This window comes from Caloenas nicobarica, chromosome 21 (assembly GCF_036013445.1).
Source record: "Caloenas nicobarica isolate bCalNic1 chromosome 21, bCalNic1.hap1, whole genome shotgun sequence".
Lineage (NCBI taxonomy): Eukaryota > Metazoa > Chordata > Aves > Columbiformes > Columbidae > Caloenas > Caloenas nicobarica.
The window spans coordinates 7443114-7580777 of NC_088265.1; the positions used below are offsets into that span (position 1 = coordinate 7443114).

Consider the following 137664-nt stretch of genomic DNA (forward strand, 5'->3'; position numbering starts at 1 on the left):
ACCATAGGGTGTCCAGCTGTTCAAGGGCACACTGCCTGTCACCCCTCACCACCGCGGATGCCTGGGCCCTTGCCCGTGCAGCTGCCCAATGCAGGAAGCTGGACTGGTGCCAGGGAAGGCAGCTGGATCCGTGCTCAAGGCGCGGGTGACTCTGTGCCAAGGCTGGGTTGCCAGGGCGGGTGTCTCTGCCAAGCCCGGCTTTGCCCTGGGGGCTATGGTGGTGGGGAGGGGCAAGGAGGAGTCCTGGGAGGGATAAATCTGCCCTCACCTTCTCTGGCATCACCCAGGACTCACTGCACCGCAGAGGAAGATGAAGGTCGCAGTGCTCAGCGTGGCCCTGCTCTTCACCATCCTGCTGTGCACCCCAGAGGATGCGCAGGTGAGGCTCCAGGGAGGGCCCCCACCAGTTTCTTGTCTTGCTGCCCCCATATCCCTCTTCTTTGGGCCTCCCCATTCCATCCTTTTGGGCCCATCAGACATCTCCTCCTCAGGATCTCCTCTGTGTCCTATATAGGGTCCGGGTTTTTTTTTAGTTGCACTGAATGTACCAAGAGAGAACAGTCTATATGAATAAATTGCCACATTCATTAGCTTATACAGAACATAAGGTTTTGATGTTTTGGGTTTTACAATCTGTTTTCACTGCTTTATGTTGGGTCCGAGTGCTTTACTTTAAGTTCTGATCACCTTTATTTTTTCTTCTAGAAGTCGAAAGGAGCCAGTGAGTGGAACATCGAAAGCAGCACGTAAAAACACATTCTCACTTTTTTTCCTACACATTACACTGAATTCTAAACAATGTAGCCTTCTATTAATTTTCCAAACATTAACATAATGTATTTTCCAGTTAAACACAGGCCGTGTTCTAAATCCAAAGTATTTGACTCAGCAAGATAAAAAGTGAGTAATGCCATCATTTGCACAGTTCTGATGTGAATATTGGTGTTTGTGCCCAGCAACACATTGTATTTCATACTGAATGTGCCAGAATATTTCCTGTATGACTTTGTGTTGTACAGATAATGTCTGATTGTTTTTAGATCATGTGGGTTCAAGGTTTGCACAGTTGAACATGCTGCCATGGTCTGCATCTGTCTGTCTATAGCCGGTAACATGTATGTTTGTATAGCTTGTTGTGTGATTTCTGTTTCTTGTAATAAAAATTGTTTGGAGTGTAGTTTTTGCCATTTTCACATTGTATCACTCAGCTCTTGTTTTTCAATGCTTTTTTTTTTTTTGCCTGATGGTTTTTGAAAAGGTTATCAAAAACCACTGAGAAACCATTATTGTTAAACTTGGTGCAGCTTCATACTTTTGACTTGGAGGTTCAAAGAAATACCCAAACCAATATATCCCATATATTTGGAAGACAGTTCTGTGCAGCTAAATGACTCCTTTTCTTGTCCTTAAATACTTGGGTATTTGTTCCTAAAACTGTGTAACAGAAGTGATATTGTTGGGGTACCTCTGAGTATACGTTTGTCTGGAATAGATTGCCATGAATTTAGATACTGTTGCTCCACAAAGTGATATTCTGAAGTTCTGCATTTGATCTTTCCACTTCATCTGATGAAGCAATGGAGTTTAATAGTTTGTCTGCAAATGAAAATACCTAAAAAGCAGTGTACAGGGAACCTGCAGCAGGGAGCTCCTGATTCCCGCCTGACTCCTCCAATGGCCTCTCTTAAAAGTGAACAAAAATCAATGAAAGCTGCAGCCCCTCCCTCCTGGAGCACTGCAGTGGGTGACCCCCTGGCACTGCAGGAAGGTCCAGGCTCCTTGTCCTGAGTGGTCAGGGCATCGCTGGCAGGTGGCACCTGCCCGCCTGCTCAGGGCCACTCTTGGGTGCCTTCATGGCCCAAAATCCCTGGGGATGCCACAGGGCCACCCACTTTTTCCTTGTGGAAAAATTTCCCAGGAAGCCTGGAGATGACCTGGGACACAGAGGTGGGCAGGGAAATGGAGGTAGGCTGGGACATGGAGGTGTGCTGGGACATAGAGATAGGCTGGGACATAGATGGCCTGGGTCACAGAGACTGGCTGGGACACGGAGACGGGCTTGGTCATGGAGACGAGTCAGACCCAGCACAGGAGCAGGGAGGTTGAGGCAGCTCCGTCCCTGGAGACGTGTGCTTGTCCTGGACACGCCAGCCATGGGATATGTGCCCCCAGCACAGACACCCACCCATGGGAGACACAGCTGGCCCACAGGGACACCAGAGACACGTGCATTCCTTGTGGCATCATTCCAGTTTTATTGGTGGAGCCAGGGCCATGCTGGTGCACCAGTATGGCGGTGGTGGTGGCCAGGGCTCTGCTAGTTCCGCAGACGCCAGTGCTGGGGCTGGCTCAGCGGCGGCGGCGCCGTGTCCCCTGCCGGCGGCGGCTCCTCCTGTAAAGCCGCCGGCGGCTGCGCCCATACCGGCGGCGAGAGCGGCTCCGGTAGTGGCGCCGGCCACGGCGGCGGCTGCGGCTGCGGCTCCTGCTTCGCCGGTACCGGGCCATGGTGGGGTGGCCGCCGCCCTGTCCTGCCAGAGGATGCAGCTCTGTGCTCCCAGCCCCGCTTTTAAAGGGGTGCCTGGGCAGGGCCCTTTGTGACATCACCAGTGACATCACAATGCCCCACTGTGGCAGTTGCACATCCCTCTGAGATCCCAAGCCTTCAACGGGGCAGTTGATGGCTCCTTAGCACCTTTTGTGCCCCACTGTGCCTGTCTCCACGTACACACCAAGGGTGGTACCAAGGTGCTGACAGTCACATCCTCCCCTACCCCGGGCAGGGTGACTTCACCTCCACCAGCTGGGGGGCAGGAGGGGTGGGACCCTCAGTCAGTTGACAGGGTCCTCAACACAGAAGGTGCCCAGAGAAGCTGAGAAGCTTCTGGACCATGTTGAAATGCCCACAGCCACATCTGACCAGGTTATAAAGCGGGGCCCCGCCGAAAACCCCCTTGGAGTCGTCTTCTCGGAGCAGCATTTCTGTGAACTGGAGCCCTCCCCTTAGACTGGGACACCGTCTAAGGAGACTTCACCTCCTCACCTCCTCCTGTACTGAATGGATATATCCTGGAATGAGTCCTTGCCTACCCCAGGCAAGTGAGAGCCCTCGCTCAACACAAGCAAGTGATTATTTCTTCGGGGTACTGTATGGGAACGTAGCGGAAGATTTGGCGAGGAGGTTAGTTAAATGTAAATACGCTCAAAGTGACTTGCACCTGCCTGTAGAAAAAGCACATACATCCCACTAATTGTTTTACTGACCTTGTGTGCTTGATGAGTAGAACCTCTGTGTTAGATAACATAGGCCTGTGAGAAACTCTGGGCACCTTATCACTGTGTCTGAGATTCCTGCTTTGTTGTGAGAAAGAGCGGGAGGCTGCGCCTGCCTGAAGCCTTGAAATACAGGCAAGCTCAGCAGGCCCAGCGATCTTCCAGCAGGGCTGAACTTACCAGCGCCTGCGTCCTCGCTTGTGTCACCTCTGCCTGGGAGCTTAGGTGTGACTTCGGAGATCCCCCAGTAGAGAGGTAACTAAAATAAAACTTGCTCTTTGCAATGCATTTGTGGCCTCTGGCTCTTCTTGTGATGTGCCTGCGTATGTGTACACAGGTACCCATGAGCGAGAGGTCTCTAGTTTTGTTTCTTGTGAGTGAATGCGGGCACGTTGTTGATCCTTGTTATTCTTATGTTGTCATACCCAAATAATCTCCTCAAGTGATATCTGAACCTGAATTTTATGTTGTTGGAGTGTCGTGGTTGCTGTCCCACATTATCAACGGCACCTCTTGGATTCTTCTGTGAAGCATTACACCATTGAGTTTCATTTCTATAGTCACCAAGGGTAGCATTAACATTTTGCAGTTTTATCCATTCATGCTCTTGTATATTGTTCTGACACTGTTCACAAACCAGCTGGATACAAGCGTCCCTGGGCATAGATCCCAGCAATTGCAGTTCCTGTGGTTCAATATCTGCTCCCAGGAGGCAATTAATCCAAAGTGCCATGTTGGTATTATTACAGTTTGTTGCGATGCCTCTGTACCGACCGCTGTTTTGAAACATTCGTGTGATGCTGCTGTAGTCATCAAGGGGGAAGCCAACCAAGCATGTGTGGAATGGGTTTTCCAGAGATGCCATAGCTAGGCATATGGAGTCCTGGCCAGTCATGTTGGCTAAAGTAATCCACATGTTAGTCTTTGTCTGTGCAGTGATCCGAAATGCAGCAGCTGCAGCAATCATTGTCAGGAAGATAACACAGGCTTCACGTTTTGCACCAGCAACCATTGCGGCCCTTGATCTATAAAGACACAAGCATAGCCCCTCCCCCAGGTTATCAATTGATGTGGCCTTTTCCATTGACCATTAGCTAGTGATCTGAACATAACTAATGTAGGTTCTTTCTGATGTAGCATGTTTTTGGGTCATACTTGTAAAGTGTTTCATCACAGGGGGAATTTGGGCTGCATCACTTAGATATAAGTGATTCATCACATAAAACGCTTTTGACAATCAGTTTTGTGGTGTTTCCCCTACTTTGGAGTGCTAAATAATTGTATAAACCCTGTTTCTAGTTTATTTGCTACTCTTTTCCATCTAGAATAAAGTCTGCTTTGGAACTTGTTGTCTGCCTAAAACTGACTTTTGGGGTGCCTCCATGACACCCACAGTGCTACCCGGGCTCCATGGCTACCGGCTATCCCACTGCAGCACTGGCCCCACGTCACCACCATCATGTGCTGGTGGGTCCCTGGTCACTGCCCCAGTGCGGGAGGTGCAGGAGGAGCCCCTGGACCAGCTGGCAGCCTCGGGAGTGCGGCAGGAGGAGGCACCACAGGGACAGAGGTGCCAGTGGCAGTGCCAGTGGCAGTGCTAGTGGTGGCTGTGTCAGTTTGCTTGTGTGCGTGGCTTTTACTTTCCTAATTAAACTGTCCGCCAGTGAGTTTTATTAATTTAAGTCTTCTGATTCTCTCCCCCATTCTGTTGGAGGGGGAGCGAGCGAGTAGCACTGTGGGGCTCAGGTGCTGGCTGGGGTTAAACCGTGACACTGCTCCTCCATGGAGCTCCAGAGGCTGCAGGGGGATTTCTACTCCAACGGGGACCAGCACAAACCAGTGGCCTGTTCATGTCTGTCACCTGCTCTGGGGCCTGTGATCTCACCAGCATCTGCACAAGCCAGGGGATGCTCCTGGCCTGAACACCTGCTCAGCACCAGTGACCACACCAGCACCTGCAGCCGGCATGTCCTCCCCGACAACAACTCGGCTTTTTACTGTCTCTCCACCTCTGTCCCCCATCTCCCCGTGCTCTCATCCCTCCCAGGCATCCCTCCCACCTCCTCCAGGACCCACCAAGGCCTTTGTCTGTCTCTGTGTTTGTGTGGCAGATGTTACATACTCAGAAGCACTGTCCCAGCCAGGTCACCTGCATCTCTTTCTCTTCTCCCTCTGCTGTCATCATGACTGTACCAGCTGTCTGATGTGTTTTCTGATCTCATGGACCCTCTTGTCCTGTCTCCCTTCTGCTGTTCAATCCTGTTCCTGCAAGAGAAGTGACAACCGGTCAGTGTATCCTTTGTGGCATCGGGACCTTCCAGAGTTGGACAGCTGGTGGGAACTGTTACCATCAGCCAAGGCTCTGTGTGAAGTCTTCTGGCACAGGAATAGCTCTGGCTGTGCTTGGTGAGCACCACGCTTCCTGAAGGAGAACAGCAACACTCTCGGTGACTCCTGGGCAACGTCCAGCCAGGAAGAGATGATTGGAAGGCTGGTTGGCTGCAGACTCTGAGGCTGTGCTGGGGGTGGCCCCATCTGGCTCCTTCCAGCAGGATTTTGGAAAGCCTCTTCCCAGCTGTGAGAGCCAGGACAAGGGCACAGGACAGAAACAGCCCCAACCCCGAGGGCCCCAGCTCCCAACTGGCCTCTGTCCCTGAACTGTAAAAACTTCCAAACAGGCTCTCCCTCCACCTGAATTAGCTTCAGTTTTAAGAAAAAAACAAATGTGTGCTTGTGGATGAGGAGAGACCAGGGTCAGGACCTAGGTCAGGTCCAGGACCAGGACCAGGACCACGACCAGGGTTGTTGCAGGCACAGGAGCAGGTGTCTCCCAGCACGGACAGGCCAGGGAGGACCTGTCGACCTCACCACCCCTGGGCCCCACCATAGCCCACTTCACCAGCCCTGGGCCTGAGGGCTCAGCCCAGGGACAGCCCCACAACCAGGCTCAGAGCGGTTCCTGCTGCTGCCCCGAGGGTCACCAGGCCCAGTCAGCCCTCAGCCAGAGTGCAGGTGTCTGAGCTGGGCTGAGGTGGAAGGGGCTGGAAAACGGTTCATTGGGAGGCGGCGATGGAAGAAGGTGTCGTGTGTGTGGCACCGGGGGTGAGCTGACACCCTCAGTTTCATATCTGGATCAGTGTTGGGCTTGCACATGGACTAAGGCCCAGGTCAGACCAGAAATTGCTGTTACCAGCCCTGGGTGCCAAGCGCTGTTCCTGCTCTCTTCTCCCTGGTGCCACCTGAGTGCACGACTGCACTGCCTGCTCCTGCCTTGGGGCTTGGGGAACTCGGCGTGAAAAGGAAAGACAGACTCGTGTGGTTATGGGATCTCTTTAAGTGTCCTGGGATTGCTTTGCTAACCACTTCTGTAACGTTTCCTGAGCTATTAACCCAATATATGCACAGAGATGCAAATGAGGCCATGAACTGACTTGCCAGTTAAGGGTTTCCTCCTTACAAAAACACATGCTTCAATTTTCTCATTATCAACAGACTGAAAGCTGGAAGCTGGAACAGCACATGTCTCTCGTGAAAACAGGTAACAACAGATGGTTCCATTCAGCTGAACTTGTCTTTCTGAGGAGGAAAATGGTACTTAAATCTTGAGTGTATAGGCAGAGCTTTGCTGATGTTCCCGTGTAGGCAGCAAGTATTTGGATGTCAGGCTTTCTGCAGATTTGTGACTGAGTTTTCTTGTTTCTTTTAATAAGGGAAATCTTGCTGTGTTCTCCTGAAGTCTCCCATAAGCTCGTGGGTCGAGAGAAGGACGGGGAGCTCCATTTCACTCAGGAGGACCAGTCAACATCACAGGCAAAATGGACTCAAACATGACTTTGTGAAAATTACTGGAATTTATTGCTGAGTGAAACTGGTACGTCCCCCCTGTCTTTGGGAGGATCACCGTGCACCCTGAATCGATACAGGCAGGTGTGGTCCGGGTGGCCCCAGTTGCTCAGCACTTGCAGCCTGATGTAATTCATGAACCCAGGGAGCTCGTTCTGAAATGACAAGAAGAAATGAGTCACCTTTTCCTCTCTGGCACGTGACCACTGACAGAAGTGCCGCAGCGACGGCCTCATTCAACAGCTCCCTTCCAGCTGCCCTGTGAGGGCTTTTGACCTGTCGTGGTCAAGACATTCTTATCCTGATCTCCCTCATTGGGCCTTAAGAACAGTAAAGGAAGAAGCAGCGACCAGATGCCTCAGCAAATACACTGGAAAGTTCTTCTCGCCTGCTTTGAGGCACAGGCTTCCACAGACCCAGTGGTGCATAATGTCTCGTTGCCTTCTCTAGGAAGCCACAGAAACAGAATGGCCTCCTTGTCACTACTCGCCACCAGCAACAAGAGAATCCTCAGGAAGCCCAGTATTTCTGCTCTTTAACTGGCAGACCAGCAGTCGTGCATCCTATGGGACGTGGCTGCTTGTGTGCACTTGGGGTCCAGACAGTCAAGCTGATTCCCGCTTCAACTGTGGTGCTTCTAAACACTGAAGTTTAAACCCATAACAAAAGAGAAGAAGACCGGCAGTCCAGGCACATGCCACTAGGAAGTTACAGAAGAAGAAAGGCCAGCATGGCACACGCTCAAGGACAGGGCTGCCTGTATCCTTTGGCAGGGAAGCCTCTCCCCATCCAACCGTGTTTCTCCTCCTTTCCTACAGTTCTCTTCCCTCTTTGTCCCCATACCGTCAGCTGAAAGGTCTGACTAGGATTCAGTGCCACCAGGAAAGTGAACTGTCCCAGGAATGTTCCCTGCTCCTCGTGTTCTTCCTTGAAGCCCTACAGAAAGACAGTTTGAGAAAACAAGAGCATCTGGTGCACCATGGGAAGACTGAACTGCAGTCAGTGAAGTACGGGGTTATTTCAGCTACGTAGTCCAAGGACGATGAGCACAAGGAAAAGACGAGAAGCTGCAGGTGGGCAGCACGTCACACTTGCCTACTCAGTGAGTCTAAGCTGCCAGTCAGAAAGGGAGCAGACTCTCCCAGTGAGGAATAAACTGAGGATCACAAATGCCCACTGGGGTTGGAAGCCAAGAAGCTCTAGGACCATGCACTGTCCAGCTCCTTTCCCCTGGGGCTCCTGGAATAGCATCTTACTGCAGAAGCTTCCAAGTACTACATTGACTAGTAGAGGAATAAAATGGGAAGGGAGCAACTCCAAGGAGCCTGTTTCTTCTGAGAGCCAGGAGGAAGCTCCAGGCCACCAGACTCTTTGACCCATCTTCACCCACTGCTTAGAAATGCTGTGCAGCCCCCTACCCCTTACTCTAGAGAAATCACTTACGTAGACAGCAAAGTCTTTTGGAGCTCTGGAGATACTTTCTCCATGGAACGCTGGCCCTGAGACATGGTCCATGGTGACTGCTCTGGGAATGACTGGCCCAGACAGCTTGATGAAGACGTGTCCCTGATTTCCTGGGAAGGGCCAGCAATTTCCAGGATGATTTTCTGGCTGAAAGGAGAAGAAACTACATTCACATGGAGAAGGTTGCCCTGGCTCTCATTCCTGCCATGAGCATCAGAGGATTAAGAACTCATTTGGCCGATCAGTTCTGCTCTGAACAGCAGCCAATGCCTTCAGTCAGACCCTGTGAGTACTGAACAGAGAAGCAGTTGTGAGAATTCACGTTTCACAAGACCCTTCAGCGGAGAAGCCCTTCGACGGCTGGGAGCTGGATGCGCTACTTGTAGAAGCTCAGCAGCCTCTCCCAGTCCAGAGCCCTCACCAAGAAAAAGCAAGGGCCGATGTGGCTGAAAGGCCCCTGCCCAAAGCAGGTGGCAGCCACAGGCCCCCCTGGATGAACCTTTCCTGTCAGGGGAAGCACTCGCTCCCTCTCATCCACTCCCACCTCCTTCCGCTGACACCAGCCAGCTCTTCAGACTGTGCAGGCAGCTCAGGAGCAGTGCCAGGACGGCTTGAGAGCAGTGCAGGCTCTCAGCACCCGCTGGTGCTCACTAAGAGCACATCCCAGACCTCTACAGACACCTCTTCCTTTCTCCTTCCATGCCATGCTGACAGTTGGCACAGCAACTGGGCAGACACAGACTGCAGGAGCAGCCTGGCCTGGTAGAAGATCACATGGAGAACCTGGGGCACTCTGGGAGAGGAAATACTCGGCAGGGAGACACAGAAGGAGAGCAGGCCCATGCACAAAGGAGGCAGGAAAAGAAGTTTCGAGGAGCAAAGACAGGGGTAAAGGCAACTCTGAGCAATGTGTGTAGTTTGTTTCGCACAACCTTTGTTTTTCTGTTTCTTGGTGTTCCTACCTCAAGAATAAGCTCAGGGGACCTCATGTAATCCATCACCGGCAGGAAATACAAGAAGACTTTTGTTTTTGCATTCCGCAAGGATGGAGAAGTCCTTGAATGAATGACAGTAGCCCCTGGAAATTAAAACATGAGCACGGTCATCAGGCGGTGTCAGGAGGAACATTGCACTGTTGACTTGAAAAAGTCTTCTCAGTAGTCACCCATGTCCTACAGTGGCTTCTCCCCTTTCTTACTGGCACGAAGCCTCTGGAACACACAGCAGGGAGTCATCAAACTGTTGCTCAGGGCAGTGGAAAAAGGCAAGAATGTGAACCAGGCTTTCTGTTCTTCCTATGGAGTCTGGCCCATTACAGGCTTTGTCAGTGGGTGCACTTTTAGGGCACAAGGGGACCTTTGACTTCTCGCCCCTTCTCTCCTGCCCCTGGACACATGCAAAGGCCAATCTTGTCGATCTGGACAGGAAGCGCTTTGGAACTGTTTCGCCTGTACAATGTCACAGCACCTGCTGATTTGAGGGCGTAATCAGGCATTGGGACCTGGATTTCTTCCAGCTTCTGCAAGGCTTGATTGATTATCTCTTGAACAGCCTGGGAAGGAACACAAAGGAGAGCGCCTGTTAGAAAGAAAAGGAACAGGGCAAGCAGCTCCCCTGCAAGGCCAGCCAAGGAAAACTGGGACAAGGCCGGTTTCAGATGTAAGGAAATCCCAAATTGCCTGGAAGCCTCCCAAGTTTGCTCTGCTGTGATTGACTGGAATCACAACGACACAGGAGCAGAGCAGGTCCATGCTCACTCCAGTGCTCTGAATGCTGAAAGATTCGGGAAGAAGCTTTTCCTGTGTAGATACCCCAGGCCAGGCAGCACGGACAGACAAGCCTTCTGGGCATGAGATAGGACTGGCTTAACTCTGGACTGCTGAGACCATTCTTTCTTTCCAGTCCTTCCCTGAAGACCCGACATCTGGACAGAGAGGAAGGTACGACTCAGACAGCTGTCATTCCCATCACCGCTCTCTCTTCCACCATGAACAAGGGTGGAGCAACAGGAAAAGGAAGTGTGGCTATGACAGCACTTTTTTTCCAGCAGCACCAGCCTTTTGGCTGTGACAGGAAATAGAGTAGGACATGGGCTGGAGGGAGGAAAGAACCTCTAAGTAGATCCTTCAGCCTTGTGCCCTTACCCATCCGGTAAAGCCTGGGAGCTTTGCCTGCTTCAAGCCTTCCTGAAGAGCCCGCTCGGCAACATCCTTTATGCTCCAGTGCAGATGATAAAGCTCTTCCTGGAGCTTAAGCAGCTGGACTGGCAGGGGCAGGGTTATGCTCAGGTCATCTTCTAACTCTGCTGCGGTCCTCCAGAGGCTTTCTGCGCCAAGTTGTCCCACGTAGTGAACACCTGTCAGACACACACCAAAGCTCTCCTTACCCTTAGAACTTGGTCTAAGGCTGGGTTATGCCTCAGGCTGCCAGCTCCCCTTTCTGTGTCTCTCCCAAGTGCCATAGTTGTCTCTTCTCTTCTTGTCTTTGACAGTAGTCATGATGGCGTGCAGGCTCCGCAACAGCTGTACATTCCTTCCCCTGGACTGTGCTCCTTGTCCTGCAGAAGATTCTCAACCCCCTGGGGCAGGAGAGCTCAGCCACAGCCTCTCCCTTGGCTGAAGAGAACTGGCTTAGCCCTCCTGGGGAAGGCAAGTCACCCCTTCCTCACCCCTACACCCGTCCCGCTGGAGCAGGGACCGGCACAGCTCTGTCGGGGACTTTCTGCTCTCAGCTGAGCTCCTCTGGTCACAGCGGGGGAAGCAGACCAGGGTAGGATGGAGCCCCAAGCTCCATCCTAAAGCACCATCCTCAGGTCGGAGCACCGCAGAGACTCACCGAAAGAGAATAGACCAAGAAGCAGCACCAGGGTCGTTGCCTTCAGAGCCTTCATCTTCCTGCAGAGCAGCAAGGAGGAAAAGGATGGTGAAGCTGGTGGTACCCGTGCAGATCAGCAGCAGACTGGAGAGCAGCAGCAGGGACTGCAGCCCTTGAGCCTGGTGTTCCTGGTGTGTACATCGGCTTGGTCCTGCACAAGCTCGAGTCAGCTGCACCAGTGGGGGATTCGTCATGGCAGTGATTGGCTCTGTTTCATTAGGGACAAAGGGCTCAAGATTGACTCCAGACTAAGAGCAGGAGTTGTAACAAGAGCTGTGGTCACACTTCACATCTGTGGGGCTGGAGAGGGATTCTTTGGAAATGGAAGGGACAGAACAAACTCCTGTTTCTCCTGCCCGCCATCCAGTCGACACTTGTGCTGATCCTGTTCTCCACCCTCTCAAGAGAAAGTTCAGCCTGTGCCCCTACAGTTCAACAGCTGCCAGGTGGGGCGTGTGTCTCCCCTCTCACAGCATTTCTTTAGCAGCCGGGTTATCACCAGCCCTTCTCTTGGCATAACTGCAGCCAAATGCAGACTGGGTAAAGATGGTGGGAGGGCAGCCTGATCTGCCAAGACACAGCACACACCGCTCTGCAAATTGGAAATTCCTCCTGCCTGTTCCATGAGGCTCTCAAAAGGCTCACAGCTTACACTTCATCAGGAATAAACAATCCCCTTTTGTTCTCCTAGAGAACTCGTGCACCCTGCAGAGGATCTTGAGCCCCTTTCCTAAGGCAGAGCTCTGGTGAGGAGCTGACCAGGTTTCTGAAGGAAACCTCCTTTGTCAGGAACACGAAGTCAAATCCACAGCCAAGAGAGGAAACGCTGGTGTCTTTCTGGTTCGAGTGGAAAGGAAAACCAAGCAGGCTCAGGAACATAACCCACCCTGCAGAGCACAATACAGGGCTGAGCTGAGCTCTCACAATTACTACTGCAGGCCACCACTTAGGACTCTCTCCGTGCAATCCAAAATGGACCTGTCCCTCTTTCTGAGGAGATAAAAGGCTTTCTGGGCCTAATCCTTGCGTTCATGAAGAGACTGAAAGACTGCTGCTGCCTTCCACCAGCTCTAGACAGAGCTCTCAGGCTGCCCTTGTGTTCTTCTCCTGTCCACCTGCCACCCACCCCAGCTGATGAGGTGGAAAAAAAACACCTGAGGAAAGGAGAGGAAAATATTCCAAACATACCCACTCAGTCCTTGAACCTTCTCTGGCTGTCTCTTGGTACCTGCTGAGGTGCAGGTAACAAGCATCTTGCTTGCTCGGGAGGGAGCCAAAAACTCTGCGATCTCTGTTCCCTCAAGATGGAGAGTGACAAAGGCACAGGAAGATTCCTGGTCTTATACCCTGCTGTGCCTACCTCAGCGCCGATGCTGCTTTGTGACATCAACAGCAGTGGCTGATGTCACAATAGAAAAGGCTGCGACACGTTTGGAGGCAAAGTCCAACCTGACAAGTAGCAGGGTCTGCACTCCTCTCCACAAGGGAAGAAATCCTTCACCATAAACAGATGGGCACGCTACAGGAACACATTACTCTCAAAAAGCACAGCCTGTCAACCACTCTTCCTCTTGCTTACTAAAGTTCAGACAGTGTTTTCTAACAACAGCAAAAAAGTGAGGTTCTTATTTTGTGAAGCCCATTATATGAGCCACTCAACACTAAGTCCAACTCCAGTCAGAACCTCAGAATAAGAAATGCCATCTTAAAATTTCCAGGAAAAGGAAGGGCTTTGAAGTGGCAAGACCAGAAAACATTCACGAGAGCACCTCCCTGCAAGTCCACATCCCTGATCACAGACCATTTTCCCCCCTGATGTTCTCAGCTAATTCAGTCACTGACATCTGGAAAAAAGCACAAGGTCTATTTTTCCTTAGCACCAAACACATAGGTTGGAACTGAAGCTGGGAAGAAAACCATCTACAGTCAGTCTGGTTTCATTTGAGTACATTAGGACAAGTTCAGTTCACATTCACGAGGAATCACAGCAGGTCCCACCTGTCCCTGCAGACCCCAACATGGCTCCTGTGCAGGGTCCCGAGGAGCAGTGAGCGCAGAACAAGAAACCTTCCTTCAAAAGAAGGCCCACAGACATCTCTTCCAACAAGCTGCACAGAGCAGCAGCTGAGAACCTCTGCCAGAACTACACCCGGCTCTGCCGTCTGCAGAAGGAGACCAGCTCCTAAATGATGCCCAGCCCTACAGACACAGATCTTCCCCAGGGCAGTGCTCAGGAAATTCCAGAGCACAGGGACACCTGGTCATTCAGTTTAAGCTGCTGGGGAGGATAGAGGACTAGAAAGAGACAAATCAGACAAGGACAAGACAGAGGAGCCCAGAGAGAAAGAAACACACAGGGAAAAGGCTGGAGAGATGGAGAGATCAAGACAAATATGGATGAGGAGCCGTGACAAGACATGGAGGAAGAAACAGCAGGGCTGACGAGCAGGAGAGAGGGATGGGGGTTGGAGACAAGAAGAGGAAAGAAGGGGGTAAAGAAAGAAAGGGACAGGGAAGGGGAACTACAGCAAGTCTTTCTCCAGCTCTGGAGCCAACAGATCTGCAGCTCAGGGTACACCAGAGGTACAGATCTTGCCGTAGCAGGATGTCACAAGCCTCCTGCCACAGCAGAACTGCTTCCCAAGAGCTCCAGCACTACAACGCAACGTTGCTGTCTCTGAACACGACCCATGAGGAAACCCGTCACAGGCACTGCCCACAGCGCTCTGCTGCTGCTCTCGGTTGTCCCAGAGACTGGAGAGATTCTTCTGCGTGTCTTGGCATTTTGAGATGCCCCTAAAGCTTAAGCCACTTAAAGTGCTTCATTTTCTTCATATGCAGGATTTGTTGAAGAGCATTTAAAAATCTTTCTGTGCTGGGAGATACGTTTGCCTTATATCCCATGTAGAAATAAAAGGAGAACAAGAATGATTCTGGTCCTACTGTTCTAACAAGTATTTAAAAATTCATAAGACATCCTAATTTTTGAGGTAGTAGACCAGAAGAAGATGCCTTCATAAAGGTTTGTTTTCACAGCCTTTCACAGGGGTAGTTCCCATAGCTGTGTTGGTGCTGTGTTGTGTGGGAGATTGGTTGTTCCTAGAAGCCCTCGTGCTCTTTGCTGTCAGTGATTAAACAGGAAGAGTTCCTGTGGATGACAATGTAGCGTAATATGTTTTGTTAGCTGACAAGTGTTTCTTTGGTGGGAAATACTCTGCTTTGGAGGATTGATGCACGGTGCTGATCAGCACCAGCTTGTGCCCCTTCGCTTGTGCAAGAACCACTCAGAGCAAGTGGAGGTGACCAGATAAGATGTGAAGGGAAGATCTTGTCTGGATGGCTGGATGTCAATTCTCTGATCTCAAACCAGAAGTGTTGTTCTTATGCTGTAGGTGTTGATGGCACCGCTCATTTTCTTGGTTCAGTGATTTATATCAGTAAAACATACTAATTAACGGCCTAATTAAAGCCTGCTAGGCAACACTTGCTTTTAAAGCACTTTCTCACATGCACTGTGTTAAGCAGGAGACAGTTTTTACTGCTCTGTTGCTGCTCATTTCAAGAGTGACTACAATGGTGGAGCTGTGGGTGGTTCGTGTGAGTGCACACAGATCCAGCCAAACTGTTCCTGCTGCAGAGGGAGAACAAATGGCACCCGAATAATATTGCTGTTAAAAAGGTGAGGAGCTCAAGGATAGGGAAGGTATAAACCTCTGACACAAACAGATCCCTTGGGTCTGACACTGGTGTTTCCATCACATCCAAGCAGTCGTGCACTGCAAGATGTGTGTAGATGGTGCTTAGAGATGGGATTTAGTGGTGGACTTGGCAGGTAACGGTTGGACTCGATCTGAAAAATCTTTTTCAACCTAAATGATTCTATGATTCTATGTACAGATGGAGAGAGAAAAAGGACAGGGAACAGAACAAAGGGACTGAGAAATAAAGTGAAGGTCAGATCAGGATGAAGAGACTGGACATGGAAAAAAAAAAAAAAAAAGCGGCCATGAGCTGGAGGAAGAGGAAAGGAAGGTTGAGGAGCAGGAAAGAGGAAGAGAGGACAAACAAAAGAGAGAGCCAGCTGGACAGGGCTTTGTTGCCAGAAACAATGGGATGGGCAGTGGGACAAGAATAATAACAGAAAAAATGGGGAAAGAAGCAGGACAGAGGGACAGTGAGAGGATAAAAGGGGCAGGGAACAGGGAGGAGGAACAGGGAGGAGGAACAGGGAGGAGGAACAGGGAGGAGGAACAGGGAGGAGGAACAGGGAGGAGGAACAGGGAGAGAAAAAGAAGGAAATTGAGCAGGACAAGGATCATCAGAGAAACACAAAGACAGGGAAAAGGACAAGGTGACACTGAGAGAAAAGAGTCAGGGAGTCAGCACAAAGGGAAAGACAAAAATGAGAGGCACCAGGACACAGATGGAGGTAAAAAAGCCTGGGCTGGGCAGCAGGACAAAGACTAAAAAACAGCTTTGGAATGCAGGACAGAGATGCAGCGAGAAATGACAACAGGGAATGCGGGAGAGGGACAGAGAGAGTGGAAAAACTACAGAGGGAGCAGGACAGAGTAACAGAGTGAGGGACAGACAGGGAGAAGGGCAGAGAAACAGAGGGAATGAGAGGGGCAGGGAGCAGGACAGAAAGCTGGACCAAGAAGGGAAAATGAGATGGGCAGCAGAACAAAGAGAAGGAGAGACAAAGACAGGGGCAGGGAGCAGGACAAAGGGGTGGAAGAAGAAGAAAAAAAGTAGTAATGTTTTGGGACTGAGATGAAAAAATTTAAACAAATATACAAGGAATGAGACAGAGTGACAGAGAAAGGGCAAAGAAACAGGCGGCAGGACAGCACTGAAGGAATAAAACAACTGTGGTGGGCAGCAGAACAAAGAGATGGAGAGAGGAAAAATAGAGCAAGAGAGAGGAAAGAAGGGGCAGCCAGCTGGACAAGGAGATCTAGTTAAAAAGGACAGGACTGGGAACAGGACAGAAAGACAGAAAGGAAAAAAAGGACAGAAGAATAGCAAGAGGGGAAAAGGGACAGGGATGTGGACAGAAATGGAAGAAGCAGCAGCAAGGAAAACAGGAAGAGAGGCAGAAAGAGGGAGAGGGAACAGAAGAGAGAAAGAAAAATAAGGGCTGGGGGCAGGATAGAGATTGGGAAAGAAAAGCCTGGAGTGGGCAGCAAGATGGAGAGGGAGTAAAAAGAAGAGGGGCAGGGATGGGCGCAGGGAGCAGGACAGAGTGACAGACAAGAATAATGACAAAGATAAAACCAGGGACAGTGAGCAGCACAAAGGGATGGAGACAGAGAGAGAGATTAGGAGCTCTGCAGAGACATAGAGAAGGGTGGGGAAATGGTGAGGGAGCAGCAGAGAGAGACAGAGGGAGGAGAGATGAACACGAAGGACAGGGACAGTGGGATAGAGAATGAAAAACACAGCAACAGTGAACAGAACAACAGAGAGAGAGAAAGAAAGGAGAAGGAATGAGGGAGAGGGGAAGACAAGGGCAGAGAGCAGGACATACAGGCAGAAAGAGACAAAAGACAGGGAACAGGTCAGAGAGATTAGGGGGGAAAAAAAAGAGAGGGATGTGGATGAAGACAAAGAGATGGAGAAGGGGAAAACCATGATGGTCTGCAGGGTAGAGAGAGAGAAAAAAACATAAAAAAAAAAAAATCAACAACAAAAAAGAGGCACAGGGAGCAGGAAAGAGAGGCAATGAGTAGAGGAAAGGTTGGATGACTGAGAAAGAGACTTGGAGAAAAGACAAAGGGGGGACAGGGCACAGAGCACAACAAGAGAGGAGAACAGAGGTACAGGGAAGTGAAATAAAAGGAAACACAGAAGGAAAGGGGAGGGGGCAGGGGGGGACTGGGACACAGAACAGGGCGACATGACCCCAAGGGGCCAGGACTCATCAGAGCTCCTGCTCTCTGCACGGCCAGGCACACTTTAGAGTTCAGGTCCTTCTGTCTGTGTCTGTCTGCCCTTTCCTCCCTTCCTCTGCTGTAGCTCCAGTCTCTTGCCCGTCCTCCACCGCAGGGAACACGTGGGTGTCTCACAGCTCTCACTGCACGAGGCTTCCCAGTCGCACACCACGCACACACACACACGCTGCACGGCCGTACTGTAATTCTCCTCACTCACACAGACCCACGGGGCACGTTCGTGATCTGCTCTGCTGAGGCTGCTCGCAGGGACCCTTCCTCACCCACAGGGGCAGCTGCCTCTTGTGCAGCTGGAGCAGCAACTGTGGGGATCCCCTGCACTTCATCCTGCAGCTGCTTCACCTTCTCCCGCTCTCTCCAGCTCCAGCCCCTGCGGCTCCTCTCCAAAGCCAGCAAGTGCCCACCTGCCCCTTTCCCCCACCCCAGGAGAACAAGGCCAGAGCGGCCCACGCACACTCGAGCCAGATGCAGCAACAACATCCCCAGGGCCCCAGTGCAGAAGAAAAAGCGCCCCAGGGCTGCGCCGGGGGCTGCTCAGCCTTTGGGCAGCTCCAGGGGCGCCATGTCAGAGCTCCGCCTGGCCTGCTCAGCTTGGTCTTCGCCACCATTGGTCGGGAGAGCTGTCAGTCTCGTCCCCTGAGCTGATCCTGCATTTGATTGGCTGCCTGGACTGTGACGCTGCCCTGGTTTGGGGCCCACCCTCCCCTGAGGTGATGGTCTCTCTGATTGGCTGTCTGACGGGTCGCTCCCCCACGGTACCCACCCTCCCCTGGGGTGATGTTTTCTTTGATTGGCTGTCTGGGACTTCTCCCTTTCTCCTCCCATCAGTGATGGGTCAGACCGCTTATCAATCATCCATGTGCACTTTCACCAGGCGTGATTGGTGCAGCCAGCACGGCCCGCCCCCGAGCGCTGCCCGGATTGTTCAACTTTCGCAACCTTTCCTGCAGGCCTCAAAGCTGGATTGGCTGGTTACATATCAATCACATGACTTGCCCCGCCTCCTCAAAGGTGATTGGCTGTCCTGGGTCCACAGACTCCCCATGGACTTGTGGTGGTTGTTACCAGGCAAGGAACTTCACCTGAAAATGAAAATGTGTGCCCTAAACAAAGGCCGTGGGTGATAAAAGACACGTTTGGACCGTAAACATGAAGGCTGGGCCCCGAGAAGGAGGCTCTGGGCACTCAAAAGGACGGGCAGATGCTACAGACGGCGCTTTGGGCCCTGAACACGGGGGGACCCTCTTGGTTCCCACCCGAGCTGGGTTTGGTGCCCGTGACCCCACGGAACAGACACCTCTGCTGTCCGGAGTGGCCGCGGAACAGACGGAGCCCAAAGCCACGGACTCCATGAGCTCAACGGGGAGTTGTGACATTTCATGGACGTTTTACAGGGGCGGCCCATGGACTGAGGGAACTGTCTGTGTGTGACATCAAAGGGTGGGCAGGGGAGCAGTGGTTGGTGAGGACGTACTGGATCGAGTGGGACCTGAGCCTGACGTCCATGGGGTGGAACAAGGGCTGGAGAAAGGACCGTCGTGTTGAACCCCAGCCGGTAACTGAGCCCCATGCAGCCGCTCGCTCCCTCCCCGCAGCGGGATGGGGAGAGAATTGGCAGGGTAAAAGTGAGAACACTCGTGGGATGAGTTAAAAACAGTGTAATAATTGGAATTTTAAAATAAATAAATAAATAAACAAATAAATAAATTTTTAAAATACAATAATAAAAATTATATGAATTATAATGGAAAGGAAAACACCAAAGAGAAAGAAAAACCAACGGATGCCCAGCTGGTCCCTGAGCAGCTTCCCCCCTGCCAGCATCCCCCCGGTTTTATGGCTGGACACGACATAATATGCGGAACATCCCTTTGGTCAGCTGGGGTCGGCTGTCCTGGCTGTGTCCCCTCCCAGCCTCTTGTGCACCCCCAGCTCACTGGCAGGTGGGGTGGTGTGAGGAGCAGAAAAGCCTTTGACCTGTGTAAGCTCTGCTCAGCAGTACTGAAAACACTCCTGTGTTATCAGCACCATTTTCAGCACAAATCCAAAACACAGCCCCATACCAACCACTGTGAAGAAATTTAACTCTGTCCCAGCCAAAACCAGCACAGCCCCCCAGCAAGGGAGAGGAGTTTGATGCTGGGACAAAGGATGACTTGCCACCTTGGCAGAGCATGGGTGCCTTTTCATGCCCTGAGATGTCTCAGGAGGGGCAGGCTGGCCTAGAGCTTCTCTCCTCCTCCCCTCAGGTTCTGTGGTCCAGCAGGTCACTGGGGCTTTGTTGCAAGGACACCCTGGGCCCAGGTGTGCTGCCCTGCAAGCAGCAGCAGAGGCCAGGAGTGACACTGCTCGGCACAATCAGGGTGGTCCTCATGGGAAGGACACCATGGGACGGGGCTTTTTCTTCCAGCTTTATTTAAAAAAATATATATTCAAATATGGCCATTTTTGAGAGAGAATTTAATCTCTTCAACATGCACGGGGCCAGCAGCAGAGCGACCGCAGGCTCCATTTTGTTCTTTGCAACTCTATCCTCCAGGTTGTAGAGGGTCTGAGTAGCCGAGGACTTGACGCAGAGATCAGGGTCTTTTCTCAAGGGCAGGAGGGCTGCAAGAGAGGGATGCAGAGCAGAGATGAACCCCCACTGCCTGCAGAGACCCCCAGGAGTACTCTCCAGATCACGCCAAGCCCCCACTGTCTCGTTACCTGGCCAGGAGGAGCAGATGAGACAAACAAACCAGCTGGAAGCTCTTGCTCAGGGAATCGTCGTGTGCCCCTGACGTGTCCTCTGCCCCTGAAGTGTTTTCCTGCCCAGGCCCTGTCCTCTGCCCAACAGCCCTGGACAGCACAGTACAGCCCCTACTCACCTCTGCTGATGTCCCACAGCTTCTGCTCCCTGTTGCTTCGGTTCCTTGGGTACCGTGCGCCAAGCCCTGGGCACAGAGCTCCTGTCAGGCCTCTGCTCCCCAGCACGCTCCCGACAGCACAGCCCCGGCCCTGCCAGCTCAGCTGCATACCCTCCACCGCTCGGCAGGGCTGGCCCAGGGAAGGACGGGACCTGAGGCCGCTGGGGCTGAGCAAGGCTCCCAGCGAGCCCCCTGCGTGGTGGGCCCTCCTGGAGGCAGCCGGGGCTCTGGCAGCCCCAGGGCCGCCGCTACTGCCAGTGCAGTGGTGGGGACGGGGGCCAGGCTGCCAGCAGAGGGTCCCCGGGGGCTGTGGCTCACCGATGAACCTGACGGCCTCCACTCGCAGGGAGTGTCCTGCAGGTACGGCAGGCTCTGCCACAGGTGTTCTTTCAGCCTGCTCCTGTCCTGCTGGAGCTGGAGAGAGCACAAGGGCGCGGGGCTGACACAGACAATCCCGGACCAGTCCCTCCTCCCCGTGCCCTCCTTGCCTCCCAGACAGCAGCCCTGTGGGGCTGAGGTTCAGAGAGAACAGAGGGCACAGGGGGCTGGCAGTACTGAGACCATTCTGTCCCACTGCCAGGGCGAACACGTGCTGATAAGAGGAACAAAAATCTCTTAGAAGCCCCTAGGCATAACGTAGCAAGACCAGGCCTAATGTAGCAAGATCAGGCATAATGTAACAGAAACCTAATTGAGAAACAACAGCTCTCTGGAGACTGGACACGAGGCAAAGTGAAATGTCATTGTCTTGCAGACTGAGAAAACAAAATGCCCCACTAAATGAAGAAAGAGCTACATGACTTTTGCTGAGTAGTGGCACAAAATGACAGTATGCATGCTGAATAAATTAGATCAAGAAGCCAACACTGGGGGGGCACCAGCTGCGAAGACACTAGGGGCCACTAGAGAACGCTAATGAAGACTCTTGAATACCAAAGCTGGACTGTGGGCGAAGGGTGGGGTTACATAAATAATTTATGTTTAAGGCATTAACTAAGCAGTAGAAACAAACGAATATGCAATAGGTATATGTAAAAATACTAAGAAGTGTGAATCGTGCACACGCTTGATTAGAGGAACAATCCTCTGAGCGTCCAGTGCACTGCAATAAAAGTGCCTGCTTTTAACACTTTCAAAACAGTGTTAAGGAATCTTTTTACCGTGTTTTTGGTATCAATGCCAGGGCCTTGTTTAGCACCTGGGGGCAGGGAGAGGAGAGGGGCCTGGAGAAGAGCCCTTGGGAGGTCTGTGGTTGAAGGCAGGGAAGGAGGATGCAGCTCCAGGCTGTGGGCCCTGGGCTAGAGCAGGGCTCAGCTGCACAGCCCTTCCCACGGGCACCTGGGGTAGCCCTCATCCAGCCCAGCCCTGGGGGTGGGGGGTTGTCCTCACCAAACACTCTCCAATCTGATGTTTCTGATGTGTCTGGACCAGGTTGCTGAGCTTCCTCCAGCCAAGGCTATCTGCACAGGCGAGCAGGGTGTCCCCAGAAGCTGGGAGATGGCACCACAGCCCAGGGTAGGACACCTGGTGCTCTCCTCCTCTTGGCCCAGTTCTGAGCCATTCCGAGCCCCTTATGGAAAGATACATCAGAGGATCGAGTCTGAACTGAGTTCAGTGCCCAGGGGAGGGACATGGGGGAGCAACCACCTCAGGTATCTCATGCTGCTGCCCAACAGAACAGAGATCCTGAAGAGCTGCTGAGCTGCCGCCAGGGCTGGGGGCAGCCTGAAGGGCAGAGATGCTGTGGGCCCATGGCTGCAGGCAGCGAGGCCTGGAGTCCCAGAGACCCCGGGGCAGGACAGAGCCAGCAGCACCTCCCATGGGCATTGCCCAGCTTGGCTCTCCAGCCAGGGCTGCCCCAGCTCTTCATGCCCAGGCTCCCAGTGGGCAGAGTTTTGATCCTGAGATGCAGGGCCAGACCCCTTCCAGCTGCATCTCCCTTCCCACCGCTCTCCCTGTCCCTGTTCCCTGGGGAACAAGCTGGCTCTGCAACCCTTGTAAGTGCTGCACCCCCCCTGCACAGACTGAGTTAACAGGCCCAACGCAGGGGCACCTGGGTGAGCAGGGCTTAGTTCCAGAGGCCATCCTGCCCTCAGGGAGCTGGAGTAGTCCCTGGCCCAAACACCTGGGGGTCTCTGGGGCACAGCCCTGGGGGACAGCAATGGGGGCTCATAGCCCTGGCCTCCCACACCTGCAGGGACAGCTGGGAAGCCTGTACTGACTCGTGTGTGGGGTGGCCACTGGCTGCTGCTGAGCCCTGCTGGCCGAGGCAGGGAGGTCTGGGAAACGGCTGTGCCAAATTCTCCGACCCAGCTCATGCTGGGACCCTTCCTCTGGGCTGCACTGGAGGAGGGCTGAATGGGGAGAGTGGCCTGGCAGCTCCACATCCACCTCTGCCACAGGGGGAAGGAGGAAGGCAGTGGTGGGACCAGTGCAGGGAAGGAGGGGAGCAGTGGGACCCCAAGGCGACAGATTTCCAGACTCTGACGTCCAGCAGCCCTCATCCCTTATGCCCAGGCCACCACCATGGTGGCAGCACGCCCTTCCCAATGACACTGGTCACGGCACCTTGGCCACGCTCTTGTTTTGGTCATTCACAGTGGGAGCAGGACACTCTGCACTTTCTTCTTCATCTTCTTCTCATTTGTGCTGACCGCAGTCTTCATCACGTCATGAATACGCGTTACTGGTGGGTGGTGTGGAGGTGGAGGAGGGGCAATGATGGATGGAAGGCCACAAAAAGAGTCCAGTTCTGTAAACATGGTTTCTGCAGTGGGAGTGCTGTTAACGTGGCATCGTGCAGACTGTCTCATTGTCAGGAGCAGGCTTTCATCCCCAAATCGCTCATCAGGAAAGAATTTGTGCGGATTCTGCAGAAGTTCAGCAGCAGCATCAGAAGGTCTGAATTCCTGCAGCACGTGAATCTGAATCTCATAACTGAATGCAGTGCCTTCTCCACAATTAAGAGCATTCTTTGCACATGCTCAGCATGACACAGCTGCTGCAACCGTTCGATCATCTCTTTTACAATGAGGAGGCTGATGGAGAGCTCCTGCACCTGGCTGGACTCTCGGTAGGGAGGAGCATGGGGAACTTCAATTACAGCAGCTGCTCCCTGCCCATGGTGAGCAAGGATGTCAGTGTGGCTGATGGCAGGGGTCGGATCTTGACCACAGGAGCCACAGGCCAGATCTGTAGCTGCCACTGAATGGCCCCAGAGCCCTGAAAGGCCACACAAGAGGAGCACAAGGGGAGCCCTGCCCAAGGGCTGCCCACAGGGCTGGGCTGAGGGGCAGCTGTCTTTGCCAGTGCTCATCTGTGGGGCTCAGGCTCCCACGGCAGCCTTACATCGACAAAGACGGGCAGGAGCTTCTCCGCCAGCTGCAGAGCGATGGGGCTCGCCTCCTCCCTGTCCACGGGATGCATCATGTCAAGGACAACAGGAAGAGCTTCTTCAAATACATGGCAGATAAAACTAACACCAGAGGCCTTGCCCAAGCTCAAGATCAGAGCATCTCAACACGTACAAAGTCAAGGAAGGGAGCCAGGAGACCTGCGTGGTTAAACAGGGAACTGCTGGGCAAGCTCAAGTGGAAGAGAAGAGTTTACAGATCATGGAAGGAGGGGCTGGCCACTTGGGAAGAATATAAGGCTGTTGTCAGAGGATGTAGGGAGGCAACTAGGAAAGCTAAGGCCTCCTGAGAAGTAAACCTGGTGAGAGGGGTCAAGGGCAACAGGAAGAGCCTTTTCAAACACATGGCAGATAAAACTAACACCAGAGGCAATGTAGGCCCACTGATGAATGGGGTGGGTGCCCTGGTGACAGAAGATACAGAGAAGGCAGAATTACTGAATGCCTTCTTTGTCTCTGTCTACTCTGCCGGAGGCTGTCCTGAGGAGCCCCGTACCCTTGAGGCCCCAGAGGAAGGCAGGGCAATGGAGGAGTTTGCCTTGGTTGATGAGAACTGGGTTAGGGAGCAATTAAGCAATCTGGACATCCATAAATCCATGGATCCAGATGGGATGCACCCGTGGGTGCTGAGGGAGCTGGCTGAAGTCATTGCTGGACCGCTCTCCATCATCTTTGCCAGGTCTTGGGAAACGGGAGAGGTGCCTGAGGACTGGAGGAAAGCAAATGTCACTCCGGTCTTCAAAAAGGGCAAGAAGGAGGACCGGGGCAACTCTAGACCGGTCAGCCTCACCTCCATCCCTGGGAAGGTGAGGGAACACCTTATCCTTGGTGCCATCTTAAGACATATCAAGGATAAGAGGGTCATCAGGGGCAGTCAGCATGGCTTCACCAAGGGGAAGTCGTGTTTGACCAACCTCATAGCTTTTTATGAAGACGTAACAAGGTGGATTGACGATGGCAGAGCAGTGGATGTGGTCTACCTTGACTTCAGCAAAGCATTTGACACCATCTCCCACAGCATCCTCACGGCAAAACTGAGGAAGTGTGGACTGGATGATCGGGTAGTGAGGTGGACTGCAAACTGGCTGAAGGAGAGAAGCCAGAGAGTCGTGGTCAATGGGGCGGAGTCTGGTTGGAGGCCTGTATCTAGTGGAGTCCCTCAAGGGTCAGTTCTGGGACCAATACTATTCAATATATTCATCAATGACTTGGATGAGGGAATTGAGTGTACTATCAGCAAGTTTGCTGATGACACCAAGCTGGGAGGAGTGGCTGACACGCCAGAAGGCTGTGCTGCCATCCAGCGAGATCTGGACAGGCTAGAGAGTTGGGCGGGGAAAAATTTAATGAAATATAACAAGGGAAAATGTAGAGTCTTGCATCTGGGCAGGAACAACCCCAGGTTCCAGTACAGGTTGGGGAATGACCTATTAGAGAGCAGTGTAGGGGAAAGGGACCTGGGGGTCCTGGTGGACAGCAGGATGACCATGAGCCAGCACTGTGCCCTTGTGGCCAAGAAGACCAATGGCATCCTGGGGTGTATTAGAAGGGGGGTGGTTAGTAGGTCGAGAGAGGTTCTCCTTCCCCTCTACTCTACCCTGGCGAGACCTCATCTGGAATATTGTGTCCAGTTCTGGGCCCCTCAGTTCAAGAAGGATAGGGAACTGCTGGAGAGAGTCCAGTGCAGGGCCACAAAGATGCTGAAGGGAGTGGAGCATCTCCCTTATGAGGAAAGGCTGAGGGAGCTGGGTCTCTTTAGCTTGGAGAAGAGGAGACTGAGGGGTGACCTCATCAATGTTTATAAATATATAAAGGGTGGGTGTCACGAGGATGGATCCAGGCTCTTCTTGGTGACAACCAACAGTAAGACAAGGGGTAATGGGTTCAAGCTGGAACACAAGAGGTTCCACTTAAATTTGAGAAGAAACTTCTTCTCAGTGAGGGTGACGGAACACTGGAACAGGCTGCCCAGGGAGGTTGTGGATTCTCCTTCTCTGGAGACATTCAAAACCCGCCTGGACATCTTCCTGTGTAACCTCACCTAGGTGTTCCTGCTCTGGCAGGGGGATTGGACTAGATGATCTTTCGAGGTCCCTTCCAATCCCTAACATTCTGTGATTCTGTGAACAGTAAAATCACAAAGAAAGCTCTGCCCAAAACCCTAAAACTCATGTGCTGTCTGGACATACTTAAATTCTTCAATTCTAATGAACAGGGATTTTCAAGGAAGGAAAAAACCTCCCTGAGGTACATGAAACAAGACTCACAGTATCAGCACTCATAGAATGCATTGCCAATCACACTGCTTACCGTGCTTAAAGAAATTTGAATAAACAGCAGACTAAATACAGATCTCATGGAAAGTAAAGCACAGCTTCACAATTCAAAACTTAATCCCTGTGACTAAGTGGATTTTAGAATTAAAAACTGAAAAGTCTGATTCAACATAGACCTGTGAAAGCCTGATCAGAATTCTGTAGATCTGCCCAAGTACCATTTCCTCAGTGTGCTGAATCTGCACATTCAGAAACTAATAAGACCATGTTCTTCTCGCATGTTGCAGCATTTACGGTAGGCTACTTATTTGAAACCATGATGGACACGTATTTTAAAAAGTTTTGAGGATGAGAGCAGTAATCCTTGAATTTAAGGAAAGGGCTCTCAAGTCAGGCAAATTCTTGCACAAAGACCTCTTTGCATTAGACCAACAACTAAAGCTGCAGCAGAGAAAGAAATGCAGTGGTGTGATTTTGTTTCTCTGATGTGGTAACTCCTTCAAATTCTTGTACTAATCATTTTGAAGCTTTTGAACTCTTAGGAAAAAGTCCTGTAGCAAACACAGATCAAACCCCCAAGGCTGGCTTTGGAGTTCTGTAAGCAGATGGTTTATGTGTAACGCTGCTCTCTTGGTCACTTCTTGCTGGGCTCTAAACCTCCTGCCTGACTCTTCGGTGCCATCAGCTGGGCAGACACTTCAGCTGTGATATCACCAGCACCGACCAGCACGGATTGAATATCTTGCAGAACTTGTACTAACACAATTGTGGCACAACCTGGAGTGATTCACCTTTTTTTTTTAAATTTCAAAAAGAGCAAAACACGCTCGTATTTACTCATGTTTAGCCCACAGTCACCCATAATCCCCAGACCATTTCTGCAGTGTTATTACCAATAAATTGTTCCACACGTAGCTCTTCTCTCAGCATATATTCAGCACAAATGATGTAATTCTGACCAGCGCAACCAGTCATCTTTATCTTTCCACCTCTGACATCAATCATGACTAGATAAAACCTCTCAAAATAGATACTGAGAACTGTCACGTTCGTTAGAACAGCTGTTGTTTTTGAGATTCCAGGAAGCTGAATCTTCTCTTACAGCCGACTTTAAAATTGAAACTGTTCTCAGTAGCCAAGACTTTTCCTCTAAGGCCAGAAAACTCCTGGTTTGGAATCTACAGGCCCTTAGTTCTAATGCAGCCAGCGGGTGAGGTGGTGAACGAACGGGGAAAAGGTGTCACGATCACTGGATGTGTCACGATCGCACTTTGTTCTGCGGGTTCAGCTGCTGCAGAGAGCCCGAGGGGGAGGGAGAAGTTTCTTTCAAAGCTGAGGCTGATCTTACAGTTATGTCGATTTTCCATTGCACTGAGCCATCATGAGAGCATGGCTACCTGGAGACTTTAAGGGGCGGGGGTTGAGGGGGGGGATAACAGTTAAACTTCATCATATTACGTATTAGAATTTGGCGGGTCAGGCGAAGATTGGGCAGCTCTGGCAGGGTCCTGCCGGCAGCTCCGTTCGCCACGCCCCTTCCGGTGACGCTGTTTCCGGCTGCGGCGCGGGGGCGGGAGGACCGGAACGGCGCGGGGCTGCAACGGGCCCGGGAGGGGCTTGCTCAGCAGGGCCGGGCGCTGAGCGGCGGCTCCGGGCGCTGAGCGGCCGGCGGGAGTTTCGCCTCAGGCTCGGGGGGATCGGCAGGGCCGGGATGGAGTCGGGACAAACGCCCGCGGTCGGGGCGGGCGGACAAAGGTCCGTGTGCGAACAGGCCGTGGTGACCCCGGTCCCGGGAAGCCCCGGAGCTGAGCCCACAACTGACGGTGTGTTGGTGCTTTGTGCAGGTGAGGCCGCAGAGGCCACGATGGGAAACCCGGGTGTCCCTAGCACGTTCCTGTTGGAGCAGCGCGTGGCCTGTGCAGCTTCGTGTGGGACAAGGGAGGCGACTCTGTCAGTGCCGACTCAGTTCAGTGCAGCTGCGCTTGGATTTCGAGCAAGAACCCTCGCTGGCCTGGTGAGACTTGGGGCTTGTGTATTTCTGAGAATGATACGGGTCTGTTCGGCAGGTCTTTAATTGCTGTGCACTTTTCCCCTGACAAGGAGGATTCATTTTCAATGTTGTTCATTCCACGTAGCTCTCTCCCTTGTATGGATAAATTTTCCCGCTCTCAAACGTTCCCTCTCCATTTTGGGGTTGAATTTCTCACCGTCTCTTGTGTCTTTTGTTTCCCTTCTCCTGCAAACTGGGCTGGAAAAGAGAAGGCGAAGGGCTGCGCTGCCTCCAGGCAGGGCCTTGGTTGCTTGTGTAATGTATCTCTAGTCCATCTCGAGGAAGAAATAGATGACTGGTGTTACAAATAAATAAGCTGCGTCCTGTTTGAGGCGCAAAGCGTGTTGGATTTGAAGGCCTAGGGCAGGACGGGAGGAGCTGCCTTCTTGGGTCAGTGATGGGTGTTGGCATGTATTATCTGAGCTGGAGCTGATGTCTGTCACCGCTTGAGCTCTAGAATTACTCTGAGACCCAGGAAGCTCCAGTCTCTTTTGGAGCTTGTCCATACTGTGGAATCCCCTTTCCGTCACAGAATCTAATGCAGCCCGTGGAGCAGGGGGCACTGCTTGAGGTTCCTCTGTTTCTGCGTTAGGGAGGCGTCGTCCTTGGGCTCACGCTGGGCGTTACGGGGAGACGCTTTCACGTGAGCTGAAGGCAGCTCTGAGTACCCAAGGCTGACCGGTGTTAACAAACGCTGCTGCCGAGATTTGGGGGTGACGGAACCAGCCGGTCGTGACGAGCGTGGATGTTCCTGAACCACAAACAGCGTCTCGTCCCGGCTGCACACCCAGAGTGTTTGAAGGGCCGTGTCTCAGCTTCCTTTGATTGCAATTCACACTCCAGGTCGGATTTGCTTTTTAAGGCGCGTGCTCTGCTTCCAGCTTTTGTGTTGGGGCTTGTTCTGTTATTTCTGCAATGCCGTGAAAGCTCAACTGCAAGAGTGTGATAGCTGCTGGAGCAGAGAGGAGCACACCTTGTATTGCTTGGATTTCTGAAGGCAGAAAGACTCGCATCGGTTTGACCCCAAAAGGACATTGTTTCCAAATGCGTGGCCAGGTTCCGCTGAAATGTTGGCTTGGGCATGAATGACTGGAAGTGCCTGTTAGGAGAGCTCCATTGGTGTGGACCCGTGTAGCCTTCATGATTTAGCTTCCAGGTGTGAGAATGCAAAAGAAAACTTGAGCTCGGGCCGGTCTTGCTCTGAAACCGAAATGGTTTCAACTCCTGCCCAGGTTTCTGAGCGACCCGTGAAGGTTCCAGGCAGCCGAGGTTGTGCCCCAGGGTGTCTGAGAGTCGCCCGCTCTGCAGTTGTCCAGCAGCGGGTCCGTGCAGATAATGTTTGAGGTGACAAAGCTCTCGGCAAGCGACACCATTTGAGTTCATTTGCTTTTATATGGGGATATACACACCAGCTGAAAAGGTGGTGTTGGTGTTTACACGCAGTAGACAGCCAGATCCCTGGAGTGTTCAGGTGCCCTTGTCGGTTACTGAGGAAACTGTGTGCGAGACGGAAAAGGGAAGGTCCGGGGGCACGTTCGAGGTGGTTTTTCCAGCTCACTGTAGAACCTGGGGTTTTAGTGTTTTGTTGCAGAGTTTCACTGGTGATTTGAATGTGTTCTTGTTGTTCCTAAAATATTATGAATTTATTTCATTTCCTATGCCCCTACCTTCCAGGAGAAGCAGCTTCAACGCGCTCCCTCTGTGCTGCAGCCGTCCTGGCCCTTCTGCTGAGACCGAGCTCATCTCTTGCACAAGTACAGACTCTCCTCGTTAGCGCTGCTGAAGCTTCTGCGGTAACGAGCGTGGTTGGGAGGCCCAGCACACGAGCTGCTGTTCTGCTTGCAGGGAAAACTGGCTGCTCTTGGTGTGGGGAAGGCAGGAGGATTCGTTTTGTTGCCGTCTGAGCTGTGATGGATGATGAGGTTCTGAATGACCCGCAGGACGGGTGAGTGTGTCTTTCTAGGGAGATGTTTTAAATTAGCCAGCGTCACATGCCGCCTGTAAAAGTTTCTGTGCGATACCTGTGTCACCCGAGGCTCTGTGGACAGCCAGGCTCTGGGTGCTAAGGCTCCTTGGGAGAGTGAGACCAGGCCCAGGGCTGTGTTTTGACTTGGAGCTTTATTATTGTGGGAAGACTTTAGCAAGCAGCGTAGCTTATTGCTACCCAGAATTTTCTAGCAATGAGCATGGCCTTCCGCTGAGTGAAATTTCCAGTTCCTTAGAGTTTTGAGCCACTTGGTGCTGCCGAGTGTCCCGAGGGACCCCCGGTCCCGGGAAGCCCCGGAGCTGAGCCCACAACTGATGATGTGTTGGTGCTTTGTGCAGGTGACGCCGCAGAGGCCACGATGGGAAACCCGGGCGTCCCCAGCACGTTCCTGTTGGAGCAGCGCGTGGCCTGTGCAGCTTCGTGTGGGACAAGGGAGGCGACTCTGTCAGTGCCGACTCAGTTCAGTGCAGCTGCGCTTGGATTTCGAGCAAGAACCCTCGCTGGCCTGGTGAGACTTGGGGCTTGTGTATTTCTGAGAATGATACGGGTCTGTTCGGCAGGTCTTTAATTGCTGTGCACTTTTCCCCTGACAAGGAGGATTCATTTTCAATGTTGTTCATTCCGCGTAGCTCTCTCCCTTGTACGGATAAATTTTCCCGCTCTCAAACGTTCCCTCTCCATTTTGGGGTTGAATTTCTCACCGTCTCTTGTGTCTTTTGTTTCCCTTCTCCTGCAAACTGGGGTGGAAAAGAGAAGGCGAAGGGCTGCGCTGCCTCCAGGCAGGGCCTTGGTTGCTTGTGTAATGTATCTCTAGTCCATCTCGAGGAAGAAATAGATGACTGGTGTTACAAATAAATAAGCTGCGTCCTGTTTGAGGCACAAAGCGTGTTGGATTTGAAGGCCTAGGGCAGGACGGGAGGAGCTGCCTTCTTGGGTCAGTGATGGGTGTTGGCATGTATTATCTGAGCTGGAGCTGATGTCTGTCACCACTTGAGCTCTAGAATTACTCTGAGACCCAGGAAGCTCCAGTCTCTTTTGGAGCTTGTCCATACTGTGGAATCCCCTTTCCGTCACAGAATCTAATGCAGCCCGTGGAGCAGGGGGCACTGCTTGAGGTTCCTCTGTTTCTGCGTTAGGGAGGCGTCGTCCTTGGGCTCACGCTGGGCGTTACGGGGAGACGCTTTCACGTGAGCTGAAGGCAGCTCTGAGTACCCAAGGCTGACCGGTGTTAACAAACGCTGCTGCCGAGATTTGGGGGTGACGGAACCAGCCGGTCGTGACGAGCGTGGATGTTCCTGAACCACAAACAGCGTCTCGTCCCGGCTGCACACCCAGAGTGTTTGAAGGGCTGTGTCTCAGCTTCCTTTGATTGCAATTCACACTCCAGGTCGGATTTGCTTTTTAAGGCGCGTGCTCTGCTTCCAGCTTTTGTGTTGGGGCTTGTTGTGTTATTTCTGCAATGCCGTGAAAGCTCAACTGCAAGAGTGTGATAGCTGCTGGAGCAGAGAGGAGCACACCTTGTATTGCTTGGATTTCTGAAGGCAGAAAGACTCGCATCGGTTTGACCCCAAAAGGACATTGTTTCCAAATGCGTGGCCAGGTTCCGCTGAAATGTTGGCTTGGGCATGAATGACTGGAAGTGCCTGTTAGGAGAGCTCCATTGGTGTGGACCCGTGTAGCCTTCATGATTTAGCTTCCAGGTGTGAGAATGCAAAAGAAAACTTGAGCTCGGGCCGGTCTTGCTCTGAAACCGAAATGGTTTCAACTCCCGCCCAGGTTTCTGAGAGACCCGTGAAGGTTCCAGGCAGCCGAGGTTGTGCCCCAGGGTGTCTGAGAGTCGCCCGCTCTGCAGTTGTCCAGCAGCGGGTCCGTGCAGATAATGTTTGAGGTGACAAAGCTCTCGGCAAGCGACACCATTTGAGTTCATTTGCTTTTATATGGGGATATACACACCAGCTGAAAAGGTGGTGTTGGTGTTTACACGCAGTAGACAGCCAGATCCCTGGAGTGTTCAGGTGCCCTTGTCGGTTACTGAGGAAACTGCGTGCGAGACGGAAAAGGGAAGGTCCGGGGGCACGTTCGAGGTGGTTTTTCCAGCTCACTGTAGAACCTGGGGTTTTAGTGTTTTGTTGCAGAGTTTCACTGGTGATTTGAATGTGTTCTTGTTGTTCCTAAAATATTATGAATTTATTTCATTTCCTATGCCCCTACCTTCCAGGAGAAGCAGCTTCAACGCGCTCCCTCTGTGCTGCAGCCGTCCTGGCCCTTCTGCTGAGACCGAGCTCATCTCTTGCACAAGTACAGACTCTCCTCGTTAGCGCTGCTGAAGCTTCTGCGGTAACGAGCGTGGTTGGGAGGCCCAGCACACGAGCTGCTGTTCTGCTTGCAGGGAAAACTGGCTGCTCTTGGTGTGGGGAAGGCAGGAGGATTCGTTTTGTTGCCGTCTGAGCTGTGATGGATGATGAGGTTCTGAATGACCCGCAGGACGGGTGAGTGTGTCTTTCTAGGGAGATGTTTTAAATTAGCCAGCGTCACATGCCGCCTGTAAAAGTTTCTGTGCGATACCTGTGTCACCCGAGGCTCTGTGGACAGCCAGGCTCTGGGTGCTAAGGCTCCTTGGGAGAGTGAGACCAGGCCCAGGGCTGTGTTTTGACTTGGAGCTTTATTATTGTGGGAAGACTTTAGCAAGCAGCGTAGCTTATTGCTACCCAGAATTTTCTAGCAATGAGCATGGCCTTCCGCTGAGTGAAATTTCCAGTTCCTTAGAGTTTTGAGCCACTTGGTGCTGCCGAGTGTCCCGAGGGACCCCCGGTCCCGGGAAGCCCCGGAGCTGAGCCCACAACTGATGATGTGTTGGTGCTTTGTGCAGGTGACGCCGCAGAGGCCACGATGGGAAACCCGGGCGTCCCCAGCACGTTCCTGTTGGAGCAGCGCGTGGCCTGTGCAGCTTCGTGTGGGACAAGGGAGGCGACTCTGTCAGTGCCGACTCAGTTCAGTGCAGCTGCGCTTGGATTTCGAGCAAGAACCCTCGCTGGCCTGGTGAGACTTGGGGCTTGTGTATTTCTGAGAATGATACGGGTCTGTTCGGCAGGTCTTTAATTGCTGTGCACTTTTCCCCTGACAAGGAGGATTCATTTTCAATGTTGTTCATTCCGCGTAGCTCTCTCCCTTGTACGGATAAATTTTCCCGCTCTCAAACGTTCCCTCTCCATTTTGGGGTTGAATTTCTCACCGTCTCTTGTGTCTTTTGTTTCCCTTCTCCTGCAAACTGGGGTGGAAAAGAGAAGGCGAAGGGCTGCGCTGCCTCCAGGCAGGGCCTTGGTTGCTTGTGTAATGTATCTCTAGTCCATCTCGAGGAAGAAATAGATGACTGGTGTTACAAATAAATAAGCTGCGTCCTGTTTGAGGCACAAAGCGTGTTGGATTTGAAGGCCTAGGGCAGGACGGGAGGAGCTGCCTTCTTGGGTCAGTGATGGGTGTTGGCATGTATTATCTGAGCTGGAGCTGATGTCTGTCACCACTTGAGCTCTAGAATTACTCTGAGACCCAGGAAGCTCCAGTCTCTTTTGGAGCTTGTCCATACTGTGGAATCCCCTTTCCGTCACAGAATCTAATGCAGCCCGTGGAGCAGGGGGCACTGCTTGAGGTTCCTCTGTTTCTGCGTTAGGGAGGCGTCGTCCTTGGGCTCACGCTGGGCGTTACGGGGAGACGCTTTCACGTGAGCTGAAGGCAGCTCTGAGTACCCAAGGCTGACCGGTGTTAACAAACGCTGCTGCCGAGATTTGGGGGTGACGGAACCAGCCGGTCGTGACGAGCGTGGATGTTCCTGAACCACAAACAGCGTCTCGTCCCGGCTGCACACCCAGAGTGTTTGAAGGGCCGTGTCTCAGCTTCCTTTGATTGCAATTCACACTCCAGGTCGGATTTGCTTTTTAAGGCGCGTGCTCTGCTTCCAGCTTTTGTGTTGGGGCTTGTTGTGTTATTTCTGCAATGCCGTGAAAGCTCAACTGCAAGAGTGTGATAGCTGCTGGAGCAGAGAGGAGCACACCTTGTATTGCTTGGATTTCTGAAGGCAGAAAGACTCGCATCGGTTTGACCCCAAAAGGACATTGTTTCCAAATGCGTGGCCAGGTTCCGCTGAAATGTTGGCTTGGGCATGAATGACTGGAAGTGCCTGTTAGGAGAGCTCCATTGGTGTGGACCCGTGTAGCCTTCATGATTTAGCTTCCAGGTGTGAGAATGCAAAAGAAAACTTGAGCTCGGGCCGGTCTTGCTCTGAAACCGAAATGGTTTCAACTCCCGCCCAGGTTTCTGAGAGACCCGTGAAGGTTCCAGGCAGCCGAGGTTGTGCCCCAGGGTGTCTGAGAGTCGCCCGCTCTGCAGTTGTCCAGCAGCGGGTCCGTGCAGATAATGTTTGAGGTGACAAAGCTCTCGGCAAGCGACACCATTTGAGTTCATTTGCTTTTATATGGGGATATACACACCAGCTGAAAAGGTGGTGTTGGTGTTTACACGCAGTAGACAGCCAGATCCCTGGAGTGTTCAGGTGCCCTTGTCGGTTACTGAGGAAACTGCGTGCGAGACGGAAAAGGGAAGGTCCGGGGGCACGTTCGAGGTGGTTTTTCCAGCTCACTGTAGAACCTGGGGTTTTAGTGTTTTGTTGCAGAGTTTCACTGGTGATTTGAATGTGTTCTTGTTGTTCCTAAAATATTATGAATTTATTTCATTTCCTATGCCCCTACCTTCCAGGAGAAGCAGCTTCAACGCGCTCCCTCTGTGCTGCAGCCGTCCTGGCCCTTCTGCTGAGACCGAGCTCATCTCTTGCACAAGTACAGACTCTCCTCGTTAGCGCTGCTGAAGCTTCTGCGGTAACGAGCGTGGTTGGGAGGCCCAGCGCACGAGCTGCTGTTCTGCTTGCAGGGAAAACTGGCTGCTCTTGATGTGGGGAAGGCAGGAGTATTCGTTTTGTTGCCGTCTGAGCTGTGATGGATGATGAGGTTCTGAATGACCCGCAGGACGGGTGAGTGTGTCTTTCTAGGGAGATGTTTTAAATTAGCCAGCGTCACATGCCGCCTGTAAAAGTTTCTGTGCGATACCTGTGTCACCCGAGGCTCTGTGGACAGCCAGGCTCTGGGTGCTAAGGCTCCTTGGGAGAGTGAGACCTGGCCCAGGGCTGTGTTTTGACTTGGAGCTTTATTATTGTGGGAAGACTTTAGCAAGCAGCGTAGCTTATTGCTACCCAGAATTTTCTAGCAATGAGCATGGCCTTCCGCTGAGTGAAATTTCCAGTTCCTTAGAGTTTTGAGCCACTTGGTGCTGCCGAGTGTCCCGAGGGACCCCCGGTCCCGGGAAGCCCCGGAGCTGAGCCCACAACTGACGGTGTGTTGGTGCTTTGTGCAGGTGACGCCGCAGAGGCCACGATGGGAAACCCGGGCGTCCCCAGCACGTTCCTGTTGGAGCAGCGCGTGGCCTGTGCAGCTTCGTGTGGGACAAGGGAGGCGACTCTGTCAGTGCCGACTCAGTTCAGTGCAGCTGCGCTTGGATTTCGAGCAAGAACCCTCGCTGGCCTGGTGAGACTTGGGGCTTGTGTATTTCTGAGAATGATACGGGTCTGTTCGGCAGGTCTTTAATTGCTGTGCACTTTTCCCCTGACAAGGAGGATTCATTTTCAATGTTGTTCATTCCGCGTAGCTCTCTCCCTTGTACGGATAAATTTTCCCGCTCTCAAACGTTCCCTCTCCATTTTGGGGTTGAATTTCTCACCGTCTCTTGTGTCTTTTGTTTCCCTTCTCCTGCAAACTGGGGTGGAAAAGAGAAGGCGAAGGGCTGCGCTGCCTCCAGGCAGGGCCTTGGTTGCTTGTGTAATGTATCTCTAGTCCATCTCGAGGAAGAAATAGATGACTGGTGTTACAAATAAATAAGCTGCGTCCTGTTTGAGGCACAAAGCGTGTTGGATTTGAAGGCCTAGGGCAGGACGGGAGGAGCTGCCTTCTTGGGTCAGTGATGGGTGTTGGCATGTATTATCTGAGCTGGAGCTGATGTCTGTCACCGCTTGAGCTCTAGAATTACTCTGAGACCCAGGAAGCTCCAGTCTCTTTTGGAGCTTGTCCATACTGTGGAATCCCCTTTCCGTCACAGATTCTAATGCAGCCCATGGAGCAGGGGGCACTGCTTGAGGTTCCTCTGTTTCTGCGTTAGGGAGGCGTCGTCCTTGGGCTCACGCTGGGCGTTACGGGGAGACGCTTTCACGTGAGCTGAAGGCAGCTCTGGGTACCCAAGGCTGACCGGTGTTAACAAACGCTGCTGCCGAGATTTGGGGGTGACGGAACCAGCCGGTCGTGACGAGCGTGGATGTTCCTGAACCACAAACAGCGTCTCGTCCCGGCTGCACACCCAGAGTGTTTGAAGGTAAGGGCCGTGTCTCAGCTTCCTTTGATTGCAATTCACACTCCAGGTCGGATTTGCTTTTTAAGGCGCGTGCTCTGCTTCCAGCTTTTGTGTTGGGGCTTGTTCTGTTATTTCTGCAATGCCGTGAAAGCTCAACTGCAAGAGTGTGATAGCTGCTGGAGCAGAGAGGAGCACACCTTGTATTGCTTGGATTTCTGAAGGCAGAAAGACTCGCATCGGTTTGACCCCAAAAGGACATTGTTTCCAAATGCGTGGCCAGGTTCCGCTGAAATGTTGGCTTGGGCATGAATGACTGGAAGTGCCTGTTAGGAGAGCTCCATTGGTGTGGACCCGTGTAGCCTTCATGATTTAGCTTCCAGGTGTGAGAATGCAAAAGAAAACTTGAGCTCGGGCCGGTCTTGCTCTGAAACCGAAATGGTTTCAACTCCTGCCCAGGTTTCTGAGCGACCCGTGAAGGTTCCAGGCAGCCGAGGTTGTGCCCCGGGGTGTCTGAGAGTCGCCCGCTCTGCAGTTGTCCAGCAGCGGGGCCGTGCAGATAATGTTTGAGGTGACAAAGCTCTCGGCAAGCGACACCATTTGAGTTCATTTGCTTTTATATGGGGATATACACACCCGCTGAAAAGGTGGTGTTGGTGTTTACACGCAGTAGACAGCCAGATCCCTGGAGTGTTCAGGTGCCCTTGTCGGTTACTGAGGAAACTGTGTGCGAGACGGAAAAGGGAAGGTCCGGGGGCACGTTCGAGGTGGTTTTTCCAGCTCACTGTAGAACCTGGGGGTTTAGTGTTTTGTTGCAGAGTTTCACTGGTGATTTGAATGTGTTCTTGTTGTTCCTAAAATATTATGAATTTATTTCATTTCCTACACCCCTACCTTCCAGGAGAAGCAGCTTCAACGCACTCCCTCTGTGCTGCAGCCGTCCTGGCCCTTCTGCTGAGACCGAGCTCATCTCTTGCACAAGTACAGACTCTCCTCGTTAGCGCTGCTGAAGCTTCTGCGGTAACGAGCGTGGTTGGGAGGCCCAGCACACGAGCTGCTGTTCTGCTTGCAGGGAAAACTGGCTGCTCTTGGTGTGGGGAAGGCAGGAGGATTCGTTTTGTTGCCGTCTGAGCTGTGATGGATGATGAGGTTCTGAATGACCCGCAGGACGGGTGAGTGTGTCTTTCTAGGGAGATGTTTTAAATTAGCCAGCGTCACATGCCGCCTGTAAAAGTTTCTGTGCGATACCTGTGTCACCCGAGGCTCTGTGGACAGCCAGGCTCTGGGTGCTAAGGCTCCTTGGGAGAGTGAGACCTGGCCCAGGGCTGTGTTTTGACTTGGAGCTTTATTATTGTGGGAAGACTTTAGCAAGCAGCGTAGCTTATTGCTACCCAGAATTTTCTAGCAATGAGCATGGCCTTCCGCTGAGTGAAATTTCCAGTTCCTTAGAGTTTTGAGCCACTTGGTGCTGCCGAGTGTCCCGAGGGACCCCCGGTCCCGGGAAGCCCCGGAGCTGAGCCCACAACTGATGATGTGTTGGTGCTTTGTGCAGGTGACGCCGCAGAGGCCACGATGGGAAACCCGGGCGTCCCCAGCACGTTCCTGTTGGAGCAGCGCGTGGCCTGTGCAGCTTCGTGTGGGACAAGGGAGGCGACTCTGTCAGTGCCGACTCAGTTCAGTGCAGCTGCGCTTGGATTTCGAGCAAGAACCCTCGCTGGCCTGGTGAGACTTGGGGCTTGTGTATTTCTGAGAATGATACGGGTCTGTTCGGCAGGTCTTTAATTGCTGTGCACTTTTCCCCTGACAAGGAGGATTCATTTTCAATGTTGTTCATTCCGCGTAGCTCTCTCCCTTGTACGGATAAATTTTCCCGCTCTCAAACGTTCCCTCTCCATTTTGGGGTTGAATTTCTCACCGTCTCTTGTGTCTTTTGTTTCCCTTCTCCTGCAAACTGGGGTGGAAAAGAGAAGGCGAAGGGCTGCGCTGCCTCCAGGCAGGGCCTTGGTTGCTTGTGTAATGTATCTCTAGTCCATCTCGAGGAAGAAATAGATGACTGGTGTTACAAATAAATAAGCTGCGTCCTGTTTGAGGCACAAAGCGTGTTGGATTTGAAGGCCTAGGGCAGGACGGGAGGAGCTGCCTTCTTGGGTCAGTGATGGGTGTTGGCATGTATTATCTGAGCTGGAGCTGATGTCTGTCACCGCTTGAGCTCTAGAATTACTCTGAGACCCAGGAAGCTCCAGTCTCTTTTGGAGCTTGTCCATACTGTGGAATCCCCTTTCCGTCACAGATTCTAATGCAGCCCATGGAGCAGGGGGCACTGCTTGAGGTTCCTCTGTTTCTGCGTTAGGGAGGCGTCGTCCTTGGGCTCACGCTGGGCGTTACGGGGAGACGCTTTCACGTGAGCTGAAGGCAGCTCTGGGTACCCAAGGCTGACCGGTGTTAACAAACGCTGCTGCCGAGATTTGGGGGTGACGGAACCAGCCGGTCGTGACGAGCGTGGATGTTCCTGAACCACAAACAGCGTCTCGTCCCGGCTGCACACCCAGAGTGTTTGAAGGTAAGGGCCGTGTCTCAGCTTCCTTTGATTGCAATTCACACTCCAGGTCGGATTTGCTTTTTAAGGCGCGTGCTCTGCTTCCAGCTTTTGTGTTGGGGCTTGTTCTGTTATTTCTGCAATGCCGTGAAAGCTCAACTGCAAGAGTGTGATAGCTGCTGGAGCAGAGAGGAGCACACCTTGTATTGCTTGGATTTCTGAAGGCAGAAAGACTCGCATCGGTTTGACCCCAAAAGGACATTGTTTCCAAATGCGTGGCCAGGTTCCGCTGAAATGTTGGCTTGGGCATGAATGACTGGAAGTGCCTGTTAGGAGAGCTCCATTGGTGTGGACCCGTGTAGCCTTCATGATTTAGCTTCCAGGTGTGAGAATGCAAAAGAAAACTTGAGCTCGGGCCGGTCTTGCTCTGAAACCGAAATGGTTTCAACTCCTGCCCAGGTTTCTGAGCGACCCGTGAAGGTTCCAGGCAGCCGAGGTTGTGCCCCGGGGTGTCTGAGAGTCGCCCGCTCTGCAGTTGTCCAGCAGCGGGGCCGTGCAGATAATGTTTGAGGTGACAAAGCTCTCGGCAAGCGACACCATTTGAGTTCATTTGCTTTTATATGGGGATATACACACCCGCTGAAAAGGTGGTGTTGGTGTTTACACGCAGTAGACAGCCAGATCCCTGGAGTGTTCAGGTGCCCTTGTCGGTTACTGAGGAAACTGTGTGCGAGACGGAAAAGGGAAGGTCCGGGGGCACGTTCGAGGTGGTTTTTCCAGCTCACTGTAGAACCTGGGGGTTTAGTGTTTTGTTGCAGAGTTTCACTGGTGATTTGAATGTGTTCTTGTTGTTCCTAAAATATTATGAATTTATTTCATTTCCTACACCCCTACCTTCCAGGAGAAGCAGCTTCAACGCACTCCCTCTGTGCTGCAGCCGTCCTGGCCCTTCTGCTGAGACCGAGCTCATCTCTTGCACAAGTACAGACTCTCCTCGTTAGCGCTGCTGAAGCTTCTGCGGTAACGAGCGTGGTTGGGAGGCCCAGCACACGAGCTGCTGTTCTGCTTGCAGGGAAAACTGGCTGCTCTTGGTGTGGGGAAGGCAGGAGGATTCGTTTTGTTGCCGTCTGAGCTGTGATGGATGATGAGGTTCTGAATGACCCGCAGGACGGGTGAGTGTGTCTTTCTAGGGAGATGTTTTAAATTAGCCAGCGTCACATGCCGCCTGTAAAAGTTTCTGTGCGATACCTGTGTCACCCGAGGCTCTGTGGACAGCCAGGCTCTGGGTGCTAAGGCTCCTTGGGAGAGTGAGACCTGGCCCAGGGCTGTGTTTTGACTTGGAGCTTTATTATTGTGGGAAGACTTTAGCAAGCAGCGTAGCTTATTGCTACCCAGAATTTTCTAGCAATGAGCATGGCCTTCCGCTGAGTGAAATTTCCAGTTCCTTAGAGTTTTGAGCCACTTGGTGCTGCCGAGTGTCCCGAGGGACCCCCGGTCCCGGGAAGCCCCGGAGCTGAGCCCACAACTGACGGTGTGTTGGTGCTTTGTGCAGGTGACGCCGCAGAGGCCACGATGGGAAACCCGGGTGTCCCCAGCACGTTCCTGTTGGAGCAGCGCGTGGCCTGTGCAGCTTCGTGTGGGACAAGGGAGGCGACTCTGTCAGTGCCGACTCAGTTCAGTGCAGCTGCGCTTGGATTTCGAGCAAGAACCCTCGCTGGCCTGGTGAGACTTGGGGCTTGTGTATTTCTGAGAATGATACGGGTCTGTTCGGCAGGTCTTTAATTGCTGTGCACTTTTCCCCTGACAAGGAGGATTCATTTTCAATGTTGTTCATTCCGCGTAGCTCTCTCCCTTGTACGGATAAATTTTCCCGCTCTCAAACGTTCCCTCTCCATTTTGGGGTTGAATTTCTCACCGTCTCTTGTGTCTTTTGTTTCCCTTCTCCTGCAAACTGGGGTGGAAAAGAGAAGGCGAAGGGCTGCGCTGCCTCCAGGCAGGGCCTTGGTTGCTTGTGTAATGTATCTCTAGTCCATCTCGAGGAAGAAATAGATGACTGGTGTTTACAAATAAATAAGCTGCGTCCTGTTTGAGGCACAAAGCGTGTTGGATTTGAAGGCCTAGGGCAGGACGGGAGGAGCTGCCTTCTTGGGTCAGTGATGGGTGTTGGCATGTATTATCTGAGCTGGAGCTGATGTCTGTCACCGCTTGAGCTCTAGAATTACTCTGAGACCCAGGAAGCTCCAGTCTCTTTTGGAGCTTGTCCAGACTGTGGAATCCCCTTTCCGTCACAGAATCTAATGCAGCCCGTGGAGCAGGGGGCACTGCTTGAGGTTCCTCTGTTTCTGCGTTAGGGAGGCGTCGTCCTTGGGCTCACGCTGGGCGTTACAGGGAGACGCTTTCACGTGAGCTGAAGGCAGCTCTGAGTACCCAAGGCTGACCGGTGTTAACAAACGCTGCTGCCGAGATTTGGGGGTGACGGAACCAGCCGGTCGTGACGAGCGTGGATGTTCCTGAACCACAAACAGCGTCTCGTCCCGGCTGCACACCCAGAGTGTTTGAAGGGCCGTGTCTCAGCTTCCTTTGATTGCAATTCACACTCCAGGTCGGATTTGCTTTTTAAGGCGCGTGCTCTGCTTCCAGCTTTTGTGTTGGGGCTTGTTGTGTTATTTCTGCAATGCCGTGAAAGCTCAACTGCAAGAGTGTGATAGCTGCTGGAGCAGAGAGGAGCACACCTTGTATTGCTTGGATTTCTGAAGGCAGAAAGACTCGCATCGGTTTGACCCCAAAAGGACATTGTTTCCAAATGCGTGGCCAGGTTCCGCTGAAATGTTGGCTTGGGCATGAATGACTGGAAGTGCCTGTTAGGAGAGCTCCATTGGTGTGGACCCGTGTAGCCTTCATGATTTAGCTTCCAGGTGTGAGAATGCAAAAGAAAACTTGAGCTCGGGCCGGTCTTGCTCTGAAACCGAAATGGTTTCAACTCCTGCCCAGGTTTCTGAGCGACCCGTGAAGGTTCCAGGCAGCCGAGGTTGTGCCCCAGGGTGTCTGAGAGTCGCCCGCTCTGCAGTTGTCCAGCAGCGGGGCCGTGCAGATAATGTTTGAGGTGACAAAGCTCTCGGCAAGCGACACCATTTGAGTTCATTTGCTTTTATATGGGGATATACACACCCGCTGAAAAGGTGGTGTTGGTGTTTACACGCAGTAGACAGCCAGATCCCTGGAGTGTTCAGGTGCCCTTGTCGGTTACTGAGGAAACTGTGTGCGAGACGGAAAAGGGAAGGTCCGGGGGCACGTTCGAGGTGGTTTTTCCAGCTCACTGTAGAACCTGGGGTTTTAGTGTTTTGTTGCAGAGTTTCACTGGTGATTTGAATGTGTTCTTGTTGTTCCTAAAATATTATGAATTTATTTCATTTCCTATGCCCCTACCTTCCAGGAGAAGCAGCTTCAACGCGCTCCCTCTGTGCTGCAGCCGTCCTGGCCCTTCTGCTGAGACCGAGCTCATCTCTTGCACAAGTACAGACTCTCCTCGTTAGCGCTGCTGAAGCTTCTGCGGTAACGAGCGTGGTTGGGAGGCCCAGCACACGAGCTGCTGTTCTGCTTGCAGGGAAAACTGGCTGCTCTTGGTGTGGGGAAGGCAGGAGGATTCGTTTTGTTGCCGTCTGAGCTGTGATGGATGATGAGGTTCTGAATGACCCGCAGGACGGGTGAGTGTGTCTTTCTAGGGAGATGTTTTAAATTAGCCAGCGTCACATGCCGCCTGTAAAAGTTTCTGTGCGATACCTGTGTCACCCGAGGCTCTGTGGACAGCCAGGCTCTGGGTGCTAAGGCTCCTTGGGAGAGTGAGACCAGGCCCAGGGCTGTGTTTTGACTTGGAGCTTTATTATTGTGGGAAGACTTTAGCAAGCAGCGTAGCTTATTGCTACCCAGAATTTTCTAGCAATGAGCATGGCCTTCCGCTGAGTGAAATTTCCAGTTCCTTAGAGTTTTGAGCCACTTGGTGCTGCCGAGTGTCCCGAGGGACCCCCGGTCCCGGGAAGCCCCGGAGCTGAGCCCACAACTGATGATGTGTTGGTGCTTTGTGCAGGTGACGCCGCAGAGGCCACGATGGGAAACCCGGGCGTCCCCAGCACGTTCCTGTTGGAGCAGCGCGTGGCCTGTGCAGCTTCGTGTGGGACAAGGGAGGCGACTCTGTCAGTGCCGACTCAGTTCAGTGCAGCTGCGCTTGGATTTCGAGCAAGAACCCTCGCTGGCCTGGTGAGACTTGGGGCTTGTGTATTTCTGAGAATGATACGGGTCTGTTCGGCAGGTCTTTAATTGCTGTGCACTTTTCCCCTGACAAGGAGGATTCATTTTCAATGTTGTTCATTCCGCGTAGCTCTCTCCCTTGTACGGATAAATTTTCCCGCTCTCAAACGTTCCCTCTCCATTTTGGGGTTGAATTTCTCACCGTCTCTTGTGTCTTTTGTTTCCCTTCTCCTGCAAACTGGGGTGGAAAAGAGAAGGCGAAGGGCTGCGCTGCCTCCAGGCAGGGCCTTGGTTGCTTGTGTAATGTATCTCTAGTCCATCTCGAGGAAGAAATAGATGACTGGTGTTACAAATAAATAAGCTGCGTCCTGTTTGAGGCACAAAGCGTGTTGGATTTGAAGGCCTAGGGCAGGACGGGAGGAGCTGCCTTCTTGGGTCAATGATGGGTGTTGGCATGTATTATCTGAGCTGGAGCTGATGTCTGTCACCACTTGAGCTCTAGAATTACTCTGAGACCCAGGAAGCTCCAGTCTCTTTTGGAGCTTGTCCATACTGTGGAATCCCCTTTCCGTCACAGAATCTAATGCAGCCCGTGGAGCAGGGGGCACTGCTTGAGGTTCCTCTGTTTCTGCGTTAGGGAGGCGTCGTCCTTGGGCTCACGCTGGGCGTTACGGGGAGACGCTTTCACGTGAGCTGAAGGCAGCTCTGAGTACCCAAGGCTGACCGGTGTTAACAAACGCTGCTGCCGAGATTTGGGGGTGACGGAACCAGCCGGTCGTGACGAGCGTGGATGTTCCTGAACCACAAACAGCGTCTCGTCCCGGCTGCACACCCAGAGTGTTTGAAGGGCCGTGTCTCAGCTTCCTTTGATTGCAATTCACACTCCAGGTCGGATTTGCTTTTTAAGGCGCGTGCTCTGCTTCCAGCTTTTGTGTTGGGGCTTGTTCTGTTATTTCTGCAATGCCGTGAAAGCTCAACTGCAAGAGTGTGATAGCTGCTGGAGCAGAGAGGAGCACACCTTGTATTGCTTGGATTTCTGAAGGCAGAAAGACTCGCATCGGTTTGACCCCAAAAGGACATTGTTTCCAAATGCGTGGCCAGGTTCCGCTGAAATGTTGGCTTGGGCATGAATGACTGGAAGTGCCTGTTAGGAGAGCTCCATTGGTGTGGACCCGTGTAGCCTTCATGATTTAGCTTCCAGGTGTGAGAATGCAAAAGAAAACTTGAGCTCGGGCCGGTCTTGCTCTGAAACCGAAATGGTTTCAACTCCCGCCCAGGTTTCTGAGAGACCCGTGAAGGTTCCAGGCAGCCGAGGTTGTGCCCCAGGGTGTCTGAGAGTCGCCCGCTCTGCAGTTGTCCAGCAGCGGGTCCGTGCAGATAATGTTTGAGGTGACAAAGCTCTCGGCAAGCGACACCATTTGAGTTCATTTGCTTTTATATGGGGATATACACACCAGCTGAAAAGGTGGTGTTGGTGTTTACACGCAGTAGACAGCCAGATCCCTGGAGTGTTCAGGTGCCCTTGTCGGTTACTGAGGAAACTGCGTGCGAGACGGAAAAGGGAAGGTCCGGGGGCACGTTCGAGGTGGTTTTTCCAGCTCACTGTAGAACCTGGGGTTTTAGTGTTTTGTTGCAGAGTTTCACTGGTGATTTGAATGTGTTCTTGTTGTTCCTAAAATATTATGAATTTATTTCATTTCCTATGCCCCTACCTTCCAGGAGAAGCAGCTTCAACGCGCTCCCTCTGTGCTGCAGCCGTCCTGGCCCTTCTGCTGAGACCGAGCTCATCTCTTGCACAAGTACAGACTCTCCTCGTTAGCGCTGCTGAAGCTTCTGCGGTAACGAGCGTGGTTGGGAGGCCCAGCGCACGAGCTGCTGTTCTGCTTGCAGGGAAAACTGGCTGCTCTTGGTGTGGGGAAGGCAGGAGGATTCGTTTTGTTGCCGTCTGAGCTGTGATGGATGATGAGGTTCTGAATGACCCGCAGGACGGGTGAGTGTGTCTTTCTAGGGAGATGTTTTAAATTAGCCAGCGTCACATGCCGCCTGTAAAAGTTTCTGTGCGATACCTGTGTCACCCGAGGCTCTGTGGACAGCCAGGCTCTGGGTGCTAAGGCTCCTTGGGAGAGTGAGACCTGGCCCAGGGCTGTGTTTTGACTTGGAGCTTTATTATTGTGGGAAGACTTTAGCAAGCAGCGTAGCTTATTGCTACCCAGAATTTTCTAGCAATGAGCATGGCCTTCCGCTGAGTGAAATTTCCAGTTCCTTAGAGTTTTGAGCCACTTGGTGCTGCCGAGTGTCCCGAGGGACCCCCGGTCCCGGGAAGCCCCGGAGCTGAGCCCACAACTGACGGTGTGTTGGTGCTTTGTGCAGGTGACGCCGCAGAGGCCACGATGGGAAACCCGGGTGTCCCCAGCACGTTCCTGTTGGAGCAGCGCGTGGCCTGTGCAGCTTCGTGTGGGACAAGGGAGGCGACTCTGTCAGTGCCGACTCAGTTCAGTGCAGCTGCGCTTGGATTTCGAGCAAGAACCCTCGCTGGCCTGGTGAGACTTGGGGCTTGTGTATTTCTGAGAATGATACGGGTCTGTTCGGCAGGTCTTTAATTGCTGTGCACTTTTCCCCTGACAAGGAGGATTCATTTTCAATGTTGTTCATTCCGCGTAGCTCTCTCCCTTGTACGGATAAATTTTCCCGCTCTCAAACGTTCCCTCTCCATTTTGGGGTTGAATTTCTCACCGTCTCTTGTGTCTTTTGTTTCCCTTCTCCTGCAAACTGGGGTGGAAAAGAGAAGGCGAAGGGCTGCGCTGCCTCCAGGCAGGGCCTTGGTTGCTTGTGTAATGTATCTCTAGTCCATCTCGAGGAAGAAATAGATGACTGGTGTTTACAAATAAATAAGCTGCGTCTTGTTTGAGGCACAAAGCGTGTTGGATTTGAAGGCCTAGGGCAGGACGGGAGGAGCTGCCTTCTTGCGTCAGTGATGGGTGTTGGCATGTATTATCTGAGCTGGAGCTGATGTCTGTCACCACTTGAGCTCTAGAATGACTCTGAGACCCAGGAAGCTCCAGTCTCTTTTGGAGCTTGTCCAGACTGTGGAATCCCCTTTCCGTCACAGAATCTAATGCAGCCCGTGGAGCAGGGGGCACTGCTTGAGGTTCCTCTGTTTCTGCGTTAGGGAGGCGTCGTCCTTGGGCTCACGCTGGGCGTTACGGGGAGACGCTTTCACGTGAGCTGAAGGCAGCTCTGAGTACCCAAGGCTGACCGGTGTTAACAAACGCTGCTGCCGAGATTTGGGGGTGACGGAACCAGCCGGTCGTGACGAGCGTGGATGTTCCTGAACCACAAACAGCGTCTCGTCCCGCCTGCACACCCAGAGTGTTTGAAGGGCCGTGTCTCAGCTTCCTTTGATTGCAATTCACACTCCAGGTCGGATTTGCTTTTTAAGGCGGGTGCTCTGCTTCCAGCTTTTGTGTTGGGGCTTGTTGTGTTATTTCTGCAATGCCGTGAAAGCTCAACTGCAAGAGTGTGATAGCTGCTGGAGCAGAGAGGAGCACACCTTGTATTGCTTGGATTTCTGAAGGCAGAAAGACTCGCATCGGTTTGACCCCAAAAGGACATTGTTTCCAAATGCGTGGCCAGGTTCCGCTGAAATGTTGGCTTGGGCATGAATGACTGGAAGTGCCTGTTAGGAGAGCTCCATTGGTGTGGACCCGTGTAGCCTTCATGATTTAGCTTCCAGGTGTGAGAATGCAAAAGAAAACTTGAGCTCGGGCCGGTCTTGCTCTGAAACCGAAATGGTTTCAACTCCTGCCCAGGTTTCTGAGCGACCCGTGAAGGTTCCAGGCAGCCGAGGTTGTGCCCCAGGGTGTCTGAGAGTCGCCCGCTCTGCAGTTGTCCAGCAGCGGGGCCGTGCAGATAATGTTTGAGGTGACAAAGCTCTCGGCAAGCGACACCATTTGAGTTCATTTGCTTTTATATGGGGATATACACACCCGCTGAAAAGGTGGTGTTGGTGTTTACACGCAGTAGACAGCCAGATCCCTGGAGTGTTCAGGTGCCCTTGTCGGTTACTGAGGAAACTGTGTGCGAGACGGAAAAGGGAAGGTCCGGGGGCACGTTCGAGGTGGTTTTTCCAGCTCACTGTAGAACCTGGGGTTTTAGTGTTTTGTTGCAGAGTTTCACTGGTGATTTGAATGTGTTCTTGTTGTTCCTAAAATATTATGAATTTATTTCATTTCCTACGCCCCTACCTTCCAGGAGAAGCAGCTTCAACGCACTCCCTCTGTGCTGCAGCCGTCCTGGCCCTTCTGCTGAGACCGAGCTCATCTCTTGCACAAGTACAGACTCTCCTCGTTAGCGCTGCTGAAGCTTCTGCGGTAACGAGCGTGGTTGGGAGGCCCAGCACACGAGCTGCTGTTCTGCTTGCAGGGAAAACTGGCTGCTCTTGGTGTGGGGAAGGCAGGAGTATTCGTTTTGTTGCCGTCTGAGCTGTGATGGATGATGAGGTTCTGAATGACCCGCAGGACGGGTGAGTGTGTCTTTCTAGGGAGATGTTTTAAATTAGCCAGCGTCACATGCCGCCTGTAAAAGTTTCTGTGCGATACCTGTGTCACCCGAGGCTCTGTGGACAGCCAGGCTCTGGGTGCTAAGGCTCCTTGGGAGAGTGAGACCTGGCCCAGGGCTGTGTTTTGACTTGGAGCTTTATTATTGTGGGAAGACTTTAGCAAGCAGCGTAGCTTATTGCTACCCAGAATTTTCTAGCAATGAGCATGGCCTTCCGCTGAGTGAAATTTCCAGTTCCTTAGAGTTTTGAGCCACTTGGTGCTGCCGAGTGTCCCGAGGGACCCCCGGTCCCGGGAAGCCCCGGAGCTGAGCCCACAACTGACGGTGTGTTGGTGCTTTGTGCAGGTGACGCCGCAGAGGCCACGATGGGAAACCCGGGTGTCCCCAGCACGTTCCTGTTGGAGCAGCGCGTGGCCTGTGCAGCTTCGTGTGGGACAAGGGAGGCGACTCTGTCAGTGCCGACTCAGTTCAGTGCAGCTGCGCTTGGATTTCGAGCAAGAACCCTCGCTGGCCTGGTGAGACTTGGGGCTTGTGTATTTCTGAGAATGATACGGGTCTGTTCGGCAGGTCTTTAATTGCTGTGCACTTTTCCCCTGACAAGGAGGATTCATTTTCAATGTTGTTCATTCCGCGTAGCTCTCTCCCTTGTACGGATAAATTTTCCCGCTCTCAAACGTTCCCTCTCCATTTTGGGGTTGAATTTCTCACCGTCTCTTGTGTCTTTTGTTTCCCTTCTCCTGCAAACTGGGGTGGAAAAGAGAAGGCGAAGGGCTGCGCTGCCTCCAGGCAGGGCCTTGGTTGCTTGTGTAATGTATCTCTAGTCCATCTCGAGGAAGAAATAGATGACTGGTGTTTACAAATAAATAAGCTGCGTCCTGTTTGAGGCACAAAGCGTGTTGGATTTGAAGGCCTAGGGCAGGACGGGAGGAGCTGCCTTCTTGGGTCAGTGATGGGTGTTGGCATGTATTATCTGAGCTGGAGCTGATGTCTGTCACCGCTTGAGCTCTAGAATTACTCTGAGACCCAGGAAGCTCCAGTCTCTTTTGGAGCTTGTCCAGACTGTGGAATCCCCTTTCCGTCACAGAATCTAATGCAGCCCGTGGAGCAGGGGGCACTGCTTGAGGTTCCTCTGTTTCTGCGTTAGGGAGGCGTCGTCCTTGGGCTCACGCTGGGCGTTACGGGGAGACGCTTTCACGTGAGCTGAAGGCAGCTCTGAGTACCCAAGGCTGACCGGTGTTAACAAACGCTGCTGCCGAGATTTGGGGGTGACGGAACCAGCCGGTCGTGACGAGCGTGGATGTTCCTGAACCACAAACAGCGTCTCGTCCCGCCTGCACACCCAGAGTGTTTGAAGGGCCGTGTCTCAGCTTCCTTTGATTGCAATTCACACTCCAGGTCGGATTTGCTTTTTAAGGCGCGTGCTCTGCTTCCAGCTTTTGTGTTGGGGCTTGTTGTGTTATTTCTGCAATGCCGTGAAAGCTCAACTGCAAGAGTGTGATAGCTGCTGGAGCAGAGAGGAGCACACCTTGTATTGCTTGGATTTCTGAAGGCAGAAAGACTCGCATCGGTTTGACCCCAAAAGGACATTGTTTCCAAATGCGTGGCCAGGTTCCGCTGAAATGTTGGCTTGGGCATGAATGACTGGAAGTGCCTGTTAGGAGAGCTCCATTGGTGTGGACCCGTGTAGCCTTCATGATTTAGCTTCCAGGTGTGAGAATGCAAAAGAAAACTTGAGCTCGGGCCGGTCTTGCTCTGAAACCGAAATGGTTTCAACTCCTGCCCAGGTTTCTGAGCGACCCGTGAAGGTTCCAGGCAGCCGAGGTTGTGCCCCAGGGTGTCTGAGAGTCGCCCGCTCTGCAGTTGTCCAGCAGCGGGGCCGTGCAGATAATGTTTGAGGTGACAAAGCTCTCGGCAAGCGACACCATTTGAGTTCATTTGCTTTTATATGGGGATATACACACCCGCTGAAAAGGTGGTGTTGGTGTTTACACGCAGTAGACAGCCAGATCCCTGGAGTGTTCAGGTGCCCTTGTCGGTTACTGAGGAAACTGTGTGCGAGACGGAAAAGGGAAGGTCCGGGGGCACGTTCGAGGTGGTTTTTCCAGCTCACTGTAGAACCTGGGGTTTTAGTGTTTTGTTGCAGAGTTTCACTGGTGATTTGAATGTGTTCTTGTTGTTCCTAAAATATTATGAATTTATTTCATTTCCTATGCCCCTACCTTCCAGGAGAAGCAGCTTCAACGCGCTCCCTCTGTGCTGCAGCCGTCCTGGCCCTTCTGCTGAGACCGAGCTCATCTCTTGCACAAGTACAGACTCTCCTCGTTAGCGCTGCTGAAGCTTCTGCGGTAACGAGCGTGGTTGGGAGGCCCAGCACACGAGCTGCTGTTCTGCTTGCAGGGAAAACTGGCTGCTCTTGGTGTGGGGAAGGCAGGAGGATTCGTTTTGTTGCCGTCTGAGCTGTGATGGATGATGAGGTTCTGAATGACCCGCAGGACGGGTGAGTGTGTCTTTCTAGGGAGATGTTTTAAATTAGCCAGCGTCACATGCCGCCTGTAAAAGTTTCTGTGCGATACCTGTGTCACCCGAGGCTCTGTGGACAGCCAGGCTCTGGGTGCTAAGGCTCCTTGGGAGAGTGAGACCAGGCCCAGGGCTGTGTTTTGACTTGGAGCTTTATTATTGTGGGAAGACTTTAGCAAGCAGCGTAGCTTATTGCTACCCAGAATTTTCTAGCAATGAGCATGGCCTTCCGCTGAGTGAAATTTCCAGTTCCTTAGAGTTTTGAGCCACTTGGTGCTGCCGAGTGTCCCGAGGGACCCCCGGTCCCGGGAAGCCCCGGAGCTGAGCCCACAACTGATGATGTGTTGGTGCTTTGTGCAGGTGACGCCGCAGAGGCCACGATGGGAAACCCGGGCGTCCCCAGCACGTTCCTGTTGGAGCAGCGCGTGGCCTGTGCAGCTTCGTGTGGGACAAGGGAGGCGACTCTGTCAGTGCCGACTCAGTTCAGTGCAGCTGCGCTTGGATTTCGAGCAAGAACCCTCGCTGGCCTGGTGAGACTTGGGGCTTGTGTATTTCTGAGAATGATACGGGTCTGTTCGGCAGGTCTTTAATTGCTGTGCACTTTTCCCCTGACAAGGAGGATTCATTTTCAATGTTGTTCATTCCGCGTAGCTCTCTCCCTTGTACGGATAAATTTTCCCGCTCTCAAACGTTCCCTCTCCATTTTGGGGTTGAATTTCTCACCGTCTCTTGTGTCTTTTGTTTCCCTTCTCCTGCAAACTGGGCTGGAAAAGAGAAGGCGAAGGGCTGCGCTGCCTCCAGGCAGGGCCTTGGTTGCTTGTGTAATGTATCTCTAGTCCATCTCGAGGAAGAAATAGATGACTGGTGTTACAAATAAATAAGCTGCGTCCTGTTTGAGGCACAAAGCGTGTTGGATTTGAAGGCCTAGGGCAGGACGGGAGGAGCTGCCTTCTTGGGTCAGTGATGGGTGTTGGCATGTATTATCTGAGCTGGAGCTGATGTCTGTCACCACTTGAGCTCTAGAATTACTCTGAGACCCAGGAAGCTCCAGTCTCTTTTGGAGCTTGTCCATACTGTGGAATCCCCTTTCCGTCACAGAATCTAATGCAGCCCATGGAGCAGGGGGCACTGCTTGAGGTTCCTCTGTTTCTGCGTTAGGGAGGCGTCGTCCTTGGGCTCACGCTGGGCGTTACGGGGAGACGCTTTCACGTGAGCTGAAGGCAGCTCTGAGTACCCAAGGCTGACCGGTGTTAACAAACGCTGCTGCCGAGATTTGGGGGTGACGGAACCAGCCGGTCGTGACGAGCGTGGATGTTCCTGAACCACAAACAGCGTCTCGTCCCGGCTGCACACCCAGAGTGTTTGAAGGGCCGTGTCTCAGCTTCCTTTGATTGCAATTCACACTCCAGGTCGGATTTGCTTTTTAAGGCGCGTGCTCTGCTTCCAGCTTTTGTGTTGGGGCTTGTTGTGTTATTTCTGCAATGCCGTGAAAGCTCAACTGCAAGAGTGTGATAGCTGCTGGAGCAGAGAGGAGCACACCTTGTATTGCTTGGATTTCTGAAGGCAGAAAGACTCGCATCGGTTTGACCCCAAAAGGACATTGTTTCCAAATGCGTGGCCAGGTTCCGCTGAAATGTTGGCTTGGGCATGAATGACTGGAAGTGCCTGTTAGGAGAGCTCCATTGGTGTGGACCCGTGTAGCCTTCATGATTTAGCTTCCAGGTGTGAGAATGCAAAAGAAAACTTGAGCTCGGGCCGGTCTTGCTCTGAAACCGAAATGGTTTCAACTCCCGCCCAGGTTTCTGAGAGACCCGTGAAGGTTCCAGGCAGCCGAGGTTGTGCCCCAGGGTGTCTGAGAGTCGCCCGCTCTGCAGTTGTCCAGCAGCGGGTCCGTGCAGATAATGTTTGAGGTGACAAAGCTCTCGGCAAGCGACACCATTTGAGTTCATTTGCTTTTATATGGGGATATACACACCAGCTGAAAAGGTGGTGTTGGTGTTTACACGCAGTAGACAGCCAGATCCCTGGAGTGTTCAGGTGCCCTTGTCGGTTACTGAGGAAACTGCGTGCGAGACGGAAAAGGGAAGGTCCGGGGGCACGTTCGAGGTGGTTTTTCCAGCTCACTGTAGAACCTGGGGTTTTAGTGTTTTGTTGCAGAGTTTCACTGGTGATTTGAATGTGTTCTTGTTGTTCCTAAAATATTATGAATTTATTTCATTTCCTATGCCCCTACCTTCCAGGAGAAGCAGCTTCAACGCGCTCCCTCTGTGCTGCAGCCGTCCTGGCCCTTCTGCTGAGACCGAGCTCATCTCTTGCACAAGTACAGACTCTCCTCGTTAGCGCTGCTGAAGCTTCTGCGGTAACGAGCGTGGTTGGGAGGCCCAGCGCACGAGCTGCTGTTCTGCTTGCAGGGAAAACTGGCTGCTCTTGATGTGGGGAAGGCAGGAGGATTCGTTTTGTTGCCGTCTGAGCTGTGATGGATGATGAGGTTCTGAATGACCCGCAGGACGGGTGAGTGTGTCTTTCTAGGGAGATGTTTTAAATTAGCCAGCGTCACATGCCGCCTGTAAAAGTTTCTGTGCGATACCTGTGTCACCCGAGGCTCTGTGGACAGCCAGGCTCTGGGTGCTAAGGCTCCTTGGGAGAGTGAGACCTGGCCCAGGGCTGTGTTTTGACTTGGAGCTTTATTATTGTGGGAAGACTTTAGCAAGCAGCGTAGCTTATTGCTACCCAGAATTTTCTAGCAATGAGCATGGCCTTCCGCTGAGTGAAATTTCCAGTTCCTTAGAGTTTTGAGCCACTTGGTGCTGCCGAGTGTCCCGAGGGACCCCCGGTCCCGGGAAGCCCCGGAGCTGAGCCCACAACTGACGGTGTGTTGGTGCTTTGTGCAGGTGACGCCGCAGAGGCCACGATGGGAAACCCGGGTGTCCCCAGCACGTTCCTGTTGGAGCAGCGCGTGGCCTGTGCAGCTTCGTGTGGGACAAGGGAGGCGACTCTGTCAGTGCCGACTCAGTTCAGTGCAGCTGCGCTTGGATTTCGAGCAAGAACCCTCGCTGGCTTGGTGAGACTTGGGGCTTGTGTATTTCTGAGAATGATACGGGTCTGTTCGGCAGGTCTTTAATTGCTGTGCACTTTTCCCCTGACAAGGAGGATTCATTTTCAATGTTGTTCATTCCGCGTAGCTCTCTCCCTTGTACAGATAAATTTTCCCGCTCTCAAACGTTCCCTCTCCATTTTGGGGTTGAATTTCTCACCGTCTCTTGTGTCTTTTGTTTCCCTTCTCCTGCAAACTGGGCTGGAAAAGAGAAGGCGAAGGGCTGCGCTGCCTCCAGGCAGGGCCTTGGTTGCTTGTGTAATGTATCTCTAGTCCATCTCGAGGAAGAAATAGATGACTGGTGTTTACAAATAAATAAGCTGCGTCCTGTTTGAGGCACAAAGCGTGTTGGATTTGAAGGCCTAGGGCAGGACGGGAGGAGCTGCCTTCTTGGGTCAGTGATGGGTGTTGGCATGTATTATCTGAGCTGGAGCTGATGTCTGTCACCGCTTGAGCTCTAGAATTACTCTGAGACCCAGGAAGCTCCAGTCTCTTTTGGAGCTTTTCCATACTGTGGAATCCCCTTTCCGTCACAGAATCTAATGCAGCCCATGGAGCAGGGGGCACTGCTTGAGGTTCCTCTATTTCTGCGTTAGGGAGGCGTCGTTCTTGGGCTCACGCTGGGCGTTACGGGGAGACGCTTTCACGTGAGCTGAAGGCAGCTCTGGGTACCCAAGGCTGACCGGTGTTAACAAATGCTGCTGCCGAGATTTGGGGGTGACGGAACCAGCCGGTCGTGACGAGCGTGGATGTTCCTGAACCACAAACAGCGTCTCGTCCCGCCTGCACACCCAGAGTGTTTGAAGGGCCGTGTCTCAGCTTCCTTTGATTGCAATTCACACTCCAGGTCGGATTTGCTTTTTAAGGCGCGTGCTCTGCTTCCAGCTTTTGTGTTGGGGTTTGTTGTGTTATTTCTGCAATGCCGTGAAAGCTCAACTGCAAGAGTGTGATAGCTGCTGGAGCAGAGAGGAGCACACCTTGTATTGCTTGGATTTCTGAAGGCAGAAAGACTCGCATCGGTTTGACCCCAAAAGGACATTGTTTCCAAATGCGTGGCCAGGTTCCGCTGAAATGTTGGCTTGGGCGTGAATGACTGGAAGTGCCTGTTAGGAGAGCTCCATTGGTGTGGACCCGTGTAGCCTTCATGATTTAGCTTCCAGGTGTGAGAATGCAAAAGAAAACTTGAGCTCGGGCCGGTCTTGCTCTAAAACCGAAATGGTTTCAACCCCTGCCCAGGTTTCTGAGAGACCCGTGAAGGTTCCAGGCAGCCGAGGTTGTGCCCCAGGGTGTCTGAGAGTCGCCCGCTCTGCAGTTGTCCAGCAGCGGGTCCGTGCAGATAATGTTTGAGGTGACAAAGCTCTCGGCAAGCGACACCATTTGAGTTCATTTGCTTTTATATGGGGATATACACACCCGCTGAAAAGGTGGTGTTGGTGTTTACACGCAGTAGACAGCCAGATCCCTGGAGTGTTCAGGTGCCCTTGTCGGTTACTGAGGAAACTGCGTGCGAGACGGAAAAGGGAAGGTCCGGGGGCACGTTCGAGGTGGTTTTTCCAGCTCACTGTAGAACCTGGGGTTTTAGTGTTTTGTTGCAGAGTTTCACTGGTGATTTGAATGTGTTCTTGTTGTTCCTAAAATATTATGAATTTATTTCATTTCCTATGCCCCTACCTTCCAGGAGAAGCAGCTTCAACGCGCTCCCTCTGTGCTGCAGCCGTCCTGGCCCTTCTGCTGAGACCGAGCTCATCTCTTGCACAAGTACAGACTCTCCTCGTTAGCGCTGCTGAAGCTTCTGCGGTAACGAGCGTGGTTGGGAGGCCCAGCGCACGAGCTGCTGTTCTGCTTGCAGGGAAAACTGGCTGCTCTTGGTGTGGGGAAGGCAGGAGGATTCGTTTTGTTGCCGTCTGAGCTGTGATGGATGATGAGGTTCTGAATGACCCGCAGGACGGGTGAGTGTGTCTTTCTAGGGAGATGTTTTAAATTAGCCAGCGTCACATGCCGCCTGTAAAAGTTTCTGTGCGATACCTGTGTCACCTGAGGCTCTGTGGACAGCCAGGCTCTGGGTGCTAAGGCTCCTTGGGAGAGTGAGACCTGGCCCAGGGCTGTGTTTTGACTTGGAGCTTTATTATTGTGGGAAGACTTTAGCAAGCAGCGTAGCTTATTGCTACCCAGAATTTTCTAGCAATGAGCATGGCCTTCCGCTGAGTGAAATTTCCAGTTCCTTAGAGTTTTGAGCCACTTGGTGCTGCCGAGTGTCCCGAGGGACCCCCGGTCCCGGGAAGCCCCGGAGCTGAGCCCACAACTGACGGTGTGTTGGTGCTTTGTGCAGGTGACGCCGCAGAGGCCACGATGGGAAACCCGGGTGTCCCCAGCACGTTCCTGTTGGAGCAGCGCGTGGCCTGTGCAGCTTCGTGTGGGACAAGGGAGGCGACTCTGTCAGTGCCGACTCAGTTCAGTGCAGCTGCGCTTGGATTTCGAGCAAGAACCCTCGCTGGCTTGGTGAGACTTGGGGCTTGTGTATTTCTGAGAATGATACGGGTCTGTTCGGCAGGTCTTTAATTGCTGTGCACTTTTCCCCTGACAAGGAGGATTCATTTTCAATGTTGTTCATTCCGCGTAGCTCTCTCCCTTGTACAGATAAATTTTCCCGCTCTCAAACGTTCCCTCTCCATTTTGGGGTTGAATTTCTCACCGTCTCTTGTGTCTTTTGTTTCCCTTCTCCTGCAAACTGGGCTGGAAAAGAGAAGGCGAAGGGCTGCGCTGCCTCCAGGCAGGGCCTTGGTTGCTTGTGTAATGTATCTCTAGTCCATCTCGAGGAAGAAATAGATGACTGGTGTTTACAAATAAATAAGCTGCGTCCTGTTTGAGGCACAAAGCGTGTTGGATTTGAAGGCCTAGGGCAGGACGGGAGGAGCTGCCTTCTTGGGTCAGTGATGGGTGTTGGCATGTATTATCTGAGCTGGAGCTGATGTCTGTCACCGCTTGAGCTCTAGAATTACTCTGAGACCCAGGAAGCTCCAGTCTCTTTTGGAGCTTTTCCATACTGTGGAATCCCCTTTCCGTCACAGAATCTAATGCAGCCCATGGAGCAGGGGGCACTGCTTGAGGTTCCTCTATTTCTGCGTTAGGGAGGCGTCGTCCTTGGGCTCACGCTGGGCGTTACGGGGAGACGCTTTCACGTGAGCTGAAGGCAGCTCTGGGTACCCAAGGCTGACCGGTGTTAACAAATGCTGCTGCCGAGATTTGGGGGTGACGGAACCAGCCGGTCGTGACGAGCGTGGATGTTCCTGAACCACAAACAGCGTCTCGTCCCGCCTGCACACCCAGAGTGTTTGAAGGGCCGTGTCTCAGCTTCCTTTGATTGCAATTCACACTCCAGGTCGGATTTGCTTTTTAAGGCGCGTGCTCTGCTTCCAGCTTTTGTGTTGGGGTTTGTTGTGTTATTTCTGCAATGCCGTGAAAGCTCAACTGCAAGAGTGTGATAGCTGCTGGAGCAGAGAGGAGCACACCTTGTATTGCTTGGATTTCTGAAGGCAGAAAGACTCGCATCGGTTTGACCCCAAAAGGACATTGTTTCCAAATGCGTGGCCAGGTTCCGCTGAAATGTTGGCTTGGGCGTGAATGACTGGAAGTGCCTGTTAGGAGAGCTCCATTGGTGTGGACCCGTGTAGCCTTCATGATTTAGCTTCCAGGTGTGAGAATGCAAAAGAAAACTTGAGCTCGGGCCGGTCTTGCTCTGAAACCGAAATGGTTTCAACTCCCGCCCAGGTTTCTGAGAGACCCGTGAAGGTTCCAGGCAGCCGAGGTTGTGCCCCAGGGTGTCTGAGAGTCGCCCGCTCTGCAGTCGTCCAGCAGCGGGTCCGTGCAGATAATGTTTGAGGTGACAAAGCTCTCGGCAAGCGACACCATTTGAGTTCATTTGCTTTTATATGGGGATATACACACCAGCTGAAAAGGTGGTGTTGGTGTTTACACGCAGTAGACAGCCAGATCCCTGGAGTGTTCAGGTGCCCTTGTCGGTTACTGAGGAAACTGCGTGCGAGACGGAAAAGGGAAGGTCCGGGGGCACGTTCGAGGTGGTTTTTCCAGCTCACTGTAGAACCTGGGGTTTTAGTGTTTTGTTGCAGAGTTTCACTGGTGATTTGAATGTGTTCTTGTTGTTCCTAAAATATTATGAATTTATTTCATTTCCTATGCCCCTACCTTCCAGGAGAAGCAGCTTCAACGCGCTCCCTCTGTGCTGCAGCCGTCCTGGCCCTTCTGCTGAGACCGAGCTCATCTCTTGCACAAGTACAGACTCTCCTCGTTAGCGCTGCTGAAGCTTCTGCGGTAACGAGCGTGGTTGGGAGGCCCAGCACACGAGCTGCTGTTCTGCTTGCAGGGAAAACTGGCTGCTCTTGGTGTGGGGAAGGCAGGAGGATTCGTTTTGTTGCCGTCTGAGCTGTGATGGATGATGAGGTTCTGAATGACCCGCAGGACGGGTGAGTGTGTCTTTCTAGGGAGATGTTTTAAATTAGCCAGCGTCACATGCCGCCTGTAAAAGTTTCTGTGCGATACCTGTGTCACCCGAGGCTCTGTGGACAGCCAGGCTCTGGGTGCTAAGGCTCCTTGGGAGAGTGAGACCTGGCCCAGGGCTGTGTTTTGACTTGGAGCTTTATTATTGTGGGAAGACTTTAGCAAGCAGCGTAGCTTATTGCTACCCAGAATTTTCTAGCAATGAGCATGGCCTTCCGCTGAGTGAAATTTCCAGTTCCTTAGAGTTTTGAGCCACTTGGTGCTGCCGAGTGTCCCGAGGGACCCGCGGTCCCGGGAAGCCCCGGAGCTGAGCCCACAACTGACGGTGTGTTGGTGCTTTGTGCAGGTGACGCCGCAGAGGCCACGATGGGAAACCCGGGTGTCCCCAGCACGTTCCTGTTGGAGCAGCGCGTGGCCTGTGCAGCTTCGTGTGGGACAAGGGAGGCGACTCTGTCAGTGCCGACTCAGTTCAGTGCAGCTGCGCTTGGATTTCGAGCAAGAACCCTCGCTGGCTTGGTGAGACTTGGGGCTTGTGTATTTCTGAGAATGATACGGGTCTGTTCGGCAGGTCTTTAATTGCTGTGCACTTTTCCCCTGACAAGGAGGATTCATTTTCAATGTTGTTCATTCAGCGTAGCTCTCTCCCTTGTACGGATAAATTTTCCCGCTCTCAAACGTTCCCTCTCCATTTTGGGGTTGAATTTCTCACCGTCTCTTGTGTCTTTTGTTTCCCTTCTCCTGCAAACTGGGCTGGAAAAGAGAAGGCGAAGGGCTGCGCTGCCTCCAGGCAGGGCCTTGGTTGCTTGTGTAATGTATCTCTAGTCCATCTCGAGGAAGAAATAGATGACTGGTGTTACAAATAAATAAGCTGCGTCCTGTTTGAGGCACAAAGCGTGTTGGATTTGAAGGCCTAGGGCAGGACGGGAGGAGCTGCCTTCTTGGGTCAGTGATGGGTGTTGGCATGTATTATCTGAGCTGGAGCTGATGTCTGTCACCGCTTGAGCTCTAGAATTACTCTGAGACCCAGGAAGCTCCAGTCTCTTTTGAAGCTTTTCCAGACTGTGGAATCCCCTTTCCGTCACAGATTCTAATGCAGCCCATGGAGCAGGGGGCACTGCTTGAGGTTCCTCTATTTCTGCGTTAGGGAGGCGTCGTCCTTGGGCTCACGCTGGGCGTTACGGGGAGACGCTTTCACGTGAGCTGAAGGCAGCTCTGGGTACCCAAGGCTGACCGGTGTTAACAAACGCTGCTGCCGAGATTTGGGGGTGACGGAACCAGCCGGTCGTGACGAGCGTGGATGTTCCTGAACCACAAACAGCGTCTCGTCCCGCCTGCACACCCAGAGTGTTTGAAGGGCCGTGTCTCAGCTTCCTTTGATTGCAATTCACACTCCAGGTCGGATTTGCTTTTTAAGGCGCGTGCTCTGCTTCCAGCTTTTGTGTTGGGGTTTGTTGTGTTATTTCTGCAATGCCGTGAAAGCTCAACTGCAAGAGTGTGATAGCTGCTGGAGCAGAGAGGAGCACACCTTGTATTGCTTGGATTTCTGAAGGCAGAAAGACTCGCATCGGTTTGACCCCAAAAGGACATTGTTTCCAAATGCGTGGCCAGGTTCCGCTGAAATGTTGGCTTGGGCGTGAATGACTGGAAGTGCCTGTTAGGAGAGCTCCATTGGTGTGGACCCGTGTAGCCTTCATGATTTAGCTTCCAGGTGTGAGAATGCAAAAGAAAACTTGAGCTCGGGCCGGTCTTGCTCTAAAACCGAAATGGTTTCAACCCCTGCCCAGGTTTCTGAGAGACCCGTGAAGGTTCCAGGCAGCCGAGGTTGTGCCCCAGGGTGTCTGAGAGTCGCCCGCTCTGCAGTTGTCCAGCAGCGGGGCCGTGCAGATAATGTTTGAGGTGACAAAGCTCTCGGCAAGCGACACCATTTGAGTTCATTTGCTTTTATATGGGGATATACACACCAGCTGAAAAGGTGGTGTTGGTGTTTACACGCAGTAGACAGCCAGATCCCTGGAGTGTTCAGGTGCCCTTGTCGGTTACTGAGGAAACTGCGTGCGAGACGGAAAAGGGAAGGTCCGGGGGCACGTTCGAGGTGGTTTTTCCAGCTCACTGTAGAACCTGGGGTTTTAGTGTTTTGTTGCAGAGTTTCACTGGTGATTTGAATGTGTTCTTGTTGTTCCTAAAATATTATGAATTTATTTCATTTCCTATGCCCCTACCTTCCAGGAGAAGCAGCTTCAACGCGCTCCCTCTGTGCTGCAGCCGTCCTGGCCCTTCTGCTGAGACCGAGCTCATCTCTTGCACAAGTACAGACTCTCCTCGTTAGCGCTGCTGAAGCTTCTGCGGTAACGAGCGTGGTTGGGAGGCCCAGCGCACGAGCTGCTGTTCTGCTTGCAGGGAAAACTGGCTGCTCTTGATGTGGGGAAGGCAGGAGGATTCGTTTTGTTGCCGTCTGAGCTGTGATGGATGATGAGGTTCTGAATGACCCGCAGGACGGGTGAGTGTGTCTTTCTAGGGAGATGTTTTAAATTAGCCAGCGTCACATGCCGCCTGTAAAAGTTTCTGTGCGATACCTGTGTCACCCGAGGCTCTGTGGACAGCCAGGCTCTGGGTGCTAAGGCTCCTTGGGAGAGTGAGACCTGGCCCAGGGCTGTGTTTTGACTTGGAGCTTTATTATTGTGGGAAGACTTTAGCAAGCAGCGTAGCTTATTGCTACCCAGAATTTTCTAGCAATGAGCATGGCCTTCCGCTGAGTGAAATTTCCAGTTCCTTAGAGTTTTGAGCCACTTGGTGCTGCCGAGTGTCCCGAGGGACCCGCGGTCCCGGGAAGCCCCGGAGCTGAGCCCACAACTGACGGTGTGTTGGTGCTTTGTGCAGGTGACGCCGCAGAGGCCACGATGGGAAACCCGGGTGTCCCCAGCATGTTCCTGTTGGAGCAGCGCGTGGCCTGTGCAGCTTCGTGTGGGACAAGGGAGGCGACTCTGTCAGTGCCGACTCAGTTCAGTGCAGCTGCGCTTGGATTTCGAGCAAGAACCCTCGCTGGCTTGGTGAGACTTGGGGCTTGTGTATTTCTGAGAATGATACGGGTCTGTTCGGCAGGTCTTTAATTGCTGTGCACTTTTCCCCTGACAAGGAGGATTCATTTTCAATGTTGTTCATTCAGCGTAGCTCTCTCCCTTGTACGGATAAATTTTCCCGCTCTCAAACGTTCCCTCTCCATTTTGGGGTTGAATTTCTCACCGTCTCTTGTGTCTTTTGTTTCCCTTCTCCTGCAAACTGGGGTGGAAAAGAGAAGGCGAAGGGCTGCGCTGCCTCCAGGCAGGGCCTTGGTTGCTTGTGTAATGTATCTCTAGTCCATCTCGAGGAAGAAATAGATGACTGGTGTTACAAATAAATAAGCTGCGTCCTGTTTGAGGCACAAAGCGTGTTGGATTTGAAGGCCTAGGGCAGGACGGGAGGAGCTGCCTTCTTGGGTCAGTGATGGGTGTTGGCATGTATTATCTGAGCTGGAGCTGATGTCTGTCACCGCTTGAGCTCTAGAATTACTCTGAGACCCAGGAAGCTCCAGTCTCTTTTGAAGCTTTTCCATACTGTGGAATCCCCTTTCCGTCACAGATTCTAATGCAGCCCATGGAGCAGGGGGCACTGCTTGAGGTTCCTCTATTTCTGCGTTAGGGAGGCGTCGTCCTTGGGCTCACGCTGGGCGTTACAGGGAGACGCTTTCACGTGAGCTGAAGGCAGCTCTGGGTACCCAAGGCTGACCGGTGTTAACAAACGCTGCTGCCGAGATTTGGGGGTGACGGAACCAGCCGGTCGTGACGAGCGTGGATGTTCCTGAACCACAAACAGCGTCTCGTCCCGCCTGCACACCCAGAGTGTTTGAAGGGCCGTGTCTCAGCTTCCTTTGATTGCAATTCACACTCCAGGTCGGATTTGCTTTTTAAGGCGCGTGCTCTGCTTCCAGCTTTTGTGTTGGGGTTTGTTCTGTTATTTCTGCAATGCCGTGAAAGCTCAACTGCAAGAGTGTGATAGCTGCTGGAGCAGAGAGGAGCACACCTTGTATTGCTTGGATTTCTGAAGGCAGAAAGACTCGCATCGGTTTGACCCCAAAAGGACATTGTTTCCAAATGCGTGGCCAGGTTCCGCTGAAATGTTGGCTTGGGCATGAATGACTGGAAGTGCCTGTTAGGAGAGCTCCATTGGTGTGGACCCGTGTAGCCTTCATGATTTAGCTTCCAGGTGTGAGAATGCAAAAGAAAACTTGAGCTCGGGCCGGTCTTGCTCTGAAACCGAAATGGTTTCAACTCCCACCCAGGTTTCTGAGAGACCCGTGAAGGTTCCAGGCAGCCGAGGCTGTGCCCCAGGGTGTCTGAGAGTCGCCCGCTCTGCAGTTGTCCAGCAGCGGGGCCGTGCAGATAATGTTTGAGGTGACAAAGCTCTCGGCAAGCGACACCATTTGAGTTCATTTGCTTTTATATGGGGATATACACACCAGCTGAAAAGGTGGTGTTGGTGTTTACACGCAGTAGACAGCCAGATCCCTGGAGTGTTCAGGTGCCCTTGTCGGTTACTGAGGAAACTGCGTGCGAGACGGAAAAGGGAAGGTCCGGGGGCACGTTCGAGGTGGTTTTTCCAGCTCACTGTAGAACCTGGGGTTTTAGTGTTTTGTTGCAGAGTTTCACTGGTGATTTGAATGTGTTCTTGTTGTTCCTAAAATATTATGAATTTATTTCATTTCCTATGCCCCTACCTTCCAGGAGAAGCAGCTTCAACGCGCTCCCTCTGTGCTGCAGCTGTCCTGGCCCTTCTGCTGAGACCGAGCTCATCGCTTGCACAAGTACAGACTCTCCTCGTTAGCGCTGCTGAAGCTTCTGCGGTAACGAGCGTGGTTGGGAGGCCCAGCGCACGAGCTGCTGTTCTGCTTGCAGGGAAAACTGGCTGCTCTTGATGTGGGGAAGGCAGGAGGATTCGTTTTGTTGCCGTCTGAGCTGTGATGGATGATGAGGTTCTGAATGACCCGCAGGACGGGTGAGTGTGTCTTTCTAGGGAGATGTTTTAAATTAGCCAGCGTCACATGCCGCCTGTAAAAGTTTCTGTGCGATACCTGTGTCACCCGAGGCTCTGTGGACAGCCAGGCTCTGGGTGCTAAGGCTCCTTGGGAGAGTGAGACCTGGCCCAGGGCTGTGTTTTGACTTGGAGCTTTATTATTGTGGGAAGACTTTAGCAAGCAGCGTAGCTTATTGCTACCCAGAATTTTCTAGCAATGAGCATGGCCTTCCGCTGAGTGAAATTTCCAGTTCCTTAGAGTTTTGAGCCACTTGGTGCTGCCGAGTGTCCCGAGGGACCCCCGGTCCCGGGAAGCCCCGGAGCTGAGCCCACAACTGACGGTGTGTTGGTGCTTTGTGCAGGTGATGCCGCAGAGGCCACGATGGGAAACCCGGGTGTCCCCAGCACGTTCCTGTTGGAGCAGCGCGTGGCCTGTGCAGCTTCGTGTGGGACAAGGGAGGCGACTCTGTCAGTGCCGACTCAGTTCAGTGCAGCTGCGCTTGGATTTCGAGCAAGAACCCTCGCTGGCCTGGTGAGACTTGGGGCTTGTGTATTTCTGAGAATGATACGGGTCTGTTCGGCAGGTCTTTAATTGCTGTGCACTTTTCCCCTGACAAGGAGGATTCATTTTCAATGTTGTTCATTCCGCGTAGCTCTCTCCCTTGTACGGATAAATTTTCCCGCTCTCAAACGTTCCCTCTCCATTTTGGGGTTGAATTTCTCACCGTCTCTTGTGTCTTTTGTTTCCCTTCTCCTGCAAACTGGGGTGGAAAAGAGAAGGCGAAGGGCTGCACTGCCTCCAGGCAGGGCCTTGGTTGCTTGTGTAATGTATCTCTAGTCCATCTCGAGGAAGAAATAGATGACTGGTGTTACAAATAAATAAGCTGCGTCCTGTTTGAGGCACAAAGCGTGTTGGATTTGAAGGCCTAGGGCAGGACGGGAGGAGCTGCCTTCTTGGGTCAGTGATGGGTGTTGGCATGTATTATCTGAGCTGGAGCTGATGTCTGTCACCGCTTGAGCTCTAGAATGACTCTGAGACCCAGGAAGCTCCAGTCTCTTTTGGAGCTTTTCCATACTGTGGAATCCCCTTTCCGTCACAGAATCTAATGCAGCCCATGGAGCAGGGGGCACTGCTTGAGGTTCCTCTATTTCTGCATTAGGGAGGCGTCGTCCTTGGGCTCACGCTGGGCGTTACGGGGAGACGCTTTCACGTGAGCTGAAGGCAGCTCTGAGTACCCAAGGCTGACCGGTGTTAACAAACGCTGCTGCCGAGATTTGGGGGTGACGGAACCAGCTGGTCGTGACGAGCGTGGATGTTCCTGAACCACAAACAGCGTCTCGTCCCGCCTGCGCACCCAGAGTGTTTGAAGGGCCGTGTCTCAGCTTCCTTTGATTGCAATTCACACTCCAGGTCGGATTTGCTTTTTAAGGCGCGTGCTCTGCTTCCAGCTTTTGTGTTGGGGTTTGTTGTGTTATTTCTGCAATGCCGTGAAAGCTCAACTGCAAGAGTGTGATAGCTGCTGGAGCAGAGAGGAGCACACCTTGTATTGCTTGGATTTCTGAAGGCAGAAAGACTCGCATCGGTTTGACCCCAAAAGGACATTGTTTCCAAATGCGTGGCCAGGTTCCGCTGAAATGTTGGCTTGGGCGTGAATGACTGGAAGTGCCTGTTAGGAGAGCTCCATTGGTGTGGACCCGTGTAGCCTTCATGATTTAGCTTCCAGGTGTGAGAATGCAAAAGAAAACTTGAGCTCGGGCCGGTCTTGCTCTGAAACCGAAATGGTTTCAACCCCTGCCCAGGTTTCTGAGAGACCCCTGAAGGTTCCAGGCAGCCGAGGTTGTGCCCCGGGGTGTCTGAGAGTCGCCCGCTCTGCAGTTGTCCAGCAGCGGGGCCGTGCAGATAATGTTTGAGGTGACAGAGCTCTCGGCAAGCGACACCATTTGAGTTCATTTGCTTTTACATGGGGATATACACGCCCGCTGAAAAGGTGTTGTTGGTGTTTACACGCAGTAGACAGCCAGATCCCTGGAGTGTTCAGGTGCCCTTGTCGGTTACTGAGGAAACTGTGTGCGAAACGGAAAAGGGAAGGTCCAGGGGCACGTTCGAGGTGGTTTTTCCAGCTCACTGTAGAACCTGGGGGTTTAGTGTTTTGTTGCAGAGTTTCACTGGTGATTTGAATGTGTTCTTGTTGTTCCTAAAATATTATGAATTTATTTCATTTCCTACGCCCCTACCTTCCAGGAGAAGCAGCTTCAACGCACTCCCTCTGTGCTGCAGCCGTCCTGGCCCTTCTGCTGAGACCGAGCTCATCTCTTGCACAAGTACAGACTCTCCTCGTTAGCGCTGCTGAAGCTTCTGCGGTAACGAGCGTGGTTGGGAGGCCCAGCACACGAGCTGCTGTTCTGCTTGCAGGGAAAACTGGCTGCTCTTGGTGTGGGGAAGGCAGGAGGATTCGTTTTGTTGCCGTCTGAGCTGTGATGGATGATGAGGTTCTGAATGACCCGCAGGACGGGTGAGTGTGTCTTTCTAGGGAGATGTTTTAAATTAGCCAGCGTCACATGCCGCCTGTAAAAGTTTCTGTGCGATACCTGTGTCACCCGAGGCTCTGTGGACAGCCAGGCTCTGGGTGCTAAGGCTCCTTGGGAGAGTGAGACCTGGCCCAGGGCTGTGTTTTGACTTGGAGCTTTATTATTGTGGGAAGACTTTAGCAAGCAGCGTAGCTTATTGCTACCCAGAATTTTCTAGCAATGAGCATGGCCTTCCGCTGAGTGAAATTTCCAGTTCCTTAGAGTTTTGAGCCACTTGGTGCTGCCGAGTGTCCCGAGGGACCCCCGGTCCCGGGAAGCCCCGGAGCTGAGCCCACAACTGACGGTGTGTTGGTGCTTTGTGCAGGTGACGCCGCAGAGGCCACGATGGGAAACCCGGGTGTCCCCAGCACGTTCCTGTTGGAGCAGCGCGTGGCCTGTGCAGCTTCGTGTGGGACAAGGGAGGCGACTCTGTCAGTGCCGACTCAGTTCAGTGCAGCTGCGCTTGGATTTCGAGCAAGAACCCTCGCTGGCCTGGTGAGACTTGGGGCTTGTGTATTTCTGAGAATGATACGGGTCTGTTCGGCAGGTCTTTAATTGCTGTGCACTTTTCCCCTGACAAGGAGGATTCATTTTCAATGTTGTTCATTCCGCGTAGCTCTCTCCCTTGTACGGATAAATTTTCCCGCTCTCAAACGTTCCCTCTCCATTTTGGGGTTGAATTTCTCACCGTCTCTTGTGTCTTTTGTTTCCCTTCTCCTGCAAACTGGGGTGGAAAAGAGAAGGCGAAGGGCTGCGCTGCCTCCAGGCAGGGCCTTGGTTGCTTGTGTAATGTATCTCTAGTCCATCTCGAGGAAGAAATAGATGACTGGTGTTACAAATAAATAAGCTGCGTCCTGTTTGAGGCACAAAGCGTGTTGGATTTGAAGGCCTAGGGCAGGACGGGAGGAGCTGCCTTCTTGGGTCAGTGATGGGTGTTGGCATGTATTATCTGAGCTGGAGCTGATGTCTGTCACTGCTTGAGCTCTAGAATTACTCTGAGACCCAGGAAGCTCCAGTCTCTTTTGGAGCTTTTCCATACTGTGGAATCCCCTTTCCGTCACAGAATCTAATGCAGCCCATGGAGCAGGGGGCACTGCTTGAGGTTCCTCTATTTCTGCGTTAGGCAGGCGTCGTTCTTGGGCTCACGCTGGGTGTTACGGGGAGACGCTTTCATGTGAGCTGAAGGCAGCTCTGGGTACCCAAGGCAGACCGGTGTTAACAAACGCTGATGCCGAGTTTTGGGGGTGACGGAACCAGCCGGTCGTGACGAGCGTGGATGTTCCTGAACCACAAACAGCGTGTCATCCCGCCCGCACACCCAGAGTGTTTGAAGGGCCGTGTCACAGCTTCCTTTGATTGCAATTCACACTCCAGGTCGGATTTGCTTTTTAAGGCGCGTGCTCTGCTTCCAGCTTTTGTGTTGGGGTTTGTTGTGTTATTTCTGCAATGCCGTGAAAGCTCAACTGCAGGAGTGTGATAGCTGCTGGAGCAGAGAGGAGCACACCTTGTATTGCTTGGATTTCTGAAGGCAGAAAGACTCGCATCGGTTTGACCCCAAAAGGACATTGTTTCCAAATGCGTGGCCAGGTTCCGCTGAAATGTTGGCTTGGGCATGAATGACTGGAAGTGCCTGTTAGGAGAGCTCCGTTGGTGTGGACCCGTGTAGCCTTCATGATTTAGCTTCCAGGTGTGAGAATGCAAAAGAAAACTTGAGCTCGGGCCGGTCTTGCTCTGAAACCAAAATGGTTTCAACCCCTGCCCAGGTTTCGGAGAGACCCGTGAAGGTTCCAGGCAGCCGAGGTTGTGCCCCAGGGTGTCTGAGAGTCGCCCGCTCTGCAGTTGTCCAGCAGCGGGTCCGTGCAGATAATGTTTGAGGTGACAGAGCTCTCGGCAAGCGACACCATTTGAGTTCATTTGCTTTTACATGGGGATATACACGCCCGCTGAAAAGGTGTTGTTGGTGTTTACACGCAGTAGACAGCCAGATCCCTGGAGTGTTCAGGTGCCCTTGTCGGTTACTGAGGAAACTGTGTGCGAAACGGAAAAGGGAAGGTCCAGGGGCACGTTCGAGGTGGTTTTTCCAGCTCACTGTAGAACCTGGGGGTTTAGTGTTTTGTTGCAGAGTTTCACTGGTGATTTGAATGTGTTCTTGTTGTTCCTAAAATATTATGAATTTATTTCATTTCCTATGCCCCTACCTTCCAGGAGAAGCAGCTTCAACGCACTCCCTCTGTGCTGCAGCCGTCCTGGCCCTTCTGCTGAGACCGAGCTCATCTCTTGCACAAGTACAGACTCTCCTCGTTAGCGCTGCTGAAGCTTCTGCGGTAACGAGCGTGGTTGGGAGGCCCAGCGCACGAGCTGCTGTTCTGCTTGCAGGGAAAACTGGCTGCTCTTGGTGTGGGGAAGGCAGGAGGATTCGTTTTGTTGCCGTCTGAGCTGTGATGGATGATGAGGTTCTGAATGACCCGCAGGACGGGTGAGTGTGTCTTTCTAGGGAGATGTTTTAAATTAGCCAGCGTCACATGCCGCCTGTAAAAGTTTCTGTGCGATACCTGTGTCACCCGAGGCTCTGTGGACAGCCAGGCTCTGGGTGCTAAGGCTCCTTGGGAGAGTGAGACCTGGCCCAGGGCTGTGTTTTGACTTGGAGCTTTATTATTGTGGGAAGACTTTAGCAAGCAGCGTAGCTTATTGCTACCCAGAATTTTCTAGCAATGAGCATGGCCTTCCGCTGAGTGAAATTTCCAGTTCCTTAGAGTTTTGAGCCACTTGGTGCTGCCGAGTGTCCCGAGGGACCCGCGGTCCCGGGAAGCCCCGGAGCTGAGCCCACAACTGACGGTGTGTTGGTGCTTTGTGCAGGTGACGCCGCAGAGGCCACGATGGGAAACCCGGGTGTCCCCAGCACGTTCCTGTTGGAGCAGCGCGTGGCCTGTGCAGCTTCGTGTGGGACAAGGGAGGCGACTCTGTCAGTGCCGACTCAGTTCAGTGCAGCTGCGCTTGGATTTCGAGCAAGAACCCTCGCTGGCCTGGTGAGACTTGGGGCTTGTGTATTTCTGAGAATGATACGGGTCTGTTCGGCAGGTCTTTAATTGCTGTGCACTTTTCCCCTGACAAGGAGGATTCATTTTCAATGTTGTTCATTCCGCGTAGCTCTCTCCCTTGTACGGATAAATTTTCCCGCTCTCAAACGTTCCCTCTCCATTTTGGGGTTGAATTTCTCACCGTCTCTTGTGTCTTTTGTTTCCCTTCTCCTGCAAACTGGGGTGGAAAAGAGAAGGCGAAGGGCTGCGCTGCCTCCAGGCAGGGCCTTGGTTGCTTGTGTAATGTATCTCTAGTCCATCTCGAGGAAGAAATAGATGACTGGTGTTACAAATAAATAAGCTGCGTCCTGTTTGAGGCACAAAGCGTGTTGGATTTGAAGGCCTAGGGCAGGACGGGAGGAGCTGCCTTCTTGGGTCAGTGATGGGTGTTGGCATGTATTATCTGAGCTGGAGCTGATGTCTGTCACCGCTTGAGCTCTAGAATGACTCTGAGACCCAGGAAGCTCCAGTCTCTTTTGGAGCTTGTCCATACTGTGGAATCCCCTTTCCGTCACAGATTCTAATGCAGCCCATGGAGCAGGGGGCACTGCTTGAGGTTCCTCTATTTCTGCGTTAGGGAGGCGTCGTCCTTGGGCTCACGCTGGGCGTTACGGGGAGACGCTTTCACGTGAGCTGAAGGCAGCTCTGGGTACCCAAGGCTGACCGGTGTTAACAAACGCTGCTGCCGAGATTTGGGGGTGACGGAACCAGCCGGTCGTGACGAGCGTGGATGTTCCTGAACCACAAACAGCGTCTCGTCCCGCCTGCGCACCCAGAGTGTTTGAAGGGCCGTGTCTCAGCTTCCTTTGATTGCAATTCACACTCCAGGTCGGATTTGCTTTTTAAGGCGCGTGCTCTGCTTCCAGCTTTTGTGTTGGGGTTTGTTGTGTTATTTCTGCAATGCCGTGAAAGCTCAACTGCAAGAGTGTGATAGCTGCTGGAGCAGAGAGGAGCACACCTTGTATTGCTTGGATTTCTGAAGGCAGAAAGACTCGCATTGGTTTGACCCCAAAAGGACATTGTTTCCAAATGCGTGGCCAGGTTCCGCTGAAATGTTGGCTTGGGCATGAATGACTGGAAGTGCCTGTTAGGAGAGCTCCGTTGGTGTGGACCCGTGTAGCCTTCATGATTTAGCTTCCAGGTGTGAGAATGCAAAAGAAAACTTGAGCTCGGGCCGGTCTTGCTCTAAAACCGAAATGGTTTCAACCCCTGCCCAGGTTTCTGAGAGACCCGTGAAGGTTCCAGGCAGCCGAGGTTGTGCCCCAGGGTGTCTGAGAGTCGCCCGCTCTGCAGTTGTCCAGCAGCGGGTCCGTGCAGATAATGTTTGAGGTGACAAAGCTCTCGGCAAGCGACACCATTTGAGTTCATTTGCTTTTATATGGGGATATACACACCAGCTGAAAAGGTGGTGTTGGTGTTTACACGCAGTAGACAGCCAGATCCCTGGAGTGTTCAGGTGCCCTTGTCGGTTACTGAGGAAACTGCGTGCGAGACGGAAAAGGGAAGGTCCGGGGGCACGTTCGAGGTGGTTTTTCCAGCTCACTGTAGAACCTGGGGTTTTAGTGTTTTGTTGCAGAGTTTCACTGGTGATTTGAATGTGTTCTTGTTGTTCCTAAAATATTATGAATTTATTTCATTTCCTATGCCCCTACCTTCCAGGAGAAGCAGCTTCAACGCGCTCCCTCTGTGCTGCAGCCGTCCTGGCCCTTCTGCTGAGACCGAGCTCATCTCTTGCACAAGTACAGACTCTCCTCGTTAGCGCTGCTGAAGCTTCTGCGGTAACGAGCGTGGTTGGGAGGCCCAGCGCACGAGCTGCTGTTCTGCTTGCAGGGAAAACTGGCTGCTCTTGATGTGGGGAAGGCAGGAGTATTCGTTTTGTTGCCGTCTGAGCTGTGATGGATGATGAGGTTCTGAATGACCCGCAGGACGGGTGAGTGTGTCTTTCTAGGGAGATGTTTTAAATTAGCCAGCGTCACATGCCGCCTGTAAAAGTTTCTGTGCGATACCTGTGTCACCCGAGGCTCTGTGGACAGCCAGGCTCTGGGTGCTAAGGCTCCTTGGGAGAGTGAGACCTGGCCCAGGGCTGTGTTTTGACTTGGAGCTTTATTATTGTGGGAAGACTTTAGCAAGCAGCGTAGCTTATTGCTACCCAGAATTTTCTAGCAATGAGCATGGCCTTCCGCTGAGTGAAATTTCCAGTTCCTTAGAGTTTTGAGCCACTTGGTGCTGCCGAGTGTCCCGAGGGACCCCCGGTCCCGGGAAGCCCCGGAGCTGAGCCCACAACTGATGGTGTGTTGGTGCTTTGTGCAGGTGACGCCGCAGAGGCCACGATGGGAAACCCGGGTGTCCCCAGCACGTTCCTGTTGGAGCAGCGCGTGGCCTGTGCAGCTTCGTGTGGGACAAGGGAGGCGACTCTGTCAGTGCCGACTCAGTTCAGTGCAGCTGCGCTTAGATTTCGAGCAAGAACCCTCGCTGGCCTGGTGAGACTTGGGGCTTGTGTATTTCTGAGAATGATACGGGTCTGTTCGGCAGGTCTTTAATTGCTGTGCACTTTTCCCCTGACAAGGAGGATTCATTTTCAATGTTGTTCATTCCGCGTAGCTCTCTCCCTTGTACGGATAAATTTTCCCGCTCTCAAACGTTCCCTCTCCATTTTGGGGTTGAATTTCTCACCGTCTCTTGTGTCTTTTGTTTCCCTTCTCCTGCAAACTGGGCTGGAAAAGAGAAGGCGAAGGGCTGCGCTGCCTCCAGGCAGGGCCTTGGTTGCTTGTGTAATGTATCTCTAGTCCACCTCGAGGAAGAAATAGATGACTGGTGTTTACAAATAAATAAGCTGCGTCCTGTTTGAGGCACAAAGCGTGTTGGATTTGAAGGCCTAGGGCAGGACGGGAGGAGCTGCCTTCTTGGGTCAGTGATGGGTGTTGGCATGTATTATCTGAGCTGGAGCTGATGTCTGTCACCGCTTGAGCTCTAGAATTACTCTGAGACCCAGGAAGCTCCAGTCTCTTTTGGAGCTTTTCCATACTGTGGAATCCCCTTTCCGTCACAGAATCTAATGCAGCCCATGGAGCAGGGGGCACTGCTTGAGGTTCCTCTATTTCTGCGTTAGGGAGGCGTCGTCCTTGGGCTCACGCTGGGCGTTACGGGGAGACGCTTTCACGTGAGCTGAAGGCAGCTCTGAGTACCCAAGGCTGACCGGTTTTAACGAACGCTGCTGCCGAGATTTGGGGGTGACGGAACCAGCCGGTCGTGACGAGCGTGGATGTTCCTGAACCACAAACAGCGTCTCGTCCCGCCTGCGCACCCAGAGTGTTTGAAGGGCCGTGTCTCAGCTTCCTTTGATTGCAATTCACACTCCAGGTCGGATTTGCTTTTTAAGGCGCGTGCTCTGCTTCCAGCTTTTGTGTTGGGGTTTGTTGTGTTATTTCTGCAGTGCCGTGAAAGCTCAACTGCAAGAGTGTGATAGCTGCTGGAGCAGAGAGGAGCACACCTTGTATTGCTTGGATTTCTGAAGGCAGAAAGACTCGCATCGGTTTGACCCCAAAAGGACATTGTTTCCAAATGCGTGGCCAGGTTCCGCTGAAATGTTGGCTTGGGCATGAATGACTGGAAGTGCCTGTTAGGAGAGCTCCATTGGTGTGGACCCGTGTAGCCTTCATGATTTAGCTTCCAGGTGTGAGAATGCAAAAGAAAACTTGAGCTCGGGCCGGTCTTGCTCTGAAACCGAAATGGTTTCAACTCCCACCCAGGTTTCTGAGAGACCCGTGAAGGTTCCAGGCAGCCGAGGCTGTGCCCCAGGGTGTCTGAGAGTCGCCCGCTCTGCAGTTGTCCAGCAGCGGGGCCGTGCAGATAATGTTTGAGGTGACAAAGCTCTCGGCAAGCGACACCATTTGAGTTCATTTGCTTTTATATGGGGATATACACACCAGCTGAAAAGGTGGTGTTGGTGTTTACACGCAGTAGACAGCCAGATCCCTGGAGTGTTCAGGTGCCCTTGTCGGTTACTGAGGAAACTGCGTGCGAGACGGAAAAGGGAAGGTCCGGGGGCACGTTCGAGGTGGTTTTTCCAGCTCACTGTAGAACCTGGGGTTTTAGTGTTTTGTTGCAGAGTTTCACTGGTGATTTGAATGTGTTCTTGTTGTTCCTAAAATATTATGAATTTATTTCATTTCCTATGCCCCTACCTTCCAGGAGAAGCAGCTTCAACGCGCTCCCTCTGTGCTGCAGCTGTCCTGGCCCTTCTGCTGAGACCGAGCTCATCGCTTGCACAAGTACAGACTCTCCTCGTTAGCGCTGCTGAAGCTTCTGCGGTAACGAGCGTGGTTGGGAGGCCCAGCGCACGAGCTGCTGTTCTGCTTGCAGGGAAAACTGGCTGCTCTTGATGTGGGGAAGGCAGGAGGATTCGTTTTGTTGCCGTCTGAGCTGTGATGGATGATGAGGTTCTGAATGACCCGCAGGACGGGTGAGTGTGTCTTTCTAGGGAGATGTTTTAAATTAGCCAGCGTCACATGCCGCCTGTAAAAGTTTCTGTGCGATACCTGTGTCACCCGAGGCTCTGTGGACAGCCAGGCTCTGGGTGCTAAGGCTCCTTGGGAGAGTGAGACCTGGCCCAGGGCTGTGTTTTGACTTGGAGCTTTATTATTGTGGGAAGACTTTAGCAAGCAGCGTAGCTTATTGCTACCCAGAATTTTCTAGCAATGAGCATGGCCTTCCGCTGAGTGAAATTTCCAGTTCCTTAGAGTTTTGAGCCACTTGGTGCTGCCGAGTGTCCCGAGGGACCCCCGGTCCCGGGAAGCCCCGGAGCTGAGCCCACAACTGACGGTGTGTTGGTGCTTTGTGCAGGTGATGCCGCAGAGGCCACGATGGGAAACCCGGGTGTCCCCAGCACGTTCCTGTTGGAGCAGCGCGTGGCCTGTGCAGCTTCGTGTGGGACAAGGGAGGCGACTCTGTCAGTGCCGACTCAGTTCAGTGCAGCTGCGCTTGGATTTCGAGCAAGAACCCTCGCTGGCCTGGTGAGACTTGGGGCTTGTGTATTTCTGAGAATGATACGGGTCTGTTCGGCAGGTCTTTAATTGCTGTGCACTTTTCCCCTGACAAGGAGGATTCATTTTCAATGTTGTTCATTCCGCGTAGCTCTCTCCCTTGTACGGATAAATTTTCCCGCTCTCAAACGTTCCCTCTCCATTTTGGGGTTGAATTTCTCACCGTCTCTTGTGTCTTTTGTTTCCCTTCTCCTGCAAACTGGGGTGGAAAAGAGAAGGCGAAGGGCTGCACTGCCTCCAGGCAGGGCCTTGGTTGCTTGTGTAATGTATCTCTAGTCCATCTCGAGGAAGAAATAGATGACTGGTGTTACAAATAAATAAGCTGCGTCCTGTTTGAGGCACAAAGCGTGTTGGATTTGAAGGCCTAGGGCAGGACGGGAGGAGCTGCCTTCTTGGGTCAGTGATGGGTGTTGGCATGTATTATCTGAGCTGGAGCTGATGTCTGTCACCGCTTGAGCTCTAGAATTACTCTGAGACCCAGGAAGCTCCAGTCTCTTTTGGAGCTTTTCCATACTGTGGAATCCCCTTTCCGTCACAGAATCTAATGCAGCCCATGGAGCAGGGGGCACTGCTTGAGGTTCCTCTATTTCTGCATTAGGGAGGCGTCGTCCTTGGGCTCACGCTGGGCGTTACGGGGAGACGCTTTCACGTGAGCTGAAGGCAGCTCTGAGTACCCAAGGCTGACCGGTGTTAACAAACGCTGCTGCCGAGATTTGGGGGTGACGGAACCAGCTGGTCGTGACGAGCGTGGATGTTCCTGAACCACAAACAGCGTCTCGTCCCGCCTGCACACCCAGAGTGTTTGAAGGGCCGTGTCTCAGCTTCCTTTGATTGCAATTCACACTCCAGGTCGGATTTGCTTTTTAAGGCGCGTGCTCTGCTTCCAGCTTTTGTGTTGGGGTTTGTTGTGTTATTTCTGCAATGCCGTGAAAGCTCAACTGCAAGAGTGTGATAGCTGCTGGAGCAGAGAGGAGCACACCTTGTATTGCTTGGATTTCTGAAGGCAGAAAGACTCGCATCGGTTTGACCCCAAAAGGACATTGTTTCCAAATGCGTGGCCAGGTTCCGCTGAAATGTTGGCTTGGGCGTGAATGACTGGAAGTGCCTGTTAGGAGAGCTCCATTGGTGTGGACCCGTGTAGCCTTCATGATTTAGCTTCCAGGTGTGAGAATGCAAAAGAAAACTTGAGCTCGGGCCGGTCTTGCTCTGAAACCGAAATGGTTTCAACCCCTGCCCAGGTTTCTGAGAGACCCCTGAAGGTTCCAGGCAGCCGAGGTTGTGCCCCGGGGTGTCTGAGAGTCGCCCGCTCTGCAGTTGTCCAGCAGCGGGGCCGTGCAGATAATGTTTGAGGTGACAGAGCTCTCGGCAAGCGACACCATTTGAGTTCATTTGCTTTTACATGGGGATATACACGCCCGCTGAAAAGGTGTTGTTGGTGTTTACACGCAGTAGACAGCCAGATCCCTGGAGTGTTCAGGTGCCCTTGTCGGTTACTGAGGAAACTGTGTGCGAAACGGAAAAGGGAAGGTCCAGGGGCACGTTCGAGGTGGTTTTTCCAGCTCACTGTAGAACCTGGGGGTTTAGTGTTTTGTTGCAGAGTTTCACTGGTGATTTGAATGTGTTCTTGTTGTTCCTAAAATATTATGAATTTATTTCATTTCCTACGCCCCTACCTTCCAGGAGAAGCAGCTTCAACGCACTCCCTCTGTGCTGCAGCCGTCCTGGCCCTTCTGCTGAGACCGAGCTCATCTCTTGCACAAGTACAGACTCTCCTCGTTAGCGCTGCTGAAGCTTCTGCGGTAACGAGCGTGGTTGGGAGGCCCAGCACACGAGCTGCTGTTCTGCTTGCAGGGAAAACTGGCTGCTCTTGGTGTGGGGAAGGCAGGAGGATTCGTTTTGTTGCCGTCTGAGCTGTGATGGATGATGAGGTTCTGAATGACCCGCAGGACGGGTGAGTGTGTCTTTCTAGGGAGATGTTTTAAATTAGCCAGCGTCACATGCCGCCTGTAAAAGTTTCTGTGCGATACCTGTGTCACCCGAGGCTCTGTGGACAGCCAGGCTCTGGGTGCTAAGGCTCCTTGGGAGAGTGAGACCTGGCCCAGGGCTGTGTTTTGACTTGGAGCTTTATTATTGTGGGAAGACTTTAGCAAGCAGCGTAGCTTATTGCTACCCAGAATTTTCTAGCAATGAGCATGGCCTTCCGCTGAGTGAAATTTCCAGTTCCTTAGAGTTTTGAGCCACTTGGTGCTGCCGAGTGTCCCGAGGGACCCCCGGTCCCGGGAAGCCCCGGAGCTGAGCCCACAACTGACGGTGTGTTGGTGCTTTGTGCAGGTGACGCCGCAGAGGCCACGATGGGAAACCCGGGTGTCCCCAGCACGTTCCTGTTGGAGCAGCGCGTGGCCTGTGCAGCTTCGTGTGGGACAAGGGAGGCGACTCTGTCAGTGCCGACTCAGTTCAGTGCAGCTGCGCTTGGATTTCGAGCAAGAACCCTCGCTGGCCTGGTGAGACTTGGGGCTTGTGTATTTCTGAGAATGATACGGGTCTGTTCGGCAGGTCTTTAATTGCTGTGCACTTTTCCCCTGACAAGGAGGATTCATTTTCAATGTTGTTCATTCCGCGTAGCTCTCTCCCTTGTACGGATAAATTTTCCCGCTCTCAAACGTTCCCTCTCCATTTTGGGGTTGAATTTCTCACCGTCTCTTGTGTCTTTTGTTTCCCTTCTCCTGCAAACTGGGGTGGAAAAGAGAAGGCGAAGGGCTGCGCTGCCTCCAGGCAGGGCCTTGGTTGCTTGTGTAATGTATCTCTAGTCCATCTCGAGGAAGAAATAGATGACTGGTGTTACAAATAAATAAGCTGCGTCCTGTTTGAGGCACAAAGCGTGTTGGATTTGAAGGCCTAGGGCAGGACGGGAGGAGCTGCCTTCTTGGGTCAGTGATGGGTGTTGGCATGTATTATCTGAGCTGGAGCTGATGTCTGTCACTGCTTGAGCTCTAGAATTACTCTGAGACCCAGGAAGCTCCAGTCTCTTTTGGAGCTTTTCCATACTGTGGAATCCCCTTTCCGTCACAGAATCTAATGCAGCCCATGGAGCAGGGGGCACTGCTTGAGGTTCCTCTATTTCTGCGTTAGGCAGGCGTCGTTCTTGGGCTCACGCTGGGTGTTACGGGGAGACGCTTTCATGTGAGCTGAAGGCAGCTCTGGGTACCCAAGGCAGACCGGTGTTAACAAACGCTGATGCCGAGTTTTGGGGGTGACGGAACCAGCCGGTCGTGACGAGCGTGGATGTTCCTGAACCACAAACAGCGTGTCATCCCGCCCGCACACCCAGAGTGTTTGAAGGGCCGTGTCACAGCTTCCTTTGATTGCAATTCACACTCCAGGTCGGATTTGCTTTTTAAGGCGCGTGCTCTGCTTCCAGCTTTTGTGTTGGGGTTTGTTGTGTTATTTCTGCAATGCCGTGAAAGCTCAACTGCAGGAGTGTGATAGCTGCTGGAGCAGAGAGGAGCACACCTTGTATTGCTTGGATTTCTGAAGGCAGAAAGACTCGCATCGGTTTGACCCCAAAAGGACATTGTTTCCAAATGCGTGGCCAGGTTCCGCTGAAATGTTGGCTTGGGCATGAATGACTGGAAGTGCCTGTTAGGAGAGCTCCGTTGGTGTGGACCCGTGTAGCCTTCATGATTTAGCTTCCAGGTGTGAGAATGCAAAAGAAAACTTGAGCTCGGGCCGGTCTTGCTCTGAAACCAAAATGGTTTCAACCCCTGCCCAGGTTTCGGAGAGACCCGTGAAGGTTCCAGGCAGCCGAGGTTGTGCCCCAGGGTGTCTGAGAGTCGCCCGCTCTGCAGTTGTCCAGCAGCGGGTCCGTGCAGATAATGTTTGAGGTGACAGAGCTCTCGGCAAGCGACACCATTTGAGTTCATTTGCTTTTACATGGGGATATACACGCCCGCTGAAAAGGTGTTGTTGGTGTTTACACGCAGTAGACAGCCAGATCCCTGGAGTGTTCAGGTGCCCTTGTCGGTTACTGAGGAAACTGTGTGCGAAACGGAAAAGGGAAGGTCCAGGGGCACGTTCGAGGTGGTTTTTCCAGCTCACTGTAGAACCTGGGGGTTTAGTGTTTTGTTGCAGAGTTTCACTGGTGATTTGAATGTGTTCTTGTTGTTCCTAAAATATTATGAATTTATTTCATTTCCTATGCCCCTACCTTCCAGGAGAAGCAGCTTCAACGCACTCCCTCTGTGCTGCAGCCGTCCTGGCCCTTCTGCTGAGACCGAGCTCATCTCTTGCACAAGTACAGACTCTCCTCGTTAGCGCTGCTGAAGCTTCTGCGGTAACGAGCGTGGTTGGGAGGCCCAGCGCACGAGCTGCTGTTCTGCTTGCAGGGAAAACTGGCTGCTCTTGGTGTGGGGAAGGCAGGAGGATTCGTTTTGTTGCCGTCTGAGCTGTGATGGATGATGAGGTTCTGAATGACCCGCAGGACGGGTGAGTGTGTCTTTCTAGGGAGATGTTTTAAATTAGCCAGCGTCACATGCCGCCTGTAAAAGTTTCTGTGCGATACCTGTGTCACCCGAGGCTCTGTGGACAGCCAGGCTCTGGGTGCTAAGGCTCCTTGGGAGAGTGAGACCTGGCCCAGGGCTGTGTTTTGACTTGGAGCTTTATTATTGTGGGAAGACTTTAGCAAGCAGCGTAGCTTATTGCTACCCAGAATTTTCTAGCAATGAGCATGGCCTTCCGCTGAGTGAAATTTCCAGTTCCTTAGAGTTTTGAGCCACTTGGTGCTGCCGAGTGTCCCGAGGGACCCGCGGTCCCGGGAAGCCCCGGAGCTGAGCCCACAACTGACGGTGTGTTGGTGCTTTGTGCAGGTGACGCCGCAGAGGCCACGATGGGAAACCCGGGTGTCCCCAGCACGTTCCTGTTGGAGCAGCGCGTGGCCTGTGCAGCTTCGTGTGGGACAAGGGAGGCGACTCTGTCAGTGCCGACTCAGTTCAGTGCAGCTGCGCTTGGATTTCGAGCAAGAACCCTCGCTGGCCTGGTGAGACTTGGGGCTTGTGTATTTCTGAGAATGATACGGGTCTGTTCGGCAGGTCTTTAATTGCTGTGCACTTTTCCCCTGACAAGGAGGATTCATTTTCAATGTTGTTCATTCCGCGTAGCTCTCTCCCTTGTACGGATAAATTTTCCCGCTCTCAAACGTTCCCTCTCCATTTTGGGGTTGAATTTCTCACCGTCTCTTGTGTCTTTTGTTTCCCTTCTCCTGCAAACTGGGGTGGAAAAGAGAAGGCGAAGGGCTGCGCTGCCTCCAGGCAGGGCCTTGGTTGCTTGTGTAATGTATCTCTAGTCCATCTCGAGGAAGAAATAGATGACTGGTGTTACAAATAAATAAGCTGCGTCCTGTTTGAGGCACAAAGCGTGTTGGATTTGAAGGCCTAGGGCAGGACGGGAGGAGCTGCCTTCTTGGGTCAGTGATGGGTGTTGGCATGTATTATCTGAGCTGGAGCTGATGTCTGTCACCGCTTGAGCTCTAGAATGACTCTGAGACCCAGGAAGCTCCAGTCTCTTTTGGAGCTTGTCCATACTGTGGAATCCCCTTTCCGTCACAGATTCTAATGCAGCCCATGGAGCAGGGGGCACTGCTTGAGGTTCCTCTATTTCTGCGTTAGGGAGGCGTCGTCCTTGGGCTCACGCTGGGCGTTACGGGGAGACGCTTTCACGTGAGCTGAAGGCAGCTCTGGGTACCCAAGGCTGACCGGTGTTAACAAACGCTGCTGCCGAGATTTGGGGGTGACGGAACCAGCCGGTCGTGACGAGCGTGGATGTTCCTGAACCACAAACAGCGTCTCGTCCCGGCTGCACACCCAGAGTGTTTGAAGGGCCGTGTCTCAGCTTCCTTTGATTGCAATTCACACTCCAGGTCGGATTTGCTTTTTAAGGCGCGTGCTCTGCTTCCAGCTTTTGTGTTGGGGTTTGTTGTGTTATTTCTGCAATGCCGTGAAAGCTCAACTGCAAGAGTGTGATAGCTGCTGGAGCAGAGAGGAGCACACCTTGTATTGCTTGGATTTCTGAAGGCAGAAAGACTCGCATCGGTTTGACCCCAAAAGGACATTGTTTCCAAATGCGTGGCCAGGTTCCGCTGAAATGTTGGCTTGGGCATGAATGACTGGAAGTGCCTGTTAGGAGAGCTCCGTTGGTGTGGACCCGTGTAGCCTTCATGATTTAGCTTCCAGGTGTGAGAATGCAAAAGAAAACTTGAGCTCGGGCCGGTCTTGCTCTGAAACCAAAATGGTTTCAACCCCTGCCCAGGTTTCGGAGAGACCCGTGAAGGTTCCAGGCAGCCGAGGTTGTGCCCCAGGGTGTCTGAGAGTCGCCCGCTCTGCAGTTGTCCAGCAGCGGGTCCGTGCAGATAATGTTTGAGGTGACAGAGCTCTCGGCAAGCGACACCATTTGAGTTCATTTGCTTTTACATGGGGATATACACACCCGCTGAAAAGGTGTTGTTGGTGTTTACACGCAGTAGACAGCCAGATCCCTGGAGTGTTCAGGTGCCCTTGTCGGTTACTGAGGAAACTGTATGCGAAACGGAAAAGGGAAGGTCCGGGGGCACGTTCGAGGTGGTTTTTCCAGCTCACTGTAGAACCTGGGGGTTTAGTGTTTTGTTGCAGAGTTTCACTGGTGATTTGAATGTGTTCTTGTTGTTCCTAAAATATTATGAATTTATTTCATTTCCTACGCCCCTACCTTCCAGGAGAAGCAGCTTCAACGCACTCCCTCTGTGCTGCAGCCGTCCTGGCCCTTCTGCTGAGACCGAGCTCATCTCTTGCACAAGTACAGACTCTCCTCGTTAGCGCTGCTGAAGCTTCTGCGGTAACGAGCGTGGTTGGGAGGCCCAGCGCACGAGCTGCTGTTCTGCTTGCAGGGAAAACTGGCTGCTCTTGGTGTGGGGAAGGCAGGAGGATTCGTTTTGTTGCCGTCTGAGCTGTGATGGATGATGAGGTTCTGAATGACCCGCAGGACGGGTGAGTGTGTCTTTCTAGGGAGATGTTTTAAATTAGCCAGCGTCACATGCCGCCTGTAAAAGTTTCTGTGCGATACCTGTGTCACCCGAGGCTCTGTGGACAGCCAGGCTCTGGGTGCTAAGGCTCCTTGGGAGAGTGAGACCTGGCCCAGGGCTGTGTTTTGACTTGGAGCTTTATTATTGTGGGAAGACTTTAGCAAGCAGCGTAGCTTATTGCTACCCAGAATTTTCTAGCAATGAGCATGGCCTTCCGCTGAGTGAAATTTCCAGTTCCTTAGAGTTTTGAGCCACTTGGTGCTGCCGAGTGTCCCGAGGGACCCGCGGTCCCGGGAAGCCCCGGAGCTGAGCCCACAACTGACGGTGTGTTGGTGCTTTGTGCAGGTGACGCCGCAGAGGCCACGATGGGAAACCCGGGTGTCCCCAGCACGTTCCTGTTGGAGCAGCGCGTGGCCTGTGCAGCTTCGTGTGGGACAAGGGAGGCGACTCTGTCAGTGCCGACTCAGTTCAGTGCAGCTGCGCTTGGATTTCGAGCAAGAACCCTCGCTGGCCTGGTGAGACTTGGGGCTTGTGTATTTCTGAGAATGATACGGGTCTGTTCGGCAGGTCTTTAATTGCTGTGCACTTTTCCCCTGACAAGGAGGATTCATTTTCAATGTTGTTCATTCCACGTAGCTCTCTCCCTTGTACGGATAAATTTTCCCGCTCTCAAACGTTCCCTCTCCATTTTGGGGTTGAATTTCTCACCGTCTCTTGTGTCTTTTGTTTCCCTTCTCCTGCAAACTGGGGTGGAAAAGAGAAGGCGAAGGGCTGCGCTGCCTCCAGGCAGGGCCTTGGTTGCTTGTGTAATGTATCTCTAGTCCATCTCGAGGAAGAAATAGATGACTGGTGTTACAAATAAATAAGCTGCGTCCTGTTTGAGGCACAAAGCGTGTTGGATTTGAAGGCCTAGGGCAGGACGGGAGGAGCTGCCTTCTTGGGTCAGTGATGGGTGTTGGCATGTATTATCTGAGCTGGAGCTGATGTCTGTCACCGCTTGAGCTCTAGAATGACTCTGAGACCCAGGAAGCTCCAGTCTCTTTTGGAGCTTGTCCATACTGTGGAATCCCCTTTCCGTCACAGATTCTAATGCAGCCCATGGAGCAGGGGGCACTGCTTGAGGTTCCTCTATTTCTGCGTTAGGGAGGCGTCGTCCTTGGGCTCACGCTGGGCGTTACGGGGAGACGCTTTCACGTGAGCTGAAGGCAGCTCTGGGTACCCAAGGCTGACCGGTGTTAACAAACGCTGCTGCCGAGATTTGGGGGTGACGGAACCAGCCGGTCGTGACGAGCGTGGATGTTCCTGAACCACAAACAGCGTCTCGTCCCGGCTGCACACCCAGAGTGTTTGAAGGGCCGTGTCTCAGCTTCCTTTGATTGCAATTCACACTCCAGGTCGGATTTGCTTTTTAAGGCGCGTGCTCTGCTTCCAGCTTTTGTGTTGGGGTTTGTTGTGTTATTTCTGCAATGCCGTGAAAGCTCAACTGCAAGAGTGTGATAGCTGCTGGAGCAGAGAGGAGCACACCTTGTATTGCTTGGATTTCTGAAGGCAGAAAGACTCGCATTGGTTTGACCCCAAAAGGACATTGTTTCCAAATGCGTGGCCAGGTTCCGCTGAAATGTTGGCTTGGGCATGAATGACTGGAAGTGCCTGTTAGGAGAGCTCCGTTGGTGTGGACCCGTGTAGCCTTCATGATTTAGCTTCCAGGTGTGAGAATGCAAAAGAAAACTTGAGCTCGGGCCGGTCTTGCTCTAAAACCGAAATGGTTTCAACCCCTGCCCAGGTTTCTGAGAGACCCGTGAAGGTTCCAGGCAGCCGAGGTTGTGCCCCAGGGTGTCTGAGAGTCGCCCGCTCTGCAGTTGTCCAGCAGCGGGTCCGTGCAGATAATGTTTGAGGTGACAAAGCTCTCGGCAAGCGACACCATTTGAGTTCATTTGCTTTTATATGGGGATATACACACCAGCTGAAAAGGTGGTGTTGGTGTTTACACGCAGTAGACAGCCAGATCCCTGGAGTGTTCAGGTGCCCTTGTCGGTTACTGAGGAAACTGCGTGCGAGACGGAAAAGGGAAGGTCCGGGGGCACGTTCGAGGTGGTTTTTCCAGCTCACTGTAGAACCTGGGGTTTTAGTGTTTTGTTGCAGAGTTTCACTGGTGATTTGAATGTGTTCTTGTTGTTCCTAAAATATTATGAATTTATTTCATTTCCTATGCCCCTACCTTCCAGGAGAAGCAGCTTCAACGCGCTCCCTCTGTGCTGCAGCCGTCCTGGCCCTTCTGCTGAGACCGAGCTCATCTCTTGCACAAGTACAGACTCTCCTCGTTAGCGCTGCTGAAGCTTCTGCGGTAACGAGCGTGGTTGGGAGGCCCAGCGCACGAGCTGCTGTTCTGCTTGCAGGGAAAACTGGCTGCTCTTGATGTGGGGAAGGCAGGAGTATTCGTTTTGTTGCCGTCTGAGCTGTGATGGATGATGAGGTTCTGAATGACCCGCAGGACGGGTGAGTGTGTCTTTCTAGGGAGATGTTTTAAATTAGCCAGCGTCACATGCCGCCTGTAAAAGTTTCTGTGCGATACCTGTGTCACCCGAGGCTCTGTGGACAGCCAGGCTCTGGGTGCTAAGGCTCCTTGGGAGAGTGAGACCTGGCCCAGGGCTGTGTTTTGACTTGGAGCTTTATTATTGTGGGAAGACTTTAGCAAGCAGCGTAGCTTATTGCTACCCAGAATTTTCTAGCAATGAGCATGGCCTTCCGCTGAGTGAAATTTCCAGTTCCTTAGAGTTTTGAGCCACTTGGTGCTGCCGAGTGTCCCGAGGGACCCCCGGTCCCGGGAAGCCCCGGAGCTGAGCCCACAACTGATGGTGTGTTGGTGCTTTGTGCAGGTGACGCCGCAGAGGCCACGATGGGAAACCCGGGTGTCCCCAGCACGTTCCTGTTGGAGCAGCGCGTGGCCTGTGCAGCTTCGTGTGGGACAAGGGAGGCGACTCTGTCAGTGCCGACTCAGTTCAGTGCAGCTGCGCTTAGATTTCGAGCAAGAACCCTCGCTGGCCTGGTGAGACTTGGGGCTTGTGTATTTCTGAGAATGATACGGGTCTGTTCGGCAGGTCTTTAATTGCTGTGCACTTTTCCCCTGACAAGGAGGATTCATTTTCAATGTTGTTCATTCCGCGTAGCTCTCTCCCTTGTACGGATAAATTTTCCCGCTCTCAAACGTTCCCTCTCCATTTTGGGGTTGAATTTCTCACCGTCTCTTGTGTCTTTTGTTTCCCTTCTCCTGCAAACTGGGCTGGAAAAGAGAAGGCGAAGGGCTGCGCTGCCTCCAGGCAGGGCCTTGGTTGCTTGTGTAATGTATCTCTAGTCCACCTCGAGGAAGAAATAGATGACTGGTGTTTACAAATAAATAAGCTGCGTCCTGTTTGAGGCACAAAGCGTGTTGGATTTGAAGGCCTAGGGCAGGACGGGAGGAGCTGCCTTCTTGGGTCAGTGATGGGTGTTGGCATGTATTATCTGAGCTGGAGCTGATGTCTGTCACCGCTTGAGCTCTAGAATTACTCTGAGACCCAGGAAGCTCCAGTCTCTTTTGGAGCTTTTCCATACTGTGGAATCCCCTTTCCGTCACAGAATCTAATGCAGCCCATGGAGCAGGGGGCACTGCTTGAGGTTCCTCTATTTCTGCGTTAGGGAGGCGTCGTCCTTGGGCTCACGCTGGGCGTTACGGGGAGACGCTTTCACGTGAGCTGAAGGCAGCTCTGAGTACCCAAGGCTGACCGGTTTTAACGAACGCTGCTGCCGAGATTTGGGGGTGACGGAACCAGCCGGTCGTGACGAGCGTGGATGTTCCTGAACCACAAACAGCGTCTCGTCCCGCCTGCGCACCCAGAGTGTTTGAAGGGCCGTGTCTCAGCTTCCTTTGATTGCAATTCACACTCCAGGTCGGATTTGCTTTTTAAGGCGCGTGCTCTGCTTCCAGCTTTTGTGTTGGGGTTTGTTGTGTTATTTCTGCAGTGCCGTGAAAGCTCAACTGCAAGAGTGTGATAGCTGCTGGAGCAGAGAGGAGCACACCTTGTATTGCTTGGATTTCTGAAGGCAGAAAGACTCGCATCGGTTTGACCCCAAAAGGACATTGTTTCCAAATGCGTGGCCAGGTTCCGCTGAAATGTTGGCTTGGGCGTGAATGACTGGAAGTGCCTGTTAGGAGAGCTCCATTGGTGTGGACCCGTGTAGCCTTCATGATTTAGCTTCCAGGTGTGAGAATGCAAAAGAAAACTTGAGCTCGGGCCGGTCTTGCTCTGAAACCGAAATGGTTTCAACCCCTGCCCAGGTTTCTGAGAGACCCCTGAAGGTTCCAGGCAGCCGAGGTTGTGCCCCAGGGTGTCTGAGAGTCGCCCGCTCTGCAGTTGTCCAGCAGCGGGGCCGTGCAGATAATGTTTGAGGTGACAGAGCTCTCGGCAAGCGACACCATTTGAGTTCATTTGCTTTTACATGGGGATATACACGCCCGCTGAAAAGGTGTTGTTGGTGTTTACACGCAGTAGACAGCCAGATCCCTGGAGTGTTCAGGTGCCCTTGTCGGTTACTGAGGAAACTGTGTGCGAAACGGAAAAGGGAAGGTCCAGGGGCACGTTCGAGGTGGTTTTTCCAGCTCACTGTAGAACCTGGGGGTTTAGTGTTTTGTTGCAGAGTTTCACTGGTGATTTGAATGTGTTCTTGTTGTTCCTAAAATATTATGAATTTATTTCATTTCCTACGCCCCTACCTTCCAGGAGAAGCAGCTTCAACGCACTCCCTCTGTGCTGCAGCCGTCCTGGCCCTTCTGCTGAGACCGAGCTCATCTCTTGCACAAGTACAGACTCTCCTCGTTAGCGCTGCTGAAGCTTCTGCGGTAACGAGCGTGGTTGGGAGGCCCAGCGCACGAGCTGCTGTTCTGCTTGCAGGGAAAACTGGCTGCTCTTGGTGTGGGGAAGGCAGGAGGATTCGTTTTGTTGCCGTCTGAGCTGTGATGGATGATGAGGTTCTGAATGACCCGCAGGACGGGTGAGTGTGTCTTTCTAGGGAGATGTTTTAAATTAGCCAGCGTCACATGCCGCCTGTAAAAGTTTCTGTGCGATACCTGTGTCACCCGAGGCTCTGTGGACAGCCAGGCTCTGGGTGCTAAGGCTCCTTGGGAGAGTGAGACCTGGCCCAGGGCTGTGTTTTGACTTGGAGCTTTATTATTGTGGGAAGACTTTAGCAAGCAGCGTAGCTTATTGCTACCCAGAATTTTCTAGCAATGAGCATGGCCTTCCGCTGAGTGAAATTTCCAGTTCCTTAGAGTTTTGAGCCACTTGGTGCTGCCGAGTGTCCCGAGGGACCCCCGGTCCCGGGAAGCCCCGGAGCTGAGCCCACAACTGACGGTGTGTTGGTGCTTTGTGCAGGTGACGCCGCAGAGGCCACGATGGGAAACCCGGGTGTCCCCAGCACGTTCCTGTTGGAGCAGCGCGTGGCCTGTGCAGCTTCGTGTGGGACAAGGGAGGCGACTCTGTCAGTGCCGACTCAGTTCAGTGCAGCTGCGCTTGGATTTCGAGCAAGAACCCTCGCTGGCCTGGTGAGACTTGGGGCTTGTGTATTTCTGAGAATGATACGGGTCTGTTCGGCAGGTCTTTAATTGCTGTGCACTTTTCCCCTGACAAGGAGGATTCATTTTCAATGTTGTTCATTCCGCGTAGCTCTCTCCCTTGTACGGATAAATTTTCCCGCTCTCAAACGTTCCCTCTCCATTTTGGGGTTGAATTTCTCACCGTCTCTTGTGTCTTTTGTTTCCCTTCTCCTGCAAACTGGGGTGGAAAAGAGAAGGCGAAGGGCTGCGCTGCCTCCAGGCAGGGCCTTGGTTGCTTGTGTAATGTATCTCTAGTCCATCTCGAGGAAGAAATAGATGACTGGTGTTACAAATAAATAAGCTGCGTCCTGTTTGAGGCACAAAGCGTGTTGGATTTGAAGGCCTAGGGCAGGACGGGAGGAGCTGCCTTCTTGGGTCAGTGATGGGTGTTGGCATGTATTATCTGAGCTGGAGCTGATGTCTGTCACCGCTTGAGCTCTAGAATTACTCTGAGACCCAGGAAGCTCCAGTCTCTTTTGGAGCTTGTCCATACTGTGGAATCCCCTTTCCGTCACAGAATCTAATGCAGCCCGTGGAGCAGGGGGCACTGCTTGAGGTTCCTCTATTTCTGCGTTAGGCAGGCGTCGTTCTTGGGCTCACGCTGGGTGTTACGGGGAGACGCTTTCATGTGAGCTGAAGGCAGCTCTGGGTACCCAAGGCAGACCGGTGTTAACAAACGCTGATGCCGAGTTTTGGGGGTGACGGAACCAGCCGGTCGTGACGAGCGTGGATGTTCCTGAACCACAAACAGCGTGTCATCCCGCCCGCACACCCAGAGTGTTTGAAGGGCCGTGTCACAGCTTCCTTTGATTGCAATTCACACTCCAGGTCGGATTTGCTTTTTAAGGCGCGTGCTCTGCTTCCAGCTTTTGTGTTGGGGTTTGTTGTGTTATTTCTGCAATGCCGTGAAAGCTCAACTGCAGGAGTGTGATAGCTGCTGGAGCAGAGAGGAGCACACCTTGTATTGCTTGGATTTCTGAAGGCAGAAAGACTCGCATCGGTTTGACCCCAAAAGGACATTGTTTCCAAATGCGTGGCCAGGTTCCGCTGAAATGTTGGCTTGGGCATGAATGACTGGAAGTGCCTGTTAGGAGAGCTCCGTTGGTGTGGACCCGTGTAGCCTTCATGATTTAGCTTCCAGGTGTGAGAATGCAAAAGAAAACTTGAGCTCGGGCCGGTCTTGCTCTGAAACCAAAATGGTTTCAACCCCTGCCCAGGTTTCGGAGAGACCCGTGAAGGTTCCAGGCAGCCGAGGTTGTGCCCCAGGGTGTCTGAGAGTCGCCCGCTCTGCAGTTGTCCAGCAGCGGGTCCGTGCAGATAATGTTTGAGGTGACAGAGCTCTCGGCAAGCGACACCATTTGAGTTCATTTGCTTTTACATGGGGATATACACACCCGCTGAAAAGGTGTTGTTGGTGTTTACACGCAGTAGACAGCCAGATCCCTGGAGTGTTCAGGTGCCCTTGTTGGTTACTGAGGAAACTGTATGCGAAACGGAAAAGGGAAGGTCCGGGGGCACGTTCGAGGTGGTTTTTCCAGCTCACTGTAGAACCTGGGGGTTTAGTGTTTTGTTGCAGAGTTTCACTGGTGATTTGAATGTGTTCTTGTTGTTCCTAAAATATTATGAATTTATTTCATTTCCTACGCCCCTACCTTCCAGGAGAAGCAGCTTCAACGCACTCCCTCTGTGCTGCAGCCGTCCTGGCCCTTCTGCTGAGACCGAGCTCATCTCTTGCACAAGTACAGACTCTCCTCGTTAGCGCTGCTGAAGCTTCTGCGGTAACGAGCGTGGTTGGGAGGCCCAGCGCACGAGCTGCTGTTCTGCTTGCAGGGAAAACTGGCTGCTCTTGGTGTGGGGAAGGCAGGAGGATTCGTTTTGTTGCCGTCTGAGCTGTGATGGATGATGAGGTTCTGAATGACCCGCAGGACGGGTGAGTGTGTCTTTCTAGGGAGATGTTTTAAATTAGCCAGCGTCACATGCCGCCTGTAAAAGTTTCTGTGCGATACCTGTGTCACCCGAGGCTCTGTGGACAGCCAGGCTCTGGGTGCTAAGGCTCCTTGGGAGAGTGAGACCTGGCCCAGGGCTGTGTTTTGACTTGGAGCTTTATTATTGTGGGAAGACTTTAGCAAGCAGCGTAGCTTATTGCTACCCAGAATTTTCTAGCAATGAGCATGGCCTTCCGCTGAGTGAAATTTCCAGTTCCTTAGAGTTTTGAGCCACTTGGTGCTGCCGAGTGTCCCGAGGGACCCCCGGTCCCGGGAAGCCCCGGAGCTGAGCCCACAACTGACGGTGTGTTGGTGCTTTGTGCAGGTGACGCCGCAGAGGCCACGATGGGAAACCCGGGTGTCCCCAGCACGTTCCTGTTGGAGCAGCGCGTGGCCTGTGCAGCTTCGTGTGGGACAAGGGAGGCGACTCTGTCAGTGCCGACTCAGTTCAGTGCAGCTGCGCTTGGATTTCGAGCAAGAACCCTCGCTGGCCTGGTGAGACTTGGGGCTTGTGTATTTCTGAGAATGATACGGGTCTGTTCGGCAGGTCTTTAATTGCTGTGCACTTTTCCCCTGACAAGGAGGATTCATTTTCAATGTTGTTCATTCCGCGTAGCTCTCTCCCTTGTACGGATAAATTTTCCCGCTCTCAAACGTTCCCTCTCCATTTTGGGGTTGAATTTCTCACCGTCTCTTGTGTCTTTTGTTTCCCTTCTCCTGCAAACTGGGGTGGAAAAGAGAAGGCGAAGGGCTGTGCTGCCTCCAGGCAGGGCCTTGGTTGCTTGTGTAATGTATCTCTAGTCCATCTCGAGGAAGAAATAGATGACTGGTGTTACAAATAAATAAGCTGCGTCCTGTTTGAGGCACAAAGCGTGTTGGATTTGAAGGCCTAGGGCAGGACGGGAGGAGCTGCCTTCTTGGGTCAGTGATGGGTGTTGGCATGTATTATCTGAGCTGGAGCTGATGTCTGTCACCACTTGAGCTCTAGAATGACTCTGAGACCCAGGAAGCTCCAGTCTCTTTTGAAGCTTTTCCATACTGTGGGATCCCCTTTCTGCCACAGATTCTAATGCAGCCCATGGAGCAGGGGGCACTGCTTGAGGTTCCTCTGTTTCTGCGTTAGGGAGGCGTCGTTCTTGGGCTCACGCTGGGCGTTATGGGAGACGCTTTCACGTGAGCGGAAGGCAGCTCTGGGTACCCAAGACTGACCGGTGTTAACAAACGCTGCTGCCGAGATTTGGTGTTAAATTGCCGCAAATGTGATTTCCCAGGGCAAACAGAGAAATTTGTCAATGCATGTTTTTTAAATGGCACATTGTAATTAAGCCCAGTGGTAATTTTGCATCGATTTTGCACAGGAGTACTGGCTGTAACAGGCTGGTTGCACCAAATAAATTTTGACTTGCAGCATTGGTGGCCTTGTGAACAGCAGATGGCTTCTGGAGGGCTCAACGGGCGACCAGAGAGGGTATGAGGTGGCTTTTGTTGTTTGTTCAAAGCTCAGTGGAGGTGGTTTTCGTGTTGTTTTTGGTTTTTTGCTGTACTGGAAGAATTTTGGGGGAAATCATGTCATGACTCTTATGAAATTAGAGCCTTTGTTTTGATTATTCATTTTATCGCTGACATTTTTTTATCCAGTCTTTATTTAGTCTTAATTTGAGGCCTCACTTTGGGAGGATTTATGCACTGCAGGACCCTTTATGTACAACAGAATCTTTAACTAACCTTAGTTCAGGCCTCACTTCAGGAGAATTTATGTACTCCAGTATGTCTTGCTGATCACTTGGACCAGTAGCCTGTTAAATCAGGGCCTGAGTATTTTTTTGTTGTTGGGAAATATGTCTTCTTTAGGGTTTGTAGAAAAGCTACCATTGTGCTGGTGGTTAATCCCAGATACAATAGCATTTCTCATCACAGTAGGTAGTTGTGTAGCCTTGAATAAACTCCAGCGACAGAGGGATAATTAACGAACAGAATCTTTTTTCCCAAATAAAATGAAACTAGTTGATAGGAAGATCTTTGTCCTTGCTCATGAAAAAGTTGCTGTGGAGTTCTAGCCTCTCCTGTAGAAGGTGGAAGACTGTTTCAAAACCACGTTCTTGCATTTTTGTTCATTGAAGAAGGGAAGAGATCATCTGCGAACTTTATTCTCCTTTGCTCCGAAGAAACTTTTCAAGTGTTGTTTCTCCGCACCAGTGCTATGGTAGCACAGCTCAGAGTTTGCAGAGTCACCAATACAATTTGCAACGCCATCTTTAAAACAAAATCCCGTGCAGTTCTGCTTCTCTGTTTGCGGGTTACCTGAAGTGTTGTGGTCACGGTGGGTGCTTGCATTGCTGGTGGCGATTGGCAGTTCTGTTGGATTGACGGAGGGAAACTGCACTGATTTATTGTGGCTGGGCAGGGTGGGGAGATGGAGGATTTGCTGACAGACCAGGAGGTACAGCAAATAATCCTTCACTGAGTTTTACTTAATGCAAACCTTCAACCGCAAAAGTGCGTTTTCTCATGTGAGTTTAACTCGTCCCCCAGATGTAAACATTTTGCGGAGCTGCACTTTAATTAGAGGGAAAGAACAGGGTAGAGCTGCTTTAGAAGGCGTCCTTGGGCAGTATGTGAGATTTTTATGTTGCTTGTGCTATGCCATCCCACACTGCAGTCAGTTGCTGTTCCTCATGTCATTCTGGTTCCAAAAAGACGTGCCAGGCAAATTATTTCACACAGGGCCACTGAGAAATAATGCTATTTTAAAAAATAAATGAGTAAATTTGCAAGCTTCCAGAGACCACCGTGGGCTAATTAGTCTTCAACTCTTGGTGCTTTTGCCTGATCTAAATGAGTTGGAAATGACCGTTGTGTCTGTGTGTCTGTGTCCTGGTTTTGATATAAACAAGACTAGTTTCTCTTTTACTGAATTTTCCTTTCAGCTAACTTCTTCTAGGTGACTGCACTTTTCTGATTTTGGCTGCATGCTTTTGCAGACAGGAGTTGATAACGTAGCAACGGAATGCAAGGTTGTTGATGAAAATGCATGTCCTATAAGTGAGAGGGGCATATTTGCAAGGAGGGTCGAATAGAACAGGTGACTAAAACTGACCGAGTATTCCATCCTATCCACGTCATACACCCTAGAAAAGTGGGAGATCACGAGGGTCTCGCTCTCTTTGACCATGGCCGGCACCTGAAGCGGACTCTGCCTGTCGTCCCTGCGATCCGAAGCCTGAGACCCTGCATCCCTGAATCCAGTTCCGGTTTGCTGCGGAGTCCAGCCCTGGACTTCCAGGTGCCTGCCCTGCAGCCACTGGAGCAGCCGGCGCTGCACTTCCCTGGGAGATTCAAGATTAGTTTTGTATGTTTTATATTATTTTCTCTATTTTATTAGTAGCATTAGTAAAACATTTTTAACTTTTTTCTGTCTTGCAAGTCTCTTTCTCTTTTCCTCCTATTGCCTTTCCTTGGTGGGGAGGGCTGGGGAAGGGGGTGGTTAACAGAGAGCGTCTGCCACGGTTTGTCACCCTGCAGTAACGGTTTGTCGTCACCCTGCAGTAACGGTTTGTCGTCACCCTGCAGTAAACAGTGACAGTCCGTCTGCGAGAAGCCCCCAGGAGCAGGCTGAGGTGGGCTGGTGACATGGCCGGGCTGAGTCCACCTCCCCACTACCTGGGCTGGGGACAGCTTTTCCCCCAGGATGTCCCCTGGGAGCCACCTCGTGTGTGCCACCCTGTCCCCTGCTGTGGCTGCCCCTGGAGAACACCCTGCAGAGCGAGGCCAAAGCAGCTCTGCTGGGAGGGCCTGAGGCTGAAGGTGTGAAGATCCCCGGTTCTGGGCAGGGCCTGGGCAGGAGCTGTGCCCGCGCTTTCTGCAGAGCAGCCTGGCTCCTCCTGCCCCAGCCCTTCTCCTCCTCCTTCCCCTTCTCCTCCTCCTCCTTCCCCAGGCTGAGGGCACGGCCTCCTCCTGCCTCCTCTGCTGCAGCTCCCCAGGCCTTTGACTGACTCCCAGCCAGAGACCATCACCAGGGACAGTGTTCAGACGTGGGCTCAGGAAGGCTGGAGAGCCCCTTCCCTGGCCCTGCTGCCCACGCTCCTGCAGCCCAGGATGCTCTTGCCCTTTGGCTGCAGGGACACGCTGATGGACCCAGCTCGATGTCTGGTTCACAAGGACTCCCAGGTCCTTTTCTGCAAAGCTGCTTCTGCAGCGCCATCACCCTCAGTCTGTCCTGGGTCCAGGGGCTGTTCAGGCTCAGCTGGTTTTGGTGTCTCCCCACTGGGCCTGGCTCTTCCTCGCCTCTCTCCAGGGGCTGCACTGCCCATCTACCTGCAGCTCGGCAGGAGTTGAGGGCCCTTCCTTCTGTGCCAGAAGTCACCCATTTCCATCCTCTTCTGCTGTGGAGGGGCTTGTCTTGGGTCCAGTGCTCCTCTGGGGTGGTCTCTGCCTGCACCTCCTGCCCTGCCCCACAGGGTGGGGGTGTCTCCTCCACACGGCCTCTGCAGAGACCCTCCTGGTGCTCTCGTTTGTCCTCCTTGGTGGGGTGTGCAGGGGCAGGTAGAAGGAAGAAAAAGAAGATGAGGAAGTCCTAGAGAAGCTGCAGAGCCTCAGCCCTGACCAACAAGTGCCCAGAGGTGGGGAGGAGACCACTGTGGCCACAGACACTTTGAGATGTACCTGCTCTGCCGTGGGCTTATCTGTGGTCACAGACACTTTGGGGTGTCCTGCTCCCATGTGGGCTGACCCACATGTCACAGCGCCTTGGACTCGAGTTCACGCTGCAGTTCCAGCCCGTCCAGTGCAGCAGCACAGGAACCTCAGCGATGCCCCAGACATTTGCCAGCTCAGGTGCATCGCCATGGCTGTTATCAAAGTGTTCCGAAGCACAGCAGAGCAAGACGGATCAGCAGCACAGCAGGACAGTGAGCAGCGACAGCAGAAAGCAGCCAGTAACGAGCACTAGCTTAATACACAGTAAAGCCAGCAGGTCCCGTGGCAAGCACAGGAGCCGGCTGAACAGCACTAACAGCTATAAATTCCATCTAACACATGCTAATGAACCTGTCATTATCTTGAACCCTTTGTGTCTCATGTTGGGCACTGAAAAACACTCTCATAGTTAAACCCCAGCCAGCAATTAAGTCCTGCGGAGCTGCTCACTCACTCTCCTGGTGGGATGGGGAGAGACTCGGAAGAGTAAAAATGAGGAAATTCATGGGTTGAAACAAAGTTTAATAGGTAAAGCAAAAGCCACGCACGCAAGCAAAGCAAAACAAGGATTCATTCACCACTTCCCATTGCAGGCAGGTGTTCAGCCATCTCCAGGAAAGCCGGGCTCCATCACGCGTAACCGTGATTCGGCAAATCAAATGCCATCACACCGAACGTCCCGCTGACCATGTGCTGAGCATGGCATCGCATGGGTTAAAGCCTCTTCACCAGCTTGGCGAGCCTGTGACTGCAGATGCTCTTCCCCTTCTCTGACAGACGGACCCCACCACCCCTGTCAGACCAAGTTTCTCAAAGCCAGTTCCATGGTCAAAGTAACCAAACCACCCGCTGTGGCACCAGTCCTGTCGCCTTTTGTTGATTCGCCAGGTTCCACCGGCCCTTTCGAATCCCTTCCCTTGGACCAGGAAGATTGATGAACAAACTACCTGCACTCCAGGGGCTCTGACCGCCACTCCCAGGGCTCTGTCACCCTTCTTGATGCTCCTCAGACTGCTCCTGGCTGTATCACTGGTGCCCATGTGAGACAACAGCAGCAGTTAATAGCCTGTGGGCTGCATGAGGCTTGGTGGTCTCTCGGTGACATCCCTGATACGAGCCCCTGGTGAGCACCACAGCTCTCCAGAGAGTGCATCAGGTTGGCAAATGGTGCCCCTGGGCCTCTCAGAAGAGTCACCCATGGCCTCTTCTGAGTCACACTGGTCATTCTATGGGGAGCAGACGGGGCTGCCTCAGTCAGCTCCTAGGTCTCTCCATCTACCTCCTTCTCTGCCTCCCTGATGTCACGCAGCCTTCTCACCACCTCCTGCAGCTCAGCCACTTGCTGCAGCAGGTCCTCCACCTGGGCACACCTTCTGCAGACAGATCTGCCACCTGTCCCTGCCCCAGGAGAAAGGTCCAGGCCATTCCTGCAGTCTGAGGCCTCCACTGCAGCTTCTCCCTTCAGCAGCTCCGTCTACGTGGAAGCAATGGCCGCCGCTGGCTCTTCTCAGTGGTGTGCAATGGAAGGATAAGAGGCAAGAGGCACGAGTAGCAATGCTGGGAATTAATTAGACTTTAGATCTCTCAGGCCTCTGTCCCCCACCATGAGTGTGGCCAAACAATGGAACAGGACCCCAGGGAGGCTGTGGGATCCTCATCCTTGGAAACATTCCTAAGCCCGTTGGAAAAGGGCTTGAACAACTGACTCTGCAGCAGCCCAGCTTTCAACATGAAGTGCTACGTGACATCTGGAGGTCCCTTCCTACCTAAAGTACTTTATGATTCTGCATCTGGGCAAGACCCTACTGGTTAAATGCCCTTCTGCAAGTGGCTGGAGCCAGGTTGATGGAGACTACCTTAGACTAGACTAGACTAGACTAGACTAGACTGGATATTTCTGTTGGAAGGGACCTATAACGCTCATCTAGTCCAACTGCCAGATTGCTCTGGGACTGACCAAAAGGTAAAGCATGTTTTTAAGGGCATTGTCCAAATGCCTCTTAAACACTGACAGGCTTATGACATTGACTGTTTCTCCCCAAAGCCTGTTGCAGTGTCTGACCACCTTCTTGGTAAAGCAGCTTTTCCTAATGTCCAGTCTAAACATCCTCCAGCTTTGTACCATTCACAGGGGTCCTGTCCCTGGTCTCCAGGGAGAAGAACTCAGCACCTCTCTCTCCACCACCCCTCCTCAGGAAGCTGCAGAGAACAACGAGGTCACGCCTCGGCCTCCTTTTCTCCAAATTAAACAAACCCAGAGTCCTCAGCTGCTCCTCAGAAGACATTCCTTCCAGCCCTGTCACCAGCTTTGTCTCCATCCTCTGGCCACATTCAAGGACCTTCACATTGCACACAGCATTCAAGGTGAGGCCAGACCAATGCTGAATACAGCGGGAGCGTCACCTCCTTTGACTAGCTGCTTGTACTGTCTCCTCTTGTCCCTTGAGACAGCCCACAGCACCTCATTTATTATCATCAGCAAACCTGCTAGTGGTTCGTTCAAGTCCTGCATCCAGATTGTTGATAAAAATATTGAACAAAACTCCCTGGGATCGAGACCTGAGGAATGCCGCAGGTGACCGGTCACCAGCCAGGTGTAGCCCCATTCACTACAACCCTTTGAACTCTGCTCTTCAGCCAGTTCTTCACCCAGCACACTGTGAACCTGCTCATCCCACAGTTGGACAACTTGTCCAGAAGAATGCGGTGAGGAACAGTATCAAAAGCCACACTAAAATCCAGAAAAGCCACATCCATGGCCTTCCTTTTAGTTGTGGTGAATGGAGCCAAATCCAGTTGGCAGCCGGTCGCGAGTGGTGCTCTCCAGGGCTCAGTATTGGGGCCAGTTCTGTTTAATCTCTTTATCAATGCTCTGGACGAGGCGATTGAGTGCACCCTTAGTAAGTTTGCAGACAACACCAGGTTGAGTGGGGGTGTTGATCTGCTGAAGAGCAGGAAGGCTCCAGAGAGGGATCTGGACCAGCAGCATCGTTGGGCTGAGGCCAACTGTATGAGGAGGGCGATGAAGCTGGTGAGGGGCCTGGAGCACAAGTCTTACAAGAAGCGGCTGAGGGAGCTGGGGCTGCTTAGCCTGGAGAAAAGGAGGCTGAGGGGAGACCTTATTGCTGTCTACAACTGCCTGAAAGGAGCTCTCGGGTCCACCCCGGTGGCCTGGGAAATATTCCCCTGCAGTTGTCCCCACTGAAGACATGAAATACAGTGGGGAGAGGGAAACATTCCCAACACAAAAGTCGGTGGTAGTTCAGGGCAGGCCTAGAGAGATCAAACCACAGCCAAGAGATAATGTACACTTCATCTGCAGGGAAATTGCCAGCAAACTCCCACAGGGCTTGATGCTGGCACGTGTCCTTTGGTCCTTCACACAACCCTGACCCTTCTCGAGAATTTGGGGATGACAAACTAGCAAATGTGTTCAAACCCTAAATACTGTGTTCAGTTTTGGGCCCCTCACTACAGGAAGGACCTTGAGGTGCTGCAGCAAGTTCAGAGAAGGGAAAGGAGCTGGGGAAGGGGCTGGAGCACAAGTGTGATAGGAATGGCTGAGGGATCTGGGGGGTTCAGCCTGGAGAACAGGAGCTGAGGGGAGACCTTCTGATCTCTGACCTGCCTGAAAGGAGCTTGGAGCATGGAGGGTGTTAGTCTCTCCTCCCAAGTAATAAGCGACAGGACGAGAGGAAGCGGCCTCAAATTGCGCCAGGGGAGGTTGAGGTTGGATCTTGGGAACATTTCTTTCCTTATTTTTAACTGGCAATTAAATTAATCTTTCCCAAATTGGGCCTGTTTTGCCCAAGATGGTCATTGGTGAGCATCTCTCTGTCCTTATCTTGAACCTTGATCTGATTTTCACCCCCATGTCTTGTGGAGGATGAAGGGTGAGTGAGCACCTGGCTGGGCATCTGGCAGCCACCCAAGGTCAACCCACCACCCCAACAGAGGGAAATGAAAGTCCTTCTCCATCTTCCTTGTGTCTTAAATGCTTCCCCTTTTAAGTACAGAAAGGCCACAATAAGGTCTCTGCAGAGCCTTCCCTTCTCCAGGCTGAAAAAAACGCAACTTTCTCAGCCTGTTCTCACAGCAGAGCTGTTCCAGCCCTTTGATAATTTTTCTGGCCTCCTCTGGCCCCTGTCCAACAGGTCTTTCCTGTACTGAGGGCTCCAGAGCTGGACACAGTACTTCAGGTGGGGTCTCACCAGAGAACTGGTGAGATCACCTTATGTCCATCTGGGAAGGATGAGGAAGAGAAAAAAGAAGCTGTTTCTGCAGTGGATGCCGGCCAGGCAGGACGGTGGCTCCGCTCCTCAGCACGGCCTGTCCTGCTCCCACCAGCACTGGGGGAGCAGGGTTTTCCTGCCACCCTTGTGGGACGAAGAGCAGCAGCCTATGGAGTCCCAGCCCTGCCCTGCTCCTCTCCCACCCCAGCGCAGGCCTGGCCCCGGGGAAAGCATTTCCCTTCCCTGTGGAGCTTTGCAGACTGTCGTAGATTTCCGGCGAGAGGTTGAGTTCAGCCGTCAGCAGTGTGAGGGCTTTGGAGAGGAAGGACAAGGGCAGCCCAGAGACAAGGACTGAGGTCCTCATCGGAGAAGACCCACAGAGGCTGATACCAGGGAACCAGGTTCTCCCACTCCCACGGTGATGGAGCTGGGCCACACGTCCCTGGGAGATTCTCTGCAGTGTCTGAGGCCCCAACATGCCTTCCTAGTCTGTGACAACATGTACCCCAGAGAAGGCTGTGTGCTGGGGTCCAGGAAGGCACATGGGCCCCAGCATGGGGCTCTGACATCTCCTGTGAGCCCAGGAGTGCTGCGTCCATCGTCCAGGGAACAACCAACCCTCCCCGAGCAGAGCAGAGGACCCAGGGGTCCGGGCTGCCTGCCCACGTTCCTCTCCTGCACCAACACCAAACTGTGGTTCTCACCAGAGCCCTGCGAAGAATCTGTTTCCCGTGGTGCCTCCAAAACATGGGGTACCCCAAGGGCTGGCACTGTCTGCCCTTCGCCTCCTCCAGCCTCATGTTGGGACACTCCACTTTCCCCTAATCTGCCCGTATCTGGCAGGTGGGAAGGAGATGTCCTTCACAGAGACACCCCGGGTGTCTGGGCTCCCTTGGCCACTCTGCTCATGGCTGTGGTGTGGCCAGAGAGGACCCAGGCATCCGGGCGCTGGCACAGCAGTGGAAACATGGACACAGACACACACATCTACATGCAAAGCGTAGCTTTGCTGAAGGGATTTACTGATTATGAGAGGGAAATGGCCCAGGGCTCCCAGGGGATCAGATGGGGTCATCCAGGGATGATCATCTCCTCATGCCGCTGGAGGGGGGACAGGACACGGCTGTCACCGTCAGTTTCAATACTGAAATCAGAGCCCAAAATGAGACCTCCGTTCTCAGCTGGGACATGAGGGGAGGCTTGTCCCCACCGTCTCTCTCTGCAGATACCCAGGGAAGGAGACAAGAGTTGGAGCCCTCGATCAACCCAGGACAAGACTTGGTTCTCCTGAGATCCATGTGGCACCCAGAGCTCCTCAGCCAGTGTATCATTAGCCCCGGATGCCCCTACATCTCCCAGAACCCTGCCCAGCCCTCAGGGTGATCCTCCGTGTCTGTATGGCCCTGGAGTCCCTGCCTGGCCTGCACGGTGACCCTCTGGGTGCAACAAAAGTCACGGGGGCAGCTCTGTCCAGTGTAGCCTGGGACACGGGTCATGGACAGTCCCCTCTGTTTTCTTCTCCCAGATCCACGTTCTGCCCACCCAGACAGCTCAGGGATGCTCAGGGTCCAGGAGCCTTTGCGGGGCAGGAGATGCCCTGATGCTGCTCACCTGGACTGCAAGAGGTTGCAACAGCCTATCCTGCAGTTCCAAGTCAACATCTGGAAGATCTGGAACCTGGCGTTTCTGCTGCAAATCATCATCCACCCTGACAGACAGAGGGAGCTGGGCAGAAAGGTTGGGTGAGGGACACACTTTGGTGCACTGGGGTGCAGTGGGAGGCAGGGGAAAGCAATGGGGTCCTTGGGGAAGGTAACTCCAGGGAAAAATGGGGTACGTGAGCTTGTGTGGTGGGGCACAGAAAGCAGTGGAGGTCCTGGGGAAGGGGCTGTGTACTAGGGTATCCTGAGGTGCACTGGGGTGTAGTGGGTTGTGATGGGATGGACAGGAATGTGATGGGAGCCCTGGGGAATGGGGCATCCATGGGAAGACACTGGGGAGCAGGGGTGTTCTCTGGGGCTGCAGTGGGGTGCATGGGAGACTACTGGGGTACACTGGCATGTTCTGAGGCACACTGGGACGCCTTGGAGTTTTGTGGCCGTGGGAGGGGAGGGTCTGGGGCCAGCAGAGCTTGTGATACCTACCACAGCCCTCTTCACTCGCCCGAGTTTGAGTCCCCCCTGTAGAGAGACCATGAAACTTCACTGGTCACTGGAATGTCCCAGTCCCAGCAAGGGATGGGAGGAACAAAGTGCCCTCCGGTTGCTCAGACTGGATGCCCTCCAAGTCCACCCTACTACTTACATGCAGGAGAGAACCTCCACTTGCTTCCAGCAATGTTCCTGGAAATGCCTGTGAAAGAAGAAGATACCTGTTCATGCCGGGACCAGGGCTTGGGTTGGAGACAAGGATAACATGGGAATTTGGGGCCTCCAAGGAGGATGGTGGTTGGGGGGGACCCAGAGACAGGGCACTGGGGTGAGTTAGCAGAACCCAAGGGACCGGGCTGGGGTGTTGGAGGGACAGGACTGCATGGGATGCAAGTGAGGGGTAAAGCAATTCAAGTGGAGGGGACACGGGGAATTCAAGTGAGGTGGTTGGTGGGGGCAGGAGGCAGAGGACAGCAGAGGACCAAAATTAGGGGATCGGGAAGTGTTTGGGAGAGGCTGTTCAAGGAAGGGGGTCTGAGGACACTACCGCTGTGGACAGGGTGAAAGGCAAAAGACAGAGGAAAAAGATGGAAAGAAAGGCATTGGCATCCATCAAAGGGAGGGCATTTGGGGACCCTATATAGGACACAGAGGAGATCCTGAGGAGGAGATGTCTGATGGGCCCAAAAGGATGGAATGGGGAGGCCCAAAGAAGAGGGATGTGGGCAGCAAGACAAGAAGCCGGTGGGGGCCCTCCCTGGAGCCTCACCTGCGCATCCTCTGGGGTGCACAGCAGGATGGTGAAGAGCAGGGCCACGCTGAGCACTGCGACCTTCATCTTCCTCTGCGGTGCAGTGAGTCCTGGGTGATGCCAGAGAAGGTGAGGGCAGATTTATCCCTCCCAGGACTCCTCCTTGCCCCTCCCCACCACCATAGCCCCCAGGGCAAAGCCCGGCTTGGCAGAGACACCCGCCCTGGCAACCCAGCCTTGGCACAGAGTCACCCGCGCCTTGAGCACGGATCCAGCTGCCTTCCCTGGCACCAGTCCAGCTTCCTGCATTGGGCAGCTGCACGGGGAAGGGCCCAGGCATCCGCGGTGGTGAGGGGGGACAGGCAGTGTGCCCTTGAACAGCTGGACACCCTATGGTGACGACCCACTGCTCCAACTCAAAACCATCCTGCAACAGCCCCAAAAGCCAGATGCCCCCACCTCCCAGTGCCCCTCACCTCCCAGGCCAGCCTTTCCCTATGGAACGCCCCCCCGAGATGACACCAGCCTCAAATCTGGGGTCTCTAAGCACGATTATCTCTGAGCCCTTTCCAGCCCCTTGAATAAATGGGGGCCCGGAGTCACTCCTCTTCTTGGGGTACCAGGGACCCCGGGATTAGGGAACTCTGGGAGGTGGGAGGACAAGTGGGGGAATGGGCAATGTGGACAGCTGGTGACTGGGATCCTCAGTCATTGGTGGCACTGACAATGGGGAGCACTGGTGAATCCTGGGCTCTGGGAGAGGAGGGCTGGGCTTGGGGGAAGTGCTGGGGCGGTTGCAGTGCCCAGCTCCAGCCCACCCCATTTCCCTTGCACCGCCAGCCCCAAACTGATCTGGTCTCCAGCCGCAGCCCAGAACAGAGCAGAGGGAACATCCCCTGCCCTGGCCCTCACCCTGCCACTGCCTGGGGTCACTGTGTCCTCCCAGACAACCTGGGTCCCACTCTGCAGAGCTGATCCCGCATGGTGGGTCCCAGTGTCCCTGTCCCCATCAAGGCTCTGGCTCCAGCTCTGTCCCTTCCTGGGACTTGGACGCAGCTCACCAAAGGCCCTTGTCCCCACTGAGTGTCCCTTCAATGCCCCCATCCTCAGCCTAGGCCAGCGCTGTCCCTGAGCAGGACGTGGCCATCCAGAGGGACATGATGAAGCGGGCACTTGTTCCCAGGCAGCCGCTCGGAGCTAATTGCGGGGACGGAGCTCCCCTGGCACAGGGAGGGATGTTTGTTCCCACAGCGGCTCTGATAAGCTGTGTTTGCCCAGGGCCCACAGCACAAGAAGCCCGTTCACCAAGATTGGTGCCTCACCGGAGTGACCGATCGGGGCATCTAGGGCAGTTAAAGCAGCCTGCAAGCCTGGGCTCCCCCAGCCCGGGCAGCGGGCAGAGCCCACAGAGAAGGGCAGTGCTGGGGGCAGCAGGGAGGAGCAGGTCCTGGGCACCCGCACGCCTCCCTGGCTTTTTAGGGGTTGGGGGATTCCCTTCACAGCACCCCTGGCCCAAACATCCCCATCCTGGGGGCTCTGGTCAGCATCCTCTGGGCACTGTGGGGCAGTGTGAGAGTGGGGGAATCGGTTTATTACTCCACTCTGAGTGGGCTGCACCCCAGGGGGACCTGGTGGTTGAGCAGTTTCCATCACCATCCATGCTCACTGGCTGGAGCAGAAGAGGGATCTCAGATTCCCAAGACCCCATTTCTGTCCCCTGCAGAGCCGGCAGCCCTTCAGGGACATACCTGCTGTTTGTTTTGATATTCTTCAGTGGTTGACTCTTGGGTATGTGAGCATCTATGTGATGTACTTTTACAACCGTGTTCTCCATACAAGCAGCAACATCTTGCCACAGTACAGCAGCCCAGGTGGGTTTACCTGTGCACTGCCAGTTGCTCCTCTGCCATTCCTGTAGCCACCCTCACAGGGCATTTGCATGGGTTATGTAGCCACCCTCACATGCATCCATGGGTCAGTGTAGAGTTAAAGCACCGGCCATTTTACTTGTGCAGCAATGTCCAAAACCAGCTGAATGGCTTTCACCACTGCAAACTTACTTGATTCACCTTTTCCTTCAGCAGTTTCTGTGACTTGTCATGTGGGACTCCACACAGCAGCTTTCCATGTCCAAAGTTTTCTCACAATATGGCAAGGACGCGTCTCTAAACAGGGCAAATAGCTTCTATTTTTCTGATAATTTATTACATAGTGGGGCCTCTTCATCATGCATCTCCTCCTCTGGTGACACTCCAACACTTCAGGCCTCTGGCCAGTCCAGGATCACTTCCAAGATCCTGGGGCCATTAGAGTTTCCCATTCAAGCCCATTGCATCAGCAGGACAATCTGTTTACTCCATGTAGCATCAGTTGTAGGATGCGTAGAGGGGACCCTCGCTTTGAACGTCCAGCCCACCAGTGGCAATTGACGTGCCAAGGTGATTTGTGCTTCAGTACCAACCACTTCTGAAGTGGCTTGAAGCCCTTCAGATGCTGTGAATATCTCTTTTTCAGTTGGAGTGTAGTGGGCCTCAGATCCTCTGCATCTCTTACTCCAAAACCCCAGACATTGACCTCGAGTCTCTACAGCTGCTTTCTGCCAGAGGCTCCTTGTGGCACCTTGTCCGTGGCTGTGGCGTAAAGCACGTTTTTCACATCTTGTCCTGTCTAGACTGGCCCAAGGGCATGAACTATCTCCCATTTAATTTGCTCAACAGCTTGTTGATTCTCAGGGCCCCACTCAAAACCATTTTTCTCCTGGGTCACTTGATAGAGAGGGCTTATGATCAGACTGTAACCTGGAAGATGCATTCTCCAAAAACACACAACATGTACGAAAGCTTGTGATTCTTTTTCATTAGTTGGTGGCAACAAATTTGTAAATAACAAATTGATCATATCCAGGAGGCTATGACAATGCCCATCTTGCTATTTTATTTCTAAAATCTAGATCTCCTGTGCAGGTCCTTTGACCTTTATTTTATGGCAAAACCAGCTTCCAGAAAAATTTGGGCTATTCTTCTTCCTTTCTCAAACACTTCCTCTACTGTATTGTCCCACACAATGACCATAGAATCATATAATCACTTTGGTTGGAAGAGACCTTCAAGATGGAGTCCAACCATTAACCAAACACTGGCAACAAACCATGTCCCTGAGAACCTCATCTCCATCTGTCCAACCCCTCCAGGGATGGTGCCTCCACCACTGCCCTGGGCAGCCTGTTCCAATACCCAACAGCCCTTTCCAGGAAGAAATTGTTCCCAAGATCCAACCTCAGCCTCCCCTGGTGCAACTTGAGGCCACTTCCTCTTGTCCTGGTGCTTGTTCCCTGGGAAGAGAGACCAACCCCATCCATGCGCCAACCTCCTTTCAGGCAGTTCAGAGATCAGAAGGTCTCCCCTCAGCTCCTGTTCTCCAGCTGAACCCCCAGCTCCCTCAGCCGCTCCCATCGCACTTGTGCTCCAGCCCCTTCCCCAGCTCCATTCCCTTCCCTCAACTCGCTGCAGCACCTCAAGGTCTTTCCTGTAGTGAGGGGCCCGAAACTGTCCCCAGGATTCAAGGTGCAGCCTCACCAGTATCAAGTTCAGCCCCGCCCTTCTCCCTCCAACCCCTTTTCCTCCCCTTTCGTGCCTCTTCTGCTGGTCTCTCTCTGCCTCCATCTCTGGATTTCCTACAAGGGGGCAAGGGAAGATGCATCTTCTCATGTCAGAGAAGAGATCTGGGGTGACTTCTCAGGGTCCAAGCCTATAAACTTATGAAAGATGAACAGATGAACCAAGTGTTCCCACCACAGAAGCCGTAGTACATGCACTGTTCTTTTTCTCCCCTTTCCCTTTGTAAAACATTGGGATACCTCACTGCAGGTCAAAGCCCGAGAAGAACCATGCTAAACAAAATTCCACAGCCTCACAGAAGTGACTGCAAGAAAAAAAAATATACATCGCACAAAAAAACATGGAAACTTCCAGAAGTGCTTTCAGTCCTGCTTGGAGAATGTGGAGGGAGATGACATAGGTAGGATTAGCTGCACTTTAGGCCGACCTGGTAAAGTCTCTTGTCCATCTATTTGTCAAACCAGCAAACTCGTGACATTTTACTTTTCCAATACACTACTGTCACAAAAACATGAGCACATCTTTTTATATACCACTAAACCAGCAGATGGGATCTTCCTGAATCACACCTTTAATGCTAAGTGGTTGTCAAATGTCATCCACCTCATCCACGTTTATCTCAGAGTCAGCCTTGACCTCTCCTAAGTCAATATTTGTCAATTAGGACAGTGCATACAATTCATCAGCTCTTTTCAAAGTAACTTCAGAATACAAATAACGTCACAGCATATTTAACTATGATAAATAATTCAACACCACATAACTTGGCTATCTAATAGATAACACACAAAGCAGAAGCAGTCAAAATTAAAATCTTCCAGGTGACTGCTTGCTTTTTGGGCAATTTCAAAGCAAATATTCAAGTCAATTGCCTTAAGTCTTTTCACAACTGATCCACAACAGATTTTATTATTTATATTCAATGTCCCATCAAGATATAACCATAGCCATAACCCATAAAAATAACATATAATGTCAGTGAATATTCTGAGCTATTTGCAGTTCCCATGAACCAGTTATCAGTGTATTTTTATTGGTCTCTTTTCATGCAGATAAAACCAGACAGGCTTGCTTTGAAGCAAAAGTAGGAGTCTGTTTCATCATGGGAACAAAACTAGTGACACCTTGGTTTCACTGAAACTCAGGCAAACCTACCACTGACTTCCAAACCCAAGCCAGATTTTTACCACCAGCCTTTGATTTCAGCTTGTGCCTCATAAATATCAATTTTCCTCACACCCTCATAGACAGAGGATTGAAACAGAGCACTATGTTATTTTCAGACAAGTGACATGGACTGCTGGATGGTTTTGGAAGTGAATTGTGATTGGGAAGCACAGCGTAGTAGCTTGAAGTACTGTGGCATGTAACAAACAGAGGACGACTTGCAGATGAAGGTGCCAGCCTTATGAACTGATTCGTGTCTCATTGTCATAATTCTGATGTCCCATGGACTCAGTATAGGTGATGAGCCTAAAGTATTCAATGCTGCTCCTCGGCATTTGCTGGTCATTACATGTGGTTACTTCTGACTATCAACTACTGAATGAGACCAGTAAATACTTGCTGCATCTCCTGATGGAGGCCCAGTGCTAACTCACACCATCAGTAAAAATGTGGGTCATCTCGTTCTGCAGAAATAAGTAAGCATGAGTCCGGTTATCTATGTTTTCCGATAATTGTGGGCATCTGCAGGGAGGCAATACAGGCGTGCCTGAGCTAGTTCATCCAAAATCTGTCCATATTGATAACGAACATGTCATTTCTATGCAGAGGTACCAGCTATTCCCTGTGCTGTTTGGGGCAATTGCATCCTTGAAGAGAGTAGTTATAATCCACAGTGTGGCATGACATGAGCCGGCAATGTGCCCTTGCAACCGAGAAGGCCAACTATATCTTGGGATGCATCCAAAGGAGTGTGGCCATCAGTTGGAGGGAGGTTATTCTGCCTCTTCTGCCCTGCTCTGGTGAGACCCCTCTGCAGTGCTGGTCCAGCTCTGGGGTCCTCAGCAAAGGACAGACATGGACCTGCTGAAGAGGGTCCAGAGGAGCCACAGAAATGACCTGGTGAATGACAAGGTGAATCGAGTAAGTTTGCAGTGGTGAAAGCCATTCAGCTGGTTTTGGACATTGCTGCACAAGTAAAATGGCCGGTGCTTTAACTCTACACTGACCCATGGATGCATGTGAGGGTGGCTACATAACCCATGCAAATGCCCTGTGAGGGTGGCTACAGGAATGGCAGAGGAGCAACTGGCAGTGCACAGGTAAACCCACCTGGGCTGCTGTACTGTGGCAAGATGTTGCTGCTTGTATGGAGAACATGGTTGTAAAAGTACATCACATAGATGCTCACATACCCAAGAGTCAGCCACTGAAGAATATCAAAACAAACAGCAGGTATGTCCCTGAAGGGCTGCCGGCTCTGCAGGGGACAGAAATGGGGTCTTGGGAATCTGAGATCCCTCTTCTGCTCCAGCCAGTGAGCATGGATGGTGATGGAAACTGCTCAACCACCAGGTCCCCCTGGGGTGCAGCCCACTCAGAGTGGAGTAATAAACCGATTCCCCCACTCTCACATTGCCCCACAGTGCCCAGAGGATGCTGACCAGAGCCCCCAGGATGGGGATGTTTGGGCCAGGGGTGCTGTGAAGGGAATCCCCCAACCCCCAAAAAGCCAGGGAGGCGTGCGGGTGCCCAGGACCTGCTCCTCCCTGCTGCCCCCAGCACTGCCCTTCTCTGTGGGCTCTGCCCGCTGCCCGGGCTGGGGGAGCCCAGGCTTGCAGGCTGCTTTAACTGCCCTAGATGCCCCGATCGGTCACTCCGGTGAGGCACCAATCTTGGTGAACGGGCTTCTTGTGCTGTGGGCCCCGGGCAAACACAGCTTATCAGAGCCGCTGTGGGAACAAACATCCCTCCCTGTGCCAGGGGAGCTCCGTCCCCGCAATTAGCTCCGAGCGGCTGCCTGGGAACAAGTGCCCGCTTCATCATGTCCCTCTGGATGGCCACGTCCTGCTCAGGGACAGCGCTGGCCTAGGCTGAGGATGGGGGCATTGAAGGGACACTCAGTGGGGACAAGGGCCTTTGGTGAGCTGCGTCCAAGTCCCAGGAAGGGACAGAGCTGGAGCCAGAGCCTTGATGGGGACAGGGACACTGGGACCCACCATGCGGGATCAGCTCTGCAGAGTGGGACCCAGGTTGTCTGGGAGGACACAGTGACCCCAGGCAGTGGCAGGGTGAGGGCCAGGGCAGGGGATGTTCCCTCTGCTCTGTTCTGGGCTGCGGCTGGAGACCAGATCAGTTTGGGGCTGGCGGTGCAAGGGAAATGGGGTGGGCTGGAGCTGGGCACTGCAACCGCCCCAGCACTTCCCCCAAGCCCAGCCCTCCTCTCCCAGAGCCCAGGATTCACCAGTGCTCCCCATTGTCAGTGCCACCAATGACTGAGGATCCCAGTCACCAGCTGTCCACATTGCCCATTCCCCCACTTGTCCTCCCACCTTCCTAATCCCAGCGTCCCTGGTACCCCAAGAAGAGGAGTGACTCCGGGCCCCCATTTATTCAAGGGGCTGGAAAGGGCTCAGAAATAATTGTGCTTAGAGACCCCGGATTTGAGGCTGGTGTCATCTCGGGGGGGCGTTCCATAGGGAAAGACTGGCCTGGGAGGTGAGGGGCACTGGGAGGTGGGGGCATCTGGCTTTTGGGGCTGTTGCAGGATGGTTTTGAGTTGGAGCAGTGGGTCGTCACCATAGGGTGTCTGGCTGTTCAAGGGCACACTGCCTGTCCCCCCTCACCACCGCGGATGCCTGGGCCCTTCCCCGTGCAGCTGCCCAATGCAGGAAGCTGGACTGGTGCCAGGGAAGGCAGCTGGATCCGTGCTCAAGGCACGGGTGACTCTGTGCCAAGGCTGGGTTGCCAGGGCGGGTGTCTCTGCCAAGCCCGGCTTTGCCCTGGGGGCTATGGTGGTGGGGAGGGGCAAGGAGGAGTCCTGGGAGGGATAAATCTGCCCTCACCTTCTCCGGCATCACCCAGGACTCACTGCACCGCAGAGGAAGATGAAGGTCGCAGTGCTCAGCGTGGCCCTGCTCTTCACCATCCTGCTGTGCACCCCAGAGGATGCGCAGGTGAGGCTCCAGGGAGGGCCCCCACCGGCTTCTTGTCTTGCTGCCCACATCCCTCTTCTTTGGGCCTCCCCATTCCATCCTTTTGGGCCCATCAGACATCTCCTCCTCAGGATCTCCTCTGTGTCCTATATAGGGTCCCCAAATGCCCTCCCTTTGATGGATGCCAATGCCTTTCTTTCCATCTTTTTCCTCTGTCTTTTGCCTTTCACCCTGTCCACAGCGGTAGTGTCCTCAGACCCCCTTCCTTGAACACTGTCTCCCAAACACTTCCCGATCCCCTAATTTTGGTCCTCTGCTGTCCTCTGCCTCCTGCCCCCACCAACCACCTCACTTGAATTCCCCGTGTCCCCTCCACTTGAATTGCTTTACCCCTCACTTGCATCCCATGCAGTCCTGTCCCTCCAACACCCCAGCCCGGTCCCTTGGGTTCTGCTAACTCACCCCAGTGCCCTGTCTCTGGGTCCCCCCCAACCACCATCCTCCTTGGAGGCCCCAAATTCCCATGTTATCCTTGTCTCCAACCCAAGCCCTGGTCCCTGCGTGAAGAGGTATCCCAGGTGAAACTCGGAGGAATGAGGCTGGGGGGAACAGAAGGGATTTTCATGCTCAGATGAGGGAGAATCCATGGGCCTGGGTGGGGCTGGGGACACCTGTGCCCCACCCACAGCCCCATATGTCTCCAATCCAGACCAAGTCCTTGGTCTTCTTTCACAGGCATTTCCAGGAACATTGCTGGAAGCAAGTGGAGGTTCTGTCCTGCATGTAAGTAGTGGGGTGGACTTGGAGGGCATCCAGTCTGAGCAACCGGAGGGCACTTTGTTCCTCCCATCCCTTGCTGGGACTGGGACATTCCAGTGACCAGTGAAGTTTCACGGTCTCTCTACAGGGGGGACTCAAACTCGGGAGAGTGAAGAGGGCTGTGGTAGGTATCACAAGTTCTGCTGGCCCCAGACCCTCCCCTCCCATGGCCACGAAACTCCAAGGCGTCCCAGTGTGCCTCAGAACATGCCAGTGTACCCCAGTAGTCTCCCATGCACCCCACTGCAGCCCCAGAGAACACCCCTGCTCCCCAGTGTCTTCCCATGGATGCCTCATTCCCCAGGGCTCCCATCACATTCCTGTCCATCCCATCACAACCCACTACACCCCAGTGCACCTCAGGATACCCTAGTACACAGCCCCTTCCCCAGGACCTCCACTGCTTTCTGTGCCCCACCACACAAGCTCATGTACCCCATTTTTCCCTGGAGTTACCTTCCCCAAGGACCCCATTGCTTTCCCCTGCCTCCCACTGCACCCCAGTGCACCAAAGTGTGTCCCTCACCCAACCTTTCTGCCCAGCTCCCTCTGTCTGTCAGGGTGGATGATGATTTGCAGCAGAAACGCCAGGTTGCAGATCTTCCAGATGTTGACTTGGACCTGCAGGAAAGGCTGTTGCAACCTCTTGAAGTCCAGGTGAGCAGCATCAGGGCATCTCCTGCCCCGCAAAGGCTCCTGGACCCTGAGCATCCCTGAGCTGTCTGGGTGGGCAGAACGTGGATCTGGGAGAAGAAAACAGAGGGGACTGTCCATGACCCGTGTCCCAGGCTACACTGGACAGAGCTGCCCCCGTGACTTTTGTTGCACCCAGAGGGTCACCGTGCAGGCCAGGCAGGGACTCCAGGGCCATACAGACACGGAGGATCACCCTGAGGGCTGGGCAGGGTTCTGGGAGATGTAGGGGCATCCGGGGCTAATGACACACTGGCTGAGGAGCTCTGGGTGCCACATGGATCTCAGGAGAACCAAGTCTTGTCCTGGGTTGATCGAGGGCTCCAACTCTTGTCTCCTTCCCTGGGTATCTGCAGAGAGAGACGGTGGGGACAAGCCTCCCCTCATGTCCCAGCTGAGAACGGAGGTCTCATTTTGGGCTCTGATTTCAGTATTGAAACTGACGGTGACAGCCGTGTCCTGTCCCCCCTCCAGCGGCATGAGGAGATGATCATCCCTGGATGACCCCATCTGATCCCCTGGGAGCCCTGGGCCATTTCCCTCTCATAATCAGTAAATCCCTTCAGCAAAGCTACGCTTTGCATGTAGATGTGTGTGTCTGTGTCCATGTTTCCACTGCTGTGCCAGCGCCCGGATGCCTGGGTCCTCTCTGGCCACACCACAGCCATGAGCAGAGTGGCCAAGGGAGCCCAGATACCCGGGGTGTCTCTGTGAAGGACATCTCCTTCCCACCTGCCAGATACGGGCAGATTAGGGGAAAGTGGAGTGTCCCAACATGAGGCTGGAGGAGGCGAAGGGCAGACAGTGCCAGCCCTTGGGATACCCCATGTTTTGTAGGCACCACAGGAAACAGATTCTTCGCAGGGCTCTGGTGAGAACCACAGTTTGGTGTTGGTGCAGGAGAGGAACGTGGGCAGGCAGCCCGGACCCCTGGGTCCTCTGCTCTGCTCGGGGAGGGTTGGTTGTTCCCTGGACGATGGACGCAGCACTCCTGGGCTCACAGGAGATGTCAGAGCCCCATGCTGGGGCCCATGTGCCTTCCTGGACCCCAGCACACAGCCTTCTCTGGGGTACATGTTGTCACAGACTAGGAAGGCATGTTGGGGCCTCAGACACTGCAGAGAATCTCCCAGGGACGTGTGGCCCAGCTCCATCACCGTGGGAGTGGGAGAACCTGGTTCCCTGGTATCAGCCTCTGTGGGTCTTCTCCGATGAGGACCTCAGTCCTTGTCTCTGGGCTGCCCTTGTCCTTCCTCTCCAAAGCCCTCACACTGCTGACGGCTGAACTCAACCTCTCGCCGGAAATCTACGACAGTCTGCAAAGCTCCACAGGGAAGGGAAATGCTTTCCCCGGGGCCAGGCCTGCGCTGGGGTGGGAGAGGAGCAGGGCAGGGCTGGGACTCCATAGGCTGCTGCTCTTCGTCCCACAAGGGTGGCAGGAAAACCCTGCTCCCCCAGTGCTGGTGGGAGCAGGACAGGCCGTGCTGAGGAGCGGAGCCACCGTCCTGCCTGGCCGGCATCCACTGCAGAAACAGCTTCTTTTTTCTCTTCCTCATCCTTCCCAGATGGACATAAGGTGATCTCACCAGTTCTCTGGTGAGACCCCACCTGAAGTACTGTGTCCAGCTCTGGAGCCCTCAGTACAGGAAAGACCTGTTGGACAGGGGCCAGAGGAGGCCAGAAAAATTATCAAAGGGCTGGAACAGCTCTGCTGTGAGAACAGGCTGAGAAAGTTGCGTTTTTTTCAGCCTGGAGAAGGGAAGGCTCTGCAGAGACCTTATTGTGGCCTTTCTGTACTTAAAAGGGGAAGCATTTAAGACACAAGGAAGATGGAGAAGGACTTTCATTTCCCTCTGTTGGGGTGGTGGGTTGACCTTGGGTGGCTGCCAGATGCCCACCCAGGTTCTCACTCACCCTTCATCCTCCACAAGACATGGGGGTGAAAATCAGATCAAGGTTCAAGATAAGGACAGAGAGATGCTCACCAATGACCATCTTGGGCAAAACAGGCCCAATTTGGGAAAGATTAATTTAATTGCCAGTTAAAAATAAGGAAAGAAATGTTCCCAAGATCCAACCTCAACCTCCCCTGGCGCAATTTGAGGCCGCTTCCTCTCGTCCTGTCGCTTATTACTTGGGAGGAGAGACTAACACCCTCCATGCTCCAAGCTCCTTTCAGGCAGTTCAGAGATCAGAAGGTCTCCCCTCAGCTCCTGTTCTCCAGGCTGAACCCCCCAGGTCCCTCAGCCACTTCTATCACACTTGTGCTCCAGCCCCTTCCTCAGCTCCATTCCCTTCTCTGAACTCGCTGCAGCACCTCAAGGTCCTTCCTGTAGTGAGGGGCCCAAAACTGAACACAGTATTTAGGGTTTGAACACATTTGCTAGTTTGTCATCCCCAAATTCTCGAGAAGGGTCAGGGTTGTGTGAAGGACCAAAGGACATGTGCCAGCATCAAGCCCTGTGGGAGTTTGCTGGCAATTTCCCTGCAGATGAAGTGTACATTATCTCTTGGCTGTGGTTTGATCTCTCTAGGCCTGCCCTGAACTACCACCGACTTTTGTGTTGGGAATGTTTCCCTCTCCCCACTGTATTTCATGTCTTCAGTGGGGACAACTGCAGGGGAATATTTCCCAGGCCACCGGGGTGGACCCGAGAGCTCCTTTCAGGCAGTTGTAGACAGCAATAAGGTCTCCCCTCAGCCTCCTTTTCTCCAGGCTAAGCAGCCCCAGCTCCCTCAGCCGCTTCTTGTAAGACTTGTGCTCCAGGCCCCTCACCAGCTTCGTCGCCCTCCTCATACAGTTGGCCTCAGCCCAACGATGCTGCTGGTCCAGATCCCTCTCTGGAGCCTTCCTGCTCTTCAGCAGATCAACACCCCCACCCAACCTGGTGTTGTCTGCAAACTTACTAAGGGTGCACTCAATCGCCTCGTCCAGAGCATTGATAAAGAGATTAAGCAGAACTGGCCCCAATACTGAGCCCTGGGGAGCACCACTCGCGACCGGCTGCCAACTGGATTTGGCTCCATTCACCACAACTAAAAGGAAGGCCATGGATGTGGCTTTTCTGGATTTTAGTGTGGCTTTTGATACTGTTCCTCACCGCATCCTTCTGGACAAGTTGTCCAACTGTGGGATGAGCAGGTTCACAGTGTGCTGGGTGAAGAACTGGCTGAAGAGCAGAGTTCAAAGGGTTGTAGTGAATGGGGCTACACCTGGCTGGTGACCGGTCACCTGCGGCATTCCTCAGGTCTCGATCCCAGGGAGTTTTGTTCAATATTTTTATCAACAATCTGGATGCAGGACTTGAACGAACCACTAGCAGGTTTGCTGATGATAATAAATGAGGTGCTGTGGGCTGTCTCAAGGGACAAGAGGAGACAGTACAAGCAGCTGGTCAAAGGAGGTGACGCTCCCACTGTATTCAGCATTGGTCTGGCCTCACCTTGAATGCTGTGTGCAATGTGAAGGTCCTTGAATGTGGCCAGAGGATGGAGACAAAGCTGGTGACAGGGCTGTAAGGAATGTCTTCTGAGGAGCAGCTGAGGACTCTGGGTTTGTTTAATTTGGAGAAAAGGAGGCCGAGGCGTGACCTCGTTGTTCTCTGCAGCTTCCTGAGGGGGGGTGGTGGAGAGAGAGGTGCTGAGTTCTTCTCCCTGGAGACCAGGGACAGGACCCCTGTGAATGGTACAAAGCTGGAGGATGTTTAGACTGGACATTAGGAAAAGCTGCTTTACCAAGAAGGTGGTCAGACACTGCAACAGGCTCTGGGGAGAAACGGTCAATGTCCCAAGCCTGTCAGTGTTTAAGAGGCATTTGGACAATGCCCTTAAAAACATGCTTTACCTTTTGGGCAGTCCCAGAGCAATCTGGCAGCTGGACTAGATGAGCGTTATAGGTCACTTCCAACAGAAATATCCAGTCTAGTCTAAGGTAGTCTCCATCAGCCTGGCTCCAGCCACTTGCAGAAGGGCATTTAACCAGCAGGGTCTTGCCCAGATGCAGAATCATAAAGTACTTTAGGTAGGAAGGGACCTCCAGATGTCACGTAGCACTTCATGTTGAAAGCTGGGCTGCTGCAGAGTCAGTTGTTCAGGCCCTTTTCCAACGGGCTTAGGAATGTTTCCAAGGATGAGGATCCCACAGCCTCCCTGGGGTCCTGTTCCATTGTTTGGCCACACTCATGGTGGGGGACAGAGGCCTGAGAGATCTAAAGTCTAATTAATTCCCAGCATTGCTACTCGTGCCTCTTGCCTCTTATCCTTCCATTGCACACCACTGAGAAGAGCCAGCGGTGGCCATTGCTTCCACGTAGACGGAGCTGCTGAAGGGAGAAGCTGCAGTGGAGGCCTCAGACTGCAGGAAGGGCCTGGACCTTTCTCCTGGGGCAGGGACAGGTGGCAGATCTGTCTGCAGAAGGTGTGCCCAGGTGGAGGACCTGCTGCAGCAAGTGGCTGAGCTGCAGGAGGTGGTGAGAAGGCTGCGTGACATCAGGGAGGCAGAGAAGGAGGTAGATGGAGAGACCTAGGAGCTGACTGAGGCAGCCCTGTCCGCTCCCCATAGAATGACCAGTGTGACTCAGAAGAGGGCATGGGTGACTCTTCTGAGAGGCCCAGGGGCACCATTTGCCAACCTGATGCACTCTCTGGAGAGCTGTGGTGCTCACCAGGGGCTCGTATCAGGGATGTCACCGAGAGACCACCAAGCCTCATGCAGCCCACAGGCTATTATCTGCTGCTGTTGTCTCACATGGGCACCAGTGATACAGCCAGGAGCAGTCTGAGGAGCATCAAGAAGGGTGACAGAGCCCTGGGAGTGGCGGTCAGAGCCCCTGGAGTGCAGGTAGTTTGTTCATCAATCTTCCTGGTCCAAGGGAAGGGATTCGAAAGGGCCGGTGGAACCTGGCAAATCAACAAAAGGCGACAGGACTGGTGCCACAGCGGGTGGTTTGGCTACTTTGACCATGGAACTGGCTTTGAGAAACATGGTCTGACGGGGGCTGATGGGGTCCGTCTGTCAGAGAAGGGGAAGAGCATCTGCAGTCACAGGCTCGCCAAGCTGGTGAAGAGGCTTTAACCCATGCGATGCCATGCTCAGCACATGGTCAGCGGGACGTTCGGTGTGATGGCATTTGATTTGCCGAATCACAGTTACGCGTGATGGAGCCCGGCTTTCCTGGAGATGGCTGAACACCTGCCTGCAATGGGAAGTGGTGAATGAATTCCTTGTTTTGCTTTGCTTGCGTGTGTGGCTTTTGCTTTACCTATTAAACTTTGTTTCAACCCATGAATTTCCTCATTTTTACTCTTCCGAGTCTCTCCCCATCCCACCAGGAGAGTGAGTGAGCAGCTCCGCAGGACTTAATTGCTGGCTGGGGTTTAACTATGAGAGTGTTTTTCAGTGCCCAGCATGAGACACAAAGGGTTCAAGATAATGACAGGTTCATTAGCATGTGTTAGATGGAATTTATAGCTGTTAGTGCTGTTCAGCCGGCTCCTGTGCTTGCCACGGGACCTGCTGGCTTTACTGTGTATTAAGCTAGTGCTCGTTACTGGCTGCTTTCTGCTGTCGCTGCTCACTGTCCTGCTGTGCTGCTGATCCGTCTTGTTCTGCTGTGCTTCGGAACACTTTGATAACAGCCATGGCGATGCACCTGAGCTGGCAAATGTCTGGGGCACCGCTGAGGTTCCTGTGCTGCTGCACTGGACGGGCTGGAACTGCAGCGTGAGCTCGAGTCCAAGGCGCTGTGACCTGTGGGTCAGCCCACATGGGAGCAGGACACCCCAAAGTGTCTGTGACCACAGATAAGCCCACGGCAGAGCAGGTACATCTCAAAGTGTCTGTGGCCACAGTGGTCTCCTCCCCACCTCTGGGCACTTGTTGGTCAGGGCTGAGGCTCTGCAGCTTCTCTAGGACTTCCTCATCTTCTTTTTCTTCCTTCTACCTGCCCCTGCACACCCCACCAAGGAGGACAAACGAGAGCACCAGGAGGGTCTCTGCAGAGGCCGTGTGGAGGAGACACCCCCACCCTGTGGGGCAGGGCAGGAGGTGCAGGCAGAGACCACCCCAGAGGAGCACTGGACCCAAGACAAGCCCCTCCACAGCAGAAGGGGATGGAAATGGGTGACTTCTGGCACAGAAGGAAGGGCCCTCAACTCCTGCCGAGCTGCAGGTAGATGGGCAGTGCAGCCCCTGGAGAGAGGCGAGGAAGAGCCAGGCCCAGCGGGGAGACACCAAAACCAGCTGAGCCTGAACAGCCCCTGGACCCAGGACAGACTGAGGGTGATGGTGCTGCAGAAGCAGCTTTGCAGAAAAGGACCTGGGAGTCCTTGTGAACCAGACATCGAGCTGGGTCCATCAGCGTGTCCCTGCAGCCAAAGGGCAAGAGCATCCTGGGCTGCAGGAGCGTGGGCAGCAGGGCCAGGGAAGGGGCTCTCCAGCCTTCCTGAGCCCACGTCTGAACACTGTCCCTGGTGATGGTCTCTGGCTGGGAGTCAGTCAAAGGCCTGGGGAGCTGCAGCAGAGGAGGCAGGAGGAGGCCGTGCCCTCAGCCCGGGGAAGGAGGAGGAGGAGAAGGGGAAGGAGGAGGAGAAGGGCTGGGGCAGGAGGAGCCAGGCTGCTCTGCAGAGAGCGCGGGCACAGCTCCTGCCCAGGCCCTGCCCAGAACCGGGGATCTTCACACCTTCAGCCTCAGGCCCTCCCAGCAGAGCTGCTTTGGCCTCGCTCTGCAGGGTGTTCTCCAGGGGCAGCCACAGCAGGGGACAGGGTGGCACACACGAGGTGGCTCCCAGGGGACATCCTGGGGGAAAAGCTGTCCCCAGCCCAGACAGAGGGGAGGTGTCCTCAGCCCAGTCATGTCACCAGCCCACCTCAGCCTGCTCCTGGGGGCTTCTCGCAGACGGACTGTCACTGTTTACTGCAGGGTGACGACAAACCGTGGCAGACGCTCTCTGTTAACCACCCCCTTCCCCAGCCCTCCCCACCAAGGAAAGGCAATAGGAGGAAAAGAGAAAGAGACTTGCAAGACAGAAAAAGGTTAAAAATGTTTTACTAATGCTACTAATAAAATAGAGAAAATAATATAAAACATACAAAACTAATCTTGAATCTCCCAGGGAAGTGCAGCGCTGGCTGCTCCAGTGGCTGCAGGGCAGGCACCTGGAAGTCCAGGGCTGGACTCCGCAGCAAACTGGAACTGGATTCAGGGATGCAGGGTCTCAGGCTTCGGATCGCAGGGACGACAGGCAGAGTCCGCTTCAGGTGCCGGCCATGGTCAAAGAGAGCGAGACCCTCGTGATCTCCCACTTTTCTAGGGTGTATGACGTGGATAGGATGGAATACTCGGTCAGTTTTAGTCACCTGTTCTGTTCGACCCTCCTTGCAAATATGCCCCTCCCACTTATAGGACGTGCATTTTCATCAACAACCTTGCATTCCGTTGCTACGTTATCAACTCCTGTCTGCAAAAGCATGCAGCCAAAATCAGAAAAGTGCAGTCACCTAGAAGAAGTTAGCTGAAAGGAAAATTCAGTAAAAGAGAAACTAGTCTTGTTTATATCAAAACCAGGACACAGACACAACGGTCATTTCCAACTCATTTAGATCAGGCAAAAGCACCAAGAGTTGAAGACTAATTAGCCCACGGTGGTCTCTGGAAGCTTGCAAATTTACTCATTTATTTTTTAAAATAGCATTATTACTCAGTGGCCCTGTGTGAAATAATTTGCCTGGCACGTCTTTTTGGAACCAAAATGACATGAGGAACAGCAACTGACTGCAGTGTGGGATGGCATAGCACAAGCAACATAAAAATCTCACATACTGCCCAAGGACGCCTTCTAAAGCAGCTCTACCCTGTTCTTTCCCTCTAATTAAACTGAAGCTCTGCAAAACGTTTACGTCTGGGGGATGAGTTAAACTCACATGAGAAAACGCACTTTTGCGGTTGAAGGTTTGCATTAAGTAAAACTCAGTGAAGGATTATTTGCTGTACCTCCTGGTCTGTCAGCAAATCCTCCATCTCCCCACCCTGCCCAGCCACAATAAATCAGTGCAGTTTCCCTCCGTCAATCCAACAGAACTGCCAATCGCCACCAGCAATGCGAGCACCCACCGTGACCACAACACTTCAGGTAACCCGCAAACAGAGAAGCAGAACTGCACGGGATTTTGCTTTAAAGATGGCATTGCAAATTGTATTGGTGACTCTGCAAACTCTGAGCTGTGCTACCATAGCACTGGTGCGGAGAAACAACACTTGAAAAGTTTCTTCGGAGCAAAGGAGAATAAAGTTCGCAGACGATCTCTTCCCTTCTTCAATGAACAAAAATGCAAGAACGTGGTTTTGAAACAGTCTTCCACCTTCTACAGGAGAGGCTAGAACTCCACAGCAACTTTTTCATGAGCAAGGACAAAGATCTTCCTATCAACTAGTTTCATTTTATTTGGGAAAAAAGATTCTGTTCGTTAATTATCCCTCTGTCGCTGGAGTTTATTCAAGGCTACACAACTACCTACTGTGATGGGAAATATCTGGGATTAACAACCAGCACAATGGTAGCTTTTCTACAAACCCTAAAGAAGACATATTTCCCAAAAAGAAAAAAATACTCAGGCCCTGATTTAACAGGCTACTGGTCCAAGTGATCAGCAAGACATACTGGAGTACATAAATTTTCCTGAAGTGAGGCCTCAACTAAGGTTAGTTAAAGATTCTGTTGTACATAAAGGGTCCTGCAGTGCAAAAATCCTCCCAAAGTGAGGCCTCAAATTAAGACTAAATAAAGACTGGATAAAAAAATGTTAGCGATAAAATGAATAATCAAAACAAAGGCTCTAATTTCATAAGAGTCATGACATGATTTCCCCCAAAATTCTTCCAGTACAGGAAAAAAACAAAAACAAAACCCAAACCACCTCCACTGAGCTTTGAACAAACAACAAAAGCCACCTCATACCCTCTCTGGTCGCCCGTTGAGCCCTCCAGAAGCCATCTGCTGTTCACAAGGCCACCAATGCTGCAAGTCAAAATTTATTTGGTGCAACCAGCCTGTTACAGCCAGTACTCCTGTGCAAAATCGATGCAAAATTACCACTGGGCTTAATTACAATGTGCCATGTAAAAACCATGCATTGACAAATTTCTTTGTTTGCCCTGAGAAATCACATTTGTGGCAATTTAACACCAAATCTCGGCAGGAGCATTTGTTAACATCGGTCAGCCTTGGGTATCCAGAGCTGCGTTCCGCTCACGTGAAAGCGTCTCCCCGTAACGCCCAGCGTGAGCCCAAGGACGACGCCTCCCTAACGCAGAAACAGAGAAACCTCAAACAGTGCCCCCTGCTCCATGGACTGCATTAGAATCTGTGACGGAAAGGGGATTCCACAGTCTGGAAAAGCTTCAAAAGAGACTGGAGCTTCCTGGGTCTCAGAGTCATTCTAGAGCTCAAGTGGTGACAGACATCAGCTCCAGCTCAGATAATACATGCCAACACCCATCACTGACCCAAGAAGGCAGCTCCTCCCGTCCTGCCCTAGGCCTTCAAATCCAACACGCTTTGTGCCTCAAACAGGACGCAGCTTATTTATTTGTAACACCAGTCATCTATTTCTTCCTCGAGATGGACTAGAGATACATTACACAAGCAACCAAAGCCCTGCCTGGAGGCAGCGCAGCCCTTCGCCTTCTCTTTTCCACCCCAGTTTGCAGGAGAAGGGAAACAAAAGACACAAGAGACGGTGAGAAATTCAACCCCAAAATGGAGAGGGAACGTTTGAGAGCGGGAAAATTTATCCGTACAAGGGAGAGAGCTACGCGGAATGAACAACATTGAAAATGAATCCTCCTTGTCAGGGGAAAAGTGCACAGCAATTAAAGACCTGCCGAACAGACCCGTATCATTCTCAGAAATACACAAGCCCCAAGTCTCACCAGGCCAGCGAGGGTTCTTGCTCGAAATCCAAGCGCAGCTGCACTGAACTGAGTCGGCACTGACAGAGTCGCCTCCCTTGTCCCACACGAAGCTGCACAGGCCACGCGCTGCTCCAACAGGAACGTGCTGGGGACACCCGGGTTTCCCATCGCGGCCTCTGCGGCCTCACCTGCACAAAGCACCAACACACCGTCAGTTGTGGGCTCAGCTCCGGGGCTTCCCGGGACCGGGGTCACCACGGCCTGTTCGCACACGGACCTTTCTCCGCCCGCCCCGACCGCGGGCGTTTCTCCCGACTCCATCCCGGCCCTGCCGATCCCCCCCGAGCCTGAGGCGAAACTCCCGCCGGCCGCCCAGCGCCCGGAGCCGCCGCTCAGCGCCCGGCCCTGCTGAGCAAGCCCCTCCCGGGCCCGGTGCAGCCCAGCCCCGCGCCGCAGCCGGTAACAGCGTCACCGGAAGGGGCGGGGCGAACGGAGCTGCCGGCAGGACCCCGCCAGAGCTGCCTTGTTCTTCGCCTGACCCGCCAAGTTGTAATACGAGGTCCGATCAAGGTCACAGTGTAACCGTGTTAACAGTTCAGTCTGGATGAGAACTTGTAATGAACACAGGACATGGCTGCGCCGGGCAGTCCCTGTTCTGCGATGGCGGCTGCTGCAGCACATGGCATCGCGGCCTCCGTGCCCGGCCAGGGCCCGCAGCAGCGTGGGGAAAGGTCACCCAGGGCGGGGGCAGCAGCGTGGGGTGAGCTCGAGTGTCCCTAGTGTCGCTGCCACGTGCAGTGGCACCGCTGACCCGCACATCTCGGTACCAGCACATTGTGACAAACGACCTTGTCACGTGGGCGTGGCAGCCGAGCGCCCCCTAGGGGAGGGCGGGCCTGTCGGCCCTGGGCTTGTCACTGCTGGAAGCAGTAGTAGTAGTGGTAGTGACATAGCTTGGGTCGATGAGAAATCCGTCTTTGGAGAAGCCCGTAACCCCCAGATGTGTCTGTCCCAGATGTGGATGCCTGTCAGTGTGATGCCCCATGACAGGCCACCACGGCAGCTCAGCTCCCGGTTGCACACACAGTCAGGTGTGCGCACACGCACCCCGCACACGTGCACCCCCGCACGTAGACGCACACACGCCGACGTAGAGAAACATGTAGTACATACACACCCAAGTACACACACACGTGTGCAGACACACCCACATGTGTATACACATGCGCCTGCAAACATTTGCACACACACCTGTGCAAACGTTCTCATAGAATCACAGAATCCCAGGCTGGAAGGGACGACAAGGACCACCTGATCCAAGCTTTCTTGGCACAAGTCTGGTCTAGACGAGCTGGCCCAGCACCCGGTCCTGCTGAATCTCAAAATTGTCCAATATTGGGGAAACCACCAGTTCCCTGTGATAGAGGGAACTAACGAACTAACACTTTAAGGGTTAACCACATAATGAGTGCCTTGTATAGAGCTTTATGTAATCAATTATGCTAAGAAAAACAGAGCCTCATTGAATGCAAAGATAAGAAGTTTTACAAAACCCAGCTACAAAGAGACAACAAAGATTTACAGCAGAAAGGAGGGCACCAGGAGACGAGACAACAAAGATTTACAGCAGAAAGGAGGGCATCAATCTGGTTTCAACTGACTTGGCAGTTTGGGTTCAAGCCAATTCAGCAGACCAAACCAAAGGTAAAAAGTTCACAGTGACGAAGCTGAAGGAGCCTTCATCCAAAGACCCCTCCTCAAGACCACCGGGTGACACTGTGCAGGCGCAACAGGGCGGGGTCAAGGAGGGGACTATGGAAATGATTTCCTGGGACTCGTTTTAATAAGACCCGCCTTCTCGGGGAAAGGTTATGAATATGTATAGGTGTACCTGGGTTTACTATGAATATGTAACACCTTGCTGTATATAAGCACACCTTTTATTGTTAGAAGGCGCACGCAAGATTAAAGGAGTTATCCTTCATGCGCCCGACGTCGAATAAGCATGCCGTCTTTATAACCTTGTGAGTTGTAAAGTTTTATGACTTTATAGGTTTTAAAGTTGTTTCCACATGTCATTTTGGCGACCATGAACAGGACGAACTCTGCCCGGCTGCACGGACTGCCTGAGAGAAACAGACCTCCTAGACGCATCCCGAACCTTTTGTTTCGGAGGGGCTCCGCTCCAGCTGGTCACCGCGAGGGCAGACAGTGACCATTTGCATTAAGCGGATCAGATATGTTTTTTTACTGTAACATGGGGTGCCAGTAGCTCGTAGGAGACGTCCATGCGTGGCCAGATTCCCCATATTGGTGTTTGGTTTGGTGTAAATGGGTACCTAAGGGGGTTACTGACTTGACTCGACTAAAAGGGGGTCAGCCGCTAGCGATCTTGGGGGTAGATCGAGTAACCCTGAGACTTCTGTTGCGTCCCAGTTTCAGGAGCCAGGATGGACCCGCTAATGACTGTGTGGAAGCGGGAGAAGGGTAAACAGTCTCTAGTCGTGGGTTCGAGTCCCACGGCGATTGAAACAATCTTTGGGGGTTCGAGTCCCGCGGCGATTGTAACTTCATAACATCTTAACCCATGGGAATTGAAGTGTATATTGCTGTAGCTGTAATTGGAATACTTATGGTGACAGTTACATGTTGTATGATCAAGAAGTTTTTGTGCCCGGTACTGTGCTCTCTCTGAATGAGTGCTTGAGATGCAGTCTGACTGCAAAGCGAGTGTGGAGTCCCGATCCACGGTTCTGCGTCCTCCGTGAGGAGACCAGCCGGAGGTGGACAAAGCAAAAGATAGGTGTCTGTTGAATTAATACGTAGTTTGGCAATTACCTGTGTTATTTTATAAGTGTCCAGGCATTCCACATCTATTGTAATAATCTGTAGAGTCCAACCATCTGTACAATGAGCAATTTAGCTCTTAACTGTGTGCATGTAAGGTTCTGTGTGTGGTAGGCTGTGTCTCATCTCGGCATACTAAATTTAGCTTTTCTGTGCACAGCAGGTAATAAATCGTGTTTTGGGATCACTGTTGTAATACCCCAGATGAGACACTAATAACAGCCTTGCCCAGTCCAGCTTGCTGAAGGCTGCGGGGGGGTAGGTGCCAATTGGGCTCCAGCGCGCACTGACCTGTTTTGTCAAGGAGACCCAGTGGTACCTCTGCCTGGCTGAGCAGTAAGCTGTCCAAAAGTGCAACGCTAAAATTGAGATATTGTTTTGATTAATTGTAATTGTGATCTCTTTGCATATTTGAACTTGGTAGTCGGTTTGCGTGTTTGAGCTCAGCATTTTAATTTGCCTGTTTATATTTGGCACCAAAAGAATTTTTATTTGGGCAGGTTTTAAAGAAAACTATCTGTAAATGCTAAAGACAATCTGTGTGGAAACCGAATAAGAGAAAATTGGCAAATAAATTCCACAATGGGCAACTTTCAAGACGGGGTTTTAAAGAAAAGTCCTCTCGGGTGTATATTAGCTCACTGGAAGGAAATTGTCGGGACGGGGGGCACAGAAAGTAAAAAGACTCTTATCAAATATTGTAATCAATGGTGGCCACTCTATAAATTAGGTAATGAGGAGAGGTGGCCCATCAATGGGACTTTAGATTTAGACACCCTGTCACAACTAATGTTATTTTTAAAAAGGGAAAGAAAATGGGATGAAGCTATGTATGTGGACATGTTTTTCACCCTCCGAAACCATCCTGAGTATCAGAGGGACTGTGGATTAGAGTCCCCCTGGGACCCTACGGTATTAGCTCTATGACGCGAGGGTACGAGCGGACTTCACGACACAACCAATATGATCATCATGAGCCGAATTTATTATTAGTTACACAGAAGTATTTATACCTCTTCAACACGATTATGCACTATATCTATGTTACAACTTACAGGATTACGTAATACATCTATGTTTCTATTTGAACAAGGAAGAGCATTACTCAGTTATTATTATCAATCACGAGAAAGCAGAATCTTATCTTTTTGGCAAAAGCAAGCGGTAGCGGTCTTATCCATTTGGCAGAAGCAAATGGTTCAGGATGCGACTTGCAGTTACATAATTGCGGTTTTACAGAACTGGGTGCTTTCCTCGCTGCACCTGCATGAGGGAGTTTCTCTCCTCCTGCTGTCTTCTACATGCCTGGCTTACAGTACACAATGACTATTTTTGAAACACTGGGTTGTTCACATTCGGTTGACCAAAGTCCTGTAAAAACTCATCAACAGCTCTAGAAAGGGAAAATAAGGAAAAAGAAAATATCAATAAACCCCAGAAATGTTGTTCAGGGTCAGAGGACCTGCCAGAGTATTACAAGCCGCCAGCAGGAGGCAGGGCTGCGGGGGAACAGGGATGCGGAGCAGTGGTGGGGCAGGAGAAAAACAGAAGCGGAGAGTTTGATCCAGCCACCCCTCAGGGCAGCCCAGTGGCTTCTCGTACTCGAAACAGGGAGATAGTGCAAGCTCCCCTCAGAGAGGCAGTAGGACCGGAGGGAGCCCCGGTTTTAATAAAGGTTCCCTTCTCGTCATTTGATCTTGAAACATGGAAAACGGTAGCAAAAAATTATCGGAGTGATTCTGTGGGGGTTACTAAGCATTTTCAGTTCCTGGTTAAACAACATAACCCTGACTGGAATGATATACAACTGTTATGAGACCACATGACAGAAACTGAAAAAAAATTAATATTGAAAACAGCCCAAGATTTGGCTGTCAATCAAATTGGCAATGTCAGGAGGGATGTGAAAGATTACTTCCCCTTGCAGGAACCCCATTGGGATCCAAACAGAAGCAGAGAAATGGACTTATTAAACCAATATAGAGACTGGGTTGTGAAAGGGATGGAGTGAGCCATCCCACGAACAATTAATTGGTCAGTTTTGTACACTATTCGGCAAGGGTCAAAAGAAACCCCCTCAGAATTTCTTGATAAGTTGCAAGATACTACAAGAAAACACACCCCTGTTGACCCAGGTTCAGAAGTAGGGATACAGCAGTTAGTGTCGTTATTTATAGGTCAGTCAGCAAATCATATTCAGAGGAAGTTACAGAAACTGAAAGCAACAGAGAGTTGGAATTTGGAAACTTTGTTAGATGAAGCCTGGAGAGTATTTAGTAACAGGGAAGAAGAAGACCGTCGGAAGGATAGGCGTATGATAGTAGCAGCACTACAAGAGAGTAGGGAATTGAGAATTGGAAGGGCTGGAAAGTTCCAAAAGCCTTTAGAAAGAGATCAGTGTGCATGGTGTGGGAAAAAAGGACATTGGCAAAATGAATGTCGAGGAAGGCGTAGAGGAAGTAGGCAAAGGGAGAATCAGACAGTAGTAAATGTTGAAAGAGACTGATGGGGACCTGAGGAATCCACCCTAGCAGATCCACTGGTTATAATGAAGCTAGGAAAAGAACAAAACCAAGTGGAATTCTTAGTAGACACGGGAGCAACATTCTCAGTTCTCAATCAAGCGTTAATGCCAATAAGTAACGACTACATAGTGGTAAAGGGAGCCACTGGCCAAAGTGAAAGAGTGTATTTTTGTGAACCTTTGAAATACAGATTGGGTAAACAGGTAGGCATTCACAAATTTCTGTATATGCCTAACTCCCCAAAACCTCTTTTGGGAAGAGACCTATTGGAACAAATCAGCGCAGTAATCAGATTCAAGAAAGGGGAAATTACTCTGGAGGTAAATGATCAGCAATATGTGCAAATAATGAGCTTGCTTTTAGTAACTGTTCCCACAGAGAGCAAAATTAATGAAGAGGTTGTGAACCAAGTGTATCCCAGAGTATGGGCCACTGATGTACCTGGAAGAGCCAAAAATGCCCCACCAGTGGAGGTAAAAATCAAAGAAGGCTGACAGCCGGTAAGGATCAAACAATACCCTTTGAAAAAAGAGGACAGGGAAAGAATTCAGCCAGTAATAGAGAAATTCCTGCAAATAGGGTTATTAAAGGAATGTGAGTCAAGTTATAACACCCCCATAGTGCCTGTCCGCAACCTGGATGGATCATATTGGGTGGTTCAGGACTTAAGAGCTATAAACAAAATAACTGAGGACTTCTACCCAGTGGTGGCAAATCCATACACCCTTTTGACAGTATTAATGCCTGATTTGACTTGGTTCACTGTTCTAGATTTAAAAGATGCCTTCTTTTGCCTCCCTCTCCATGAAGCCAGCCAGACAATATTTGCATTTGAATGGGAGAACCCTAAAAGTGAACGTAAAACCCAGCTCACATGGATGGTGTTGCCACAAGGATTTAAGAACAGCCCGACAATATTTGGAAATCAGCTTGCTAAAGATCTTGAATCCTGGGAAGCCCCGTCTGATGAGGGACAAATGCTACAAGATATGGATGACATTCTAATTGCTACTAGAACCGAGGAGACGTGCATGACCTGGACCGTAAGTTTATTGAACTTTTGGGGGCTCCAAGGATACTGGGTATCACAGAAGAAAGCCCAGATGGTGCAGCAACAGGTAACTTATCTGGGTTATGAAATTAGTGCAGGGCAGAGGACTCTGGGACAAGCTCGAAAGGAGGCTATATGCCAAACTCCAAAGCCTCAAACTATAAAAGAATTACAGATCTTTTTGGGTATGGCATGGTGGTGTCGGTTGTGGATTTATAATTACGGACTGCTTGTCAAGCCATTGTATGCACTAACAGCTACGGACCAGAAACACCTGCAATGGAATAAAGAAGCTACACAATCCTTTAAAGAACTTAAAAAGGCTTTGATGTCAGCCCCTGCTCTAGGACTCCCAGATGTGAGTAAACCATTTTTCCTATTCTCTCACGAGAAACAGGGAATAGCCTCAGGTATACTGGCACAGGATCTTGGCCCATATCAGCGAGCAGTGGCCTATTTCTCCAAACAACTAGACGCAACTGCAAAGGGGTGGCCCTGATGCCTGTGGGCAGTTGCTGCAGTGGTACTGAATACACAGGAGGCCCGGAAGTTTACTATGGGCCAGAAAGTGACTGTGCTAGTGTCCTACACAGTGTCTACGGTCCTAGAAGAAAAAGGGGGACATTGGCTTTCCCCACAAAGGTTTCTCAAGTATCAGGCTATCATGGTGGAACAGGATGATGTAGAAATTATTGTCACTAACATTGTCAACCCAGCTTCTTTCCTCAGCAGCAATGCTGGAGAACCAGTTCATCATGACTGCTTGGAGACCATCAAAGCAACATACTCCAGTTGACCAGATCTAAAAGACGATCCTGTGGAAAACGCTGAAAACTGGTTTACTGACAGAAGCAGCTATGTCCTGAACAGCGAAAGGCACGCTGGTTACGCCATAACTACTAGCTGCGAAGTGATAGAATCTGGACCTTTGTCTAAAAATGCTTCTGCACAAAAGGCAGAAATAATCTTCCTTACTCGTGCTTTGGAACTAGCTCAAGGTAAAACTGTTAACATCTATACTGACTCCAAGTATGCTTTTGGGGTTGTGCATGCACATGGAGCAATTTGGAAAGAAAGGGGACTTTTGAACTCTCAAGGCAAACATATCAAGCATGTGGAGGAGATATTGAAACTATTGGAAGCAGTTCAACTTCCTAAGAAGGTGGCAATCATGCATATTAAGGCACACCAGAAAGTGAGTTCGGAATTGGAGAAAGGAAATGAACTGGCGGACAGAGAGGCAAAACAAGTGGCCAAGTAAAAGGTAAAAATAGGAAGTGCTCTAGTCCCTGACAGGCAGGTCTCTTTAGAAGGTAAGCCAGAGTATACTAAAGAGGATCGGAAACTCATCGTAGATTTAGAGGGATCATATAATAAGGAAGGGTGGGCTCACACCCCACAGGGAAAACTTATCATTCCCTCCCATCTTGTTTGGCCTTTAGTAAGGGAAGAACATAAGAAAGGACACTGGGGAGCAGACGCACTATATAAATATTTAATCAGGGAAATAAGAGCCAGAAATTTGTATACCACTGTAAGACAGGTAACACAGCAGTGTGATCTTTGCCTTCAGACTAATCCCAAAAATATGCCCAAGCTAGAAATGGGTCGAATTGGGAAAGGATTGGGCCTGGGCAACAATGGCAAATTGATTTTTTAGAACTCCCAAGAAAAGTGGGGTATCGATATTTGTTGGTATTAACTGACACTTTTTCAGGCTTGCCAGAAGCATTGCCTACCAGGACAGCAAAGGCTTGGGAGGTGACTAGAACATTCATACAGGAAATAATACCAAGGTTTGGCGTTCCAGCTGTTATATCCTCTGACAGAGTGCCACATTTTATTTCAAAAGTGACACAGCAAGTCAGTCAATACTTGGGAATAGACTGGCAACTACATACTCCTTATCGGCCTCAATCCAGTGGTCAGGTAGAGAAAATGAATCACCTGATTAAACAACAGATTGTAAAATTGGGGCAGGAAGCTAACCTGGCTTGGCCTCAATCCTTACCTTTGACCCTTTTGTGTATACGAACAAGGCCAAGAGCAAGGGAAGGATTGAGCCCTTTTGAAATCCTGTATGGGAGCCCCTATAGTGTACAAAAGGGAATGTCTGCACAGGTAGGAGATGAAGTTATGACTTCTTATATGGTGACATTAGGTAAACAACTTAACAGAATTGGAAAGCATGTGTGTGGGACTCAGGGTAGGGGTCTGGATGGGCCAGTACATAATATCCAACCAGGAGATTATGTTTATGTAAAGTCTCTTGCAGAGAAAACTTTGGAACCACAATGGGAAGGTCCGTTTCAAGTCCTTCTGACGTCCTTCACTGCTATCAAGATTAGAGAACAGAACGCTTGGATCCATCATTCTAGAGTGAAGAAAGCCTGCAAAGCACCATGGAGGGTAACCCAGGTCCAACTTGGAAAATTGTATTTCTCACGATCATAGCCTTAGGATATGGTTGGGATGAAAACTGCCATGTGAAGTTAACCCAAATGATGGGGAACAATTTGAATCTTTCGGACTGTTGGATATGTATGGTCCTCCCAAGAGGAGCAGAATTAGCATTGTTCGGTGTTCCCCATCCAGACTGGAGAAGGCAAGGAGGTGGATGGGGAAAGTGGGATGCATACCGGAGTCAAACTTGTCCTTATGGGGAGGATCTGAATAAAACTACAGGAGGACAGTTTAGGTTGGTGCCTTGGAATCAAACCGAAATTATGATTTATTCAAGATGTATGAACTACACAGGTAAAATCACTAGTTGGCAAAAGTTTCCAAATTGCAGTGAATGTAGTCGGTCGCAGAGTGTAGGAACCTTTGATGTAGCCAAGCTGAAAGACCTAGGGATTAATTACAACATAAAAAACATCGGAAAACATATCTTCCCTTCCAATATGGCAAAAAAATGTAGTCTAGCTCCTGGGTGGTGGTGGCTTTGTGGGGACAGACGAGCCGGGAAAAGTCTACCTGATGATTCGCAAGGCCAGTGCACGGGTGGGTATATATTACCTCAAGAAAAGGTGTTTAACCATTCATACCCACCTCTGGGCATTGTTAGGACATTATGGAAAAAAACTACCTTCAGTGTCAAATAACGCTCTCATACAGAGACCCTCTGGATTTCATAGTTTTGCCAGATGGTTTCTTCCTTGGCTAGGAGTTAGTGAGTTAGAAAAGGCCATAGTAAATATATCAGCCACAATAGAGAGGATCGAGAATGCCACTGAGGATGCTCTTCAAGGGCTCCAGGAAGAGAGATCATCACTAAGTAAAACAGTCCAACAAAATCGTATGGTTCTAGATCTCCTGACTGCAAAAGAAGGAGGTGTGTGTGTAATGATAAATCAAAATTTTTGTTCATATATTAACCAGGAGAAACGGGTAGAAACAGACTTACAGCAGATTTACAGCAGAAAGGAGGGCACCAGGAGACGAGACAACAAAGATTTACAGCAGAAAGAAGGGCATCAGTCTGGTTTCAACTGACTTGGCAGTTTAGGTTCAAGCCAGTTCAGCAGACTAAACAAAAGGTAAAAAGTTCACAGTGACGAAGCTGAAGGAGCCTTCATCCAAAGACCCCTCCTCAAGACCACCAGGTGACACTGCACAAGCGCAACAGGGCGGGGTCAAGGAGGGGACTATGGAAATTATTTCCTGGGACTCTTTTTAATAAGAACCGCCTTCTCGGGGAAAGGTTATGAATATGTATAGGCGTACCTGGGTTTACTATGAATATGTAACACCTTGCTGTATATAAGCACACCTTTTATTGTTAGAAGGCGCACGCAAGATTAAAGGAGTTATCCTTCATGCGCCTGACGTCGAATAAACATGCCTGCTTTATAACCTTGCGAGTTGTAAAGTTTTATGACTTTATAGGTTTTAAAGTTGTTTCCACACGTCACCTGAGGAGATTATTCCAATGACTGATTGTTCTCATGGTGAAAAATTTCCCTCCTGAGCTCAGCTGGGGTCTCCCCAGGAGTAACTTTTACCAATTGTCCCTCATCTTTTCCGTGGGACTTCTTGTACAAAGGGAGTCTCCATCTTTGTAGCCACCCTGGAAACACTGGAACATGGTGCTGAGGTCTCCCTGAGCCGCCTTTTCTCCAGGCTGAACAAGCCCTGTTCTCTCAGCCTTTGCTCGTGTGGTGGCTGCCCAGTCCTTTGATCATCTTTGTGGCCCTTCTCTGGACCCTCTCCAGCCTGTCCAGCCTCAGCAGGCAAACCCTCTGCTCCCCAGTGATCCTCTGTGACTGCTGTGTCACTTGTCACCTCTGTGCCTGAGTGCAAGGACAGGGTAAAAATCAGGTGCTCTGGAAAGCTTCCTTAGTCTCTGCTGACATTGTCTGCCTCATGTGCACCCTGAAAATACACATTGAGGTAGGAAAGCAGATCTGAGGAAGGTCTGGCCCTGCAGGCTGGACATCCCCAGCCCTGCATCAGCCAGGTGATGCAATAGCACAGCCTCCTGATGTCATAGTGCGTTTCCATGACGATCCCAGGCTGTCCCCAGGGTCACCTGGCAGCGGACACCATGTCAAGGTTTAAAGCAAGGCGACAATAAACCATGGCAGATGCTCTCTGTTTATCCCTCCCCCTCCCTCTCCTGATAGAAAAGACAGTAAGGAAGGAGTAAGGAAGAGAGTCTTTTAAGTTGGAAAGGTTTTAAAAAGCTTTACTAATGCTACTAATAAATAGAGAAAATGATACAAAATATACAAAACTCAATCTTGAATGTCCGTGATCTCCCTCTTTTATAGGACGCATGATGATTACGGGATGGAATACTCAGTTGGTCAGTTTTAGTCACCTGTTCTGTCCACTCCTCCTTGCAAATATGTCCTGTTATCAGTTAACCTTGGTTACCATGGTAATAAATCTAAACATGAGCTTCTTCAGCATCCCACTGGTCATGTTATCATCTTTCAGAGTACAGTGTCTGAAAAACATGCAGGCAAATATTTAGAAAAGTGCAGTTGCTTAGAAGACACTTAGAAGAACTTAGCTGAAAGGAAAAAATCACTAAAAGAGAAACTAGTCTTGTTTTTAACAAAACGAGGACACATCAAAACCTCTCTTGCCAGATCTCTGGCTGCCCTCACTGCTCGCCATGCTCTGTGATGGAGAGATGAAGCAGACGCAGACACGTTCATCCTCATCCCACTTGATGGCCGCGGTTGAGACAGGTGCAGTCCTGAGACTCCTCCTTCCCTGCCGTAGTTCAGCACCAGTGATGAGCTCCATTGTACCTGAGGTGATTTGCATCCCGAGGCCTTGAACAAATCCAGAGATGGGGAATCCACAACTTCTCTGGGCAACCTGCTCCAGGGTGTCACGACCCTCATCATAAAAAATGTTCTTTTATCAAGAGCACTGGTATTCTCTGGTGAGACAGGACTGGCATGGTACAGGACCAAGATGTCACCCATGGGTGATTGAGATCCCTTAGAGAACCACTGTCAAAGATATTAGTAAAAATCATACAATCATTTTTATTGGAAGAGACCCTTAAGATCAAGTCCAACCATAACCTAAATCTAGCACTAAACCATGTTTCTAAGAGCCTCATCTCTACATCTTTTAAACACTTCCAGGGATGGTGACTCAACCACTTCTCTGGGCAGCCTGTTCCACTGCTTCACAACTCTTTCCATGAATAAATGTTTCCTAATATCCAATCTGAACCTTCCCTGGCACAACTTGAGGCCATTTCCTCTCATCCTAATCCTTACTACTCGAGAGAAGAGACCAACACCCTCCATGCTATAACCTCCTTTCAGAGAGCTGTAGACAGCAATAAGGTCTCCCCTCAGCCTCCTTTTCTCCAGGCCAAATACTCAAGTTCCCACAGCCGGTCCTCATAAGACTTGTTCTCCTGGCCTCTTACCACCTTCATCGCCCTCCTCTGCACTCTCTCCAGCACCTCAAGGTCTTTCTTATGGTGAGGGGCCCAAAACTGAACACAGGATTCAAGGTGGGGTCTCACCAGCACTGGGTACACTGGAACGATCACTGCCCTAGTCCTGCTGGCCACACTATTCCTGATACAAGCTAGGATGCTGGTGGCCTTTTTGGCCACCTGGACACATGCTGGCTCATGTTCAGTTGCTGTCAATCAACAGCCCCAGATCCTTTTCCACCAGGCAGCTTTCCAGCCACTCTTCCCCAAGCCTGTAACACTGCCTGGGGTTGTTGTGAGCCAAGAGCAGGACCCAGCACTTGGCCATGTTAAACCTCATACAATTGGCCTCAGCCCATTGATCCAGCCAGTCCAGATCCCTCTGTAGATACTTCCTATCCTTCAGCAGATCAACACTCCAACCCAACTTGGTGTCATCTACAAACTTAGTGAAGGTGCACTTAATTGTGTCATCCAGATCATAGTTAAAGTGATTAAACAGAACTGGCCTAAATACTGAGCCCTGGGGAACAGCAGTCATGACCGGCCTCCAACTGGATTTGGCTCCATTCACCACAACTCTTTGGGCCCAGCCAATAGTAAGAAGAACAAAAAATAATAATAACAATAATAATAGAATATACAAAACAAGTGATGCACAATGTAATCACTTAGTGCCTGTGACACCAACAGCCCATTTGTTCCCAAGCAGCAGAATTTGCCCTGAGCCAGCTCCAGTTTATATACTGAGCATGACATCGTATGGTAAGGAATAACCCTTTGGCCACCTTGGGTCAGCTGTCCCAGCTTTGCTCCCCCCAGCTTCTTGTGCACCTGGTAGATCATGGGAAGATGAAAAGTCTTTGAGTAACCAGTAACAACCAAAACATTCGTGTATTACCTACGTTCATCTTATACCAAATCCAAAATACAGCTACTAGAAAGAAAACTCTATCTCAGCTGAAGCCAGGAAAGTATCCCCAAGTAAACAAGGTCTCTGTTCTCCCAGAGAAGGCCATGGTGACCCAGCAAGATCATGAAAAAGAGACTGGAGGATGATTAACACCTCCTTCAGTAAAAATCCATAGATGGTTCAATGTGTGCACTGGAGAACACCCTGAGACTTGAGAAGTGCTCTGAGCCCTTTCCACAGCTTTAGGCCCCTGGGAAGGAACTCAGTGACAGTGCGGCACATCCAGTTGCATCTGCATCCCTCACTGAGCAGCACAGCCAGTGTGCAGTCACCCCACGGTCCTATAGCCAACTGGCTCTGCAGAGCATCACTGCCAGGTTGGGCCCTGTGGGGAGCACAGGGAAGGGGCCAGGAGCACCACGCCAGATGAGGGATGTGGGGAGATCAGACAGGAGCTGAACGGGGCTGACAGTTGCCTTGCAGAGAAAAATGCCGGTGTTCAGGTACTTCAAGATAATACCCAGAGTTCAGAGTGCAGACACAGAAGTCCTTGCTGTGCTGGTGCTTCACCAGACCTGGGAAATGGCTGGAGAAAGATTGGTGTCTGTCACTTGCCATCCCTTAGTGCTATCGTCCCTCCTGAGCGGTGGCATGGAAAGGAAGTCTGGGACCCTGTGTCCTCCCAAATGTGGAGGTGGCTCTGAAAACTTTGGATGCATTTCATCAATCAAGACAGCAAAAGTCTGATTCCCGTCCCCTGGCAAACGGGGATCCTTTCCCTCATGGGAGTCTCAGGTCTCTTCTCAGGGGCTGTGAGAAGCAGGGCTGTGCAATGCTGAGTGCAGGACAGCAGTCGGACACCTCCCAGCCTCTATGGAGGTGAGAAGGCAACAAAGCACTAGAGACACAAGCAACTGATCTCCCCCTGTGGGCCTCAGTGGAAGAAAAAGCAGCTACAGGCAAGAGGACAATGATCTCAGTTCTGCTGGGGGTGGGATCCCAGGGACACCAAGGCCCTTTGTCATCCCCACCACAGGCTGTTCTATGCAGTCCTGTGCCTGTGCCTCTTTTCTTTCAGACTTGAACCACCGCCCCTGTTCCTCACCTCACTGTCCCAGGATCTTCCTAGCTTTACTGATGTCCCTCTGCTCTTACTGGATGTGTCTTCAAACATGAAGTTTTCTGAGGATTTGCCAGTGCCTGCAAGTTTCCCACAATTCACTCTGCTTCTTCCAAAGCCCTGCTACTGCTCCCCTGGCATCCAAGATGTCCTAGCCTCCAGAATTCCTTGAATCTTCACTCCATATCCCAGCACTGAATTGCACACCCACCACTTTCTGCTGCCTCAAATTAAAAAAATGCAACCTAATTCAATTCAGCATGACCTCACCTTACCCATGCTATTTAAGGTCTTCTCCCTAACTTTAACACAGTTATTGTCACACATACAGCCTTTTCTCTCTGCACTCCCATGTGGTGCACAAGCCCTTCCTTATTCCCCTGCAGTAACGGGACCTCTCTCAGGAGGTTTGTGCATCTGCCAGGTCATGGATGTTTCCTGAGGTCCACCCAAGTGTGAGGAGTGATGAAGGGGAAAAGAGCAGGTTCAGCTCATGGGGCGTGGTTGAGCACAGACACCCCCAGCAGTGGGCATTCCCCATCTCCTAGGCTGAGGCAGGCACACAAGATGGAAACACCTGAATCAGCCCTCATTTGCACAGGAGGGACTTTCCTTCCCCTACTCCATCATAGGGTCCCACCCATGGGAGACAGTCCTCCACAAACTTCTCCAACATGAGTCCTTCCCATGCGCTGCAATTCTTAATGAACTGCTCTAGTGTGGGTGCCCCATAGGGTTGCAAGTCCTGCCAGCAATCCTGCTCCAGCGTGGGCTCTTCTCCATGGGTTCACAGCTCCTGCTGGAAGCCTGCTCCAATGTGGGCTTCCCACAAGGTCACAGCCTCCTTTGGGCATCCACCTGCTCCGATGTGGTGTCTTCCATGGGTTGTAGGTTGAGATCTGCACTATTGTGGACATCCATGGGCTGCAGGTGGATCTCTGCTCCACCATGGATCTCAATGGGCTGCAGGAGACAGCCGGCCTTACCATGGTCTGCACCATGGGCTGCAGGAGAATCTTTGCTCCAGCACCTGGAGCAGCTTCTCCTCCTCTTCCTTCACTGACCTTGGTGTCTGCAGAGTTGTTGCTCTCACATATTCTCACTCCTCTCAGTGCCTGCTGTTCCACAGCAGGTTTTGGGTTTTTTTCTCCTTCTTAAATAGGTTATCACAGAGGCGCTTCCACCATTGTTGCTGATGGGCTTGGCCTTGGCCAGCAGTGGGTCTCTCTTGGAGCTGGTTTGCATTAGTTCTGTCAGACACAGGGGAATCTTCAGCAGCTTCTCACAGAAGCCACCCTTGTAGGCCCCCACTACTGCAACCTTGCCATGCAAACCCAACACAGCAGTCTGCTGATCTCCTTCCCCTTGGGAGGTCAGACCCTGCTCTTTGATGGTCACAACAGCCGAGGCTGATGCTGCTTTTTGCATCCGTGACCAGCTCTTCCTTCTTTGTGAGTAAGAGGCTTTTCTTCAAAGCAGAGACATGCTGGAGTGAATGGCAGCAGAAATGAGGTGCCCACAAAGAGAGCTAACCCTGCTCTCCCCAAGGCCAGAGAGAAACTGATCTGGGCTGTGCAGTCTGAGCCAGAGAGGGGTTTGCTGTCTGTTGTGTCTCGGCAGCCGTGAGGGTCTGTGGTGAAGGTGAAGCTGATCTTGGGAAGGAACAGATGATTCTGAAAATGTCCTTGAGTGCTCTACAGGCACAGTGGGGCCTGACCCATGATTGTATTGTCAAGGGGATGGTTAAATGATGTGAGAGAGAGGAACCAGTAGATTTTAAGAGGGAATGTACATGAGTGGTCACCCTGGTGTGAGGTGTTTTGCATTCATGCCCTGCCCAGCATCTACCAGATAGAAATGGGACACACCTTACATCCTTGCAGTGGTGTGTTTCAGTCACTGGCTCAAAGGCACCGAGCTGTCCAAGATGCCCTGAGTGTTGCCTGTCACACAACTGGTCTGAATGGGGACAGTTTCTCTGCAGGGCCTGTGTTGTCAGCTACATGCAGTTGTGCTGGAGAGCCCTGGCACCTCCCATAGCACTACAGGCCCGTATTTGGACATCAAATTGAGATCCAGGAACCCTGAATCTGGTTTGGCAGTGGAAGGAGGTAGGTGAGACAACTGCCATTATACTCAAAGGAGATGTAGAAAACACAGCTGGTGGTGTAGAGAACGAGAGGAACTGAGCTCTCCTTCTGGTACATGACTCCGTTTGCTCAGCTAACTACCTCTTCGGTCTGCCCTGAAAATCACAAATAGGAATAAGCTGTTACCCTAAAAGTGGGCATCTGCTGTCATTTCACCTGGCCAACAGACTTCCCCACCAGCCTCCAAGAAGATGCCCCAGCTGCAGCCCTGTCTCTCATCATTGCTCCATTAGACACTGCAGCCAGCTCCACGTATCTTGGACCACCTCTGGAATTCACGTATCACCAGGTATTTGTTTCTGAACAACTCACTGCTGCCCTCCATCTCTATTAATTAACTTGGAGGTCATACAAGGGTATTTTGGACACACCCAGATTGAAGCAAGAGGAGTCCCATGTCTTGTGGGTTTGCAGTAGGTGCTAGGAAATAGACTGCCTTAGCTTTGTGAGTTATTTGGTATACTGCTTAGCATAAGTAACTAATTTGACTTAGGCTGCAAGCTGTGAACTTTCAAACTGTCTACCTAGAACAGCCTCAGACTTTGTTCAAGCTAGAAGATAAAGGAGCTTTTGATCGTCAGCAGGAACTGCATCCCTAGAGATGGGTAAAGGAATGGAAGGGCACATCTAAAGGAGACAAAAAACTGAAGAATGTTTTGGTTATTACCAAGGATGTATTTTTCTCCCCAGCTGCAGGTGCAAGATAGCAACTGAAGGACAGAATTTAGGTTGATTTCTAGTCTGGTCAGTGAAAAACAAACAGCTACCCTCAGAGATAAGAAATGACCTGCCTGGCTATAATGAAGAGATCCAATTGATGCCTAAAATCAGCAATTAGTAATAACATAGATCTATACGAATAAGGGTCATAGAGTTTAGGCACTTGCTAAATTAATAAGGTTCACAGATGTTAGGTGTTAGGCACTTGTTAGGCGTTGAGTCACAAGAATGGTATTTGTTAAGATAAGCAGGAGAAGGGTAGGAGACAATGCCCTTGCTCTCAGAAGATAAGGTGGTGACACCAGCACAAGCAGGTTACAAGCCAAATAACAAAGGATGGTAATGCATATGTGAAGGCTTTCTTGGAAATGTAATGAATATGTATGATCTGGATGGATATAACCTGTGCCTGAAGCTTCTTCTGTCCCCACCACAACTAGGACGATGGATCCCCTGGGGTTTGCGGCACGCCAATAAAGGATGCTTGCTTTTAAAACCGCAAATTTTGGTTTTAGAAGTTTATTTAATTAGCTGATTTATGGTATTGGTTCTGGTGACCTAGATGGGACTCCGCTCTTGATCTTCAACTGACTTCTGGGATCGAAAGATCTTCAGCCGGCACTGAGGGATTCTTGGGAAGGTTCTTGATCCCTGGAGGTGGTGGAATTCTTGAACTAAGAACCATTAGTAAGTAAAGCATCCTTTTTTTTCTGGTTTGGGTTGCCTGCTCGTAAGTCGAGGTGAAAGCCTAGCGGGGGGCTTGCCTGCCCGTTATGCAAAAGTGGGAAAGTTTTGCAGGGTTGGGCTGAAAAATCCAGATTAAGAAGGCTAGGGGTTCAAGTCCCCCAAAAGGGTCACCCTAAAGAGGTGCAAGGGTCACCCCAAAAAGGGTGAAATGTCCAGGGGTTAGAGGCAGCTATAAAGACTTGGGGGTGATGACCCCTAAAAATAAGGTTTGAAAGTAGATCGAGGAAAAAAAAAAAAGAGAGGGAAAAAAGGCAAGAAAAGGGGAAAAGAATCTCTGTTCAAGTCCTTATTTTAGTTGAGTGTTTATGAGTGTATGAGTATGTGTTGTTTTATTGGTTGTTGTTACCAGTGCTTGTTTGTGCTGTTGTTTGCGTAAGTGCCCTGTAAGCTTTCCCCGGCTCTGTGCTTCCCTCTTCTCCCCCACCCCCTCCCA

At 52.1% G+C, this 137664-nt stretch overlaps 2 long non-coding RNA genes and 26 other non-coding genes across 28 annotated transcripts; 26 read left to right on the forward strand and 2 right to left on the reverse strand.

Moving 5' to 3' along the window:
* Positions 1 to 28438: 28438 nt before the first annotated feature.
* LOC135997269 (small nucleolar RNA SNORD45) lies at positions 28439 to 28523 on the forward strand. The gene has a single exon (XR_010607383.1). It is a non-coding gene; the product is annotated as a small nucleolar RNA SNORD45 (small nucleolar RNA).
* A 2446-nt stretch (positions 28524 to 30969) lies between these two features.
* LOC135997278 (small nucleolar RNA SNORD45) lies at positions 30970 to 31054 on the forward strand. Its single transcript, XR_010607392.1, has one exon. It is a non-coding gene; the product is annotated as a small nucleolar RNA SNORD45 (small nucleolar RNA).
* Positions 31055 to 33500: 2446 nt separating this feature from the next.
* Positions 33501 to 33585, forward strand: LOC135997290 (small nucleolar RNA SNORD45). The gene has a single exon (XR_010607403.1). It is a non-coding gene; the product is annotated as a small nucleolar RNA SNORD45 (small nucleolar RNA).
* A 2446-nt stretch (positions 33586 to 36031) lies between these two features.
* Positions 36032 to 36116, forward strand: LOC135997270 (small nucleolar RNA SNORD45). The gene has a single exon (XR_010607384.1). It is a non-coding gene; the product is annotated as a small nucleolar RNA SNORD45 (small nucleolar RNA).
* A 2451-nt stretch (positions 36117 to 38567) lies between these two features.
* On the forward strand, positions 38568 to 38652 carry LOC135997271 (small nucleolar RNA SNORD45). The gene has a single exon (XR_010607385.1). It is a non-coding gene; the product is annotated as a small nucleolar RNA SNORD45 (small nucleolar RNA).
* Positions 38653 to 41104: 2452 nt separating this feature from the next.
* LOC135997272 (small nucleolar RNA SNORD45) lies at positions 41105 to 41189 on the forward strand. The gene has a single exon (XR_010607386.1). It is a non-coding gene; the product is annotated as a small nucleolar RNA SNORD45 (small nucleolar RNA).
* Positions 41190 to 43635: 2446 nt separating this feature from the next.
* LOC135997266 (small nucleolar RNA SNORD45) lies at positions 43636 to 43720 on the forward strand. The gene has a single exon (XR_010607381.1). It is a non-coding gene; the product is annotated as a small nucleolar RNA SNORD45 (small nucleolar RNA).
* Positions 43721 to 46167: 2447 nt separating this feature from the next.
* LOC135997291 (small nucleolar RNA SNORD45) lies at positions 46168 to 46252 on the forward strand. The gene has a single exon (XR_010607404.1). It is a non-coding gene; the product is annotated as a small nucleolar RNA SNORD45 (small nucleolar RNA).
* Positions 46253 to 48699: 2447 nt separating this feature from the next.
* On the forward strand, positions 48700 to 48784 carry LOC135997273 (small nucleolar RNA SNORD45). The gene has a single exon (XR_010607387.1). It is a non-coding gene; the product is annotated as a small nucleolar RNA SNORD45 (small nucleolar RNA).
* A 2446-nt stretch (positions 48785 to 51230) lies between these two features.
* Positions 51231 to 51315, forward strand: LOC135997293 (small nucleolar RNA SNORD45). The gene has a single exon (XR_010607406.1). It is a non-coding gene; the product is annotated as a small nucleolar RNA SNORD45 (small nucleolar RNA).
* Positions 51316 to 53762: 2447 nt separating this feature from the next.
* On the forward strand, positions 53763 to 53847 carry LOC135997274 (small nucleolar RNA SNORD45). Its single transcript, XR_010607388.1, has one exon. It is a non-coding gene; the product is annotated as a small nucleolar RNA SNORD45 (small nucleolar RNA).
* A 2447-nt stretch (positions 53848 to 56294) lies between these two features.
* LOC135997275 (small nucleolar RNA SNORD45) lies at positions 56295 to 56379 on the forward strand. Its single transcript, XR_010607389.1, has one exon. It is a non-coding gene; the product is annotated as a small nucleolar RNA SNORD45 (small nucleolar RNA).
* A 2446-nt stretch (positions 56380 to 58825) lies between these two features.
* Positions 58826 to 58910, forward strand: LOC135997276 (small nucleolar RNA SNORD45). The gene has a single exon (XR_010607390.1). It is a non-coding gene; the product is annotated as a small nucleolar RNA SNORD45 (small nucleolar RNA).
* Positions 58911 to 61356: 2446 nt separating this feature from the next.
* On the forward strand, positions 61357 to 61441 carry LOC135997277 (small nucleolar RNA SNORD45). The gene has a single exon (XR_010607391.1). It is a non-coding gene; the product is annotated as a small nucleolar RNA SNORD45 (small nucleolar RNA).
* Positions 61442 to 63887: 2446 nt separating this feature from the next.
* Positions 63888 to 63972, forward strand: LOC135997286 (small nucleolar RNA SNORD45). The gene has a single exon (XR_010607399.1). It is a non-coding gene; the product is annotated as a small nucleolar RNA SNORD45 (small nucleolar RNA).
* Positions 63973 to 66418: 2446 nt separating this feature from the next.
* LOC135997283 (small nucleolar RNA SNORD45) lies at positions 66419 to 66503 on the forward strand. Its single transcript, XR_010607397.1, has one exon. It is a non-coding gene; the product is annotated as a small nucleolar RNA SNORD45 (small nucleolar RNA).
* Positions 66504 to 68949: 2446 nt separating this feature from the next.
* Positions 68950 to 69034, forward strand: LOC135997287 (small nucleolar RNA SNORD45). Its single transcript, XR_010607400.1, has one exon. It is a non-coding gene; the product is annotated as a small nucleolar RNA SNORD45 (small nucleolar RNA).
* Positions 69035 to 71481: 2447 nt separating this feature from the next.
* Positions 71482 to 71566, forward strand: LOC135997279 (small nucleolar RNA SNORD45). Its single transcript, XR_010607393.1, has one exon. It is a non-coding gene; the product is annotated as a small nucleolar RNA SNORD45 (small nucleolar RNA).
* A 2446-nt stretch (positions 71567 to 74012) lies between these two features.
* On the forward strand, positions 74013 to 74097 carry LOC135997280 (small nucleolar RNA SNORD45). The gene has a single exon (XR_010607394.1). It is a non-coding gene; the product is annotated as a small nucleolar RNA SNORD45 (small nucleolar RNA).
* A 2446-nt stretch (positions 74098 to 76543) lies between these two features.
* On the forward strand, positions 76544 to 76628 carry LOC135997285 (small nucleolar RNA SNORD45). The gene has a single exon (XR_010607398.1). It is a non-coding gene; the product is annotated as a small nucleolar RNA SNORD45 (small nucleolar RNA).
* Positions 76629 to 79074: 2446 nt separating this feature from the next.
* Positions 79075 to 79159, forward strand: LOC135997288 (small nucleolar RNA SNORD45). Its single transcript, XR_010607401.1, has one exon. It is a non-coding gene; the product is annotated as a small nucleolar RNA SNORD45 (small nucleolar RNA).
* A 2446-nt stretch (positions 79160 to 81605) lies between these two features.
* On the forward strand, positions 81606 to 81690 carry LOC135997289 (small nucleolar RNA SNORD45). Its single transcript, XR_010607402.1, has one exon. It is a non-coding gene; the product is annotated as a small nucleolar RNA SNORD45 (small nucleolar RNA).
* Positions 81691 to 84137: 2447 nt separating this feature from the next.
* Positions 84138 to 84222, forward strand: LOC135997281 (small nucleolar RNA SNORD45). Its single transcript, XR_010607395.1, has one exon. It is a non-coding gene; the product is annotated as a small nucleolar RNA SNORD45 (small nucleolar RNA).
* Positions 84223 to 86668: 2446 nt separating this feature from the next.
* LOC135997282 (small nucleolar RNA SNORD45) lies at positions 86669 to 86753 on the forward strand. Its single transcript, XR_010607396.1, has one exon. It is a non-coding gene; the product is annotated as a small nucleolar RNA SNORD45 (small nucleolar RNA).
* Positions 86754 to 88614: 1861 nt separating this feature from the next.
* On the forward strand, positions 88615 to 91689 carry LOC135997146 (uncharacterized). The gene is made up of 2 exons (XR_010607367.1): positions 88615 to 88774; positions 91412 to 91689. It is a non-coding gene; the product is annotated as an uncharacterized LOC135997146 (long non-coding RNA).
* Positions 89200 to 89284, forward strand: LOC135997294 (small nucleolar RNA SNORD45). The gene has a single exon (XR_010607407.1). It is a non-coding gene; the product is annotated as a small nucleolar RNA SNORD45 (small nucleolar RNA).
* Positions 91690 to 116365: 24676 nt separating the features above from the next.
* LOC135997186 (uncharacterized) lies at positions 116366 to 119712 on the reverse strand. The gene is made up of 3 exons (XR_010607369.1): positions 119525 to 119712; positions 119266 to 119435; positions 116366 to 116643 (listed from the first exon to the last, which is right to left on the reverse strand). It is a non-coding gene; the product is annotated as an uncharacterized LOC135997186 (long non-coding RNA).
* LOC135997267 (small nucleolar RNA SNORD45) lies at positions 118756 to 118840 on the reverse strand. Its single transcript, XR_010607382.1, has one exon. It is a non-coding gene; the product is annotated as a small nucleolar RNA SNORD45 (small nucleolar RNA).
* Positions 119713 to 137664: the final 17952 nt, after the last annotated feature.